This window comes from Podarcis bocagei (assembly GCF_964188305.1).
Source record: "Podarcis bocagei genome assembly, chromosome: 14".
Classification (NCBI taxonomy): Eukaryota; Metazoa; Chordata; class Lepidosauria; order Squamata; family Lacertidae; genus Podarcis; species Podarcis bocagei.
The window spans coordinates 3,720,264-3,864,442 of NC_138139.1; the positions used below are offsets into that span (position 1 = coordinate 3,720,264).

The following is a 144,179-nucleotide window of genomic DNA, read 5'->3' on the forward strand; positions in this document are numbered from 1 at the left end:
TAGTCTATTCACAGTCAATGCCTTCTCTCTGCCCACCTCTCTTCTTCCCCAACCTTATCTTGTTTAAAACATTAGTGTCTCACATCGAATATAACTGACATGTAGAAAGGACTCTAGGAACCGAAAGCAGAGATGCTATATGTACTTATGTAACCCAATAAATACTTTAATAAAAACAATTTTAAAAACAAAAACAAAAAATGAAGGCCTTGTATACATCCCTTAACATATTCCACAGGTGGGCTTTGAGTAGCAAAAAAATGTTAAAATAAATTTATTTAATATTCATATTTCACATTTCCTCTAAGGCAGGGGTCAGCAAACATTTTCAGCAGGGAGCTGGTCCACTGTCCCTCAAACCTTGTGGGGGGCCGGACTATATTTTGCAGGGGGGGGGGGAATGAATGAATTCCTATGCCCCACAAATAACCTAGAGTGCATTTTAAATAAAAGCACACATTCTACTCATGTAAAAATACCAGGCAAGCCCCACAAATAACCCAGAGATGCATTTTAAATAAAAGGGCACATTCTACTCATGTAAAAACACGCTGATTCCCGGACTGTCCGCGGGGCGGACTGAGAAGGTGATTGGGCCAGATCCGGCCCCCGGCCCTTAGTTTGCCGACCCATGCTCTGAGGAGTTCAAAGTGGTGTACACAGTTCTTCTCCTTCCTATTTTACCCTCACAATAACCCTGCAAGGTAGGTTCAAGCTGAGAGGGGGTGACTGGCTCAAGGTCACCCAGTGAGCTTTATTTTGCTTTTGCTTTAGCCAATCTTACATTGAATGTCAATTTTCTGCAAGCATATTGTGCAGAACGTGCCTTTTCTGCAGTGGCTCCCCAACTGTAGAATGCTCTCCCCAGAGAAGCTCACGTGGCGCCATCATATGTTTAGGCGCCAGGTGAAAACATTCATTAAATAATCGATAGCCCATTAAATGTGGGCGGGATACTGTTATTGTGATTATTTTATTATTATGCTGTGTATTATGCTGCATAAATTACCGTATATGCTTAATGTTGTACACTGCCCTAGGATCTTTGGATAAAGGGTGGCATATAAATTAAATAAATTATAATATACAAAAGTCTGTGGAAAGTTGACTGCCGGCTTTGAGGTTTTTTCAGTGATTAGTCGAGCAGTTGGTAACTTGAAGGATATTCATGTTTTATGCAGCAATTCCTCATTGCCCCCTCTCATACATTAAGTATTGCTGATTGTGAAGAGAAACACCAGACTTTAAAGCCATCCAAATTGGTGGCCTTCACTGCCTCCTGTGGGAGTGAGTTCCATAGTTTAACTGTGCACTTTGTTTCCCAAACCTTCCAATCTTGCTGAGGTTGGCACTTTCCTGGATCTGCAGACCCATCATGATGCTTGCCTAGAGATTCAACCTGGGACCTTCTGCATGCAAAACAGATGTTTTGCTATTTAGCCACACCCTTTCACCTGCCTAGTTGGCTTCCACCTCCTTACCAAAAGGTCACGAATTCAAAGTACAGGCAGTTGGATATGGGAGTTTGATGCTCGTGTTGAGCATTTCTAAGAGCTTCTCCTTTGCCTTTAACATATGCCAGGGATAAGGAGCCTGGTTCCCTCCAGATGTTGCTGCACCACAACTCCCATAATCTCTTGATACCATCAACCAGGCTGGCTGAATCTGATGGAAGGGCACCAGGTTCCCCTGCCTGATCTAGCCCAACTTTCTGTATCAAGTGATGGCTAGACCGATGCTTCTAGGATGCTCACAAGCACTGGATGAAAGTGGCAGCAGTCACTGCTTGTTGCCGGTTCCTGAGAGATACTGCCTCCATACATGGCTAATCACTAAACAGGCTGACCCTTCCACAACCTGCATCTCTCCAGCTATTGCAGGACTTCAGTTTCCATCCTCCTTTGCTGCTGGCTCTGCTACCTGAAGCTGATGGGATTTGTAGTCCAACATCTGGAGGGCCACTGGTTTTCCCTCCTCTTTTTTGTTTTTGTTTTTACAGTGGTGCCTCGCAAGACGAAAATAATTCGTTCCGCGAGTCTTTTCGTCTTGCGATGTTTTTCGTCTTGCGAAGCACGGTCCGTCGCAACTGCGCCTCTTCAAGCGGCTTTAAGAAAAAAGCACAAGACGTTTTCGTCTTGCGAAGCAAGCCCATAGGGAAATTCGTCTAGCGAAGCAACGCAAAACCGAAAAACCCTTTCGTCTAGCGAGTTTTTCGTCTTGCGAGGTATTCGTCTTGTGGGGCACCACTGTACTGTTTTGTTGTTTATATTGTAAGCCACTGGCATAAATGCTGACAGAAAAGTTGGGCAGGTTGTTTCCAAAATAAATATTAAATATAAATATTAAATATTTATATAAAAACACCCAGTTTTTAATAACTTAGCTGATCTTGGGTGCCATTTGCCACCCTGCTTCAGGCAGCAAAATATATTGAGCCAGCCTTATATTTTTTGGTTAGTGTTGTGGAAATGAATGAATATAGAAGTCAACACAAATGAGTTTCTAAGCAGGTGTGTTGTCTTTTGCAAAAGTTTCCTTTTCATCTAGTCTTCTGCAAGCCAACTTTTCTGACATCCCCATCAGTGATAGCTAAAAATAACAGTTTCCCAATAACTCAAAAACAAAAAGTGTTAAGCCTGACTGTTAAATTCCACAGTGCTTCATGCTTCACTGATGACTCACCTCTCAATGTTATTTCATTTCCATCTCTTTCTTAGAACTGAAAACCAGAAGTTTTGTAGTTTTGTCAGCAGGAGTTCCTTTCTTTCCTTTTTCTTAGACGCTCAGGGCTAAAAAGGGAGAGAGAGACCACACAGAGTTTCACCTGCAGCCTTTGTGAGTTCCTGATGATCATAGGCTTTAACATTGCAGTGTTTCTCTGGAGATTAAGTAGAGAAAAAGAAAAAAAGCAACACTCACACACAGCCAATGCCAAGTGATTTCTTGTCCCTGCCATGGAAAATAAAGTTTTTTTGAAGTGGTGTTGGGGCTTCACTTTTTCCTGAGTTTCTTTGTGACTGACAACTCTTGAAATTCTCTCTTATCACCTAGACATTACTTTCATCCCAGTAATAATCACGTCATAGGCATCCATGTTCTTGGTCTTGCCTATGTGCTTCATGTGCCCAAATATTCCTGGATCAGTGTGGGAAGAGACCTACAGAAGCAGCTCCCATGCTATTTCTTGTATCATAAGGGTTCATGGTTCACCTTTAGGAGGCTGATAAGGCAGGGACTGTGCAGTCACTTAAACTGCAAGTGGAGGAAGAGCGCCCCTTCAGGCAGGTGACCCTGTGCTAATGAGGTGCTGCCAGATCATCACATTCTGTATGGTGCAGTACCTGCATATCCAATGGCACAATGGATGCAGTCTTATGGTGCTTTCACATTGGCAAGCCATTTATCTGGAGTCCCAACAGTGTATCAATTGCTTTCAATGGCAGTACGGATTCCACAATAAGCACCTGCCTAGGAGCACCCCAACTCTTCTGAAAGTTTAGTTTTGATCACAGTCCGAGGAAGAAAGGGCTGCAGCGGTAGGATTTCCTGGGAGCCCCAAAGGCCAGCCTTTGCCAGCCTTCTGTCCTCCAGAGTTTGGGGCTAAAACTCCCATCAGCTCCAGCATTGTATGACCATTGTAGTCCAAAAGTTGTGGAGGACACAAGTTGGGGAAGGTTGTGATGGACCACAATTCCTTCCCCAACAAAACATAGGAAATATGGGGCTATGCAGAAGACCAGGCATAGGCAAACTTGGCCCTGGTCCTCTTAGCTAGGGATAATGGGAATTATAGTCCCAAAACATCTGGAGGGCTGAGTTTGCCTATGCCTGCCGAAGAGGCGCCCAGGAGCCAGGCCAGGCCCTCTGCCATTGGTTGCCTCTTTCTATTTTCCACTCCCTCTTTTGGGTTGACAAAAATGGCTGCAGGCAGAACACGGAAGGTCGGAAGCCCTCCTGTTAATTTTCAACCACAGGCATTGCCTCCATGAAAGCAACACTCTTCTCACCAGCTTAGTGTCTGTCCTTTCTGACACTCAGGAGAAGTGGGAACAGTCTCAGCTGGGAGCAAAAGAACCTGCTATTTACCACAGTCATGGAGGTGCAGTGAAATCAGGAATGAGAAGTCAAGTCCTTTCCAACACAGAAGGCAATCAAAAGAGGCGCCAGCAAAGGGGAGTCATTAAACGTATTCCAGACCGTTTTAAATTCATATATATTTATCTCCCTGGCAATGAACAACTTCGGAACATAAAAATGTCAGGTGACTATCAAGCTATATTTAACCACTACATTCTGCTTAAAGGAAAACATCATAGGAGAACACGGACAAGGTTGCCATGGGATTCCCGTTGCTAATACAAGCTGCAGTGCAAAGGTTTTGTCTCTGAAAATGAGATTGTATGTATGCACACAAACTATCTTACACACACACACACACACACACACACACACATTCAAGCCTCATGAATGGCAACCATTTAGTTATAAGGGTGGAATAGACTCCTTATAGTTATCAAATGCTCAGAAACAGAGCAATCCAACCCTTCAGGAAACAGACACCACTATATGCAGAGCTCTGCCAGCTCATAGCAGCCATTACAAGGTTGAGGGAGCAATGTTTTCCTCTGCCCCTTCCCGTGCCCAAAAGTGATTCCAGCTGGCATACTTGAAGGCCTTTTGTGCATGTGTGACTGTGTCCAGAGAGCAAGGGGGCTTGGGATCCTGTGACTGCACTACAGGGGGCTGGACTAGATGATCCTTGGGGGTCCCTTCCAACTCTATGATTCTGTGACTTTGCTCAAGGGAGCATACATGTTTTTCCCTCTCCCCATTTTATCCTCACAGCAACCCTGCAAGGCAGGTTAGACTGAGAGGCAGTGACTGGCTCGCGTTCACGGCTGAGCAGGGAATAGACCCCTGAACTTTATTTTGTTCAAGTATAACTTTTATAACTATTAGAAATCTGTTTGGGCGGGGGGCTCACAAGTTCTGGCATAAAGAGTTCTTAATGTGTGTCAGAGGTCAAATCTCTGACAGATGCCCTCTGCACAGGCCTCAGCAGTGGCAGTGATCAGCTGCAAACCCCTTTTGGCTCAGCCAAGGGGACTTTGCCAATGGGATGCCAGGACAAGCTGAACCCATCATTTTGCTAATGTCAAAGGAAAGTGCTCACATCTTCCTGCTCTGATTATTATTGCATGGGGGAAAGTGGAGAAGAAAGACTACTGGCTCCCTTTGAACATTCCCTCTCAACCTCGAGCATCGCCACATCAGTCGTAGATGTGGAAAGAGCAAAACCTAGTAAGAAGCTCTCAGCGCAGCAGCTGGAACAGCAAAAACCCATTAGCAAGGCCTCATTGTGCTTTAATGATGAACTAATGACTAGGCAGACCTTAGGCAAGCTGGAGCAGATCTTGGGAAATGCACCAATATAGATATGCTGGATGGATGCCAAGAGTGCATTTGCATCAGCAAATTTCTGCAAATTAAGATGCTCAAGGGGGCATGCCCCGACCAGGAGGGCATTTGCACATCCCCTTGGCAGTTTGTGTTTTAAGCCTGTATCAGGGGCATGTTAAGTTAGTGCAGGATATGCTGCTGTGTTTCGTTCCATTCATCCTGGAATGCATGTCAGCAACTTTGGATTTCAAAATGCTAGGAGCTGGGATGGGAAGAAGATCAGGCAAGGCTGAATTAACATGGCTGGGGTGCCTGGTGGAGTTCCCAAAGTAGCATCCCCCCATGCAAAAGGAACACTTGAAATAAGCTACCAGTTTAAAGATAAGGAACAACAAGAATGGAGTGCAGTGTGGAGGCCATGAACAGGCCCATCAATGGGTAGCAGCACCTGGACAGCAGACTGAGCAGGCGCACAGCAGGTCACCTGGTCCCAGTCTCTCTCTCCTCACTCCAAGGTGGGATAACACTCTTTACAGTGTTAATGCTGTCTATGATTGGATGGTTTAGTGAGGTCCTCAGATCGGCCCCACAGGGGTCGGCCTTGGTCCTGGTGGAGTACTTCTAGAGGAAGTAAAAGCCGTAACAAGGTTTCTGTAGGTGGAAGGATCATGTTCTGGTCTCTTTTTACAGCTTTTTAGCCCAGAGGCTCTCAAAGTGGTGGACAGCAAAATTTTATTAATGACTTCTAAATTGGCATCTGGACATGTCCATTTCCACACATAAATTTTATGTAAACCTGTATCCTGTTTTTGTCTCTTCCTGTCATTATTTATTAAATTTATATCTTGCTCTTTCTTCCCAAAACAAGCTTCTGAAACCAGTTGTAAACCTCTTTTTTAAAAACAACAACCAACCCTTCCTATGTGATCTCATCCAACATTTCACCAGTGAAAATAAGATGTTTTCGTAACTTCATTTTATTTGCAGGTGTATAGTCTGTATAGTCTGAGTAAAGGGGAGTGGGCAAGGATTTGGTGGGTCGGGGGGGGGTCTGTCAAGTGGCATCAGCCCTTCCAAAAGACAGCATCTGTTATGTACTGAAGTTCTCACCCTGGGCCAGCAGGGGGATACTGTAGATAGTTATGCAAATGAAGGATCAAAAGTGACATTCAGTGATTGGATAGTTAGTATGCAAATGAAGGGTCGAAAGTGACGTTCAGTGATTGGATAGTTAGTATGCAAATGAAGGGTCGAAAGTGACGTTCAGTGATTGGATAGTTTTAGAAAGTTGTTACAGTAACAAGGTACTGGAGCTCTATATAAGCAGGCTGACCGAGCTCCTCAGTTCAGTTCTGTTCTGGCATCTGAATAAAGAAGAGCTATTTGAAGAATCACTGTGTCGTCTGATATGTTCACCCGCAGGATCCCCTCCCCATTCCTTTCTGCCAAGCTGCTGTACCCATTCAAATTTCTGCCTCCTTCACTGGCTCCCCTTTTCAAGTGCTAAAACATTTCTTTGCAGCTGGGCAAGCCCCATATCCAGGCAGGTGCACTGTGATCTTTCCTTGATAATGTCTTCTGCATGGGGTTGCCATTTGAAAAATGCTTGGAAATTGCAGCTCGCTCAGAGCCAAACTACATGCGGCATTCATTATGTGGTCTGCCCACTCTGAGCACGTGGGTTTCCTTGTGGAAATGCCCCGCACTGAGGACACCATGATCCACTGGCATAGGTTGGGGCTGCTGAGTTCCATAAATGTGAAGTCTGGTAACATTTCAGCCACACCTTTCATTTCAAACAGGGATGGATAACTTGGTGGATCGCTAAGATGCTGTTGGACTACAAATCCCACCCTCCCTGACCATTTGCCATGCTGACTGGGACTGATGGGAATTGAAGTCCAACAACTTCTGGAGGGTTCCTGTTTCTCCAGGCCTGATTTAAAGGGTTGGATATAAATGTGACATAGCTTAGAGTAGAGTAGAGTGCCTGCTTTGAGAGCAGGAGGCCTTAGGTTCAAACTCTCCCACTTTTTTTGGGGGGGGGACTCATCTTAATTTTATTTCGGCAGATTTATTATACCACTTGATTGTGAAACCTCAAAGTGGTTTACAATGATAAAAACAACAACAAATTCATCAGTAGAAGTAGTTAAAAACTAGCAAAATGCCCCCCCCAATGTTTAAAGCACACATCAGCATTCTATATATCTGTATAGGCTTGTCTAGTGCCAAAAAGAGTCCAGTGAAGGCATCTGCTTACTGTCAATAGGCAGGAAGTTCCAAAGTGTTGGTGCTGCCACACTAAAAGACTGATTCTGTAGAAGCACCAATCCTGCTGTTATGTTGTTGCCTTTCTAAGATTTTATTGTATTATATAAGGACTATTGTAGTTTTATTGAGATATGTTTATGGTTTGTTATTTGTTTTATACGGGATGCGGGTGGTGCTGTGGTCTAAAGCACTGAGCCTCTTGGGCTTGCCAATCAGAAGGTCAGCGGTTTGAATCCCTGTGACGGGGTGAGCTCCCGTTGCTCAGTCGCAGCTCCTGCCAACATAGCAGTTAGAAAGCACGCCCCAAAAGTTTCCGTGCACTGCTCTGGTTTCGGTGTTCCGTTGCGCCAGAAGCAGCTTAGTCATGCTGGCCACATGACCTGGAAAAACTGTCTGTGGACAAATGTCGGCTCCCTCGGCCTGTAAAGCGAGATGAGTGCCGCAACCCCAGAGTCGTCTGCAACTGGACTTAACTGTCAGGGGTCCTTTACCTTTATTTCTTTTTATTTGATTTATATTTTCTTTATTATTTTTGTAAACTGTTTAGAGGCTGTTTTGTATTAAGCAGTGTATAAACTTAGGGGTCTTAGTAGACCACAAGCTTAATGCAACTCAAAGGTGTGATGATAATGCCTTGGCCTTGGCCAGACCTGCAGTCCTGTGTCCACTTCTGGGCACCAGAATAAGGACATTAACAAGCTGGAACATGTGCAGAGGAGGGTCACCAAGATGTTCAAGGGTCTGGAAACCAAGCCTTATGATGAATGGTTGAGGGAGCTGGCCATGTTCAGCCTGGAAAAGAGGAGACTGAGAGGAGATATGATAGCCATCTGCAAATATCTCAAGGGCTGTCACATGGAAGATGGAAAGGAGAGTCTGGCTACACATTAGGAATAGCTTTCTGCTGGTGGGGCTGTTTGACAGAGGATGGTAGACTCTCCTTCACTGGAGGTTTTTAAGCAGAGGTCAGAAATTCCTTAGCAGTGATTCTTGCATGTCAGGGCTTGGACCAGATGACTCTTGGGGTCCCTTCCAACTGTGTATGCCTATGATCTATGATTCTATGAAATAGTTTTAACTGGATTTTGAATAAATGTGCAATTAATTAACCGTTACTGTTTTGGATTTTATTGTGTTATTATTTTCTGTAGCAGGCCTTGCAAAGTGCCACAGGACCAGCCCAAACCCTTTTAGGGCCTGGGGCACAAATAGTGCCTGTCTCCAAGTCAAGTTGAGCAGTACAAAGCTTGCCAAATCAACACACAATAATAAATGGATTAATTAACCTTTTGCTTTCTTCTCCTGACACCCAAAATTAGCTGCCTGAGAAGGCAAAGATAGGTTGCCCATCCTAGTTTGCCATGGTCAAGAGATCATGGAACATATGAAGCTTCCCTATTCCAAGTCAGGCCATTCCTCCCAACTTAAGACAATTTCAACTTTGCATCTATGATTACTGTGGAAAGAAACAAAGAAATCCATGCAACGTGGTTTGCTTTTGAATACATCAACTTCTTATACATTCCATGCTGCCTCAACTGGAAAGTAACCCTTGCCACATCCATATCTTTTATAAAACATTCTCCTAGACCAAAAAAGGTGACCTTGTGCCAAATATATCAGTCCTAAAATACCTCAGTCAATAGACTCTTAATCTCAAGGTTGTGGGCTTGCGCCCCACGTTGGGCAAAAGATCCTTGCGCTCCGGAGGGTTTGGACCCTTGTGGTCCCTTGCAACTCTACAGTTCTAAAATTCCATGATTTTATCAATTTTTGCATCTCTGACTGCAACATGAAAATGTTTCTTCTACCACCAGATGGTGCAATTCCACAGAAAATGTTCTACGCAGAAAACTAAAAAGGGGAGCGGGGAAGGACATCATACTACTACAACTACAAGTACCTATCACTGATGTGAGGAATGGCTGTAGGCCAGTGGTAGAATATCTGCTTTGCATGCAGCAATCCAAGGTGTAAATCCTGGCATCTCCAGGATGGAAAAGACCCTCACGTTGGCAATGCTGAGCTAGATGGACCAAAGATCCAACTCATTAGAAAGCAGTTTCCTCTGTTCTTATGTCCCTGTGCAAAGCACTCAATGAACAGAGGAGAGGCCTTGCTGAGGAGCGGGCAGGGAGTTTGCTTAACCATCCTCCAATCCCACCTGTTCCTCTGACGTGTTCCTAGGAGGTGGGCCCTCAAAACACATCCTAAGCAGGCATAGGCAACCTAAGGCCCATGGGCCGGAAGCAGCCCGTGGGGGGTTGTTTAACCAGCCCATGGACCCCTGCTGCCTGCTCGGTTGGCTCTCGGTGTGGAGCAGAGCGAGGACTGCCTTCTGGGATGCTGGGTGGCTTCACGTTGGCTGCAAGAAGCTCCTCCAGCCAAAGGGAAGCTGTGCATGCCTCCTCAGTGCTGGAAGGAGTGCTGGAAATCGTGTTTGTGCGTGCTCTGGCCCACTGTGACATCTGCAGGATCGTGAACCGGCCCATGCCCCAAAAATGTTGCCGACCCCTGATCTTAACATCCCTGATACACCAGGCAGGATGGTGTACGGGTGCAGGTGGTAGAGTAAACAACCAGCATTTTAAAAAATTATTAATTGTATTCATAGCATTTGTATCCTACCTTTTTCTCCAAGGAGCTCAAGGTGGAGTATATGGTTCGCCCCTCCTCATTTAATCCCCTGTGAGGTAGGTCAGGCTAAGAGGCAGTGACTGGCCCAAGAGGGCACCCAGGAAGCTGCAAGGCTGAGCAGGAATTCAAACACTGGTCTCCCATGCGGCACTCAGCCTCCTTCTGGGATGTGGCTGCCTGAAGGTTGCTCCTGGAGGTGCCCTGCTCTAGGGCTAAGCCCTTCTCTTGAGGTTTGTGTGTAACGTGGATGTCACTATGACCCCTTACATCTACGCATCTGTACAAACTCCTCCTCCTTTAAAAACAGAAAGAAAACATACCTTTTTCAGACATGTTCTGACCAGATGCTAGGTTTTCCATTAACACTTCCTTTTGGAGTGGACACAATTCAAAAGAGTGGCATTTGTTTCTTTATTTAATATAATTTACGCGCTGCTTGATTGTCAACAAACCTCAAAACAGTTTACAAAAAAGATAAAACAATAAAATGATCAGTAATAAAATTAAAATAAAAGTAAAATTAACAATAATTTAAGCCATACCAAAAGTTAAAATAACAATAGACTAAAACCAAATGAGAACTTGCATCAAGTTTCCATGCATCTGGATAGGCTTGCCTAAACAAAAATCAGCCGGAGCGGAAAAGAGCACAGTGAAGGCAGGGAGTACCAAAATGTTCTCCTGCCAACCTAGCAGTTCGAAAGCACGTCAAAGTGCAAGTAGATAAATAGGTACCGCTCCAACGGGAAGGTAAACGGCGTTTCCGTGCGCTGCTCTGGTTCACCACCAGAAGCGGCTTAGTCATGCTGGCCACATGACCCGGAAGCTGTATGCCTGCTCCCTCGGCCAATAAAGCGAGATGAGCGCCGCAACCCCACGACTGGACCTAATGGTCAGGGGTCCCTTTACTAGAGTATAGTTTACTAGAGTTTACTAGAGTATACCTCTACTAGAGTATAGTTTGTGAAACATCTCGTACAAAATTCTCCCAATATACACATTTTCGTATGCAATTTTTGGTATGCAATTCTGCCTAACACTAATATGTATGTTACATATGCATTTGAGGCACACTTTGCCTAACTCTATGCACCTGCTTAGTACCAATAGGCAGGGAGTACCAGAGTGTTGGTGCTGCCACACTAAAAGATCAAATTCTTACATGTGCAGAATGTGGCGTCTGTAATACTGCCAATTTCACCAGTCTAGACGGTTGAGTAGGCCCATACAGGGTAAAATGAACTGTCAGATAATCTGGTCCCAAATTGTTCAGGGCTTCATATGCTAATAGTAACACAGTCAACTTGCCCCAGCAGCAAATCAGGAACCATTGCAGATCTCTAAGCACAGGTGTCATATGCTGACAAGGTCTTCCTCCTGCCAGCAATTGTGCTGCAGCATTCTGAACTACGGTAACTGCAGCTAATGGATGCCCAATTCACCACCTCCCTTCCCATCCCCTTGTTATTAATCCCATAGTTGTACCAGGCTAGCTTCTGAGAAGGAATGGGTGGGGCGGGTGGTGGTGGTAGCGAGCCATTACCAGTTCCAGGAACTGCCTAGCAGACACAGATCTCCGTGGGAAGCTGGCACACCTTTTTGCACTACCAAACCTGCACATACAGCCAGGATTAATAGGAGTATTTATTATTTAGGACCATGATGACAATGAACAATGAGGATCCATGTTTAGAAAGCCACCCAAGGGTGCCAGGGAGCCAGAGACGCGTGGCTGGCTGGTAGGAGTGAAAGCTGTGGACTGTGAGAAGTTGCAATCCAAGCCAAGGTGGGGCTGCTTTTCAGTCCACTTTGAAGCTGCTTCCTCCAAATGGACTTTATTGGACTACTTGATCAGCTGATTGGTGGTCACAGCAGCCTCCTTTGAACTTTGACAGGTGTCAATCACTTTTCAAGGGATTGAGAAGTGAGTAGCCACACTCACCAGTCAGGGCTGATCTGGCTCACTGGCCCAAGGAGCCATGGATAAAAATGGACTGCGAATGCACTGGTCTTCAGCTGGTGGGTTGGGACTCAGCCTGATGCAAGGTGGCACAGCAGGAGCACAGCCACCATGCAAATATCTGGCAAGATAAGAATAAATTGTTCCCCAAATGCATGTTTGTGCTGAAAAGTGGGTCCTGGGCCTGGAAAGGGTGAAGACACCTGCATTAATGGAACTCTTCAATGATCTAGAGAACAAGTTTAAAAACTGGATAAATTGATCTTTTTACCATGAGTGTGGCTGTTTTTTAGAATTGTTTTAGTCTTGTTTTAAATTCATCTGGGTTTGTTTGTTTTGTTTATAACAGTTTTTAATATTATGTGTCAGTCTCATTGAGGAGCCTGTTTGGAAGGTGATGAATAAATCAACAATGATTAAAAAAAAAGAAACAAAAAGCTGTGAACCCTTGAAGTGTGAATATTCACCATGTATTTGGGATCACAGTACTCTCATACCAAAGGGCTTTTGTGTTTGGTTAAATGGGGATTCTTATTTCTAAAGCAAGAGCATGCAGGAAGTAGAAAATAGCAGTGAGGAGGTTACTGGGAGGCTTATCAGGTTGGATCATAATGTACTCGTTAAGATAAGGTATCTAAGAAGCCCAGTAAGTGAAGAAATACTCTCCTCCGCACCCCATGTGCCAATAATGAATCACTTATTCCTTGCTTATATAGCATGAGTCACACAGCTGTGTGTCCAAATTCTTCTAGTAAATGGCACATTGGTGGAAACAGGATGCCTTTCCTTCCTTCATATGAAGACTGTATGCACACCTGCAGCACGCAAAGGGAATCCTGATGTGGTAACATAATGAAAGTTAGAAGAACCTTACCAAGCCCAGCCTAGCATCCAAGTTGCACATATTGTACAGTACAGTGGCATCTTATGCAGGGGTTCAATTCCACGGAGACACATATATTCAAACCCTTGGAACCACCCACACATAAAACATCCTTCGGATTCTGGAGCCAGTGCACTGAGCAGGCCTTGCCCAGTAATCAAGGTGGAGAGCTTTGAAGGCCCACTCAGCACACAGACTCTGGGGTGTTCTCATAAGATCTTGTGAGAGCTTGCAGGGCCATCTGGGTTCCATGAGATCTGGCATAACCATCTCCCAGGGTTCCAGCTGGAATGTATGCAGTGGAGGACGATCAAGATGCTAAAGGGTTTGGAAAGCAAGCCTCATGAGGAGCAGTTGAGGGAGTCGGGTAGAAGAGAAGACTGAGAGGTGATAGGATAGCCATCTTCAAATATCTGAAAGGCTGCCACATGCTCCATCTGGTAGAACCCCAATCAATGGATTCAAAGGTCAAGAAAGGAGATTCAGACTAAACATGAGGAAGAACATTAGGAGCTGTTCAACAATGGCATGGACTACATGGAAAGGTGGTGGACTCTTTCATTTGATGTTTTTAAACATGGGCCACCTGTCAACGATTCTTTAGCCGTGATTCCTGCATTGCAAGGAGTTGAACTAGATGATCACTGGAGTCCTTTCCTATTCTACAGTTGTATGATTCTTTGAGCAGCAGGGTCTTCTGGCAACCTTTGGTTGTTCTTTGGTCTTGACTCCTGGCTTGCCCCATGGTTCTGTTCTGTGGCTCCCAGCTCACCCCAGAGTGCTGCTCACTGCCCTGCCTCCAGGCATTTACTGGTATGGGTGGATATTTATTTGTCAGTTTCTGCTATATAATCCTCAAAGTTACTGTACCACAACCATAAAAGCACAGTAACATTATGAAGCACTCATAGTGCTGGATATAAAGACATCAGAGCAAATAACCCACAGTTATAGTCTGCAATAAATACCAGTCTAAGTCCAGTTGGACAGAGACAAAAACCTGCCACGTCTTTACTTGCTGTTGGAAATGAATAGAGGGAGGTAGGAACATGGTTTTTATATATTTATTTGGTGGTTTATAAGCCATACTTCAGTACACTACACCTAGAGTGTGATGCAGTTTGAAACAAATGCAATAAAACTCTACAAGGAAAATAAAAGAAGTTAACAACAGGTGGGACCAGCAACAAACTGTTGCAGTGTGGAGTGTTTCTGTTCAGGCTGTTTGCCAGCCAGTCATGCTGTCACCCAGGACACTCCATTCCATCCAATCAGGATTCCGTGCCCATTGATCCATACTCAACCCTCATTAGGCTGCTTTTGAGTCCACACAACCCCAATTTCTAAAGACATTTCCCCCCTGAAGCATAGTAGTGACCAGGACACCAAGCCAGAAACTACAGTCTCAACCAGCAAAAAAAAGGGGGGCAGACTTGGTTCCTGGCTCAATGGCAGTGATTGGGGACCACTAGCTAGCTGGAGCTGGCTGAACTAGATCCCAGAGTGCCAAGGCCCATGGAACCAGAGCCAGGATAATCATGGGTGCCTACCCCTGGGTTGAGGTATGGAGTGTCTCACTGGTGCAGGGAGCACTCCAGGTGGAAGTCCATGGAGAAAAGAAATTTACATTCCCCTCAGTCTAGAGGATCAAGTCTTTTAAGACACTCTAATTCGCAAAGGAGGGCAGAGCCTAGGAGGAAGGCAAACTGGACGCAGAGGTTCAGAAGGCCTGGTTCATTTCTGACCTGCATCAGAGCAAGCGGCTCATTAGGAGCTCTCCTTGGTGCTGAGACAACTGGCCTGGCTTGCCCTGTGGGTTCCTTCATGGCAACAGAGCAAGGCATTGTAGTAATTTTGCTAACTGAGCTTTGTGCACATGGAAAATACCATTTTGGTTACATAATCAATGGCACTCCCAACCTGAGCACCAAAAGGAAAAAATGAACCATAATGCTGACACAAAAATCACAGAAGCAGCATCCATAAAATAGGTTGGCAAAATCCAGCAGAAGGCAACCCTAAAAATAGAACCAAGGCCAGATATAAAGCATGCTGGATAGACACCTGAGCTAAAGAAAAAAGGCATTTGCCTGATGCTGAAAAGACATCAAGACCTGCTGGATGAGGGGCTCTGAGAACATAAGAAGAACCTGCAGGATCAGGCCAATGGCCTATCTCATCCAGCAACCTGTTCTCGCAGTGGCCAACTAGAAAAAGCACATAGAGCTGAAAGAAGAAGAGTTTGGATTTGATATCCTGCCTTTCACTCCCCTTCAGGAGTCTCACATTCTCCTTTCCCTTCCTCCCCCACAACAAACACTCTGTGAGGTGAGTGGGGCTGAGAGACTTCAGAGAAGTGTGACTGGCCCAAGGTCACCCAGCAGCTGCATGTGGAGGAGCGGAGACGCGAACCCGGTTCCCCAGATTACAAGACTACCGCTCTTAACCACTACACTACACTGGCTTCTTCCCACTTCCTCTTTCAGTTCTATGTCCTTTTCAAAGAAGAAAATGGTAACCTCCTTTACTACCTTGCAACCAGGGGAAGGGAGGGACTCGGACGATTTGTGGCTGCCAGGGGAAGGCACAGAGCGTGCCATTGTGCTTGTGGTTTCCATGCTAGCAACCCCAGATTTAACTCCTTCTGAAAGGAGTGGATATCAACAAAAAGCCTCCCCAAACTGAATGGGCAGGAATGTGTTGAAGAAGACACTCCTTGAAGTATGCGGAAGCAGTTAAAAAAAGAGCAATGCCTTTAGATTTGCTAAACCAACTTCTTTTCTATGTTCTTGGAGTGCCCTTGTGTCATGTATCATAAACATTTTATTTATTACCGGTACCTTTGTTAGTCATTTCATCTTGTCCAAGGCAATCCAAAGTGACAGGCAGACAGACAGGCAGACAGACAGACAATAAAACCCACATAGATACAGTCAAACCAAGAGGAAAGAAAAATACATCAAAAAAAATCCCACCCACTTCTAAAAGGCCACAGATGGTTAAAGGCCAAAGGCTTGGATATAAAGGAAAGTTTTTGCCTGGTGCCTCAAGATATGTAGTGAAGGTGCCAGGCGAGCCTCCCTGGGGAGAGCATTCCACAAATGAGGAGCCACTGCAGAAAAGGCCCGGTTCTCATCTGCCACCTCCAGGCCTCTCCTGGAGGAGGCGCATGAAGAAGGGCCTCCGAGGATGATCACAGGGTCTGAGTCAGTTCATATGGGGAGAGGAGGTCCTTCTTAGTACTACTTTAGAAGTACTTAATTGCACTTTGGTGCTGTAAACTTATTCTGTTAATGCTCAATAGGGCTTTTATTAATCTACCCCAAATCATTTTTTTGTGTTTAATCAATGCTAGATGTTCCCTGCTGGAACTTAATGTTGTAAAGAATGCATTTTAAAAGAAACAAATAATGTACATGGGGAAAGAAACTGATTTCGATCACTTGTACATATTTGGTAATTCATTAACAGAAGAAACAAGCCGCCTCATTAAACACGGCTTCTCATGTTCCCCTGTGTGGAATTTTACTTGGAGTTCAGCTGTTGGCCCAGAGCAGGTGAGCACCTACAGCAGCAGAGCAGAGCTGGTGGGGTGGGGCAAAGCTACAGAGCCCGTGCCTGGCGCTGGGACAGGGCAGGGCTGCGTGGATGCCTCAAGGGAAGGGCCAGGTCTGCTGGGGCACCACAGGTATAGCTTTGAATCTGCAAGAGGATGGCTCTGAGGTGCTACCCTTCTTTGGGGGGTTTTAAACAGAACTTAGATGGCCATCTGTCATGGACTCTTTAGCTGCGATTCCTGCCCTGCAGGGGGTTGGACTAGATGACCCTTAGGTTCCCTTCCAACTCTACGATTCTATGATTCTACCCTCGCCACACTGGCCCCATCTGTGCCTGCATACTTGTATGCATCTTCAAAAAGTGACTTGCATGGCTTTAAAAGAGGATTAGGCAATTTCATGGAAGAAAGGGTTATCGCGACTGGACTGAACTGTCAGGGGTCCTTTAGCCTTTAGGGCTCTGCTCTGCCTCCACAGCCGGAGGCTTCAATGCTTCTGAATGCCACTTCTGGAAACTGCAGAAGCAGAGCGTGCTCTTGTACTGAGTCCTGCTTGCAGATTTCCCACAGGTATCTGGTCGGCCACTGTGAGCATAGGATGCACGGCTAGATGGGCCTTGGCCTGGTCCTGCAGGTTCTTCCGATGTTCTTAAGGTTGGCCATATGGACAATCTTAACCCAACAGGAAGGTGAGAGCAGGCAAAGCCTGTTGCCAGCAATATTTCCTGAAGAGCAAATCTGAAAAGACTGCTGAAAGAAGGAGCAGGAGGCCTTTCAACAGTGATGAAAGTGATGCAAAAACTACTCTCTCCTTTTGACTCCATTTTAATTATGGTGACTTTTCACACTGCTCCTTAATTTTCTATGGAATCATCATCATCTAACAGACAGAAGTAATGTGGTCCTTTCCTCACAAGATCAACATAGATCACCCAATCAAGGTCTTCATTTTCTCAAACTCAACTTCATTAATCTCAAACTCAAAAGTAGATGCATTTAAATTACAGTACTGCTTCCATTCAAGCTCTGTTTCTTTCTTTTCCAGTTAAAATTCTTTTCTGGTGTTTCATTTCTCCTCACAGCAGATTTGGGGTTTTACTAAAGTTAATAATGTTTTTTAGATTGTAGAATCAGTTTCTGTTCAGTTAAGGCAGTTCCACTGTGATTCCTACTGGCCTTTTGCCTCAAAAGTGTATCATTATTATCTTCCAATACAGTGTTATCCAAAATGGGTAATTCTGCCCCCTAGGGGGGCAGTAGTAGCCTCTGGTGCAATTGGGGGGGTGTTGAATAGAAATAAGAGGGTGGTGGAAGTATAAAGAAGAGAAGAGAAAAGAATTTTGAAAAATTGTACATGTTTCATCCATTATGTAATGACATTTAAAAGGTAAAGGTAAAGGACCCCTGAACAATGAAGTCCAGTCAAAGGAGACTATGGGGTTGTGGCGCTCATCTCGCTTTCAGGCCAAAGGAGCCAGTGTTTGTCCACAGACAGCTTTCCAGGTCATGTGGCCAGCAGAACTAAACCGCTTCTGGCGCAATGGAAAACTGTGATGGAAGCGAGAGCACATGGAAACACCCTTTACCTTTCTGCTGCAGCAGTACCTATTTATCTACTTGCACTGGTGTGCTTTTGAACCGCTAAGTTGGCAGGAACTGGGACAGAGCAACTGGAGCTCACCCCGTTGCACAGATTTGAACCACTGACCTTCTGATCGGCAAGCCCAAGAGGCTCAGTGGTTTAGACCACAGCGCCACCCACGTCCCTAAATGACACTTACCACCAGGTTGGGTGCCGATGTGGAACAGCGACAACACCTCTCCTGGATCCAGCAGTCGTGCTGGAGGCAAAGGGTTTTCCTGGGCTTGGGTGAACTCTTTTCAGCTTCACCCAGGCCCGGAAAGTGGATCACAGCTTGTCTGCCTATTTGGCCAATGGCAGGCGGGCTACGGTGCCAATCCCACCCCTTCACTTATTTATTTTTATTGATTGATTGAAGATATACTGCCGTATACCCGGAGGCTTAAAGGAGGTAGGTTTCCAGGGGACAGCAAGTAATTTTTTTCCTGAAAAGGGGGCAGTAGGCCAAATAAATTTGGGAGCCTCTGCTAAAATATATAGTTTGGGTAGGGATCAAACCCTTACCATAGCTAAGATCTGTCAGCAATGTTTAGTCAGATAATTTACTATCCTTTTGACTGCACTACCCTGGACTAGAGAGGAAGCAAATACGCTGGAATAAAAAGTCACAGTAAGGGAGAGGTGAATTGCATTGGGGGGTGGGGGTGAATGGATCACAGGGTTGTCAAGAAAATGAAAGACTTCCTAGTTAATCAGTAAACCACCTCCCCTCCTCTCTCCAAGTTTTGCCAAAATAAAGCAAAAAAACAAAATGCTGTCTCTTTTGTTACACTTTGACACTTGGCAGCTGTGGACATGGCCTGGCTTTTAATTCATCCATCCATCCATCCTTTCAAAGCATTTGTAACCCACTATAGAGCTGGAAGGTACCCCAACGGTCATCTAGTCCAACCCCCTGCAATGCAGGAATCTCAGCGAGATCATACAGAACAGAACAGGTTGGTAGTGTCTGGCATTTCTTGGGAATTCTAAGAAACAAACAACAAAAAAGCAGTTCAGTTTTGAAATCAGGTTAAACTCAACCCAGTTTTGAAAGGTTCAGTCCACTATTTTAATTCAAAATGGCACCCAGTTGTATCCAAACTTAGATGAAACCTTGCTCTTAGGAAACCATCGGGCAAAATTTGCTTGTGATATCTTAAGAGGGGTCCAAATGCATTGAGAAAAGGCAGAGAAAAATATACTAACTATACAAATACACTATATTATACAAATATTTTTATATTCAAAGTATGCAGTAGACTCTTCAGTCAGAAAGACTTTTGGAGCAGTTTTCCCTCAAGGGAAAAGGGCAGGTGTGGGAGAGGGAGAGGAAAACAAGCAAAAGTCAGGCCATTGAATCCTGCTTTTGGACTCTCCTCAGGCCAAGCCCACTCCCCAAATGGCAGTTATCTCCCCAATCCACACCCATCACCAGCCCTCCTCAAGTGTGTTTGCCTGGCTGGAACATGTCCTTGAACCACAACCACACCTGTCCTTTGCCTGGATGGAGAATGGAGTTGTGTGTTTGTGTGCGTTCCCTTTGTTAGGAATGTAGCCTATGTTACACAGGTAAGACAATGTCTCACTTGCCCCCCCTTTTGCCTCTGCCACCCCCCCCCCGGCAAGTGGCCCCTGGAAGACTGTCCATGAGGCAATGCGGCCCTTGAGCTGGGAAATGTTTCCCACCCCATCTTGGAAATAACTGAAACTAAAAAGTCTGGGGAGATTTTTGAAAATGTAATGAATCACCTGATACGGAAAAGACACAGTGCAGATGCCAGATGAGTCTTTTGGCAGTTCCACAATTGGAACCACGCCTCTCTCCCTCGCCCCACTGGATCCCGATAATCACAAATGCCACCTTTCACATTATATTCTTCTTGGTACAGACAATATTTAGAATCCCAGCTCTACCAGAAAATCAAGTAACTTATTAAAGTTCACTGATGCTCTAATGGAAAGTTAAGCCTCTTTTAAACCTCCCGTACGTCCTGTTTTTCATTTTGCACTGGATTGCAACATCTCCAGGGGGAAAAGACTTTGCTGTGAAACAAGCCTCTTCCCTCCCTCCCTGGGTGACGCCTGACAGCTCATCTGAGCTCTCAGGTTACGTTTGGCAGCAGCACAGATATGAGGCAGGCTGGACTGAGGAAGCACTGCTTAGAGCACCTGTGGCTGCCAAGGTGATGTGGACGCTAAGAAGAAACCTTTGAGTAGGCTCAGGAGTTTACTGGCCTGGAAGACGGATTTTGGGCTGCACTATCAGGGTCCTTCTCTGCCCCCCAAAATGTATTGGTTGGAAAGAAAGTTCCTGGGTCGAATCTCACGCCTGCTGGCGCTTGGGGGCCTGATGCTGTTTGGCACTGGCCTTCTGAAATACTCCACTTGGCAGTGTGACTTCAGCCACTTGGGGAAAGACATCGCAGACCCTGGGATTCAGTTCTGCAAAGACAGGCTCTACCAGTCTGTGAGACTCGCTCCCAAGGGAAATATCAGCTGCTCACGGATCAGCAGAGGGGACGCCAAAGAGATCGAGAAGGCTATTCTGAGCAGGCTGCAACTCAAAAACAGAAGGGATCTCCTGGGAGAGAAAGAGTACCTGAACATGACTGAGGACTGTGGACTCTTCAAAGATAGCCGGAGGTATATCGAGTTCCCACTGAGCAAAGAGGAGGAGGATTTCCCCATCGCTTACTCCATGGTGGTCCATGATCAGATTGAAATGTTTGAGAGACTGTTGAGGTCCATCTATGCCCCCCAGAATGTGTACTGTGTCCACGTTGACAGGAAGGCCCCAGAACCTTTCCAAGAGGCAGTGCGGGCCATTGCCTCCTGCTTTGGGAATGTCTTTGTGGCATCTAAGCTGGAGCGTGTTGTGTATGCTTCGTGGTCCAGGGTCCAAGCTGATTTGAACTGCATGGAAGACCTCCTTCAGAGCAAAGTACATTGGAAATACCTCCTGAACACCTGTGGGACAGACTTCCCCATCAAAACCAACGCAGAGATTGTCCATGCTCTAAAGCTTTTGAATGGGAAAAACAACATGGAGTCAGAGAAACCGTCAGAGAGCAAAAAGGGCCGGTGGAAGTACCGGCACAACGTGACCAATTCTGTGGTGAGAACCTCCACTGCAAAGAACCCCCCTCCACAAAGCTCCCCCATGTTCACTGGGAACGCATACATCGTGGTCACCAGAGAGTTTGTTCAACATCTTTTTGAAGATCCAATGGCAAAAGCACTGATCGAGTGGTCCAAAGATACTTACAGCCCAGACGAACATTTGTGGGCCACTCTGCACCGGATGCCAGGAGTCCCAGGGTCAGTCCCCTTTAGTGCTAAATTTGACCTGACGGACATGAACGCCATTCCAAGGTTGGTGAAGTGGTCCTACAGTGAAGGAGACATCAGTAAGGGGGCCCCTTATCCTCCTTGCTCAGGCTCTTACCGGCGAGCAGTGTGTGTCTATGGGGCAGGCGACCTACACTGGATGATCACCCAGCACCACCTGTTTGCCAACAAGTTTGACCCCAGAGTTGATGACTATGCCTTACAGTGTTTAGAAGAGTACCTGCGCTACAAATTAATCTATGGGAAGCAGCTCTGAGTGAATGCCTAGAAGGTTCCTCACCAAGAGGACAATTTAGAAACTTATGTTTTGAGGTCCTGGCACATGGATCTATCTAGCATGATGGTCAACCCATTCCTAAAGTACTTAGCTAGCAGCCAGTAAATCTCTTCACTGAGATCTCAGAGACATCCATGTGAGTGTTGCATAGGTCAAGGAAAGAAGGTGCCAGGAGGAGGAAGCTGCACGGGGGTGGGGGGGTGGGGGGGTAGAGATTTGTTAGTCACTCTCCCACCTTGTGCTGCTCCATTGCCTGGAGGAAAAATCTGATGCACAGCTTTGGTTACATTTACTTTTTTCTTTAATGAGTGTATGTGAAGGAAGAAGTGAACAAATTGTTGTTTAGTCAAGTCTCTATTTCCTGTGTTCCTTTTCCTGTATGTAAAATGTGTGGGGATTGTAGTGACCGCACTGATGATGGGAAGGCTCTGATAGGCATAATATAGCAGGACTGGGTTAAAAATCATCTCATGGCTCAATCTGCTTTGAACGTTTCTTCAGATTGCACCTGAACTTTCTCCCTCAGCAAACCAGGGGATTATTTTTTCTCAACTTGAGTGGTAGAGTTTCAACAGCAGTCCCCCCCCCCCCCACTACCTGTTTCCTGGTGAGATGAGAGCCCTTGAGATTTAGAATGGTTTTGTAATATGTTTCTGTAGAAATATACCAAGTTTCACAGGCATTACTAGATTGTGATGTAGCACCTGTTTCTTGGAGCTGCAACAACTCAGATGTCTGTCTCCTGCACTACTTGCAGCTCAGCTTTTAAACTTTGTTTTTCAGCTCATGTGCAAGTAAAGTATGTTTGGTAGTTAGCCATCAAAAGCCATCAACACATTTAAGGAAGCACCAGTGTGGTTGGATATTTAGCTATTAACTAAGCAAAGACCTAAGAAAAAACAACAAGTCTCCCATATCTAAAAAGGATGATGACAATGATAGATGATAGATAGATAGATAGGTAGGTAGGTAGGTAGGTAGATAGATAGATAGATAGATGATAGATAGATAGATAGATAGATAGATAGATAGATAGATAGATAGAGTGGTACCTCAGGTTAAGTACTTATTTTGTTCCAGAGGCGCGTTCTTAACCTGAAACTGTTCTTAACCTGAAGCACCACTTTAGCTAATGGGGCCTCCTGCTGCTGCTGCCGCGCCGCCGGAGCACGATTTCTGTTCTCATCCTGAAGCAAAGTTCTTAACCCAAGGTACTATTTCTGGGTTAGCGGAGTCTGTAACCTGAAGTGTATGTAACCTGAAGCGTAAGTAACCCAAGGTACCACTGTAGATATATGATAGATAGATGATAGATAGATAGATAGATAGATAGATAGATAGATAGATAGATAGATAGATGATAGATAGATAGATAGATAGATAGATAGATAGATAGATGATAGATAATACTACTTTAAACAGCTGTGGTTTTCCCCAAAGAATCCTGGGAACTGTAGTTTGCTGAGAGATGCTAGGAGGCCCCATTTTCTACTCACAAAGCTACTATACCCAGAGCTCCCCATGAAGTGGAGTTTATTATTAAACCACTCTGGGAACTGTAGTTCTGGGAGGGGAACAGGGGTCTCATAGCAACTCAACACCCTTAAAAAATTACAGCTCCCTGAATTCTTTGAGGGAAGCCATAACTGTTTAAGATGGCATCATATTGCTTTAAGTGCATAGTCTGCATGTGGCCTTATTAAAATTCATCTATAAATTGAGACTTCCCATGCTGGAAGGTTGGGTAACAAACTTTTCTGATGTAGACAGAGGTTGGATCAGTGAAGGGACTGGAGGGCAGCAGAAAGATGTATCAGCAGAAAGTACTCAAAACCAGCTCAGTTGGTAGAGCATGAGACTCTCCATCTCAGGGTTCTGGGTTCAAAATCCATGTTGTGTGATAGATTTCTGGATAGCAGGGGGTTGGACTAAATGACCCTCATAGCGCCTTCCAGCTCTGCAATTCTATGATCCACACAAGTCTCCTGCATACTAACAAGGAAGACTTCAACCCCGAAAGCTGTCTCTTGTCATTTCATCTCCAGGCTGAAAATAAGGCTGAAACAGCACCCATATTGGTTTGGGGCCTCGGGGAGGCAGTACCAGCCAAAGTTCGGTATGGTTGGCTGATGGCCCACACTTCCTACTCGCATACCCTTCAACATTTCTCAGATGAAAATAGGGACATTGTATTCAGTAGTAGTAGTAGTAGTAGTAGTAGTAGTAACAACAGCAGCAGCAACAACAACAACTATTTTATTATTTATACTCTGCCCATCTGACTCTGGGCGGCTTCCAACATATATAAAAACGTAATAATCATTAAACATATAAAAACCTCTCTATACAGGGCTGCCTTCAGATGTCTTCTAAAGGTTGTATAGTTACTTATCTCCTTGGCTCGAGGTTGCTTAACTCCATACCCTCCAACATTTCTCCAATGAAAATAGGGACGTCCTAAGAAAAGCAGGACATTCTGGGATCAGATCAGAAACCGGGGCGGCTTCTGTAAATCCGGGCCTGTCCCTGGAAATTAGGGACACTTGGAGGGTCTCCACTCCCCCCTGCCAGATTGAGGGTAGGTCCCCCCCCCCGAGTGTGTCTTGCTCAAGGGCCTCCAAAAACTATAGTTGACACTGTGGGGAGGGAAGATGTGGGGGCCTCCCCTACTAAAAGAGATCTAAAGGAAAGAGGCAGGGAGGGTGAGGGGCTTAGGAGTCATTGGAGATGGAACTTGAATGAGTCTGGATGCCTTTTGCACATCTGAAGCACCTTCTTTCCCTCAAAGAATTCTGGGCCTGTGATGGGTTGTTGGGCACTGTAACTTCGTGTGAGGTAAACTACAGTACCCAGAAGGGTTGAAACATTTTCGGTTACAGTGTTGTTTCCTTGGATCATTGCAAAGTTTAGTTCCACACTGGAACCTGTGTTAAACTTTCCAAGTTGGCAGTGGGGCTTAGGATTTTATTTTATGGAGCTGCTGGTCCAGTTTTTGCTAATGCAACATGCATGCTTCTGCTACCTATTGATATCAATCCGGTGTTGTTGGTATTAGTGATTGTGTTAGAAATGCCTAGCTCAGACTTCCCCAACCTTCAGTGCTTTGGGCTTCAATTCACACTAGTTGCTGGAAACCACAAGAGGGAAGAGGCCTCTTGTGCAGGGTTGCAGGGTTCCACAGGCAACTGCTCAGCCACGGTGAGAACAGGATTCTGGACTAGATGAACTCATGGCCTGATCCAGCAGATGTCTTATGTTCCCCAGAGGTGGGGAACCTGAGGCCTTCCTGATTTTGCCTAGAATGGCTGGGCACTCCAGTCAGATGGGTGGCATATATTATTATTATTGTTATTTGCTGAATAATAACTCCCATCTTCCATGACCATTGGCCATGCTGGCTGGAGATTGATAGGAGGTGGAATCCAAGGACATTTGGAGGGCCACAAATCGCATACCATTGATCGGAAGGTCGGCGGTTCAAATCCCCATGACAGGGTGAGCTCCCATTGCTCTGTCCTAGGCTCTTCCAACTTAGCAGTTCAAAAGCATGCCAGTGCAAGTAGATAAATAGGTACCACTACAGCAGGAAGGTAAATGGTGTTTCCATGCACTCTGGCACTTGTCACGGTCCTCCGTGCACCAGTAGCGGTTTAGTCACGTTGGCCACATGACCCGGAAAGGTGTCTGTGGACAAATGCCGGCTCTCTCAGCCTGAAAGTGAGATGAGCGCCACACCCCATAGTCGCCTTTGACTGGACTTAACCATCCAGGGGTCGTTTACCTTTTACCTTTTTTACCATTGATCTAGTAAGATCAGTTGACCTTTGTGGACTGCTTCTATATTATCGTGCCCTGTACATTCCATGATGATTTTACACAATGAAAGATCAGGAAATTATGTGTTTTCTACCTTCCTTGTACATATTTGCAGCTATGTAAATAGACAGTTCTTTCCAGTTATGTGATATTGGCTTCTGCCTTATGTATCAACCTTGTGTGTACATGTGTAAATCATAAGGTGGCCCAACTCACAAATGATTCAGAATAAAGTGAAGCAGCCGCTGTTTACCCACTTACGTTTGCCTTCTGCTCTTTGCTTTGTAGGCCTGCTTTCTACTGCCATAAAGATAAGGAAGATTACCTGCAGTCAGTTAGCTATTGTGAGAACCCTGATAGGGAATATAAAATCTAAACAAGTGGGGCAAAGGGCACACCTGACAGAGCTATAAGTGCAGAAAGGTGGTTTACCAGGGCGGAAGTCTTCACATTTTCTGTGTTCGGGGAAGCTTTTCTGTCAAGGAACTGGTGTGCTTTTTGTGGAAGTGGGATGGGAGTGAAATGGGTTTCAAAGTGTGGCCTGGATGTGGTTAAACATCCTGCAATTCTGCAGCCACATAGGAAAGTTTAGTTCTGAAAAGAAGACGACTCTTTGGTGGCTCCTGGTTCTAAGCCATGGCGTCAAATCTGCATTCCAAGCAAATGCGTCAGTGCAAATATTTAGGATTTGGTTCGAGGCCAGAAATTCTGTTGGCTTTTTACGTCATAAGGCGAAATGCACACAAGACATTGCTTGTTTTGTGTTCCTTCCCTTTTCATCACACTCATTCACTTGCTTTCCCCCTTTGCCTTAAAAGCTTACAGAAAGCTAAACTCACTGCTCTCTGGCACCAGACAGGAAAGGCAGAGGTTACTTAATGTGTTTGATTTTTCTCTGTTGGTTAAAGATTGTAAATGTTTGCAATCTACAAATGTGTTGGTAGACTGCAAATCTAAAGAGGTGCAATTGAGATAAGTAGCAAAAGAATCTGGTTTGTTTCCCAATTTCTTCTCTCCCCCCCCCCCCCCGTTTATCTTGTTTCTGCCACTTGGAAGGTTAGCACCATGGAGTTCTCTACCTGATATGCATTTATGTTGATTTTGTAAAATAAATTAAGATTGGACAAAATCCATCTGGATAACATTTGCTGGATGTGCTCTTGCTATGGAGGAAAATAAAGAGGTGTTCCTGAGATGCTGGAGTCAAAATCAGGCCACATGTGTGAAGACTGATTAGAATATAGGGGAGTTGCTTTATACCAAGTCAGGACACTGGTCCATCTACCTTATTGCAGTTGACACTAACTGGCAGCACCTCTCCAGGGCTGCAACCTGGGAGTTTCCCCCAGCCATACCTGGAGTTGTTGGGAACTGAACTCGGGGCCTCCTGTATGCAAAACATGTCATAGGAAACCTAAATCCTCTTAATAAGATGTGTGTATGGCAGAGAACTTCATCATCAGGCATGGCTAGCTAGGAGTGGGTCACACCCATGGACAACTATCTATTGCATGACATTGAATTGATGTTGCAAGATCAATGAACCACATCAAGAGAGACATCTAGCTATGCCCAGAAGTGGCTGAGACCATGTTCCACAGATTCCAATTTGCTTCTTTGAAACCTTTCTGACTGAGGTAGGTGAAGAATAGGAACAGAAAGCCCTCACTCTGTGTTTCTTTCATTTCAGTCATATTTAGAGGAACGTTTCCCCTATGGTTTTGAACCGATGTTCACCCCCCTTTCTTGCAGGATGATTTAATGTTTCCTAGTGCGGCAAGAGACAACTCCCTTTGCAGAAACTAATAATAACAACTCACACCGGGTTCTCGCAAACCCCTCCCTTCCCATCGTCAGATGGCTCCAGGCACCAAAACAGTTATTAATAATACTAAATACAGGTAAAGGAATGCCCTTGACCTTCCCACCCAGCAAAGTCACTTGGGCAAGAACTCACTGTGAAAAAGAAAACAACATTATCTGAGAACCTTTGGTGGGGCAACGCATCAGCACTGGTTAAAGGAAGAGCCCAGCGCTGGCCCAAAGAGCTCTAGCCAAACCATTATAGCAGCTTCCCTGCTACTGGCCTGTCTCCAAGAGCAATTCAAAGTGCTGGTTATAACCTATAAAGCTTAGATCCAAGACCATATTGCCTCATAAGAACCTGCCCAGGTTATGAGATCTTCAGGGGAGCCCTTCCCTCATTCCCACCACATTCACATGCATGCCTGGTAGAGATGCAGGAGAGGGCCTTCTTGGTGGCTGCTCCCAGTTTTTGGAACTCCCTCCCTAGAGAAACTAGACAGGCTACCATCCCTGCTGTCCTTCCCCTGGCAGCTGAAGACCTTCTTGTTCCAACAGGCTTTTGGGAACTGACTGCTTTTAGTGAAAAGGCTGGTGCTGTGCTGCTTTTATTGTAATTTTTACACACACAGTTTTAATTCTATTAATGTTTAATTGTTTTTAATTTTTGTTCTTTTAATTAGCTCTTCTTATTTTATCTGTAAGCCGCCTTGAGTCCGGTTGACTCCTTTAAAGCAAGTAGGCTCTTTTCAGCTCGCTAAGGGCGGGGGGGGGGGTGAGGAGGAGGGAGAGAAGCAGAACCTGCTTGCTTTAAAGGAGCCTACCGCACAGGAGCCGCTTACACTCGTGTAAGCGGCTCCTGTCTGGTAGGCTCCTTTAAAGCAAGCAGGCTCTCTGTCCCTCCAGCAAAGTTTTTCAGCTCACTAAGGGGGGGGGGGGAGGAGGGAGAGAAGCAGAGCTTGCTCCATGCGTGCTCCTTGTCCCTTGAGTGCTTTTCCTTCCCTCCCCACTTAAAACTTGGTTACAAAGCACAGATCCACATGGATCCTCAGGATTTTTGCACTAGGTCACCCCAAATTCACCATCAGATCACATAGCATGTCCATGGCTACAGTTTGCACCAAAAAAATCACACACCCACTCTTGCCTGGGGCCGCAGTGGTGCAAAAACATGGTTACAAACATGGATCCTCAGGATTTTTGCATTGGGCTACCCCAAACTCACCATCAGATCACATGTCTGTGACCACAGCATGAACCACAAAAAATCATACATCCACTGTTTCGTGTAGAATATTTTTTTTCTTGCTTTCCTCCTCTAAAAACTACATGCGTGTTATGGTCGGGTGCGTGTTATCGAGCGAAAAATACGGTAGTTTTGTTTGGGGCAGAAATATTTGTGTATGGAGGAGTCTTCCCCCATCTGCAAACTGAAGTGGCAAAGCCGTGGGGCAGGTTGGCCACCTTTCTGGTTGTCTGTGAGAATTCAGATGCAGTGGCAGCTGTGTCCTATGAATAAAACAAAAATTGCTAGCAAACTTAATAGTAAATGTGTAACAGCCCAGTTTTCAATTTGTGATTCATGTAAGTGAATCGCCTAGTTAACTCATGAAGCAGAAGCCCTTGGCCTTGGCTTGCTGCTTTATCAGGGCTCTCTCCAAGGCACCCCTGTGGGCTGGGGTCTGAAGCTGGGCAGCACCTGCACTGCAGATGGATGCTCATGGAAGCCTTGCCACCTATTTGTTGTTCTCCATTTTGAAAAGTAAGAAAAATATGAAAATGGGCAGGGTGGGTGGAGAGGAGAAAAACAGAAAGAGGAGAGAGGAATGAAAGAATATGGAAATATGGGATGCATGCGCGTGCGCGCGCGCACACACACACACAGAGAGAGAGAGAGAGAGAGAGAGAGAGAGAGAGAGAGAGAGAGAAAACTGCCCATCCATCCATCCACTTATAGGAGGGATCAGTCGGAATGATATCCATGGCTCCCTTCCAAACATGATCCTGTGCTTGTGAGGGTAGTCTACAAGAGGAAACCTGATGAACTGATCAGTCTTGTTTCTTTGTCAAGGAACTTGATTGACCTCTTAAATACTCTGATCAGCTTCTCAAAGAGTGAGCTATGTTGCCATAGTGACAACTAAGTGGTGGTGATCTCCAGGAAGGGAGCAGGCATTTCCATTCCCCACCCCACCCCTGGCTGGATGCCAGCTCAGTCTAGGTTGGAGAACAAAAGGCCAAGAGGACTGTGTGTGAGAGAGTTTGGCTGATGCTGGAAGACAGAGAGGAATGTCTGCTCTGCTGAACCCAGAAGCTGTGGCTTGAGGCTTCTCTGAACACCTAACAAAGAAGTAAGATTTGTTGGGTGTTAATGCTGTGAGCCCCTCCAGACTGTGCTCAGGTTGTATATACGATGTGTAACTAAAACCATACATCATAAAGACACCACAGTCTACATTTACCTTCATTCCAAGGAAACTGAACCCTGGGAAAGCCGAGGCACCCCTGGAGTAGAGATGCCAGGGACAAACCTGGGACCTTCTACTTGCAAAGCCTACCATTGTGTGATGGGTACTCCTCCAGAGAAGTTGCCATTGTTGCAGGCTGGGTGTTAACAAAGGATTTGAAAAGGCTGAAGACTCCTACTTTAAGGGTGGATGTATCCAGACAGGTGGGCTAAAAATAATGCTTGTGATTCATTCCAGTTGTGATTAATTTAATTTCTCTTAACTAAACTCCCATTTTGATCCGATGACCTGAACTTGTTTTTAAGGTTCAAGTTCTGTAGATGTTTAAGATTCAGGTTTTGTTAATTAGATATTTAAGGTTCAGCATTCCAGCCAGTCAGCCACACCCTCCTCCTGTAAGGTAGGCAGGGGGAACCTGTGGCTCTCTAGATGTTGCTGATTCCAGCTCCCAACAGCCCCAGCCAGGGCTGATGTGAATTTGTTGTTGTTTAGTCGTTTAGTCGTGTCCAACTCTTCGTGACCCCCTGGACCAGAGCATGCCAGGCACTCCTGTCTTCCACTGCCTCCCGCAGTTTGGTCAAACTCATGCTGGTAACTTCGAGAACACTGTCCAACCATATCGTCCTCTGTCGTCCTCTTCTCCTTGTGCCCTCAATCTTTCCCAACATCAGGGTCTTTTCCAGGGAGTCTTCTCTTTTCATGAGGTGGCCAAAGTATTGGAGCCTCAGCTTCAGGATCTGTCCTTCCAGTGAGCACTCAGGGCTGATTTCCTTCAGAATGGATAGGTTTGGTCTTCTTGCAGTCCATGCGACTCTCAAGAGTCTCCTCCAGCACCATAATTCAAAAGCATCAATGTGAACTAGACTCCAGCAACAGCTATAGGGCCACAGATGCCCTTGTTGTTGTTGTTTAGTCGTTTAGTCATGTCCAACTCTTCGTGACACCATGGACCAGAGCACGCCAAGCACTTCTGTCTTCCACTGCCTCCTGCAGTTTGGTCAAACTCAGTAGCTTTGAGAACACTATCCAACCATCTCATCCTCTGTCGTCCCCTTCTTGGACCCCTCTAGGAGTCTTGGTTGACCACAAACTTGACATGAGCCAACAGTGTGACACAGCAGCTAAAAAAGCCAATGCAATTCTGGGCTGCATCAATAGGAGTATAGCATCTAGATCAAGGGAAGTAATAGTGCCACTGTATTCTGCTCTGGTCAGACCTCACCTGGAGTCCTGTGTCCAGTTCTGGGCACCACAGTTCAAGAAGGACACTGACAAACTGGAACGTGTCCAGAGGAGGGCAACCAAAATGGTCAAAGGCCTGGAAACGATGCCTTATGAGGAACGGCTAAGGGAGCTGGGCATGTTTAGCCTGGAGAAGAGGAGGTTAAGGGGTGATATGATAGCCATGTTCAAATATATAAAAGGATGTCACATAGAGGAGGGAGAAAGGTTGTTTTCTGCTGCTCCAGAGAAGCGGATACGGAGCAATGGATCCAAACTACAAGAAAGAAGATTCCACCTAAACATTAGGAAGAACTTCCTGACAGTAAGAGCTGTTCGACAGTGGAATTTGCTGCCAAGGAGTGTGGTGGAGTCTCCTACTTTGGAGGTCTTTAAGCAGAGGCTTGACAACCATATGTCAGGAGTGCTCTGATGGTGTTTCCTGCTTGGCAGGGGGTTGGACTCAATGGCCCTTGTGGTCTCTTCCAACTCTATGATTCTATGATTCTCCTTGTGCTCTCCATCTTTCCCAACATCAGCGTCTTTTCCAGGGAGTCTTCTCTTCTCATGAGGTGACCAAAGTATTGGAGCCTCAGCTTCACGATCTGACCTTCCAGTGAGCACTCAGGGCTGATTTCCCTAAGAATGGATAGGTTTGATCTTCATGCCGTCCACGGGGCTCTCAAGAGTCTCCTCCAGCACCACAATTCAAAAGCATCAATTCTTTGGCGATCAGCCTTCTTTATGGTCCAGCTTTCACTTCCATACACCACTACTGGGAAAACCATAGCTTTTACTATACAGATGCCCTATCCCAGGTCAAATCACTCTGTCCTCAGTTATTTGGGATTCCAATTCCCAACTGATACTAGCATCCTATGACTCCTGGAGACCTCTGAGCATGCTGTTGCTGGACTGATTTTTGTTGTTTTGATGTCATAGCAAAGCTCAGGATGCCCCTGAGCAGGTTATACTTCCTCCTTGTTTCTGGTGGCTCCATTTGGTTTCCAGTTGTGTTGGCACTCAACTAACCGAGCTTGCTATTAGCGGGAGGGTGATGATGATATCACTGATTATACAGGCTTAGTATTTGGCATTGGTTCACTTGGATTCCCTGCCTAGAAGTAAGCACAGCAGTCACATCTCTGTGTTGATGATGAAGTGAAATTGCATTGCCTAAGTGCATCAGCATAAGCTCATGCAATGTAAAACTGCCATTCATCGCAGCAGCTCTTAAGATTTCCCTGTCAAGCATGTTGCAATGCAAGCACAGTCAGCCAAGCAGGAAGAACACATTGGTGAATGGGATGTCAGAACAACCAGTTAATCTCAAATGTCAATGTTTATTTTGCAAGATAAAAAGACAGGAAGTCCAGTACAAACTCCCACTGATGGGAATTCCCAGGATAGCCATCAAAGAAAGTAATCTTATATTTGAACAATAGTATCAAAAAGTATGCTCTTAAAAATACAGAACTAGAGAAAACACAGTGAAATAGGCTGCAGTCTAACTCGGGGTTAGGCACGCTTAACACTTGTACTTTTGTGTTCCTTTTTGTCCTCTTCAGTTAGACAAGACGTCAATGTATTGAAAGAAGCGTCCTTGTCTCCAAGAACTTCTCTACTCTGCTCATTAACCATGTTGACCATGTTGGATTTTCTTGGTAGCTGGCCATTTACATGCATTTAGTTTAATAGTATTATGGTCAGTGCTTCCAATTGGCTCAACAACACTTACTGTATTTTTCTGTGTATAAGACGCCCCCATGTATAAGATGCCCCGTATTTTTTTGAACCCAAAATTATGAAATCAGTATTTTAAACAACAAGCAGAACAACTTTGAGCTTTTTTTTGGGGGGGGGGGGAGGTCACCCAAAGTTGTTGAGCTTTTTGACTAAATTTCAACTAAAAATGCGACCAAGATTTGGAGTATTATTATTTTTTAGCAAAAAACATTGTCTTAGACACGGAAAAATACGGTATATCTTGCACCAGATCCTGGATGCCACTTACCATTAGGTCCCGAGTTGCCGCCCCTCTGGTCAGTTTCATGACATCAGGCTACCAGGGTCTTTTGTCCGGGTGACCCCACATTCTATCACACCATGAGTAATTTTGTACAGCTTTATCACATACTACCTTACTCACTATCTAAAATAAAAAGCCCCCAAGGTTGTAATGGTACCTCATAGGGGATTTGCTCCAACCTTTTGACCATTTTGGCTGCCCCTTTCCACCATAGATTTGTATAAAGTCATTATGATACTGACAATTTTATTTCAGTCCCTTTCATAATGATCCCAGAAACTGACTTTGCCTTTTCCACAGCTGTTGCACATTGGGCCAACTGCAGTTGTTACCTTGATGTTGGCACTGTGATGGAGGCACTGTCTCAGCTGTGGCTCCTATCTTGCTCATGGACTGGGCTCCCTCATGAGGTTACTCCCAATTTATATCCCCAGCTAGTTTCTCCCCGTCCCCATCCAGATGCTAATGCTTGGAATTCAATCAAGAAGTCCTTGTTAGATTAGCACAAGGAAGTGTTGCCCAACTAATGAGCTCATGTCAATTCTAGCGAGTAGGAGTTTAAAAATAGGGTGGATTTAGTTCAGCGTTGTCCCCTGGAAATGGGGATTTTTGTCAGGGGTGAGGACAAGGTGGCTGATTAAACTCTGTTAAAGTTTTCTTTTTTAACTGAAACTAGCTTTTAACTGGTTTTCTACCAAGCTGAATTAGTCAAGTCACAGACCACTGTATTCACAGCAGCTTTGATTGTAGCACAAGCATACATCACACAGCTGAATAGTAAGATGGGGCAGAATAACAGTCATTTTGAAACAAAAGTGTTAAAAATGCAATCCACATGTACACACATGCATGGAATGCAGTTTGTTCACTTTGCTACATCCTACAGAACAAGAGCCAAATGACAACAATAGAACTGGCACTCAGTGGTGTCAGGTTAATGTGGGCTACGGCACCAGCAGTATGTTTGATGCTATTGTGGCATTAAACTATGGTGACAGAAGACTTAAAAGATATCAGTTCTCAGGAAGCGTCCCATTTCATGAGATGGTTGTCAGCCTAAACTATCTACCAGCAAACAGTTCTACAGCTGCTGCTCTTGTGCTGCTTGCTGGTTTGCCAAGGGAATCTGGATGGCCACTATGAGAACAGGAACGCTGGACAAGATGAGCCATTGGTCTGATCCAGCAGGCTGTTCTCATGTTCTTGTACAAACAGATCAGCTCTCAGTAAAAAGAAGCATTCTGGGGCAAAAGGGCTCCTTTTTTTGTTTAATATGTGTGGCCCCTGGCAACATCTTCAGTGATGCACTGGGTGTGAGAGAATTGGGAATGTCTCTTTTAGGATGTTGCTTGCCATTCACAATTTTTATAAATGCTTGAATAAGTATTTTTTTTTAATGAGCTGCCCGGTTAATCAGGGCTACTTTCTACCTAAACTTTTAAAAACCAGTACAGTGGTACCTCGGGGTTACATACGCTTCAGGTTACAGACTCCGCTAACCCAGAAATAGTACCTTGGGTTAAAAACTTTGCTTCAGGATAAGAACAGAAATCGTGCTTTGGCAGCGCAGCGGCAGCAGGAGGCCCCTTGGTGGTGCTTCAGGTTAAGAACAGTTTCAGGTTAAGAACGGACCTTCGGAACAAATTAGGTACTTAACCCGAGGTATCACTGTAATCTACATAAAAGGAGTAAGAATTTGCTCCATGGCAGCGCGTTGTGGCAGATCTCAATGTTCTAGAAGTAAAATGAAGCCCTGGTTTTAAGCCTCTATCCAGTGAAGTGTGTGCTCACATTTCTCCAACAGCACAATTAGGAGGAAGGCTGCTCATAAAGGCAGGAGACCAGAAAAAGGTCAGTGCATCTGAAATATTTGTTGGCTTCAGGGCATTAGGTTCACTCCCACTAAAAAGAGCATACCAAACCATTTCTGCAAACTTTTGTACAAGTTAAGCCACCACAATTATAGCTTTGGGTGTGTGAATGATGTAGTGTACATGGAATGCAGTACAGATAGATAATCATGACTGTCATAGGGAGAAGCAAACCTGAAAAATATGGTACCTTAGGCCAGGGAATACACCTTGACCTGTTAGGGAAAAGTTAGCAACTTTCTTAGTAACAGAGCAGGACCACAGACTTGTTCTGTACATCTGGAATGAGGAACAAGGGGCTCCAGGCAGCTTGGCCAACAGTAAGACATGATGGCAGCAGCAGTCCAGCAACACCTGAAGCACCACAACCCAAAAAACCTTTGGTAAGCGGAGAGTTCTGTAGCACATGCATACCTATGAGACTGCTTTGCACAACCTGACACCCTGCAGAGGTTGTGGGATTCCAACTCCCATCAGCTCCAGCCAGCATAGCCAATGGTCAGGAGATTATGGGAGTTGTAGTCCAGCAACATCTGGAAGGCCACAGGAAAGTGAACTATGGAAGGGTAGGCCTGCTAAGCGATTAGCCATGATGGCTAAGAGGATCCTCCACGTATGGAGGCAGTGTATCTCTGGGAACAAGCAACAGGCAATGATTGTCACCTTCATCTGCTGTGAGCTTCCTAGAAGCATCGGGCTGGCCACTGCTGGATACCGAAGGTTGGGCTAGATCAGGCAAGAGAACTTGGTGCCCTCCCATCAGCTCCAGCCAGCATGGCCAATAGTGTCAGAGATTATTGTAGTGGTCCAGCAACATCTAAAGGACCACAGGTTCCTCATCCTGGTGTTAACTGGAGATGCCATTGAAGACTGAACCCTAGTCCCTTTGCATGCAACGCGGATGCACGGAGCTCCTTGACTTTTGAGGAATGTCATTTGCCAGTACAATTATCTGCTGTTACTGTCTGAGTAGATTTGCTACCAATTTTTTTTTTAGCTTATGCATGCTTTTTGCACTGTCTTACTTTATGCTTATTCACAGGTTTAAAGTACATCACAATTGGCTCTTTCTAAAGGGTTGTAAAAACTGGTAAATTCTAGGGTGCCTTCCATATACTGTACATAGTTCCCACGGTTTCCAAGGCCTGAAAACAACGAGCATTATTATCCCATACTTTCCTTATATTAGTGCTGCCTTTTCACACTTTTCTTCTGTGAGGGGAGCGGGTGGTTACCCTTTTATACTAGCAAAGCCTAACTGTTTGCACCGTATGTTCTGGTAAAATACAGAACTAGAATACCGTACATTCCAGCGTATTAGGCGACTGGGCATATTAGATAACTCCCCAAATTGGCAGCTGCAATTTGGGGGTTCGTCTTATAAGCCCAGTCGCCTAATACGCTGGGCAGCTCCACGCTGACTGAAAGCCACCCGGCGCGGAGCAGAGCCCGCCGGCAGCTGCTACTGTTTTGGAGCCGCTGCCACTGCCACAGCAATGGGCTGGCTCTCCTCTGCGTTGCTCATACCCGGCGTATAAGACGACCCTCAACTTTTTAATTTCTTTTTTGGGGTTCTCAATTTGTGTAGATTCCCAGCTAATTACAATTTGGGGCATCCTTAGACATTATGTACATTGTTGATTGTATATACACAAGATAGAAGACTCCTTTAACCCATCCAGGGATTCCTATTCACAGAAGAAAAGGACACAGGTCTACTTACCACTAATCTAAAAGTTTTAAATAAAATGTTTATTGGAGAAGTTACCTTGATGAACCAAAAAGCAACAACATTTAATCCTTAGTTTTTTGTTTCTCTCTCTTTTTTAAAAAGCAATATTCTTTGCCTTCATGTCTTAGGTGAACTCAAAAGATGCTCTACAGAGCTTCTGCCAAGACAGTTCCACAAGGCATTCCAGCATGGATTACTCATATCTGCATCATTAAAATGGTCATCCACACACTCTTTGGCCACCCTCCTCTCTCAGAATTGCAGCCTCTTAAAGACATTGCTGGCACAGGGACCCATCTTCCTCTTCACTCTGCAGCATTGGAACCAGTATCTGGAAGTGAGAAGGCGGCAATTTAAAACAGGACACTGCTGTTAAAGACAACTCCAAGTCCAAAATGAGATCTCACAAATTTTATGAGCTCCACAAGGCTTCCATGAATCCTAAATGAAACTAAGAGATTTGTGCCTAATTTTTACATCACTCAATTCTTTTCACTGATTTCATTCTAAACCTTACCCTAAGAGTTAGGACACTGATCCATATATCTAAGAATTGTTGCATGTGCTTGGCACCTCTCCAGGTGTCTTCTTGCCAGTAGCAAAAAATTTCAGGGAGTCAGGTTGAGATGCCAAGAACTGAACCTGGGACATTCCTTATGCAAAGCATACACTTTACCACTGACCTAGAAACCCTTCCTGCTGAAGTTCTGGTGTAAGTTGTATGGGGAGCTGTATACAAACTTCATAGACCAGGTTTTTCATATGGATTGAGCCAGTTTTGAACAGAAGGCAGCTAGAGAGGAAACACTGCAATCAGTAACAGTGGCTCCCTCTCATTATCTCTAGGGCTGTTGACTGCACCCTTCTGAAACTCTTCAGTACCTAACACTGCACCAGCAAGTTACAAAAATTGCATTTATGTGCCGAAGGAAGACTGATTTTTTTTTAATATAAAAAAGAAGGCACATAAGTCTGTAAGTAAGAAGATCCTTCAAAAGGCAATGCTGTTAAGATACAAGGGTGCCAACTTTTTAGTCAGCTCCTGCTTCACTGTCTTTAACACAAGGGAAGGGAAGCTTTCTGGGTTGGGTTGGGCAGCACATACCAGTAGTGGGTGGGGCCAGAAACACATGTAGGTGGAACAATGCATGGAAGCTTCTCTTCTGTATAATATGTCAAATTCCATCCATGCAGAAGTGGAGAGATTTCTGCACCCATACACCCATTTCTCCATCCAGGCAAGTAAGAGGCATTGTCACACTTCAAGGACATATTCCAGGCAGGCAAAAGTACCCCAGAAGGGCTTGGAGAATGGCTGCTGAGAGGTGTGGCTTGGGGAGAGTCCCAAGGGCTCTATAGGGCCTGAGGTTTCCCACTCCTGCTTTAAAAAGAACATGGCAGACAGGGGTTTTCTCTCTCCCACACCTGGAGATGCTGGGACTGAACCTGGGACCTTCTGCATACAAAGCATATGCCCTGCTCAAGGCACAGGCAATGTGTTGCCCTCCAGATATTTTGGACTATGGGTCCCATAATCCCTGACTATGGCCATGCTGGCTGGGGCTGGTGAGGGTTGGAGTCCAACAACACTTAGCAGGAACCATGCTGTCTACCCCTATTCTACTCTAGGGTCCTTCCTCTAAAAAATAAAAAGATTGTAACTCTTGAGGTACTGAATAAAGCTACCTTATACCAATTCAGACCATTGGTCCACCAAGCTGAGCATTGTCTATAGCAGGGATGGGGAGCCTATGGCTGTTGGACTCCAACTTCCATCAGCCCCAAACAGGTCAGGTCTTATTTTATCTTGCATTCTAATGTAACACTTCTACTCAAAAATGACCCCAAAAGAAGCTTACATCAAAATAAAACTATCAAAGAGAGTCAAAATACAATCAAAAACCATCAGTAAAACAAAAACAACATGTGTGAAATAAGAAGTTTAGAGGCTGAAATAAGTGAAATTAAACCAAACCAAATAGTCTCTGAATGGTTGGGAGAGTCAGTAAATTTTCATCAAGGAAAGGAAGTTTCATGACTGGGGTGGCACCACCACCAAACAAGGGGTCAAATGTATTTTAGGATACCGTATTTTTCGCCCCATAAGACGCACTTCCCCCCCCCAAAAAAAATGAAGGGGAAATCTGGGTGCGTCTTATGGGGCGAATGCAGGCTTTCGCTGAAGCTTGAAGAGCGAGAGGGGTCGGTGCGCACCGACCCCTCTCGCTCTCCAGGCTTCAGGAAGATATCCGCAGCCCAGGCAGCCCTGTGGGAGGTCCCACAGGGCTGCCTAGGCTGCGGATAGCAGCCTGCTTCTCGGAGCGTCGGGCGCCCTGAAAGCAGAGCGCCCGACGCTTCGGGAACAATTCCGCAGCCCAGGCAGCCCTGTGGGAGGTCCCACAGGGATGCCTAGGCTGCGGATAGCAGCCTGCTTCTCGGAGCGTCGGGCGCCCTGAAAGCAGAGCGCCCGACGCTTCGGGAACAATTCCGCAGCCCAGGCAGCCCTGTGGGAGGTCCCACAGGGATGCCTAGGCTGCGGATAGCAGCCTGCTTCTCGGAGCGTCGGGCGCCCTGAAAGCAGAGCGCCCGACGCTTCGGGAACAATTCCGCAGCCCAGGCAGCCCTGTGGGAGGACCCGCAGGGATGTCTAGGCTGTTCCTTGAGCCACTTGCCGGGGCTTTATGGGGAAACCCCTGGCTTCCCCCTTCAGCCCCGACACTGGCCGACAAGCTAAGCCGGGGCTGGCTGCTTCCCGGGGCTGTAATTCAAGCAAATTGAAAGCTGCTTACACTCTGCTAGATTAACAGTGTGCCGGAAGGATCGGGACTGCCCCTTCCGCCCCTCCCCCAGCTTATTGTGCCGGGAAATTCCCGCCATTTCCTCCTTTTGCTCTGGTTGCACGAGGCAAGGCAGCTGCCCTCCACAGACACCCAGAAATGTAAGATCTCCCTCGCTCTTCTTTCCCTCCCTCCCTCTTCCAACTTAAAAATATGGGGGGGGGGGCAGTTAAGCCCCACCTCACAGACAATTCAGCCTTTCTCAAACTGTGGGTCTCCAGATGTTGCGGAACTACAACTCCCATCGCCCCAGGTAGCAAGGCCAGAGCTCAGGGGAGTTGAGGAAGGATAGGAGTTATAGCCCAGCAACATCTGGGGACCCACAGGTTGAGCTCTCCCTTTCCCTTCCTTCCCTCCCTCCCTCTTCCAACTTAAAAATATTGGGGGGGGGGGCAGTTAAGCGCTCAATGATAAACGTTGGAGATACTGTCCTGTACGTTACTGACAGTTCCTTACCACTGTATTTTCTTGCAGAAAACCTCCCCCATTCTGATAAGGATGATAAAGCAGAAAAGACTAGCATATAAGATTCCTTTTAAACTAGAAGTAGTAAAATATGCTAGGGAGCATGGAAACAGAGCAGCGGAGAGACATTTTGGGTCACCTCCAACTGAAAAAATGATAAGAGAGTGGAGGAAGCAGGAGGATCAGCTGCAAAAAGCAGAAAAAAGTAAGCACACTTTTCGTGGATGTGCTGCAAAGTGGCCACAGATGGACATTGCCATGAAATAATGGATCACAAGTCAGCGGAAAAATGGCTTCGCAGTCTCTACAAAAATGATAATATATGAAGCCAAACGGATTGCTTTAGAGAAAGGCATTCATGACTTTACTGGCTCACCATCATGGTGCTACAGATTTATGAAGCGATGTGGCCTTGCTATGCGCACCAAAACTAGAACCGCACAAAAAAATGCCGGAGGAATATGAATCTAAGATTATGTCTTTTCATAACTTTGTAATTGATGCTAGGAAGAGAAATGGATTTGAAATTGGCCAGATTGGGAATATGGATGAAGTCCCTCTAACCTTTGATGTGCCATCAAATAGGACTGTTGATCGGAAAGGTGCCAAAACTATTGCCGTGAAAACCTCTGGACATGAGAAAACCCATTACACGGTTGTGTTGTCTTGCTGTGCAGATGGCACCAAATTGCCACCCATGTTAATTTTCAAAAGGAAAACATTTCCAAAAGAAGTGATTCCACGAGTTGTTGTTGTACATGTTCATGAGAAAGGATGGATGGACGAAAATGGAATGAGAGTATGGGTTGAAAAAGTGTGGTCCAAACGTCCTGGAGGGCTTTTGAAAAAACCTGCCTTATTAGTACTTGACCAGTTTAGAGCACATATTAGCAAAACTACAAAAAAGCGCTTTAAAGAAGTGAAGACTCATCTAGCTGTAATTCCTGGAGGTCTTACCAGCCAGTTGCAACCTCTTGACGTTTCCATCAACAAGCCATTTAAGATCTTTATGTGAGAAGAGTGGAACAAATGGATGGCTGCTGGTAATCATGATCTAACACCCACTGGACGAATGAAGAGGCCCACTATCACTCAAGTTTGTGAATGGGTGAAAACATCATGGCACTCGGTGAAGGAGGAAATCGTTGTCCGGTCATTCAAAAAATGTGGCATTAGCAATGCTTTGGATGGAAACGAAGATGATATTTTACATGAAGATAGCGAAGAAAGTGATGTCAGTGATTGTGAGCAACTGAGCTTCATAAATTCTGACTCTAGCAGTGATGAGTTCTTGGGGTTCACAGAAGACTAGAAGAGTACTCAAACCTTAAAGTCTCTCTTCATTTGTTAATGACAGTGATGATGGTTCTTAATGCCACTGTTGACTGCTGTTCACTTTACATGGCTGTATTATGATTCTGATATATTGGTTGTTTATTAAATGCAGTAGTTTATACAACATTTGATTCAGAATATTTTTTACTTGTTTTTCTCCTCTAAAAACTACGGTAGGTGCGTTTTTAAACCTCGGGCTTCCCCCGCCCCAGCCCTGCGGCTGGGTGGGGGAATAAATTTTTTTTCTTTATTTCCCCCCCAAAAAACTAGGTGCGTCCTATAGGGCGAAAAATACGGTACTTTAAGGGGGGAGAGAAGCCTTTCATATGCTTTGTGCAAAATTTTCTCATCAAAGACTCATGGGTTTACCAACAGCTGTAATTCTTGTGAAATGTATATATATATATAAAATCTATTGCTACTCTGCCACTTGATCTCAGCATCTTCACACACATCACATTCCAGAACTTACTTTTTCCATCACAGGCTACTATTTTCACTTTATCCACTTTCACAAGCTCAGTGACCTCTCTGAATTCAACATCATTCAGTACAAATGTCCAAACGTTGTCACAAAATCTGTATGTGTTCAGGGAGCCCTTCAGGAGCGAACAGGGGAAGGAAGAGAGAGAGAAAAGAACATCTAAGTAACTTCAAGAAAAACTTCTTTGGAATTGTTTCACTCATATTTTGTGCCACCCATGTGCCTCAGAGTAATTCTGAAGGGTGTGCTTCTTGTGCCACCTTGTGGTAGGCTTAAAGAAAAAAAAAACACCCACACAGAATAAAGGAGAGAATTAGAACAGCCAAATGCCGGACTGAGAAGTACAATTAGACCCCCCCTTTAAATGCACAGTCCAGCCCTTGGGCATTTAGCAAAACTAACGCAGTTATTTGAAATTTTGTATTACTGCTGCATGTCCTGCCACCAACATTTTATAACTAATTTGTTATAATGATTTATATCCACCTTTCAGGACACGAAGTCCATATGCTGGTTTCTTTTCATATAATATATTTCACCTTTTATAAATCCTTCCAAGATGGCTCACATGAAACACTAAACCACATTTTTAAAAAAATCAGGAAAAAATAATGTCAACATATAGAAAAAATAACCAAGGTGCCTCTTCCTGTTTTGCACTGCATTGGAACATCAAAGTATATATTCTTCTGAGTCCACATTTTTGCTGATTCCTAACATTAATTGTAAAAAAAAACTTGGAAGATTTTCCATACCAACTTGCTTCAGAGGAAGACGTTGCAAGTTGGAGTCAAAAGAAGTCTGCACCCATTTTAAGTCAGCAAAAGTTACTGTAAATGGTAGAAGCCATTAGCTATCTTCCTTAGCATTTAGCTTTCTTACCCTGAAATTGACTCTGTTTCTGACCCGTTGTGCCAATGCAGAATTGATAGCTTTGTCAAATTGAAGTAGCACTTGAAGGGCAAGCTGGGGGGTGATCTGCTGAGACTAAAATGGAGAGGAAAAATAAAAACATTCAGCTTTGAGGATAAATTACATTCAATATTGAATACAAGCTCATCTCTCCAAAATCTTAAGTTATAACAGTTCTGATTACATAGAAACATTGTAATCACAGCTATAAAATTCCTTTATTATTATTTCAATTTCTAGCCTGCCCTCCACCCAATCAATGATCCTAGGGTAGGACGCAATGGACAACATAGCAACAATAAAATCATACAACACTTTAAACAAAAATGCCAAACCACTATCTAAACAACACATTCCTAATAACAGAGCAGACTGACAATTAAATTAAATTTGTGGCTGTTCTCAGTTACACCAATCCAATTAAAAAGGCCTGAGCAAAAGTTATCAAAAAATTTTGCTTTCACAATTCTAACAACAGATAGAAAATTCCCTTGTTAAATTCTAACCAGTACAGCCCCAACGATTTTCCATATTTACCTGAACACCAATACAAAAATTAGCTACCTCTTAACATATTTCAGTCAGGTCTGTGTGTGTCTTAGCATGGGTATTCTGCCCATCTTCAGTTTTTCTAGACTAGCAAATAAGTATTTGATTTCTGGCATGGAGTTTGCTAGATTGCAAGCCTTATGCTTCCAGTTTTAAAAGTTTAAACTTTAAATGTTAGGTTTGCACTGAAAAGTTAGAAGGACCATCTTCCTTTGTGGATTTCCTCTTACCATTACACTAATGTGTTTCATCTTATAAATCCACACATGATGCAAGGCTTGGGAGGAAGGGGGTAAAGAGCAAATAAACACTATGTTACATTTTATTCAGTCATATTTTGAATATCTGTTGTGGCTTGTACAAGCATCCCACCATTTACGTGTGTTCAAGTCATGTACAGTGGTACCTCGGGTTACATACACTTCAGGTTACATACGCTTCAGGTTACAGACTCCACTAACCCAGAAATATTACCTCAGGTTAAGAACTTTGCTTCAGGATGAGAACAGAAATTGTGCTCCAGTGGCACGGCGGCAGCAAGAGGCCCATTAGCTTAAGCGGTGCTTGAGGTTAAGAACAGTTTCAGGTCAAGAACGGACCTCCAGAACGAATTAAGTACTTAACCTGAGGTACCACTGTACAGTGCCAGAAACCTGGAAGTGAGGGAGAGACCTGAAGAGCCTCAACAAAGCTCTGCTACACCTCTGGCTCATGAGGAGAGCATTCCGGGATCCTCAAGAGGATACTCCTTTTGGGCTCTGAGGAAAGTCTCCTTGTGAGCTGGAGGTGCAGCAGGGTGCTCCCCACTTATGCTCATTCCACTTATGTGTCCAGGGGGCCAGATCATAACCCTGGTGTAAATTCAGCACTGGGCTGTTCAGGCTTACAAGGGCATCAAAGTCTACAGACTACCTGTATGAGCTCATCTAGGCTCTCCTGAAGACTATTCCCCAGCGTGGTATTTCTATAGAGCTGGTAGGCCATGGCTCATGAGAAGGGCAGAAAACCGTTGTTGACCATCCACAGATCTGAAACTGCTGCAACTTTCACCAAAAGCCTAGGAAATCCAGCATAACAATTAATGACCTAGACAGGGAGCAAAAATAGTGTTAGGGATGTTAAAGACTAACAGTGGAGTCGAACTGAAAATACCAAAAGGTAGTACTGTGGCTTTTCTAATTTAAAAGCATACAAAGTAAGTAATTATATTTCTTTTGCATACTTTTAGCACTTCAGTCACAGAAGAAGAAGAGTTTGGATTTGAAATCCCGCTTTTCACTCCCTTTAAGGAGTCTCAAAGCGGCTAACATTCTCCTTTCCCTTCCTCCCCCACAACAAACACTCTGTGAGGTGAGTGGGGCTGAGAGACTTCAAAGAAGTGTGACTGGCCCAAGGTCACCCAGCAGCTGCGTGTGGAGGAGCGGAGACGCGAACCCGGTTCCCCAGATTAGGAGCCTACCGCTCTTCTGCACTAATTTAAGGCCTCAAAGAACCCACTTGCTGCTGTTTGCTTTTAGCTGCATTCAGCTGCTTTGATATTACACAGTGTAAAAACTGTATTACATAACTCTTTTTATGCTCTGTGCCCTACCCCAAGAGGCAGATAAAAGAGAAGGAATAAATATTTTAATGTATAATTTTATTTGTGGAACACCTTCTTGGGCATAGCTTTCTCAAGGAAACTCACACACTGTAAAATCCCAGTGGAGTTTCAAATGACAAAGGTGGGAATTTTATCATTTTTAAAAAGGGGTGGCTAACTTAAAATTATTTGGATTTGGAAAATTAGGTGGAGGGCTGCAGAAACTTTAGCCAACCCTCTACGGTACTGGTCTTCAACTGATCCAAGGTGGGTCGCAACAGGAGCAATTTCTGCTCACCCCATCCCAAGAGGTGGCCGGGGTTTGCGACACTGCACGGGCTTACCTGGCCAGGTGCCACCCACCTTCCTATAGGGTGGCCATCACCCTGCTCCCATCTCAGCAGGACAATGGGCTGCCAGCTGGGCGTGGGGTGAGGGCCAGGAAAAAAGGCTGATGCCCTTTGGCCTAGAGTGAACTCACTTGGTTTCCTTCCACATTCACCCACCCAACCCTCCCTAAAAAGATAACATGGTCTCCTTTTGCAGGCTAACCTCTTGCTTTCTAGGTCAGCGAGCACTGCTATGATCAGAAGATGGTCGCGGTATTCACAACTGGGAAGGAATTTCCCTGCACTGGCAGGTTTTGCCTTCCCCATAGCAATTTGTCACAACTTTGGTGGTTTTTAGGGCTTGGTCGGTATCCTAGTCTATCTTCGAGATGGGGGGTGACATACTTATGCACCCCACCTGGTGGCGTTGCAGTGTCCCTTAAAGTGTGGATTACTGGAGTCACTGGCCCTAGAGCGGCGGCAAGTAGGTCAAACTCCCGGCTTTGGTGAGGGGGAGGGCACGCTGTGCAAGTTCACGCTTTACAGTCTCCTCCCACTGCACCTGACTGCCCTGCGCATCCTCAGCCTGTTGGGTTGTGAGGAATACCTTCCAAGGCCAAGGTTCCTATACCTAAAATTCAATAAAGTTGTGGCCTAATTTAAACCCATACATTACTGTCATGTCTGTCTCGTTTTTTTTGGGGGGGGGGTAGGCTTCGGGGACAGGGTTTAGCATGTGGGCTTGCAAATGGATGATGTAGCTGAGATTTCTGAATTGCAGCTGAGGGACTAGATGACAGTCAGGGTCCCTTCTAGGATTAAAAAATGGATCCCCAGATGCATATTTGGGTTAAAAAGTTGAAGGTAGCTGCTCCAGGGGTTGCATGACAGTGGAAGGATTCCTGCACACACAAACATGTGTACAGAACACCCACACCCCAAACCAGCCACCAACCACTTCAACTGATGCCTGCAGATTGCCAGGTGTGTGTGTGTGGGGGGGTGTGCCATTGCCCACACCAGACACATCCAGCAATTGAGCAGATCACCAGAGTTGGATGAGCAGGCAATATCCATCTCCCCAAAGACCCCAGCAACATCTGTCCTTTACCATATTTTTCTTTTCATAGTGGTGCTTTAAGAAAACTGCTAGCATATACGCGAAGGTCCATCCGGCATTGCTTTCAAGTTGGATTGGGAACTGTGTGTTGAGATTCCTGCATTGAAGGTCTGGGCTAGATGACCCTCTAGGATTCTGTGAGAGATCTCCACCTCTGCCAAAACAAGTGGAGACTGGGGCATGACGAGCAAGATTAGGGTGGGGGACCCTGCCCCAATATTTGGGAGTTAACCACACCTGTTTTAAAACCACAGAGCATCTAAATAATAATAATAATAATAATAATAATAATAATAATAATAATAATAATAATGTACAGTAAAACAACATTGTAATAGATTTTTAAAAAATATTGTTTTGGGGTTCAGTATCTTTTTAACTGTTACTCTTCACACGCGTTTTGCTTTCTGTACAGTATTTTGTCTGTGCTGCTTTGACTTGGGTAAGGCGCCCGAGTCCCGGCCTGGGGAAAAGGCGGCATATAAACAAACAGAACAAGAACAACATTTCCATAATAGAACTACGACGTTTCAAGAGCACGACTGTTCCCCACACGAAAGCCCTGGCAGAGCAGCGGCATTTTAACCCCCCCCCCCCCTTCAACAACCAAGACTTATTATTGGTGCCGCCGCCGCCGCGGTTCTTGTTCTTCTCAAGCGACGCCCCAGCGCCTCCCTTTCCCGGGCGCCGCCCCGACAGGGTCGCCCCTTTCCCGGCCGAAGGCGGTACCTGCAGAAGGAGGAGGAGGAGGCCGCGGTGCCTCCCGCCCCTCACGGCCACCGACGCGGAAACAGCGCACGACTCTTCTCCCTCCGCTCCCTCAGGCTGCTCGGTCCGGAAGCGGAAGCTCCCGCTCCGGAAATCGAAAGAGAACGTCGCTCGACCACCATAGAGATTCCGCGTAGCTGGGCTTGGGCGCGTTCCGCGCATGCGTCTGCCGGGGCGGGGCGAGGGGGCGGAGTCGAAGAACCCCGTTTTCTTTTCGCCTCGTCCGCTTTTGGGTGGCGGCGCCGCCGCTTCCTGTCCGGTGGCGTTTGCTTCCGGGGCAGGGTCGTCCCTTGAGGAACATCTGTGGGGGGAGGGCGAGGAAAGGCAGGCCGGAACGGAGGGGGACTGGTGAGTATTGGGGCGGGAGGCTGGGGAGATATTATGGGATGGGGCGCCTGGAGGGGGTTTTAATTGGGGGGGGGGCTAAGGGAAATTGACGCGCACAGAAGCTTCGGAGCAGGAAATGAGGGGGGGGGCTCCCTCTGTCGCTTCACATTCAACCCTCCCCCCCCAATAATCTGGATAGTTGTTGTCATTGCTGACGTATATCTGTTTATTCGTTGAAATACTTATAAAACTGGGAAGCGTGCAGGGCTGCCACCTTTGTTTTGGCAAAATACAGGACAGGGTGGGGCGGCTGGGGGACGGTTCCCCCCCCCATCTGTTACTGAAGTGACTTCAGTCTGTTGCAGCCTCACAGGATGCCCCTCTGGACTTCGTCAGACAGGCACGCGCGCGCGCGCACACACACACACACACACACACACACGAAATTGTAAATCTGCCTGTGCTTGGCTACCCAGAGCTTAAATAAATACATGGCCTTTCCCACAACCTTTCCAACACGTGCACTTGGAGAGAGAGAAGACCTGAAGTACAGGGCAAAACTGTAACAATACAGGATGTAGCATTTTCCATTGGAATAGGTGACAATCCTGTATTATACAGGACCGGTGGCAACCCTAGCATGCAGATGTAAGCATTTGAACAGGAATCGAGGGGGGCAGCAAGAAGCCCTCCCCATGTTCTAACCAAGAGCACTGAGAAAATAAGTAGTAGATTGTCAGACTAGGACCTGGGACACCAGGATTCCAATCCCCTCTCAGTCATGAAGCTCACTGGGTGACCTTGGGGGACAGTCACACACTCGCAGCCTCACCTCACCAGGGGTTTTTTTTGGGGGGGCGCTATGTAAGCTGCCTTGAGTTCCTTGGAGGAAAGGTGGGATAAAATTGTAACAACCTCCACTAATAATTATGGTTCGTATATTGGCTTGAATAGCTTTCACTGAAGTCCTAAGTGCATTTTATTTATTTATTTAATACCTATACTGCCCTTCAGCTGAGGATCATAGAGCAGTTTACAATATAAAAACACAAAAATATGCAGCATATCTAAAGGTAAAGAGACAAAAACAAAATACCCACCCACAGTTTGAAAAGCCATAGATTATACTCTTATGTGTTCACATAGTCTGATCCTGTGCAAGCTTGCTTACCTGGAAGTAAGACCTGCTGAGCTGAATAGGGCCTGCTATTAAGCTTGTGTAAAATGAGCTCCTTGGGAGTTTTAAGTGTGAACATGGGGCAGGACAGGGGTTGTGTGCAATTCTGCTGCATAAAGAAAGGAATGGGATTTTGTGATCTTAAAGATGAGAAATGGGGGGGAACCCTGCAGGTTAAGAAGGAAGGAACGAAAACCTGGCTTTTGATGGAAATAATGTAGAAATAAAGGTAAAATTGGGATCTCATGACTATGCAGTGAACTAGGTTTAGCAATGGTAGGAATTGTGGGATTAGTGATGTGTATTTTTCAGCATAGTTAATTGCCTTTTGAGCTTGTCCAGTGTCACAAGAAAGGATATATGTTGTTCAGTTATTGAGCCAAAGTGACTTGTTCTGCATATCTTGACTTCTTAGGATGAGTTTCAATTTGAGTTTTGAAATTCTGCAATATTAAGAATGGCATTTTATGTAATCTTGTACAAAAACTCAAGCTATAATAATTTATCAGTGTTAAATGTGACTGAACTTGATAGCCTTGTATGTGATATCCTATGCAGTTATCTCAGTTCAAAGTGTCAAAATCCTATGGCTTATTAGGAATAACCTCCAATGCTGTTGTGACTTTTTCATGAAGAATTAAATGTGATCCTCAAAGGAAAACAATTCACACATCATATATTCAAAGTACATGAATAACTTGCTATTTCACCTCTATAGCTTTGTGTTTTTTTGTTCCTGGAGGCTGTTAAGTGAGTGTTTTATTAAGCAACAAGTTGTTGGGTTATGTTGTAAGGCACACAGCCAAAACACTATCTGTCAACTGTAAGCAACATTGCTTGTGATGTGCTGGGTGGAGTTGAGCAATTACGAAATCTTCAGCTTGGCTTCCTAGTTGGCAGCTTTAACTGTTCTCCTAAGGGTGCATACAGTGGAAGACAGGAGTGCCTGGTGTACTCTGGTCCATGGGGTTACAAAGAGTGAGACATGATTAAACAACAAAAGGGTGCATAACTTGCTAGAATTTTTTTCCTTCAAGGTTTGCAAAGCCAGGCAATGGACTTTATTGGGGATTCTCCTTGGGAGGTGGGTTGTCTTTTGTTTGCCTAGCCTACTGGTCAAGCCAACCTACCTTCCACAGACTTATCCTGGCAACCCCTGCCCCCAAGGAGTGTCTCAGCTTCATTGCCGTTGCTTGAAGCTGCCCAAGCGCCTTATCATAACAGTATCCAAGGTAATTCCTCTGGAAAGGCTGGTGGGGAGGTAGGAGGCTGGTTGGTTGCTCAGAGACATTCAAATCACTCTGTGGCAGCAGAATCTAAATCTCTGGCAATAATTTGTGTGTGCATGTGGGGTGGGTTGGCTGACTTTGCCCAGGTGACCAAGGCTCTCTAGGTGCCATGGGAGGTGGTGGGATGGTAATCCTTCACTTGCAGGGAAGTCTGGTCTTTTGTAAAAGGATGACACTGTACTGACCACAGCAGGTAGAACTGTTGAAGCTGCTCTTTCTACTGAAAGAGCATTTGGGATGTTGCCAGTGTAATGTGGGAGGTATACGTTGCCAAATCATAATTATGTAAACCACAGACTTTACTAAATACCTCCATACTTCAGGACTGCTATTACTTAGTGACTTTCTTCCTTCATACGTAGTATGTCTTGGATAGTGGAGCTTACCATGAAAAGTGGAGAAAGTTTCAAAAAGTTGCATAAAGCCACTCTTAGGAAACTTTCACATAAAATACCATATTTTTTGCTCTATAAGACTCACTTTTCCCCTCCTAAAAGGTAACGGGAAATGTGTGTGCGTCTTAAGGAGCGAATGCAGGCAGCGCAGCTATCCCAGAAGCCAGAACAGCAAGAGGGATTGCTGCTTTCACTGCGCAGCGATCCCTCTTGCTGTTCTGGCTTCTGAGATTCAGATTTTTTTTTTCTTGTTTTCCTCCTCCAAAAACTAGGTGCATCTTGTGGTCTGGTGTGTCTTATAGAGCGAAAAATACGGTATATAGTAGGTTATGGGATTGTTCAGACAAACCCATGCCTCTTTGCTTTGCCCTCAGATTTGTGTCCTCGTATTGCTGTTTCTCATTTATGTTACTCATCTGCTTATAGCTATGATTCTTAGGAAGATAGATCAGCTCATGAGTACTGGAATTTCAATTGCTGAGCAAACACTTTCAAAATACTTTGCAGTTCTTGCCTAAGATCTAACACGAAGCAGGAATTCTGGATCACGTAGAATCTGCATCAGCCATTGAGGCGACACTGAGGATGGAAGGAGTTGAACTTAAAGAAGAGTGGCAAGATGAAGACTTTCCAAGGTAAGGAGTAGCTGTGGCAGGGCTTGATTTGCTCTGGAGCATATCTTCAGAAAGTGGAGTTTGGCTTGTCCCTAAAAGGTGTTTGTCAGTTGTAGCCAAGGGAGGTACTGCTTCCTGTGTGTTCTGTGTTCATATGGCTGTGTAAGCCTCATCTTCTGCCCTCTTTTTATGTTGGGGATATTTTACATATTCAGCTATGAATTTAAATTACATTATTTCAAAAGCAGGCTCAGGAAAAATGCGCAGTTTATCTTTGCACATACATTCTTGTCTTGTGTACATATACACACTTGCCACATGATTTGAACCTGACTGCAGAGGTTCAGCATAGAGGTAATAAAATTTTGCTTTACCATTTTTTTTTTCAAACTGTGTCTTGAGATTTTAAAGAGCTTGCAACTTTTCAAGGTCCTGAAGGAGTGTTTTACTCCAAAGCATTCTAACCTACAATTAAGAGTTTTGCACCACTGAGCACTGGAGACTGTTCTCCATTTCATTTTGTTCATTTGAGGTCCTTCCCTCCCTGATCTTTTTTCTGCCCTGCCCTGCAACTCTCCTCACCTGATATAATGGGCAGGACATTCTTTCTTATTGCAGGATGGTCTGGCACTGCCAAGGCTGATGCAAGCTGCTCACCAGCTGTTGCAGCTCTTTAGCCCTTAGAGTTGGAATGCCAGTGTGCAGACATTCAGCCACCTTGATGGGCCATCTAGGTATAGGTTATGATTTTTTTTAAAAATAGGAATCCTGTGACTCATCAGGCTGAATTTTCTGCAGCACACAATTTGGTGTGTGCCTAGCACTGACTACCACAAGGGTTGGTTAAATCCCAGTTGCTAACTCTTTGGGGCTTGCGTCACATTTTGTAGAATTGTAGAGTGAGAAGGGAACCCAGGGGTCATCTAGTCCAACCCCTACAATACAAGAATCGTAGCTAAAGCATTCATGACAGATGGTCATCCAATCTCTGCTTAAAAACCTCCAAGGAAGGAGAGTCCACCACCTCTTGTGGGAGTCTGTTCCACTGTAGAACAGCTTTTACCACCAGAAAGTTCTTTATGATGCTCAGTTGGAATCTCCTTTCTTATAACTTGAAGCCAATGGTTCTGGTTGTACCCTCCAGAGCAGGAGAAAACAAGCCTGCTCCAACTTTCATGTGATAGCCCTTCAGATATTTGACGATGGCTATCATATCTCCCTCAGTCTCCTCTTCCGGGCTAAACATCCCCAACTCCTTCAACCATTTCTCATAAGACTTGCTTCCCAGAGCCTTGATCATCTTGGTTGCCCTCTCTGCACATGTTCCAGATTGTCAATATCCTCCTTAAATTGTGGTGCCCAGAATTGAACGCAGTATTCCAGATGTGGTCTGACCAAGGCAGAATAGAGTGGTACTATTACTTCCCTTGATCTGGACACTACTCTTGATGCAGGCTAGAATAGCATTAGCATTTTTTGCTGCCCATCCTATTGACTCATGTTCCGCTTGTGGTCCACTAAGACCCCTAGATGCTTTTCACATGTACTCCTAGTAAGCCAGGTGTCCCCCATCCTATATTTGTGCATCTGGTTCTTCCTGCCTAAATGCAGAGCCTTACATTTGTCCCTATTGAAATTAATTTTGCTAGCTTGCACCCAGTTCTCCAGTCTGTTAGGGTTATTTTGAATTCTGATTCTGTCTTCTGCGGCATTAGCTACCCCTCCCAGTTTGGTGTCATCTGCAAATTTGATGAGCATCCCCTTAATTCCTTCATCCAAGTTGTTTTTTAAGTTGTTGAACAACAACAGGCCCAGGACAGAACCCTGCAGAACCACTTGTCACTTTTTTCCAGGATGATGAGGAACCATTAAGAGTACTCTTTGGGTTCAGTCGGTCAATAAGCTACAGATCCACCCAAAGCTGGTGTCTGGATGCTGTGTAAGAAGTGATTGGGCACTGATAGAGATGTGAAAGATGGAGGGGGGTGAGGAAAGATTTTTCTACTGGGTCCCCCCCCCAATCTCTGCTGAGCACCATTCCTCATTGTTTCCTCTTTGTTTTTTACTGTCCCAGACCTCTACCAGAAGATGACCATATTGATGATATGTCAGATCCTGCTGAAAGAGGGGACCAACCTGGTAAGTTTAGTATAAAGGAATATATGGTTCTACATATGACTTTGGACTTCAGTTCACATAATCCCTAGTCAGCATGGGAGGTGGAGTCCATTAGCATCTGGGGGGCCACAGGTTTCTCATTCCTACTCTTCCCCAGGGGTCACCCGTGTGGGACCTGCAGGTGCCAGTGTGCCCATAACTTGGTAAAGGTGTAGGTAAATATCCCCTTAAAAATCAATAATGCCTGAGAAACTATTTGCTGTTCCTGCACAGTTCCTGTTCGCACTGCCTCAGCCTCCTCTACATCGGGCACTCCCCCACTCCTGAAAACAGGATTGGGCATCTATCATCCCATTCATTCAGTACAGAGGAGATGTTCAAATGGCTTTTCTCTGGGAGCAAGTGCAGGGGTGGCTGAGGCAAGTGCCTTTTCTCCACTGATGGGTGGCTGACAGGGGGTTATACTTGCACCATTTTGTGGTCCTGCATTCCCCGTGGCCCCCTCTGTTTTGTTGGCCACTTTTGATGCTGGGTAAATCAGACAGAAAATGAAACTGGAAAATAAACTGCTCTGGATTAAATATTCAAGGATGGAAGATACTATTTATTTGCTCAGATCTTTAAGGGACAATCTGCAGTCTTTTTTATATTTTTTATTTTTTACGTAGGAAAGTTTTGACTGTTTAACTGTAAGAGAAGGCCGCTACTCACTCTTCTGAGTGACTCCTGTTTGTCAAATAGTAGGAGCATAGAGGGCTGCCTTATACTAAATCATACCATTGCTCCATCTAGTTCAGCACTGCATTAGTATATAATGAACTGTTTGCAGAACTATACACAGTATGTTAGCTACACCTCTTTAAAAAGGGCGATTGAAACTGTAGCATAATGCTTATGCTGTTTGTTTAAAAAAGTTTTCACTTACTAATGTTTGAGTTTGGTTTACATGGTCTTGGAGTATGCTTTCATCATTCTGTTTCTTTTAATAACTTAATCTGTATTTGGTGGGGGTGTATGGCCGTCACTGGCTTTAACATGTCTTAAAGAATAAACTTCCCTTTTCAATTTATTAGAAGTGAATGGCAACAAAGTTAAGAAGAAACTATTGGCTCCAAATATAAACTTAACTCTGGATTGCAGTGAAGAATCAATTTTGTCTGACTTGGATGAGAGCGGGGATATTGATCTGGACGATATGGACACACCGTCTGAAAATAGCAATGAGTTTGAATGGGAAGGTAAGACTTGACTCTGTCTAAGCCTTGTGCATATCTATTTCCTCTGTTTCTTTTGTCAGCATTGTTGATCAGTGGAGCTGTTCTGTGTGGTGGGTGGCCCACTGGGTTTCTGGTCACTGCTGCTGGTTTCTGTAGCCTGCTGTGGCCTGTTTGCAAGTATGATAAAAGTCCTCCATATCAAATTGTGTACAGCTGGCATGGGCAGAACTTTGGATCGTGTGATCTGCTTTTTTTTAAAGCTAGAATCTAAGGGCCCAGCAACCAGAGCCTGCTCACATCTGTCAGGTTGGGGTAGGACACTGTGGGCATTGCTGTGCCAGCTAGTAAAATGTATAGGGTGGAAGTTCTAAAAGCAGGTGGTAGTTAGTTGTTTTGTAATTGTATGCTTGTTTTTTTCAAACTGACATAGCTACCGCTTTGCTTCAAGGCTGCTAGTGGCGTCTTTAGTTTAATTTATAAACAAATGCTACTGATATGAAGGGGAACAGAAGTTATTTTTGCTCAGCACAGGATTTTCCAGCTGGTACAAAACTGACACTGATGATAGCTCTTGAATCAATTGTGTACCAATGGTTCAGTAGAGATTTCAGAAAGGGGCCTCTTTACTTCAAAGTTATTGAGTTGCTCAAAGCAAGAGACTAGACTTCAGCTTTGGTGCATCCTGCAGCCGATGACTGTGGTGGCATATTGCTTATTTGTATGAGCTTTTCAAATGTGGGGTGAGAAGTTCGCAGCTCTAGGTACTTAGACTTAGCAGTTCGCTGGGCTGAAGAGAGGCTGGAGTTGTTCGTTGTTGGAATAAGGTTTCTGTCTTTTCTCTTCTCTTTAATGCGGCTGTCTGCGTTTTCCTGGAAGGATAGTTTCCATTAACAACTCTGTCTTGGAAACAAACTACTAACATGCTGCAGTAGTTTTTTCACACCTCTGTGGTAAGGTTTGTGTTACTGAAATTAATTTGACAAAGCCGTGAGGATGATGTATTCTTCAGGACACTTCCCAAGTCCTGCTTAGTTTGGATTGAAATCTCTATTTTGCATGTCTGTCACTAATCATTGTGTTGAGATGATTCACTAAAATCAATGGGGAAATAATAGGTGAAGGGTAGATATCTAGGGCTGTCAACTGATCAAAGGGTTTGGGCATTATCCTAATCCACAAACTGATTTGGAATATCAAAATAAGTGTTGTATTGAACTAATTGCATATATGTAATCATTGCCTGATTAAAGGTATATCCACCTCAAGACTGTGGTCTCTTTTACAGGGGACAGCGATGATTTACCAAAATAGATTCTTATCTGATCAGAGGACTAGTTGTTTAAGCTTCAATATATATTTACGGGTTTGGAAAGGAATCACAGCTATGTTCTTTCCATTTAAAAGCAACTCAGCACAATCACTGCTTAACTGCTTAGTCAAAATGCAACCCAAACAATTTGTAGATACGTTTCTTGACACTTCCTTCAATATAATGGGCACAGAACTTTTGAAGATTTGGGGCATACAGGGAAGCAACGAACCTACTTTGTCTAATCTGTGATTCACTGTAACAGTATTGTAATTCCTTTTTTAAAAACAAAAACAAAAATCTCTGAGCAGATGATCTTCCAAAGCCGAAAACTACAGATGTGATTCAAAAAGGATCGTTACAAGAATATGCAGCATCAGATGAAAAAGAGGAGGAACGGCGATGGCGGATGTTTCGGATTGGAGAACAAGATCACAGGGTGGATATGAAGGCAATTGAGCCATATAAGAAAGTTATCAGTCATGGAGGTGAGAATAGTGACAGTCCCCCACCCCCCCAAAAAAGAATTGCAGGATGCCTGAAGAAAAAGCATAACAATTAGATTTTTCTTCTTCTTTCTAGGTTATTATGGTGATGGGTTAAATGCAATCGTTGTATTTGCTGTTTGCTTCATGCCGGAAAGCGGGCAGCCAAACTACAGATACTTAATGGATAATCTCTTTAAGTGAGTTGTACTTGATGAATGCATGAACCTGCCTTATTCCAAGTCAGACCTCTGATCCTTGCGTTTCCTCCCATGTCAGAGGCAGAATGCTTGCAAGTGGTGGAGGTGGAAGCAGACAGCAGTAGAGGGCCATTGTGGCCCTTTCTTGCAGGGACATTGGCTGGCCAGAGTGCTGGGCTAGATAGACCATTGGTCTGATTGAACAGGCCTCTTCTCATGATGATCTTTCCTTAACCCAACCTGAAGAAGCTTCTGCCTTAGCTCTTGCAAAGTCCTCCTACACTTCCAGTGGGAGATGCCAGGGAATGCCTAGAGACCTTTTTCATGCCAAGCGCGTGAGTGATGACCTCTCAGACTACAAATAAAATTTTGACTTTCATTCTTGACTCAGTTTTACATGTTCCTTAAAATGAACTGCTGCCTGATTAACAGAGCGCAGGAGAGGGATGAAGTGGCCGTAAGGAAACTTGGTGGGGGAAGATAGCACAAGAAACCTCACTGTCCGTCTCTCCTCCCACCCCCAAACAGGTATGTTATTGGCACACTAGAATTGTTAGTAGCAGAGAACTACATGATCGTTTACCTAAATGGTGCAACAACACGGAGGAAGATGCCTAGTCTAGGCTGGCTCAGGAAGTGTTACCAACAGATTGATAGGAGGTAAGAAGAATTTGAGTTGCAGCCAACTGCATGACACATGACAATTCTTTTAAAGTGTTATTTACTTCTGTCAAGTGATGTAAGACAGCTCTGTTGTCACATCCTTTGTGATTTGGGTTCCATACTCCCAGGGCAGAAGTAGCGCTGGTGCTTAAGGTGGCGTGTTCTCATGAAGAGAAAAAACCTTCTATGAAAATGTGGTAGAGCCCGTTTTTACACAGTGTTGAGCATAGTTCTGAAGAAACTTTCAGAAGAGTGGACTATAAAACCTAGAAAGCTATACTGAGCCAGGATGTTGCTCCGTATCGTCTACACTGACTGCCAGCAGTTCTCCTGTGTTTAAGGCAGGAACCTCCCAGCCCTCCAAGGGGATGCAAGGGACCGTCTGCGTGTAAAGCAGATACTTTTCCACTGAGCTACTGTATAGAATTGTTTCTGTTCTCTATCCTAGAAGGAAAAGTCATATTGGATACTAGATGTCATTAGTGTCCATCTTGAATGTCTTGCTAGGCAGGCGTCTCGCATTTCTTCAGCAGCTTGGATAACAGGGTGACTAAGCTCCAGTTTGGAGGCCTGAAACAGCCCCCAAAAGCAAATGTCCCTGACACCCCCCTTTGTTCTGGCAACTAGGTTGAGGATGCAGGTGTATGGGTTCACCTCTGCCCTTGTCCCAGAATGGCTCTCCATTCCATTCCTATCTCCTGCCCAGGAAACATGGCAAGAGCCTGTCTCTGCAGGTATGGGGACACACTCCCCTTCATTGTCTCTTCAAATCACCTGAGCATAACTGTGACTTTGCTGTTTTAGTCTAATTCTAATGCTGATCCCAGACTCACTAGGAGTTTCTTTCTGGCTTACACCTAGAGTAGAGCACTAGCAACGTTCAGTGTCTGCTAGTATCTAGGCTTTGTTATTTTCCTCTTGCTTCTCTTGTTGATTGCATCTTTTTAATATTTTGATTGAACTTTAGGTTAAGGAAAAACCTGAAATCATTAATAATTGTTCATCCTTCCTGGTTCATTAGAACACTTCTGGCAATCACAAAACCTTTTATTAGGTAACACCCATAATACTTACTTCATTTTTTCCAGAACTGGTACGTTTAGCATTTCAACAGTAACAGTGTCTTTTCTGTTCTTTTTTTCTAGCTCAAAATTCAGCCAAAAAATCAGATATGTCTTTACTTTGGCAGAGCTGGCAGAACTTGTCCCCATGGAATACGTTGGCATACCTGAATGCATAAAACAGTAGGTTGCTGGTTCCATGTTCATAATCCCAAAAATGAAGCATAAATGCTCAATAACAGAGCAATCCAAACTTTTAGGAAACAGACACCGCTATATGAAGAGCCCTGCCAGCTCACAGTGGCTATTATGAGGTTGAAGGAGCAGTGTTTTCCCCTGTGCCCAAAAGTGATTCCAGCTGGCATAGTTGAGGGCCTTTTGTGCACGTGTGATTGTGTCCAGGGACAAGGGGGCTTGGGATCCTGTGACTGCATTGCACTCTTGGAGGTCCCTTCCAACTCTGTGATTCTGTGACTTTGCTGCCACCTCTGGCATGTCCACAACACACCCCATATTCAGCCTTACCACTGTCGGAGCACCACCATTGTGCTAACAGCAGTGGTGGTGTTGTGAAGCCACTACAGTGAGAAGCAGTAGATCTTTTCCTCTTCCAGTGGAGAATGAGGTCTGCAGCTTCCCTCCCCAAGTCTCCAGTCCTATACTTGGTTGGCACAAGCTCCATTGAACTCTATGGGATTTACTTCTGGGTAGACATGTATATAACTGCACTCTGAGTTTTTTAAAAAGTTAAAATGCTTTCCTCAGCCAATATTTCCTCCCAGTGCAGCTGGTAGTCAAAGTGAAGGTACAGTATAAGTTGGGTTATGTGCAAGGAGGCATAATTATGTCCCACAGCAATTGGTAGTACTGCCAGAGCTGGTGTGGGGAAGCTATACACTTCCTAGATGCTGTTAGACTAACTCCTAGCAGCCTCAGTCAGGATGGCTGGTAGTCAGACATGACAAGGGTTGTTGTTCAGCCACATCTGAAGGGTGACATGTTTCTCCAGAGGGAGCAGAAGGACTTGGGGGCTGCCTCTGGCATGCCCCCTGGACTTTGACCTCTATCTCAGTTCAGCAGTAAAATGTTGTGCTGCTTAGGTATATGATTTAGGGTTGGTAAGCTATGTAAAGCCCAAGACTTTAAAAGCCCTCCACCCACTGTGATCTCTGCTCAAGAAAATAACAGAATTGTTACTCATTAATAACCCAGTGATATTGCCTTATGAACTTCCTTGAACCTAAAAGACATCTGGGGACTTAGAAAACACTGGTCCTTTGGCCTTGTGTGCAAAGGTAGCTTAGTGTGACCAAGAAACACAACTGGGACAGGGTGATAGGGGTGGGCATGGTAGGGATGGGGGTGCCCTGGGTCAGAAAGCCCAGGTCTCAGAGAAGATAGAACGATCTCTTTATTACCTCTGTTTGTTCAGAGGTTGACAACTTATTTATTGATGGTCTGTACTTACTTTTGACTCACACGACACATACACACGCCAAAACTCTTAGGATTGCTTTAATGGTTTTAAAGTGACCAACAGGGAAGCTGACTAAACAGTGCTGGGCAGCAAATGATCTGGTATGGGAACTGAAATTTGGAAGATCCTACAAATGAGGCTTGCTTGAGCCAGTTTCCTAGTGACTCCCCCACCCCGTCTTCCAAGGCTGTTATAAGAGCATATGTCTGAGAGATTCCTGCTGTGTGCCTAACCACTGCACCACAATGGCTCTCTTGGTTGCCAGACTGGGATAGCCCAGATTCAAACCCTTACTCAGCCATGAAGCTCATTGGATGACCTTGGGCAAAGCACTCTCTTTCTGCCTAATCTACCTCACAAAGGGAGTGGGTGCCCAGGTACTTTTGGAGAAAGAGCAGGATACAAATGTGATAAGGATTTTATAATAGTAGTGTTTCCTATCACTTTCTATGTGCTTCACATACATTAAAAAACACAAGGATGCCAATTTAGTAGACATGACACAAAAGGAAAACTGAATAGGGAGGGAAGAGGAAAGTTTTTGAGTAGCTCATCCTCTGCTGGCCAAATGAATGGGACCAGGTTGGTCTCCTCCTTGCCATGATGGCCTTCTTAGGACACGGGGTTCAGCCTCCCAGTGGCCCTGGGCAGAGTGTGCCTCCCCTCATCTCTTCAATCCAACTGGCAGCTGGAGCAGAGTGTTCTTTTCATGCAGGGAGGGAGGCACACAGAGCGATCTTGCAGCAGGCATAGTACTTTTACTAGAGAGAAACTAAATGCCTTTACTTTTGTCCACCTTAGCATTATTGTGTAAAGCCCTTGCCCAAGACAGGTGCTGTTAGCTGGATTTTGCTGGTATACGGAACTGCATCTTATTTACTAAAAAAACATTTTCCCCACTAAGGTATGAAGAAGAAAAATTTAAAAAGAAACCCAAAAGGTATATGCACATCTTGATCAGGGCTGTATCTAATCTAGCCAACTTTGCACTGTGCTGAATGTTGGGATATATTTGGCTTGCTGGGCTGCCTGCTGCTTGTATGAATGAACATGCACCCATTGTGCCATCGTGTGTGTGTGTGTCTCTGGCTAGCTTATGCTGTGCTGTTCACATAATGTTGTGCAAATGGCTCGTTGCTTCAGAAGGAAGCCGAGTAGCCAAAAGGCTAAAGCATTTGCTGTCTAATTATAGCGCTAATTGTCAAACCTAGAACTACAATTTTCCGCTTTAGGAAGTTGGAGAGCAATTGCTGCAAAATACATTCTTAATTCTAGGTGGAGAGTGACTGTGACTCAGCAGTCACTGAAGTTCAAAATGGCTTTAATTTGCATTGTCACAGTCTAAACTGGCTGAACACCATAAAGGGGAAGAGGGCTTTCTGCTGCCTGTATTTGCTATGTCTTTTTCTTTTTTTCTTTTGTCTTATCCATGCATGCTGGGGTTCTCTGGTGCTCAAGAAGTGCATGGCCTGCTAATAAACGCATCTCAGCAACTTCTTCACTTCACAAAATATTGTCCAGTCCAGAGCACCAACTGCTACTCTTGCCACTAACAATTTCACTTGATCCAGAATGTGCCCATGCTGTATAATGATTCCAAATGCCTATTTGTGAAGATGATTTTTTTTTGGGGGGAGGGGTTGTTCCCTTGCAAAGAAGGGAGCAAACTGCTACTTAGCAAGACAGACCTACTCTCTCTTCAGAGCTATATCACAAAACAAAAGGATAAACCTGGGCTATGTGTACATCAGGATTCTGAAACAGATTGCAAAAATGCTTCCCCACATTTAATTCAACCCTTTGTAGCATTAGAAGGAATTTGCGCAGCCAGTCTGTATGGGTTGCACACAAGGTTTTTGCATCAGGCACAGCATTGCTTTGAGGCAAAGCTCAGCTTTTGGTGTCTGAACTGCCCAGCAGTGCTGCCCTTTCCCCTTAAAATGAAACTTGGACTACATTTAAAATGAGCTCACTGAAATCCACTGCTCATTTGCTGTGTCGGTCTTTGCCTCCACAACTGCCATTCATTGACCCGGTTTGCATGTAATGTCACACCGTGGCTGAGAGTGAGTGTACTCAAGGGAAGGCCACAGGTGCTTTGCTTCTCTCCTGGTCCTGCTGCTGTTGTGGAACCCTGAGCTAAGCCATGGTTTTTCATAACATTTGCATTCATACCTGTGCTCATAGTTTGTCTTTCTCCTGATGAACCATGAGCTGCAGCTAAGGTTTGATTTTTGGGAAGGTGCAGAGCAGCCACAGTTTCTAATGGGAGTATCTGCATTCACGCTTAGCCATGGTTTGACTTAATGCTGCATGCAAACTGGGCCTTTGACTTAACACACAGACCCCCAATAAACTTCCCACTGTTGTGGACGAGGAGGTTCTTCACCATAGCTTAAACCAGGGAGAGGTGGAATAAGAGATTTGATACCATTTTCTTGGAGCAGTGAAGGGTTTCAAACATTGATATTTGGAAGATCTCTGATTTGCTGCTTCTGCCTTTCCTCTAAAAATCTGACATAACTTAAATATTAAACTTCACCACCAACTGTGGAAAGGAGAGGGAAGAGAACAGGCTTCATACCAAATCAAATCATTAGCTCATCTCGGTCAGTATTGCCTACACTGGCTGGCAGTAGCTCTTTAAGATTTAAAGCAAAAGACATGCCCAGCCCTATCTGGAGATGCTTGTGATTCTGCACACAAAGCAGGTGCTCTGTCACTGAGCTGCAGCCTGCAGGTGCCCAGCCCTGTCCCAGCAAGACTGGTCAGAAACTTAGTATGGATGCAACAGTTCCAAAACTTGGCATGCCTCATTGGCTGCCTATCAGTAAATTAAGAAATTAGTTTTTTTCAAGGCAAAAATACCCTTTATAAAGTTGACTTTCTTGGAGCCCTAGACATCTAGATATACTAACTGTAAGGAACGTTTCACACCACTATATGCTGGCCAAGCTGAGTTTGCCACAAGAGTCTAACACTCAACATGGAGCTCCAGTGACCCCAAGTACATGTTGAGTTAACAGGGAGAGATGTCATTATACACAAACTACTAGGGATTTCATTCAGTAGGGTCACGTGCAATGATTCAGTTCTGTGTGGTTGTAGGTCTTGGTCTGAATAAATTGAGGATAAATGAAGGAAGTGGTATCTTCACTGCTTTTTTCCCGGGGGGACGCAGGGGTACGCATACCCCAAACATTTTGTGAATCGAAGTTTGGTCTCATTGAGGGGCAGTATTTCAATATGAGTAGGAAAATGAGAGTACACCAAAATATTTTTTAAAGAAAAAAAGCACTGGGTATCTTACTGTATTGTGGTCTATTTTTTCATTTTCCTGTTAATTGTCATTTTTAAAAAGTCACATTGCATTCTCCTTACAAGTTCTAATTCATTATTCTGGGGGGAAACTTGCTGCTGTACTTGTGCCTAACAGTTTTGCTTCAATTGCAAAGTAGTAAGCATTACTCTCCCCCCGCCAAAGAATTTTAAATTTCTACGCCCTGGTTGAAATTAGAGTTTAACATTTCACTCCCCCCCCCCCTTCTGTCTGATGAGCAGAATTGACCAAGAGCTTAATGGGAAACAGGAGCAGAAGACCGAACAGTGAAGTATTTTATTTTATTTTTGGTGTGTTTTGGAGTCCAACCAAGACTGAAGAAAGTGCTGATGGAATGACGTCTTGCATGATCAAAACCTATTCGGAGGAGGACGAGGAGGAGAACTGCCTGCCTCTGGACTTTTACCTAATGGACTACTCGCTGCTGAATGAATTTTCAAGTCCAGGCTAGACGTTGACACTTAATAGCTGCCTGTTCTATACTGCAGTATCGCAAAGCATCATAGGAAGCACCCATGGGTTTTTTTTAATCCTAAATGATGCTTAGTAAATATTTATATGCTTAAATGTTAAGGAAAGAGATAATATATATTTTTATGACTTCTCAAAACAATTATAATGTTTATCTGCAAAACCCTCGCAGGTAAGCCATGCTATAAAAGACTGTTTCATTTATTTGATAATAAAAGTGCATGGCAATTTCCTATAAATGGTCAAACACTTCTTGCCAGACCGAAAGAAAAGCAAATCAACATGACCTCATTGATTCTTGCATAAACACAGAGGTTCTTTTGTTTCCCATGTTGGGTATAACCTGCTTGCAGAGGTGTCCTTGGCACAAAAAAGACACTGCCTGAGTCGTCTTAGTTTCTTTGGCCAGAGGGCTTTTTATATTTGGTCTGGAATGGCTGCGCTTCTGAAACAGATGGATATTCTGAAACAAGGAACTAAGGATGCTTTAGATGTGCATGTGTTAGAGCCCTGATTTCCAGATTGGGTACAAAGAACCGTATTTTTATAGGTGAACCACCCTTGGAACAATAGGTGCCTTCCAGTCAAGCTGGAGATCAAGGTTGGAATTGCATTTTGTAAGGAACACAGGGCTGTTGCCCCCAAATGGTGTGCCCCCTCCTGCAGTGTTGAAGTCCCCCCTCCCCCCATGACATGCAGTACACCTTTTCTCATATCCTGATGTCACTCTGGCTTTCTTGCTCACCAGTAATGTAGGTTGGAGAAACTCACAGCATGTTGGCGTCAGGATATGGTTGGTGTGGTGAATTGCCTGCTGTGGAGAAGGAGAGCTTGGCACAAGTCTGTACTTGGTGACAGCCCTCTGCTGCTTGTGGGCGCCCTCTGGGTGCTTTGGCTTACAGCTCCCACCAGCCCCAGCCAGCAGGCTTTGTGGCCAGAAAAGGCTCCCATGCACCTTTCACAAGCACTAAATTCACTTTATGTACTTTTTTTAAAAAAAGGAGTCTCTATATGTATATAAATTCTGCATGTTCTGAAGCCTTTTCACCTGTGTGCAGAAATTGGCTGCGCTTGTGCGACGGGATCTATAAACTGCAGACCTAAGCATATGCACTAATTCCTATAGGTTAATCCTCAAAGCAGTTGCCTTGTAGCAGAGATCTTAACACACACTTTGCTGACCATGGAAGACATGGTTTTTAAAAAAGTTTTTGCTTATTCACAACACCGTTGAAAACACCCTTTTGTCTCCAAACTGTTTACTTGGAAATGCCGCCCTTGTGTCAGTGTATGAACTTAGTCAATAAATAGTGTTTTTACAAAGAGGACAATACGTTTTAATTGGGTGTTTTTCTTACAAAGAGTTCTGGCACTCTTCAGAGTATGTGTTCGCAGTTAAAGTGGTGGTAGGTGTGAGTTACTGTCAAGATCCATTGACTTATCAAAGGCTCTTGTGCACCCTGGATCTCAATGTAATGCCGCCTTGTTGGAAATGAATGCTGCTTCTCCATTTATCCTGGAGTGGGGAAGAGTTACCTAAAGGAATTGCAGGGCAGTTTTCCTGTGTTGACGCTTATGATGCCTGCTATTTGAGGTGGCAGAGGAGCCACTCTGCAGAATGGAAAACCTATGTCTAGATAGACATTACACACTGACTGTTGCGCTTGCTGTTTGGAAATCTGAAAAACTCGTGGTATGGTATGGTTTATTTATATACCACTTTTTAACTCAAGGTTCCTAAAAGCAGTGAACAACAATATACCGTATATTAATGCAAATAATATATATGATAAATGCACACTGTATCAGTCAAAACAAAATAGCATCAGAATTCAGCCATGATGAATACAGATCATGTAATAGGACTTGATTCTCACGAGATTGCAGAAATATTCCATTCTACTTTGGTTCTTTGCGAGAGCAAATAAGTCACCAGAATACCCTTGTTGGCATTTCTTTTTACTCATCATGATAGAACCTCTCAAGCTTGGCTGTGGGAATGGGGGACCTGTGGTCCTCCAGATGTTAGCTGTGCTGGCTGAGGGTGAAGGGCATTGGGAGTCCAGCAACACTCCTGCTCTGTTGCTTAACTTGATGGGGATTTTAGCAGGTAGCCTTAGAGCAGGGGTCAGCAAACTTTTTTAGCAGGGAGTCAGTCCACTGTCCCTCAGACCTTGTGGGGGGCCGGACTATATTTTTTTTTAAAAAAATGAACGAATTCCTATGCCCCACAAATAACCCAGAGATGCAAATAACCCAGAGATGCATTTTAAATAAAAGGACACATTCTACTCATCTAAAAACATGCAGATTCCCGACCATCCGTGGGCCGGATTTAGAAGGCGATTGGGTCATATCCGGCCCCCGGGCCTTAGTTTGCCTACCCCTGCCTTAGAGTGAAGGTGGTTCGATTATCCAGGTCCTGCATCCCTACCTGTAGCCCCTTGAAAACCTCCTGAAGGCCAGAAGACCCTCTGGAGTGGCGTTCAAGTGTAGTGTGAGGGGTGACAATAAAAAGGAAAGCCAGACCTTCCTGTAGACACACTTGTTTCTCATCTGTTTTACAGCTTCCTAAGGGCTGGTGTTTTGTTCTCTGTTGTGGCATGCTACAAGGCACCTGGAATTTAGAGCAGTTTGCCTTTGGAAAAGGTTGAAACAAAATAATAAAAAAAATCCTTCCGACACTTGGCAGACCCAGGTTCTGCCTCACAAGTTGGCCTCCCATCCCAACTCTTGATGAATTTTGACTCGCCCTCCAAGAGTCCCCCGCCGAAGAGTGTAACTCAGAGTCCTTTCCACCAAAACAATTCCTTACCATCCAATCCATCAATGCCGGAACTGGAGTCCTCATATTCCCCTGAGCGGCATAGACCCGACATACAAACAGTACCTGTACGTCAAGCATCCCCAGTACCTTCGCTAGCATCAGGTCAGGGGAGTGTTCCACTTACATCAAAAAATGACCCGGATTGGACTGAAGACCCGGCCGGACATATAAATCAAATGGTTTCATCGGCGACCTTTAGACCTCGCGGTGGGGCAGTCTCAGCAAATCCTGTGGAGTCTCCCACTGAAGTGTCCGCCCTTGGGCCAGCCAGCGGGAGACCCGTTCTGTCGCCCCAGTCTGAACACCTCACTACCAACTTCAAGATCAGGCCCCTCCAGCAGGTGCCTGCCATGCAAAGTAAAATAACTGACTTTTTTGTGGGGTCTGCCCTGCCTCCAAAGGACTCACTTCTCTCCCTGAATTGACAGCGAATTGAACACAACAGGAACTCCCCCCTATCAGTCCTCAGCTGGAACATCGCGGGCTGGAGGGGAAAAAAACATGAGCCAGAATTCTTGGAGTTTATTAACCTGTTTCATATCATCTTGTTCCAAGAATCGTGGGAAGTAGAGAAAATTGTCCTAAATGGCTTTGAGCTGCTAGAACTCCCTGCCTGCCCCTCCCTGAAAGGAGGCCGCCCTAAAGGGGGCCTAATAATAGGCATCTCCCTCAACCTACATTCTAAATTTACGCTAGTACAGGCCCTGCCTCCCTACGCCCTTACCGGGCTGATTGCGGGGGAAAAGATCTCGCTCCTAGTTACAAATGTTTACTTGCCACCTGGGGGTTCTTCCCTCGAACTGGGCTCTAAATGGGACTCGCTAGAAGAGCATTTGCTCTCATGCTATGTTAAGTTCCCTAACACCCCGGCCATAATAGGTGGCGATTTTAATGCCCGCACAGCAGCAAACTGGGACTCGCTGACCAAAGCCAAATGGTGGGTTACCCCAAACCTTGATAATTACGACCTGGAACATATCATGAGGAGAACTTCTAAAGACCACAGAGCAAATGAGGCTGGGGTACTCCTCTATCAAATGGCCATCCGTTTGAATTTGGTCCCCTTAAATGGCACATGCCTCCCTGATATTCCAGTGGATTTCACTCACCTGAGCGTTAAATCAAACAGCGTCCTCGATTACCTGTTGGTCTCTAGGGATCTACTTAAGTGTATTCCCACTTTTAAGATCGAGAATGTACAATTTAGTGATCATCTTCCCCTTGTAGCTAAGCTTTCCCTGAACTGGCAGCCGGAGGCTCATAGACATGTGACCCAGATGGTAACCAACGAATCTCTCCAAGTAAGAGGAATCAAATGGTCCGAGACCCAGGCTCAAAGGTACCAGGAATTCTTTCAAAAAGAAATCCTCGGGCCCCATTCCAACATAGGCTCTGCCTCAGACGAGCATAGCATAGTGCTGAAGCGCTTCCACCATCATACGACTGATCTTTCGTCCTTCTTTAGGTTACCACCCAAAAATTTAAATCGAAACGAGTATACTTACGGTGCCCCCTGGTATAACTCTCAGTGCAAACAAGCAAGACAGCGCCTCCGTGCTATATATAATGTATATAAGATCTCCGATGCATCTACTCTGCCAGCTAGTTATGCCCAAGCCAAGCAAGTCTACAAACGCACGCAGAAAACCGCCAAGCGTGAGTGGCAACATAATCGTTGGCAGGCTTTGATTACTGCGTCAAAACCACACAGATCCAGGGAATTCTGGTCTTTGATTAACAGAAGGGTGAGGAAATACCCAAGGGCAGTCATCTCTGCACCGACATGGGAATTGTTCCTGAAGAAATGCTTCTCACAGGCAGATGCTCCCTCCGACCATCTGATGCATCTGTTTACCCACCTACCTATCTGGCCTCCCACCGATCCTGACGAAATAGCCAAGCTAATAGCTCAGCTGAAACCGGGCAAAGCCCCTGGGCCCGACCTGATCCCTGCTGAAGCCATCAAACTACACCCAAAATGGTGGGCCGGCATCTTGGCCAAAACCTTCGATGCAATCAACACTTCCGGTCTCATCCCCAAAATATGGAAGGAGGCCATTATAGTACCAATTCATAAAAAAGGTTCCCCAACGGAGCCGGAAAACTACCGTAACATCAGCCTCCTTTCGATCATAGGGAAAATTTATGCCAGCTTTTTGCTGACTAAATTATTGCGATGGGTAGATGAGACTAACCAGATTGGCCACGAACAAGCAGGGTTCAGAACTAAACGCTCTACAACAGATCATGCGATAATTCTTTATCATCTGGCACGGAAGTACTCCTCCCCTCCCCGGGGCTACCTCTGTGCTGCCTTCTTAGATCTAAAGGCAGCCTTTGACAGCGTTCCTAGAAATATTCTTTGGGAGAAACTTGCGAAACAGGGCATTGACAGAAGACTCTTATGGCTCATAAGTCAGCTCCACGAAGGTACCCTTGCCAGAGTGAGACTTACTCCTGCGGGCGACCTCACAAATTCGATACCAATAAACAAGGGAGTGCGCCAAGGATGTATATTGGCTCCCTGCCTATTCAACCTTTTCATCAGCGACATGCGAGCACCCCTAGTTAACTCATCTCCAAGTATACACGCGCCTAGACTAGCGGATTACCGCTGCCCACTCCTTTTATATGCGGACGACGCGGTAATTCTATCTTATACACGTGTTGGACTAACCAGAGCTCTGAAGATCTTTGCCACGTATTGCCAACTCAACCAACTAACTATCAACCATGCTAAGTCCAAGATTCTGATTTTCTCCAGAAGCCGGAGATTATACAAATGGAAGCTTGGTGGAGCAAAAATAGAGCAAGTCCTAAAATTTCAATATCTAGGAGTTATTTTTCAATACAACTTGGGATGGAAAGCTCAAATTCAACACCTACTTAACAAGGCCAAAACCCTGTCATATGCGCTCCTCCGATTTTTCTTTTCGGACGGAGCTTTGCATGTTCCCTCGGCCCTAAAGGTGTTCAAGGCAAAAGTGGTTGCAGTGCTTGCTTATGCTGCCCCGCTCTGGGCCGTGATGACAGACCTTGCTCCCCTTGAGACTCTGCAAAGCCAATTCCTACGTCGGCTCCTAATGCTCCCCCTGTGCGTAAGCAACGCAGCCATGCGACTAGAATTGAAGATCGCATCCTTAGAAACTTGCCTGTGGAAGCAAGTCTTCAATTACTGGTTATCATTGTGGCATAGATTACCAAACCATTACCTTGTCCAATGCTTATGGCGAGATGAATTCTCCAGCCTTTGGACTAGTAAAATCCATGCCAAACTCCTGAGCTATGGAATCTCTCCCTCAGATTCCCTAAAACTAGACCAAATCACTGCTCAAAGACTGATCCGTCAAAGACTGGATGACATCGACTTACAGCAAAATTATATGCTGGGGGGAGGTGTTTGTTCGCCCCAGAACATTGGTATCACTTTAATTTATTGCGTTCCATCATACCTCTCCTCCCTTTCGACTGTTGCCCATAGACTGGCCTTCACCAAAGCGAGGTTCAACGTTTTCCCCTCCAATGTCCTGAGACATAGATTCTCAAAGGGCCAAGACCCCGCCACGTGCGAATGTGATAAGGTGACGCCGGAGTCGCTCCAGCACATTATGTTCACTTGCCCCTTGTTCAATGTGCCACGGGCAAATTTGTTGGGATCAATCATACAGAAACTAGAGGGTACCCCACCAAAATTCCATCTTGCCCAAATCTTGCAGGATAAGGATTCCCACACGACCCTGAAAGTGGCTAGGTTCCTGGTCGCTGTCCTCTCCCAAAAGCGACGCCAAGGAGCGCTACAAGCTAATTAAGGCGTAGCATGCCTTTCCATCTTATAGTATTTTATTGTTATAGCGGTGTTTTAGCGACTGTTTTTTTCCCTTTCTTTTTTTTTCTTTTCCCCCACGGCACAAGCTGTCACTTATGTGTTGTTTTTACCTGTATGGGCCTATGGCCGCAATAAATATTATCTAAATATCCTTCCAGTAGTAGCTTAAGAGACCAACTAAGTTAGTTACTGGTCTGAGCTTTCGGTTTTTTATTTTGTTTTGTTTCGACTATGGCAAACCAACACGGCTACCTACCTGTAATTTGGAAAACGTTGACACTTTTCTCCTATGCAATATGCTTGCACAAAGTAAAACCAGTGTCTGGGGCAGTACGCACTGAATGGCAGTTGCTGCAATTCGGAAGCGGAGAGAGTGTTGCCTGGCTGGCCGCTGGAGATTAGAATGTCTGCCTGGATGGGTCTTTGGCACGATGCAGCAGGGCTCTTCCGTTCTTCTGACTTTATGTGGCCTCTGCATAAGTAAATGAGACTTGCATCACCAGTTTTCCTTACTCTAAAATGGGGGCAAGTAACTTCAGAGCTCCAGTTCACATGCAGGCCTTGGCGAGCTTCAGCCTCTTGTAGGAATCTTGTTGGCACTGAAATCTTTTAACAAGCCCAGCCAGTTGTAAACCAGAGATACTCAGAAAACCAAAAGCTTTGACGAGGCATCCCTGCTTTTAAATAATCTGTAGAAGGGATGTGTGGGTGGTTAAAAAAAAAGTGCTAGCTTTCACTAACTTACTTAGAAAAAATAAAAAAATTCCTTCCAGTAGCACCTTAAAGACCAACTAAGTTAGTTCTTGCTGTGAGCTTTCGTGTGCATGCACACTTCTTCAGATACACAGAAAGCTCATACCAAGAACCATGCACACGAAAGCTCATACCAAGAACTAACTTAGTTGGTCTTTAAGGTGCTACTGGAAGGAATTTTTTTATTTTGACTATGGCAGACCAACACGGCTACCTATCTATTACTTAGAAAACTTCTTAATTGTTTTATATTCAAGAGAATCTTAAAGTGATATACGTAATATGCATAAAATACATGGTAAAATATTAATATAAATAATCAAATAATAGCCTATTAAAATAGCATACAAGCCATTCAATAATACCCACAGTTTCCCTCAGTACAAAATCCCAACCAGTTATTTTGTATAACAAGGAGGACTGGCCAGATGACAACTACTACAGCCTCAGAATTCAAATAAAAGCAGTATCTGTCCTGGCCTGGGGCAGCACATTCCCATCCTCCCTGCCTCACACCTGGGAACATAGGTAGCTCTGTGCCAATAAGGCTCAATGAGCATTTGTGTATCTAGATGGAAAGGAGGCCTCAGAGAAAATGAATGTGCAGTAACCACACTGCTCTTAAAAGAGAACTTTGGGAATTTCACAACTGGCATTGCAGCATCACACTGTGGGCTAACATGGTGAAATGTCCGTGCATTGTCATGGAGATGTTAATTAACTCCTACAAAGACATAAGTGGCAGGAGGTTTAAAGTTTTAAAAACTAATTGTTTTGTACGCTTCTCAGTTTTATTTCAGCTACAGTTTTGCTTTGTTTTTGATTTAGCTCTTAGGGAATATTATTGGATTTTGTTGTGTTGCTGTGTAACACCAGGAAGGTGCTGTTGTCTGGGGGTGGCCTATATGGCTGTTTTCTGTTTCCAGGCGAACCTGACCATGGGATGGGGCAAAGAGCACCTCCTGAGTGCAGCGCAAGCTTCTTTTAAAACCACAGGCCAGTCAAAAAGTATCTCTTCCTTTATTTTTGGCCAGAATATTCAGTTGCTACTGTCAGGCCTATGAGACAGATGGAGATGAAGGAATGTTTTGAACAAGAAGGTTAATATGAAGTTCTTCCAAAGTACTGCAAACGATTGCTGTTGAGTGGATTTATTTACTTGAATATAAATAGGTTTTTAAATGTTGGTATTCTGTATATTTGCTGTTGGGATATGATGAAAGAAATCTGTATGGTGTGGTCCTGGAGTTATGAAAATAGTTTGTGGTAGAAAAAAAGGGAAGTTTTAAGAAAACCTATTACTATGTGTAATACAGTGGTACCTCGGGTTACATATGCTTCAGGTTACAGACGCTTCAGGTTACAGACTCCGCTAACCCAGAAATATTACCTGGAGTTAAGAACTTTGCTTCAGGATGAGAACAGAAATCGTTCTCCGGCGGTGCGGCAGCAGCAGGAGGCCCCATTAGCTAAAGTGGTGCTTCAGGGTAAGAACAGTTTCAGGTTAAGTACGGACCTCTGGAACGAATTAAGTACTTAACCCGAGGTACCACTGTATAGATAACCTCTGCAGAAAAGGGTAGTCTCTTTTTGTGAGCTATGCTGTGGCATACAGTATGCTCACAACTTACGCGGGAGTTAAGTTCTGGGGATCGCACCTAAAGCAAATTATACACAACTGTGTATAGTCAAAACCCATTGGGTTCAATGGTGTGTGCGATTGCCGAAGTCCTTTTTTTGGAACCCCACCCCTTCCACCACCCCATTTCATTTTCTTTTTTTCCTTTTTTGCCACAAATATAAAGCTGAATATGCTCAAGTAAGTTAAATGTGTGCAAGTTGCAGGCATCCTGTACTTAAAGCCAAGGTGATTATAAACCATTCTGTCATTTTAGGTCTTAAACCTGACAGAAAGGGGCAGAAGGGGGATGCTTCTTTGGTGCTGCTATGAATACAGTCCATGCAAACATATTCGAAAAGCAGGAGACATCTTTTTAGAACTGTGTCTTGTTTTGTTAGTGTTCATATAAACATTTAGCAGGTTAGATGATAGATTGTCTAAAACTCATATGATTTGTGTAAAATACTTCCTTAGATGAGAAGCAAAAATTAACTGCCGTGGTTTCCTTCTTCCTTTTCCCATGGGAGACAATTCTCTGTAGAGCCATTGGAGCTGACAGCAGTCAGGAGACCTCTCTTAATAAATGGCTGTTTGAGGAAACAAAATCATGGGGATTATTTTTGAACATAACTCCTCAAATGGACCATTGTGGAAGCTTCTGTTTTGATTAGAATGTTAGAAGAAATACTTCTATTTCCTGGCAAGAGTACATTTCCATTTCAACTGTGCAAGAGTACAAGGCAGCCATGCCCAAGATCCTTTCAGTGAAAGTTACCTGTCACTTCTTACTCACCGCTTTCCATTTAAGACCCTGAACTGACTTAAGAATAACACGTATTAAAAACATTTTCTTTTCTTTTTTTATAATATTTTATTAGGTTTTATCAATAGAAAAGTTTAGAAAAATACAAAAAACGAAAAAGATACAAAATTACAAAATACAAAAATACATACATTAAACACAAAAATAGAAAAAGAAGAAACACATATAAAAAGAAACAAAAACTCCCTCTTTCTTAGTTTCTCATCTTTAGTTAACTTATTTTCCTGACTTCCTCACGTCTCCCATTTTTGTATCCCTTTTGTATCCCTTTTAGCAATTGGTTCAGCAAATTCATGTCCTATTAATTTATCTATTATTAATCCCGTCTTACATTTTACCTTGTTGCTAGAACCCCTTCAATTCATTTCAATGTCATCAGCATTCAAAAATTTTACAATATTTCTGCAAATAAGATTTAAACTTCCTCCAATCTTCTTCCACCAACTCTTCTCCCTGGTCTCGGATTCTGCCAGTCATTTCCGCCATCTCCATATAATCTATTAATTGCATTTGCCATTCTTCCAAGGTGGGTAGATCTTGTGTCTTCCAATGCTTTGCGATGAGAATTCTTGCTGCTTGCTGTAGCATACATAAAAAAAGTTCTATCCTTCTTTAACACCGATTGGCCAACTATGCCCAGGAGGAAGGCCTCTGGTTTCTTCGGGAAAGTGTATTTAAATACCTTTTTCAGTTCATTATATATCATTTCCCAGAAAGCCTTGATCCTTGGGCACGTCCACCAAAGGATGTACCTTCAATTTCTTGAAAGAATGTACCTTCAATTTCTTTACATTTCCAACATTTGTTATCGGGCAAGTGATATATTTTTGCAAGCTTGACTGGAGTCATGTACCACCTGTACATCATTTTCATAATATTCTCTCTTAGGGCATTACATGCCGTAAATTTAATCCCGGTGGTCCACAACTTCTCCCAGTCAGCAAACATAATATTATATCCTATATCTTGTGCCCATTTTATCATTGCAGATTTTACCGTTTCTTCCTCAGTATTCCATTTCAACAGCAGATTATACATTCTTGAAAGTATCTTAGCATTGGGTTCTAACAATTCTGTTTCTAACTTTGATTTTTCCACCTGGAAACCAATTTTCTTATCCAAGTTATAAACCTCTCTTATTTGAAAGTAATGTAACCAGTCTCGCACCTTCTCTTTAAGTTTGTCATAACTCTGCAATTTCAATTTGTCGCCTTCCTCTTCTAAAATTTCCCAATATTTTGGCCATTTAGCCTCCATGTTGAGTTTTTTCAAAGCTTTCGCTTCCATAGGTGATAGCCACCTTGGGGTTTTACTCTCCAGGAAATCTTTGTACCTTGTCCAGACATTAAACAATGCTTTCCTGACAATATGGTTTTTAAATGCCTTATGTGCTTTTACCTTGCCATACCATAAATATGCATGCCATCCAAATATGTTGTCATACCCTTCAAGATCCAAAACATCTGTATTCTCAAGAAGTAGCCATTCCTTCAGCCAGCAAAAAGCTGCTGACTCATAATAAAGTTTTAAGTCTGGCAGGGCAAACCCCCCTCTGTCTTTAGCATCAGTAAGGATCTTAAATTTTATTCAGGGCTTTTAAAAACATTTTCAAATTCAATATTGATACAGACTCAAAAGTATTGTTGGGAAAGGGAGGTCTTAAAGAAATATTGAAAAGACAGTAAGGACAACACCCGTCTGATAATGTTGTGTATATACATGCTGTTTGTTCATCAATGAAATGTCAGACGGGTGATGCCATTCATGCTGCCCTGGGATAGCTGTGGGAGAAGCTTGGCGAAAGGATGAGTACCAGTTGGTTGTGCTGACCTTAGAATTAGCAGACCCAGCCTAGGGTCTGCATCCAATGTTCTTTATTCACTAGTGCAAGGTTGGGTTTTAATGGTGCACAAACATCACAGTGCAAAAAGTTTCGCCCACAGAACAATTATACTGCTAGATGACTTTAACTCAGTGCTACATCGTCCAGCCCAGACACTGAAGTCCAGCTCTGAGGGCCTTCTGGCGGTTCCCTCACTGTGAGACGTGAAGCTACAGTATACCAGACAGAGGGCCTTCTTGGTCGTGGCACTCACCCTGTGGAATGCCCTCCCATCAGATCTCAAACAGATAAGCAACAAGATGTCTTTTAGAAGACATCTGAAGGCAACCTTGTTCAGGGAAGTTTTTAATGGTTAATGGGGGGGGGGAGGCAAACCTGGAGACCTCAGGTCAAACCTCGAAGTCTGGCAGCTGTACTATGGTATTTGCAAAGTGCTGTGCACCTGGCTTCACAAAAACTTATTTGTGCTACTCCTAAAATTTCTATTGATGGATCTGCTAGGAAGACTGACCTGCAAGGGGTCAGAGGAGAGGAGGAGAGGATGTTTGTGTGTCTTTATTGTGATTTATTGTGGAATGGTGATTTCTCTTTCCCAACAAAAGAACAAATTGCCACAATTCTGCTTAAGTGGCGGGGGTGGGGGTGGGCAGGGGCGAGGAGAGACACCTGCCATTTCTGCAGGCCCTGTAGAGTTTTCCTTCTGCCACAGGGTGGCAGCCAATCTCTGAAAATTGTGAAATCACAAAGCTGGATTCAGTTGTAACCTGGAAAACAAGCAGCAGAATCTGTCAAGAGCTTCACCGGTACAAATGTGGAATAGTTCTGCTTTGGCTACGTTGGATAAATGTTGCCAAAATTTCGTGCTTTATGAGCCTAAGCCTATTTACCCAGAAGTATGGCCTGCTATCAGATATATGTGGGGATTGCAGTTGTCAAGCTTAAAGGTGTCAAGATTAAATCTAAATACATATTGGACAGCGATTCTGTGCACAACTGGAAGTAAGTGCCAGTGAACTCAGTAGGACTCAGGACTAATCCAGCCAAGATGGATTAAGAATAAAACTTAACTTGCAGAATTACCATATATACTCGAGTATAAGCTGACCTTTTCAGCACATTTTTTTATGCTAAAAAAGCCCCCCATGGCTTATACTCGAGTGAGGTGGGCGGCCCAAAAGGAGCCCTTGCTGCTGGTCCCTCCACCGCCTGCCTCTTGCGAGGGCAGGCACAGGAGCTGTTGGGAGAGGTGCTGCGCTGCGCTGTGCCTCTCCCAACCACAACTCCTATGCCTGCTCTTGTGACCAGCAGAGGTGGCAACAGAGGGACAAGTGGCCTGAAAGGAGCTCTTTTGGGCTGCTTGTCCTTCCTCCACTGCTGCTGCCACCACCACCACCAGGTTTGTGGTGTGGTGAACTGGCTTATACTCGAGTCAATAAGTTTCCCCAGTTTTTTGTGCTAAAATTAGGTGCCTCGGCTTATATTCCGGTCAGCTTATACTCAAGTATATATAGTAATTGGATGCTCCTTCAGAGAGGAACCTTCCCTTTGTGGTACTTCACTGCACAATACGTAATTGGCTCCCACAGGGTGTGGTGATGGCTGTTAACCTGGATGGCTATAAAAGGGGATTAGACAAAAGGGGATTACGGTAGATATAAAAGGAGAAGGGAAGTCTGTCAGTGCTATTAACCATGATACCTTGGTGGAGCCTCCAGCTTCAGAGACAGTGCATCTCGGAATATCAGTTGCTGGGGAGTGCTGTTACTTCCATGCCCTGCTTATAGGCTTGCAAAGGCATCTGATCAGCCACAGTAGTATGTCAGAAGCTGGACTAGATGGTGCCATCTGAAAATTGGATGAGCATCCCTGCCATTCCTTCCTCCAAGTCATTTATAAAGACAACAACAATGGACCCAGGACAGAATCCCACAGCCCCCCACTTGCCACTTTTTTCCAGGATGATGAGGAACTCTTTGAGTTCAGGATTCAGGTAGGTAGCCATGTTGGTCTGACGTAGTCAAAATAAATTAAAAAACTAAAAAAATTGTCCAGTAGCATCTTAGAGACCAACTAAATTTGTTCTGGGTTTAAGCTTTCATGCGCATGCACAGCTTATATGAAGAACAAACTTAGTTGGTCTCTAAGGTGCTAGTGGACAATTTTTAAATTTTTTTTCTTTGAGTCAGTCAACCACCTAGCAGTTCGAAAGCATACCGGTGCAAGTAGATAAATAGGTACCACTGCGGCAGGAAAGTAAACAGCCTTTTGGTGTGCTCTGGCTTCCATCACAGTGTTCCGTTGCACCAGAAGCAGTTTAGTCATGCTGGCCACGTGATCTGGAAAGCTGTCTGTGGACAAACATTGGTTCAATGGACCTGATGAGCAACATACCCTATAGCCACCTTTGACTGGACTTAACTGTCCAGGGGTCCTTTATCTTTACCTTTACCAACCAGCTACAAATCCACCTAACAGTTACCTCGTTCAACTCACATTTCACCAGCTTTCTTGCAAGAAATAATGGGCGACTTTCAAAAGCCTTTTTGAAATCAAGATAGTGTATTTCCACAGCACTCCCCTGATCCATGAATTTTGTAACTCTACCAAAATGAGAAATGAAAATCATCAAGCCTGACTGAAACTGCCACTTAATTATCTAATTCCTGTGTATTATAATTTTTTTTTTTAGAAAGCACTAAAATTTTCTAAACGCTGTATATGTGTATTTTATGATTACAAGATAGCCTGTGCCTGCAGGCTCACAAGCTAAGAGGCATGACACAAAAGGAATTGAGTGGGCAGAGGAAAGCAAATATTGGGTTGCCTCCTGGCAGCCTTTGGTATCCTGGTCAAAGGAAAAGGATAGTGTGTGCTTCCGCTTCTGCAGCTCTATGGCAGCTGGCAGTTGGAACTGGAGTGATCTTTTTTGCAGGCAGGGAGGAAGCAAATTTCCTGCATTTCCTCTGGCTGATGGATGGAGCCATGCTCCTGGGAAGGGGGTGGAATCCCTGCCTCTTTGCACATAGATAAAGCTCTTTTTGCCTCTCCTGCTGGTTTTCTAGGTGTGGGGATTTTTGTGTGTCTATGGAGGAGTTTTTCATCTTCGAACTCCCCACTTTGATACAGAAGGGCTGCAGTCCAGGGACAGGCTTCCCATGAACTAGGGTGACCCAGTGGGCCAAAGCGAGGCGTTACTATACAACAAACTGCCTGTTATTCTCTTTCCCTGGTTTTATTTTCCCAAGAATAAACTGCCACAATCCCCTCCTTGTTAGTCTAGTGTCGCTTCCACCTATTCAGTCATTGATGTGATGTTTGTTTGTCTCTCTTGTGTTTCTGAATGTTTGCATTAATTTAAAAGTGGCCTCATGCTCTCTGTAGCTATCAGAGAGTTGCTTCCCTAAATATTACAGTGGGGACTTGTAATTGGTCCACCATTGTGCCCATCTGGGCTTCCCCAATGCTCCTTTTGTATGCAAAGTTAATGTAATTAGCAATGTGTTAAGCTTATAAAGGACTCTGGTGTTGCAACAAACACATGGCTAATTATGAAATGATAGCCAAGCTTTAGGCTCATTCTGGGGACAGAGTCTGTGGCTGCAGAGTCTTTCACCCTAAGTTCAGTAGCTCTTTATCCCCCCTCTTCGCCAATTCCCAGGCAGCAATGAGTAATTCCTCATTAACCTTGACATAAAAAGGGAAACCCATTTCTACTCAGTCAGCTGGGTGCTGTTTTGCTTGTGTCTATCAACAGGGAGGGTCATATTGTCTCTACTAATTATGCTTCAAAACCCCACATCCTACCAATAAGAACAAATTTAAAGGATGATTGAAAGGACAAATTTGAAGCGGGATTACAGGGGCATACAAAGCTGCTCTTATCCTTAATTGGACTACTTGTCCATCTAGACTAGTTTTATCAGTTGTCTCTAGCAGAGGCCCTCCAAGTTCACCAACCAGAGGTGTTAGCATCACACCTCAGGACCACGGTTGTATCTCTGCAAGATGCTGGAGGGGTGGCCACCCTTGGGTTTGGTGTAGAGGCTGGAGCAGGCACAGAACACTGTGACCCAGTGGCTTGCGGGGGGCAAACCACTCCTAGCATAAAACAACTTGCTTGTGGGATTTCCACTGGCTGTAAATCCATTCTTGGGCCAAGTCTAAGGTTCTGGAACTAACATAAAGGCTCAGGACCAGGTTACTTGAGAGACTCCCTTATCCTTTATACACCAAGTAGATCACTGTGGTCTGTGCGAGTGTCTCTCCTGCAAGTTCCGAAGATCTCAGGACCTTGGTCTGCAATCACTAAGAGCAGGGAGGGCTTTTAGTGTGGCTGCCCATGTTCTGTGGAATAGCATTCCTGTTGATGCTATTCAGGCTGCTCTGCAAACAAATCGGTTTAACCTGCTACTCAAGACATGCATTCATACAAATGCTGATCGCTTTCACTTCCAGTTTTACCCAGAGATTTCACTTCTTGAGGATTGTGTGTGTGTGTGTGTGTGTGTGTGTGTGTGTAGGGTGCTGAACCCCCAGCATCTTTCTGCCCCCTAACCCCCTCTTTCTTTCTTTCTTTCTTTCTTTCTTTCTTTCTTTCTTTCTTTCTTTCTGCCTGTCTCCTACACACAAACCCACAGCTGTGGTTTATCCAGGACAGAAAACTAAGGACAATTCATAGTTAATTGGGACTGTTGAAGCATATATAAAACATCTGAAGGTGTTGAAGGCAAGATGTAGACTTAAGTCTCGCTTTCCACACAGAGAGAGTTCAGATAAGTGCAGTAGAACAGAGCCTTGAGTCTGATGGGGCCTTGCTTAACCTAACGCTTTATCTAGCTTGGTTTTTTGAAAAGCATATGTAAAGGAGCTTGCACTGAATGACTCATCAAAAATAATTATAAAATAAAATAACAATAATTTAGACCCAGCTCTAGTCAAGTCACTATTTAATGTTACTTTCTCTATTTGCTGTGATAAGCATTAAAATTTGCTTGCTGGTTGATTAATCATTGTTTAGCAATGTGCAGTGGAGTCCAGTAAACGGTTTGAAATTGCCACAGTATAATAAATGGTTATTTGATAATGAATGAAATTGTTTGAAAATACTGTTAAAATGTCAGCTTTTAACACACAGATCATTCGTCAAAAAGTGAATGCAAACATGGAAACCACCCAGTGACACCATAAATATACTGCAACAAATGCAGGGCAAATAGCAGGGAAACTGGAATAAATTGATATATGAAGTTAATTTCAATCTGTAAAAGTAATTGCATTGGTTTAACTTATTTAACTCTTCTTACAGTAATATTTATGGTGGAGGGTGAAAGTAAAGAAATAAATGATGATAAATAGATAAAAGACATAGGAAATGGGAATTGTTTTCCAATTTAATTACACTGTCACATAAAATTATCACTCAGATACACAATGCCGACAGCAGGAATACATTAAAACTCTATTATGCTCTGTAGAATGGCATAGTATCCGTTATTGTTTATGCCATAAATATTTTTGTTCTTTCAAATTATCTTCCATCTTTCCAGATTGCTAAATACTACAGGCCTGAGCTGGTTTCCTCAAAGGGACTTATTTCCAAGCAGGTGCACTTTGAGTCCCAATCCCATGTGGAAAAGGGATCCCCATACTGCCAAAAGTTATTAGGAATTGCTTTCATCCTTTTGCTAATGTTTTTATCCTGAAATAGATGAAAAGTGAATTCTTTTAAACTTTCCTCCTTGTGTATGACTAGCAGTAGGCTGGCCATTACACTATACACGGTAGGTTCTGTGTGTGTTGCATTATGTCGTCTTCCACAGGACACCATTAAGGGTGTTGTTTGAGGTCAGAGTCAGCAGAGTGTGAGGCTCCAATCCAAGACTTAGTGGCAGAGGACATGTTTTCCATGCCGAAGGCATTCCCTTCCTGGCACATTTATTCCCCAGCATTTCTAGCCTGGGTTGGGAAAAGCCTTTGTCAGAAATCCTGGAAAGCCACTGCCAGTCAGTGTAGAGGAGAGCTAGTCAACATGGGGCCCTCCAGATGTTGCTGGACTACACTCCTGTCAGCCCCAAGCCAGCATTGCCTGTGGTCATGGATGATGGGAGTTGCAGTCCTGAAACATCTGCAGGGCACTTCACTGACTATCCTTGGTGTTCAGCAGACCAATATGTAAGCTTTGTTACATGCCCTTTTTACCTACCTGTCTTGCTATAAATATAATAAAAATGTAAGAATGTTGTCACACTGAATTTGTTTAGTCACAGACAAGTACTGCTGTGAACCACAGCAGGATAACAAATGGGGCTGTCAGAGCTTCTGGGCCATCACAGCACCATCAAAGGGTGAGGCAGAAGGAACTGCAGAGGGAGACAGGCAGGTGAGTTTGTGGGAAAGTGGCCAAGTAGGTAGGTGGCAGTGAGCAGGTGGGTGGGGTTTGGCAAGGTCGAACAGGGTGGGATAGTTTGGGCAAGCTGTATGGGGTCTTGGTGGCCTTGGCAAGGTGGAAAGGGATGGGGTGAGTGGTTTTGACAAGGAGTAAATGGTGGGGGTGGGTGGCTTTGGGGGGGTTGTGGAGGTAGGTGGGGTTAACAAGCAAAGGGAGCAGGAGTGCAGCCCCTAATACATATAATAAAGATGCAGGTGTGCTGTCACACTGCAGTTTGCTTGGCCACAGGCAGGTGGCGCTGCAAACTACAGCATGATTAGAGGTGCTGGATGGCTGACAAGCCATGGAGGGACAGTCAGAACAGGTGGGGGCAGCACCTCTCAGTTCCACTGGCTCCCTGGTTCCCCTGCCTCTGGGATCATGATCCCCAGGCTGGCTGACATTGCTACTAGACACAATGCCATCTTCCCAGCCACTTTGGCGACCCACTGCTTCTGCCACTGCCATACAGCCAATTAGGATGAAGAGTTGATCTGAAAGGAGGAGCACAGGAAGGAGGCCAGAAGAAGTGGTCCCCTGGCCTGGAATCCAGGGCTGCAGCTGCCTCTGATCCTCATCTGAGCATGAGATGAAAAAGGTTCTAAGCATTTGGTGATCCTCCTTCCACTTCTCCTTTGCTCATCAACCATTGTGGTTGGGGGTAGGTGAAGCTGGGGAGTAGAGGCAAGAGCACAGCCCTTAGGAAGAAATACTTCAGCTAACAGGTGGGGTTAAGGCAGCTATTGGTCCTACTTAGGAATTTAAGAGAGTGACTGAGCTAAACATTAGGAAGAACTTCCTGACAGTAAGAGCTGTTCGACAGTGGAATTTGCTGCCAAGGAGTGTGGTGGAGTCTCCTTCTTTGGAGGTCTTTAAGCAGAGGCTTGACAACCATATGTCAGGAGTGCTCTGATGGTGTTTCCTGCTTGGCAGGGGGTTGGACTCGATGGCCCTTGTGGTCTCTTCCAACTCTAGGATTCTATGATTCTATGATTCTATGATTCTATGATTCTATGAGCTGTGGCTTTAACAACGTTAGACAAATCATTGGAGGATAACCCTATCCATGGCTACCAGCCATGATGTTCCTCCACTGCCGGAAGAAGTATGCCTCGGAATGCCATTGGCCGGGAATCACAAATGGGAAGAGTGTTACTGCATGGATGTCCTGCTTGCAGGTTTCCCACAATGGGCTTTTGGTTGGCCTCTTTGAGATCAGGACATTGGACTAGATGGGCCTTCTGTCTAATCCAACAAGGCTTTGTTCCTGTTCTTAACATCTGTGCTACTTGAGGATTTAGCAGACCTTAGCTTGAGAAAGCAGACCTAGCCTCGGTCATGTGTGCAATACTTACATCCAGCCGAGACTACTGTCAGAGGCAGATTTAGGGGAGCACAACCAGTTCACCTGCACTGGGTGGCAAACCAAGAGGGCACTGCAAGGAGGTGTTGCAACAATGATGAACAAATGGCAGATGGCATTCCCCTGTGCTGGAGCAATGGCAGCAAGCGCTCAGGGATTGAACCCAGGACCTTCTGTATGCGAAGCATATACTCAACCACTGAGCTATTGTCTATACCAAGTTTCAACCTGCCTGACTTGTGCTTTAATTATGTTTATTGCTGCCTGTCACCCGATGGCACTTGTCCACCCTTGGACTTGAGCTGCTGGCATCCAGCTCCCTTCCAGCTCCACATTCATTGATGGGGAAACGGTGCAAACCATGCAATTTGAACATGACCCCAAATAAATGGGAACCTCTGAAAGAAGCTCCAAACCCATGAGATGCTTGAAAAACAAGACAAACAATCAAGAATGAATGAATTGATGAAGGGAAAACCTTCTCCAATATTCCTAGAATGGTCCATCAGGCATCCATAAATTAAATGAATGGACTTGCTTCAGAACTTTATTCTAGGTCTTAAAAATGATATGTGTATACGCTGTAAGGATGGTTTCTTTTCTCGCCTATTGCTGTAAGACAGGCTATAACTAAAATGAAATACCATTAGAATTTGGAAGTGATCACAGACTGTAATCCAAAATGATCTATTATTTACAGTTCTTATTAAAAATATTGAACATGGAAGACTTTCAACTTCCTGCAGCTTGGCATTCTGTTTGAGTCCAACTTCAATTTCAAAGCTAGTAAAGTCATATATCCAAATTAATGATTGATTTACGGCCTTTATACTCCATATGTTTCCTCTCAAATACGCAATATTTAAAAACACTGGCTGAGTTCCCCCCCCCTTTTTTTCTTTAATCAGGATATTTCTATAGCCAGTTTTGTGCATTTGTTATGATCCTAAACTCATTTTCATTATCTCTTGCTTTAAATGTTAACATAAAACCCATAATGGCAAAAAGAACATCTTTTTATGTGATCATTTCTGCTGTTGTAACAATTTGCAAGATTGATGGATACACCAAATTAGTTATCAAGTGGAGGAGTTCTGTGGAATACCATGTTGTGAACACTCCTGCTTCAATCAAAGCCAACATCTCCTTTCTGAGGGGATCTGGGCTATCCTTCTGGCAACCACAAAGTAGATGTGTGTGGCTATTCTCCATTTCTATGTCAGCTGAATCCCATTGCAGGTTGCCAGGCCATTTACATCTGGAGTAGAACAAAATCAGGTGAGACTTTTTCATAGAATCATAGAATCCAATATCCTTCCTAAACAGCGGTGTTCCTTTGCTTGCCAGTCTCAACAACTATGGAGACCCCAACAGCCCCCGGCACAAGACTACCACATCAGCCTCCTCAGGGAACCTGCAAATTTAGAGACATCTCCAGCCTCCCACCCCAAATCCTGCCCTCTAAAATAATATCCAGGATCCCAGTATCAGAAGAGGAGATGACTCCAGGTCAGGCCATTTCCTGCTTCACTATGTGAGCCTGTTATCCTTGAACCTTCCCTGGGAGGAGGATGCCCCAATGAAAGCATGCTCTGGATCAGGGCTCTGCTGATGCTCCAAATGGTGTTGGCCAGCTACAGAGCTGCTCCTTCAATGCCTAGAAGTTCCCAATTCAACACCTCATCCTTCTCAGCTCTGTGACTTCCTTAGCTAGACAGCTTTCTTGCTTTCTCAGCAACCTTGATCACTGACCTGCTAGTCAGTTCCCCAGGCTCACTAAGGACGGGATCCTGAGCGAAACAATAGCGATAATAGAAATAGGACTCTCGTAGATAATGGGGTGCAGCTCTTCCTGGGGGTTGTGGTGGGGGAGAGTGGGCCCTTCTGGGAGTGCCACATCTTGGGATCTTGCTGGAAATTTGCTGGAGCTCAGGTGGCTAAGCATAGGCGCCGACTCCATGGGGCCTGAGGGGGCTCGAGCCCCCTCAAAAAAAATTTGGGGGGGGCTCAGCCCCCCCAATAATCTCGGGCGCCCTTCCAGCAGAGCGCCGCCGCCGTCCCCCGCCTCCTCCCCACCTGCTCCCTCGCCAGCCAGCCAGCCAGCCGCGCGCCCTAGTCGGAGAGCCCCGGCCGTCCCCCGCGAGATTAGGGAATCCTCGGGGGCGGGGGCTCCTGCCTCGCTGCTTCGCAGCACCACCGCCACTGCCAAGGCACTGCCGGGGGGAATTTCCTTCCTCCTGGCGGTTTCAGCCCCCGCGAGAACAGGGGAACCCCGACCGGCCACACCTCCCAGCCAGCCCTCTCTTCTCCGGCTAGCCCCACGTTTCCCGCATATCAGCTGTTCCGGAGCTGATTAATAGGCGCAGCACGCTCTCCCCTATTCGCTCACGAGGAGGCGGCGCCACTTTATTTGCATATTCATGAGCTTATTTATTATTCATGAGCTTTCCCGGGCCCCCCCAATATTTTTTATAAGTCCGCGTCCCTGTGGCTAAGTGACAGTGGCTCCCTAGACCCAGCAACATGATGTGCATCCTCTTTCACTGGATAGGTCAGCAGAGAATTAGGTAGCTACCTTTATTTCCTTCTTGCTTGCCATTCTTGTCCTTTTAAAATGGTTTGCAGGTCTCAACAAGGTCATTTCCCATTTATTTGTAGTCCAGTTATGGAGCAGTCCTGTTGGAAAAATGTCAATGAATCCATCTTAACAAGGTGCCTCACCCAACTGGGTTCACATCTTGTACCAAACCAAGGATTCCCTGGGTGGTCTTGACTATTCTTTGACTCCGGGTCTCTATTTCCTCCATCTTTAAAATTGGCACAACTATGGTCCACTTTAGAGGGCCATTCTGTGCCTGTAGGAGACAAAGCCTGCCAGCTACCATGAACATGGAAAATACTACTGTGATTAAGAATGATGAGGAATTAGCAATTAGTGTATGTAAATCTGCTGAACTAAAAGAATCTCAGTTCTTCCTCTGAATAGGGGAAGAGTTAATTTCTTAGAATGCATGTCCCAGCCTTTTTTTTCTGATCAGAGAAAGTCACGTAGTCTACAGCTGAAAATCTGGACATCTACAATATTTGTTGTGCGGTTTATAATTATTCTTAATGCCCTTGCAAACACATGTAATAAAATGCTAACAAACCATCATCCATTACCTAATTATATTTATCTAGACAGACAATGCTGAGGGTGGGGAAAGCCTACAGTAAAAAATATTGTTTTTCATTTGGCAAATAAAGCCTACATTTACAACTTAATTATCCCCTTGTAGTGCTGTAGAGAGTGATTTCAGTTAATCATTCTTGGGTTCTAAGATTCCCCCCCCCCCACTCAGAAAACATGAGGTTTAAAATGTATGTTGACTCCCAATTAAGTCTACTTCCCCTCTGGTAGGGGAGTTGTTAATGGGATTTAAATGTTTTTTGCCGGTTTCAGTGGGATCCACGGCAGGAGATTTTCCCTCCCCCTGTCTTTGATGAAATACCTTTCCTGGTAAAAGACGAATAGGGAAGATTGTTAACTATTTTGCAAAACATGCTTTTGCAAAATATCCTAATTAACGCATATACTTTCAGGCTCCTGTTCCTGATCATCAAGAAAGTAGGGCGAGTCCCAAAGACTCTCATTAGTGAGTGTACATCCGATGGAGACAATGCTGTCAGTCTGATGGTGACCCCTTCAGCAAGCTTTTGGTTCAGCTGGGCCAGTTCATATAGTTTGTGAGCTTTCCATGTTCTCCCTGAGATATGTGGAAATGTGACAGCACATAAAAGGACCAACACAGGTGTGCAAAGTGTGGCATTTTGGCAGCAAGGCCCACATGGAAGGCTTGATATCTCCACACAGTCCTTGCCTTGCCTTGCCACAAGTCATCCATCAGTCCCATGTTCTGGGGAGGTGATAACATGGCTGCTATAAGATGCCCTTGAATAGTATTTGGAAATGTCACCTGGTCCAGAATACCATGGCTGGTTATTAGGAGCCCATAACTTCTTTTTTATAGCAGTTGCAGTGGCTGCCAATTTGTTTTCGAACCCAGTTCAGTGTTGGGTTGGGGCCAATGAACGTTGGAAGATTCAGGACAGATAAAAGACAAAAGTTCTCCATGCAGTGCATAGTTGAACTATGGAACTCATTCCCACAGGAGGCAGTGATGGACTGCTTTAAAAGACCATTGGACACATTCATGGATATCAAGACTATCCGTGGTTCCTAGCCATGATGGCTATGCTCTACCTGCATAGTTGGAGGCAGCAAATGCTTCTCAATACCCAGTGGCGTAGCGTGGGAGGTGCAGGGGGGGCCGGCCACACTGGGCGCAACATCTGGGGGGCCGCGCTCGCCCCTACCTGGCTCCATGGGTTAGGGAGCGCAAATTACTTGCCTTGCCCCGGGTGCTGACAACCCACGCTACGCCACTGTCAATACCAGCTGCTGGAAGCCGCAGGAGGGAAGAGCACTCTTGCATTTGGGTGGCCACTGTGAAAACAGGATGCTGGACTAGATGGGTCATTGACTTGATCCTGTCGGCTCTTTTTCTGTTCTTATTCTGGTTATGGACTTCCATGCTCTATACAGTTTAGGACCAGGTTACCTGAAGCACTGTCTCCTCAGACATGGGCTTGCCTGTATATTAAAATCTGCAGAAGATGCCATTATCTTTGTTTTGCCCATAATATTTTAGTCTGAAGTTTGTAGTGTGTCCTCTGCTAATATGTACCATGTTTCTTTTGTATCAAAGTTTGAATTGGTTTTAGAACGTGCACACTCATCTGTGACTATCTGGTGATGGGTACAGTGTGGTATAGTGGTTAGAGTGTTAGACTAGGACCTGGGAGACCAGGGTTAAAATCCCCACTCAACCATGAAGCTCACTGGATGGCCTTGGCTCAGTCACTACCTCTCAGCCTATCCTACCTTATAGGGCTGTTGTGAGGATAAAATGGGGAGGCTGAGCTCCTTGAAGAAAAAGGTGGAAAATCAACAAATACCTGAAGAGATGGAGTAAAACAAACTTCGTGTTCTCAGACAAAATACCCATGATTAAAATGATGATCCTCCTGAAGCTAACATACCAAACCCTTGCAATCTGGTTTCCTTCAACCCAACTCCATAAGTGGCAGAAAAAACTACATTCATTTATCTTCTCACACAAAAAGCCACGAGTTTCTGCATGAAATGTCAGGGCTGGTTCTCCATCTTGCAAAGACATTTCAGGGGAACAGGAGTTCTGCTTGAAGAAGCATTTAGTCAGGTCCCAATAATTGATGCATCTTCCTATCAAGTCAGGCCCACAAGCTTAGTCCCCGGGGTGTTTAATAGGTAAGATATATTGTCACTCTGGTGTTCATTTCTCCAGTAATTGTGGAAAACTTAATGAGACCACTGATTGCAGGTGGAGTTATAGTAGCTCAGCTGCATGATGCAAGTTTGACTGCATTAGTATGCATAGCATCTCAGCCTTCATTTAGGAAGGGAAATGTAGACAACCCACAAAATATTTTCTCTCTTTTATTCCAAGGAAATGGTTACTGGCGCCAATTTGTGCAGTACCTTACTGGTGCAGGAAAGGAAATCTTGTTAGGCTCTCTGTTCTTTGCATTCATGGCACCAGAGCTCAGATTACATATACAGCAGCCTGCAGATGGTGGACCAGGAATCCTTGGATGCAAAGTTCTGTTAGCCCCAAGGAAGAGATGGTGCCACTCCCAGCTCCTGCATAATGTGCCCTGAACACCAAAGAACAGACTCTGCCACAGGATTCCAATGAATGGATCAGCCTTCTCAGAGGATCAGGAAAGTCCCAAGATACTTCCCTCAAAGTAACCCCTGTGGCTTGAAACCCCACTGTCTAGAACAGTGGTTCCCAGCCTTTTTTTTGGCCATGCCCCACCCAAGCGACTCGAAAACCCTGATGCCCACCCTGTGAATATAATTCTTATTACCAGTATTCAAAAAGTGAACTATTCATGTGGAGGAAGCCTAAAAGGCCATCAACTTGGTCTAAACAAGCTTCCAAAGACATGCAACCCATGAAAGAGAAAAATAAAAGAATGAAAGGACAGTTGAAGTACTGAGGAAGAAATCACTAAGAATTTGTTAAAATTGTTGTTGTTTTGGTTGTTGTTAAGTGATATGAAAAAATAGCAAATAAAGATTCAAAGCGTATAATAGAGAACCGAAAAATGGTGACCACTCCAGCTGTGTAGCTATGGAGTGGTCGCATTCAGGGGGAAATTCCACAAATGTTGACTGAGCACTCCTGGAGCGCTACCCCCCTGAATGTGCCCAGAGTATTTTCTGTTTAGATAACCTCTGCATTGTCACCAGCTGACCACCATGTACATTCTGATTTTATTTTTAAAATGTGCATGTCACAATTTATATTTATATTTATTTATATTTATATGAGGCCCCTAGAACCATAAGAAATGCAAAAAATCCACTGTTAATATCTCATTCTCGAATTGCCCCTCTTAAAAATCTAATTGCCCCCCTGTGGGGGGTGTGGCCCACGCTGGGAAACATAGGTCTAGAAGAAGCCAATGACTGAAGAAAAAGGCACTAATCCTACTTTAATCACCTCAAGGCAATTTACACATAAGATATTTAAAACCAGTTTAAAAACACAAAAACAACAAAAAGTGCTAACAAGTGGACACTCGTGGCAAAGACACATGTATCCAGTGCGTTTCCTCCAGCAGGCACTCAAGGGTACACAGTACCGGCACGTCTTTTCGTTGTTGTTAAAAAGTGTGGCACTTGCATAGTGAGTACCAGCACCTATTTTTCTAGAAAAAAAGCACTGCATGTATCCATCTGGGAAAGCCTTTTAGAACAAAATTGCCTACACCTGTTTCTGGAAAGTGTAGCTAGTGAGCGCCTGTCCTACCTTGACAGGGATGCTATTCCACAGAACAAGGGCAGCCACACTAAAAGCCCTGCTCTGAATTAACTGTGATAGCTGAGATATTTGGAACTCATGGGGGAAATTCTCCCTCAGACCACAGAGATCTACTAGGTGTATAAAGGATCAGGAGATCTCTCAAGTAACCTGGTCCTGAGCCATATAAGACCTTGTATGTTAATACCTTGAACTTGGCCCTGTGGCAGATTGGCAGCCAGTGCAAATTCCACAAGCAAGGTGTAATATGCTGGGGGTAGCTTGCCCCTACAAACAACCTAGTGGCCACGTTCTGCACCATCTGCAGGCTCTGGACAAGCCCCCTCTGCCCAACTTAGCCCCATGTAGAGTGCATTGTAGTAATCCAACTGTGAGGTTACCAATGCATGGACAGCTGTGGTCAAGCTACTCAGATGCAGTACTCAGGGGGTGAGCGTAGCCAGATGCAGCATTCAGGGTGCGTGTCTTTCATCTTGGCTACCTAGGCCATACTATAAGGCTTTGCTAGTTGCTCCCACACACTGCTGACATAGCTATTTTTTCTGCCTAAACTGCAGAAAACCAGCACTTCCAGGGTCCTGATCTCACTGTAGTTCCAACCTGTTCTGGAGCCCTCACTTATCTCTTTTCACCTTGCTTGGGTCCTCATTTCCTCTTGGTGGTGGACATCACAATGGGTCAGGGCACCCCACTCATGATGCCTTCCACAGCTACTGCTTTTGGAAGCGCACAGAGGGTTCATGGATTTATGAAAATCGAGATGGGAGTATGAGGGGCTGGGGCTATTGTCTGCCCTCCCCACTAAATTTCAAGCACTGTTTCAATAGTTCAGGAATATTCAGGACCTAGCCATGTGGAATTCTCCTCTAGGTATGCTCAATGCTGTGTGTGTGTGTGTGTGTGTGTGTGTGTGTGTGTGTCAGCTGCAATTCCATGGGAATGAAGACACTCCACAGAATGTGATACTGGTCACAGGATTTAGCTTGTGGAGAATATTGGAGGCTGAGTACGTTACATGCAAATGCATGTGAAATATACTTGGAGTCCTGTAGTGATTTCATGCTCTTTATTGCAGCTTGTAAAACAGTGATTGAATTGCCCCCCAAACCTCAGACTTTTATATACATTATTTACACAATGAGTCCTGTCTGATTGGCTGATTCTGCTTCCCTCCTGGAGCCTGATTGGTCTTTTCCTGCAGACCAATCAGTAGTTGCATTCTACGATCCTACCAGCCTAACAGGCTGATTAACTTCTTCCTGGAGCCTGATTGGTGTTCTCCTGCAAGCCAATCAATTGTTGCATTTTAGGATCCTACTTGCCTATTGTTCTAAGTTCCAAGGTTAGAACATAACAGCATGTGACACTGCCCAAACAGATGAGTGCTTTATTAAAGAGAAGAGGTGCAGGGCCACGCCACCAGCACAGGTGAGACACCAGCAAACATCCTTGAACGTTTCCATCCCGGCTAGTCATTAGGACAACTTATAACTAAGAGCTTGAACCTGAGCTTTCTTATTTGCTCCTCCCACCCAAACCACTTTCCTTGTGTGTCTTATTGTCAGTCTGGGAGCAGGGACTTGCGTGGGTGTGATTTCTAAGCTGCCCTGGGAGTCTTTTTTTAAAAAACAACAACAACCCATATTTGTCAGCAATGCAAAACTGAGTTTGGAAGGTTGTGCTTGTAGACAAACTGGGGGAGTCTGTCCTCAAGAGGTTCACAGAAAACGTGATGGGGTAGCCAGGAGTGGTTTGGTAGAGAGAACATCCCATCACAAGCAATGCAACGAATATTCTATCAAAACTGCCTGCCCTATCTTTGGGATTGAGATTAACTCTACCTACTGAACGTTGCAAAATTTATTTCAATGGCCTCTGACCGCCATACATCAGCAGCCAACCCCTATCTATATAAAACAATAAGCAGAATCTTAAGGCTCTCTTAGAGGCTGTCGGCAAGATGTATATTTGCTGACATCTAACCTGACTAAAGCCAAACACCATTACCCCTGTGACTGATTGGAGAGCAGCCATCAGTTAACAGTTTTATTTCCCTCCTGCAGCTGAGTTCCTTGACCAAGTTATCTAAGCTGAAATAGCTTTCCAGGGCTGTTACCAGCTCAATGGTTCTCTTGTAAAGTCGGGGGGGGCTGGGGAAGGAGAGAGGGTGGGGGACACCTCTTCATTTAACCTCTCTGTCTCGGTTATTACTGATGGGCTATCAATAATTTCAACTTGGTTGAGCAGTTGGCTGAAGGTTAAATAAATCCTCCTGGTTGTTTGCATGATTGTATCCGAGCGGAAGAGTTCCAATTGGACGGCGATTTCTTAATGGCCGATTCCCCAGGAAAGGACTTGTAGAGTCAAATATAGGTTAACAGGGGGTGGGGGGGTCGGACGGGAGAAAACTGTGTGCTTAAACAGAGGGAGGAAGCTGGGCAGTCTGAAACTGAAGCATGAAGTGGATGGCTGCCTTTAAAGGATAAATACCGGTAAATAAAAGATTTCTTGTGTATTAATGCAACATTTTTATATGCAACTGTAATATTTTTGTTTAAGTTGTCTGTTGTTGCTTCAGTTTTCTGTTGCTTAGAGATATTTATATTTAAATTGCTTAGAGATATTTATAATATATTAAGCAATATAGGAATTCATTTGGTGTCTTGGGAGACAATGGAAGAGTGCGCCTTTGGGGTAAGTCAAACCATTGCAATTACACCCACAACTCTAAATCTGTTGGAAACACCATTCTCATCCTCATCATCCTCACTACCATCTGTTTACTTGTATGCCTCTTTCCCACAAAATTGTGTCCAAAGTGGTTCACAACATGTCAAGTTACCAAGTATAACTCTCCCCCCTCTCTCTCTGAAACAATTAGAAATAATATGATCCATAAATAAATACAGGAAAAATCATACAAGTTTGTATAAAACAATACAAATAAACCAAGCTATTATAGCCACTTAAAACTAATCTGGAGAGAGGATAATGCCTAACACGGAAAGTAAAAAGCAATGTAATAAACACCCACAAGCTCCAGATAGTGCATCTGTTTCCAACCGTCAAACATCCAGGGACCCCACCCCGTCTCTCTCGTGGGAACCTGCAGACACCTGCACTCTGGCTTTCACCCAGAGGGGTCTGATGGCCACTGTTAGCATGGTTCTTACTCTGCACAGAGGCCAATAACTTTAATTGTGCATCCCCAGAAGACAGGAAATGATGGACTTCTGGTCTGACCCAGCAAACTCACCTCCCACATTCTTTTCCCCTTGCAAGGCCAGGCAAGAGGCTGATGCTTGCATTGCCAGGTTCTTATTGTTAAACTTGGCCCCGTGATCCTTTTGCTGTCCAAAGAGATTATTGCTCATTCCATTTCAGGCCTGTCAATTTGGTCACATGCCAGAGTCATTACAATACTTGTCAATGCTGGAGAAATATTTCCCCAGCAAAAAGGGCAAGTGATGGTTGGCTTCCCATTAATAGCTGTTAATTGTGCACACAGCAAATTATTGCTGGGCCAAGTTCTGAATTTCTTACCAATGCACACGTTATTAACTAGGGGCAGGATCAAAGACCTACAATGTCTTGCAGTGATCTGTGACTGTTTTGCAAACTGCATCCTAAAGGAAGTGAGAAAATTAGGAGATATTTAAGAATTGCCTCTTGGATTACCGTATTTTTCACCCTATAGGACGCACTGTCCCATAAGGCGCACCTAGTTTTTTTTGGGGGGGGAAATAAAGGGGGAAAAATTATTCCCCCCCCAGGCACGGGGCTGGGGCGGGGGAAGCCCGAGCTTCCCCTGACCCCAGCCCCCAGAACAGGCAACTCTCCGCAAGCCGCGGGAGCCCAGCGCCGGGCTCCCACGGCTTGCGGAGAGCTGCGCGAAGCCTGGAGAGCAAGAGGGGTCGGTGTGCACCGACCCCTCTCGCTCTCCAGGCTTCAGCGAAAGCCTGCATTCACCCCATAGGACGCACCCACATTTCCCCTTCATTTTTGGAGGGGGAAAAGTGCATCCTATAGGGCGAAAAATACGGTAAGTATGAGTCCATATTAAAGGAGTCAGTGTGGTGTAGCTGTTAGAGCAGGGACCGGGTAGCTGTGGCCTTCCAGACATTGCTGGACTCCAATTCCTGTCATCTTTGGCAATGGCTGGGGCTATTGGGGTTTGAAGCTTAACATCGGGGGGGGGGGCACACAATTTGCCCATCGATGAGTGATGAGACCCAAGTTGAAATCCTGCTCAGCCATGGAGCTCATTGGATTTCTTTCTCAGTCATGGCCTTGTATTTAGATTGTCAGTTTATTGGGATGTGACCCTGCTGTGAGCACTGCTCTAGAGCAGCCTTCTTCAACCTGGTGGCCTCCAGATGTTCAGGGTTACAATTCCCATCAGCCCCAGCCAGCGCATGCCTTATGAAAATAGTAAAATAGTACCCTTTTTTTCCCTTTTGCTGTGCTGTTGTTATGCTGCCCATTTGATCATGACACAAATCTTACTTAGCATCTGGCTCCCTGAGTGAAGCAATTATTTTTATTTGTGTTCATGAATGTAATATGAGGTGAGCCCTGCTGGATCGGACCAAAGGTCCATCTAATACAGCGTCCCCTTTCCAAAAGTGGCCAACAAGAGACACCTGGGAAGTCCAGCAGCAGCCCTTTGCTATTTTGTACCACTCTCCCCTGTTCCACTGGTATTTAGAGAGACACTGTCTCTGACCATCTAGCTATCATGACTAGTAGCCAGTGACAAACCTTTCTCAGGAAGCTAGTGGACATCTTCATCTTGTGGTAATAACTTCTATAAATGATATATGGTGTTGAGAAGTCCACCCTCCTCACCACTGTTTGGTCTGTTTTGAATCTATGTCCTATCCGTTTCATTGGGTGGCAAGTATGAAAAAAGGGTATGATAGATTACTTAGATTACTTAACCCTGGGCAGAGGGTTATTTTTTTGGTCTATGCATCCTCAGCAGCATGAGCCACCAATGTGGCACCCATGGGTGCACATGTACCCACAGAAGCTTTCCTGACTGCCTGCAGGATCCCACCCCTCCGCCCCCTTTCCACTGAAGGACACCTTCTTCAGCCAATAGAAGGCTTCATTCAAGTCTAATTGCAGCAAGGGGGTGATTTCAAGGCAGTTACAGCTAGGGAGGAGAGAGTTTCAGTGCCTGTGTGGTCACAGTTTCCCCACTTTGCAAATGTGCTCATTGAACCCAAAAGGCTGGCGACTCTTGCTCTTCAGTCTTACATCCATGCAGAGACAAGTCTGTTGAAATTGGTGGGCTGAATTTTGAAGCATTTGGGGGATAAGAATGCAAAAGTAGGATCCAGTGTACAGAGCCACATTTTCTTTTAAAAATTCAATCACTTTCTCCAGTACCAATTGATCTAGTTGGAATTTCAAGGGGAGTTATTTATTCTAGGCCTTTATAATATTGTATTATATATGATAGGTAGTGAACAACCCTGACTTTGCCTAATAACAAAGCACAATCATTATGTAAACAGGGAACCAATCTCATCCAAAATCTGTCACATAAATGTCATACTATCCAAAAAGAAATGTGTATGATTATACACACACTGTAATTGAAAACGTATAATACATTAGTGAAGCTGCCCATTTATCTAACTCTAATCAGTTCCAATAAAATCTCATTTAGAAAAGTTGAGCGTAGTTCAGGCTGGTTGGTGATGAGAGTATCAGTCATGTGAAGAGGCAACCGAACAGTCCTGGAAAGTACTTTAGAAGTATTAAAAAAAACTATATGAAAAATGATTACTGGTCATTAAGCAGCAGCTGAAAAAAAGAGTGTTTTAAGCTCTTTCATACTAGTACAATGCCAGAACACGAGCCCAGATAACCCCACTTCTATGAGGCCTCTATGCCTTTGGCAAACATTTCCTCACAAAGCAATTTTGTCAACACATAATAAGCAGATGCACATACCCACCAACTGCCACAAAAAAGCTGGGAGCATCACAAAACACCTTAAGCCATCATGGTTTCAGTAATTTCCTGAATTACCGGTGCTGAACCAAGGGGGGCACCTTCTTAAAGCCCAGAAAGTGAGGCACCGCAAGTACTGGCAGAGGAAGAGGAGTGCAGGGTGTGTGTGGAGTGCACTGCTCCCGGCAGCGCAATCCCGGTGGGGTGTCATCACGGCTGACCCCCTGCCCACACTGGGCGCCATGCCCCCAGAACGCACATCATGCCTCTGCCCGCAGCGCGCCACGCCAACCCTGCCCCCGCCTGTTCTCCGCCCCCCCCCCCTCGGTGCCGGAGCATGTAGCTCTGCCACTGATCACAAGGCACCAGGTTTGGGGAAGGAGGCATGAGACTCTGACAGGGACCTAGAGTCTTCCTGCCTCTTTCCCAAAGCCTAGTTAGTGCTTGCCCAGCTTTGGGAAGGAGGATGGGGGGCTCAAGGATGCTACCATAGCCTCAAACCTCCTTCCCAAAGCCTGTGCCAGCCAGGGAGTGGGGAAGAATCAACCTAGAATAGCAGGCACCCTTCGTTCTTCATTCTCAGTTGCTAAAGCTGGTTCTAGTTCCTATCTCCACTGTAAGCTTGCATTCTTCTTTTAATTAGCCTAATTGGCAGGGCAGATACAGAGCGTGAAAACACTTATTTTCCATATGGTTGTACTGCAGGCAGATTCCATGCATGCTTACTCAAGAGCAAGTCTCTGTAAGTTTGATGGCATTTGCCATCCATATTGAGCATATGCCACATAGCAGCTACAATACAGTTTTCTGTTGATCAGGCTGTGGTAAACAGGAAGAATTATTCAGATGTTTGTTCAATGTTGAGTCTTCTTGAAATCTGAAATTACAAGGAATTGTAAAGAAGTTATGAGTAATTGCTTAGGTGTTATGCTGCTCTGTACTTGGGTTCATAAACCTCGTGTTGTCTGAAAAGTTTTTGTGTCTCCATTCTCATTGCATAATGCATGAAAGCTCAGTCCTGCAATCTGTTTTTATTGCAGGACTGAGCTTAGACACACTGATTAAACAAGGGTGCCCTGATCATGTGCAGAATGCTGCTTCCTTATCACTGAATAACCACAGGCAGTCCCCTCTTCACAGCCCTGGGATCACCGAATCATAGAATTGTAGAGTTGAAAGGGATCCAAAAGGTCACTTAGTCCGACCCACTGCAAAGCAGAGGAAGTGCAGCACCTGCCTCTTTCATGAAGCAAGCCCTGACCTCAAGAATCCTTAAAGCCCAGCCTCTGGTTGGCCACAGTAGAAAGGATGCTGGACCCTAATTTATGAATTACCTTCTAAATCACTATCTTGAGATGGTTTGCACATAAGACAATCAAAAACAGTGAAAAACACAACAAATGCATTTAAAATATGATAGAGCACTAAGAATTTCTTCCACTATTTCCGGGAAGTGCAGATAGTAGGTTCTTGTTGTACCTGAGCAGGAATGCTATTCCACAGAATAGGAGCAGCCACACTAAAACCCTTCTCCAAGTTATTGCAGAATAGGTTCCTGAGATCTTTGGCACCTGCTGGAGAAACTCTCCCACAGACTGCAAGATATGTAAGAGATAAGGGAGAAACTCTCCCACAAGATATATAAGAGAGAAGGCAGTCTCTCAAGTAGCTTGGTCCTGAGCTGCAGAGGGCCATATATGTTGGCACCAACACCTTGAACTAGGCCCGGGAGGAAAAGAGCAGTAAGTGCAAATCCCACAAGCAAAGTATTGTATGCTAGGCATAGTTTGACCCCCACAAGCAACCTGCCCCCCATGTTCTGACACCTTGTTTATTTGTTTGTTTTATATTATCTATATTGTTTATTGCGATTCTGTCTCACTTTTGTCTCCAAGGAACTCAAGATGGCGCACATGGTTCTCCCCCTCCTCATTTAGTCCCCACAATGACCCTGTGAGGCAGGTGCATCTGAGAGGCAGTGACTGCCCCCCCCCCCGGTCACCCGGTGAGCTCCCAGGTCCAGAACTCTAACCACTATGCCACACTGGCGAACAACAACACCCTGCTTACTGACAGAGAATATTGCCTTCAGAACCAAATTATGCTTCTGTTTGCATATATAGTGGGCATGACTATGGAGAGAGAGAAGGAGAAACATTGCACATTTAGGGTTTCCCCTTGTGGCAGGTTGTGCAGGATCAAAGACTTTTCTATCAGCAGCAAGACATACCTCCCAGCCCACACTCTCTGGCTTTTTCTGCCCCCAGTCCTGGACAAAGAGCACCCCCTTACCATGCCACGGCTGCCCTCCCACCACTAGCCACCTACTGCCTTCCCTTCGCTGGCTTTCTCTCTTCCTCTTCCTCTGAGGCTGGCGAGAGGTCTCATTGGCGAGTGCTGAGGGGCCTCTGACACCTGCAAGGCCATTGCTGCTCCTGCCACTGCAGCCTGGTGCCATTGCGAGGCCTGGCAGGCCACTGCCGCTTCTAACACTACCTCCTGCATCTTCTGCCGCTGTGGCGAGGCCTAGCAAGCTGCCAACCTGACAGCTGTACTTCCAGAAGCCGTTTGCGTACTTCTGGAAGCTCACTTCCAGTGTCAGCTTTTGGAAGTATGTCAGGATTGGTGGCCTAGCAGCCTGGCAGGCCTTGAAGCAGTCCTTGTGGTGGCAGTGCCCTGGCAGTCCTTGCAGTATCCTGGGAGGCCTTGCAGTGGTGGCACCAGCGGCGGCAGCAGAGGCAGCAGATGCCCACAGAAGCAGGACACCCCACATTTCTAACAGAAGCCAGGGTGTCCCACTCAAATTGGGACAGTTGGGTGATCTGAATATATGGATACAAACACACATTTATATGCAATAGGAAACAAGCCAGCGGGCTCTATTGATTGGGCTACGGCCTGCAGTTGTCCATCTGGCAACACCAAGGAAGAAGAGCCATTTCTGTGGTGGCCCCCACACTTTGGAATGGCCCCAGAAAAAAGGTGTGCACTGACTGGATCAGTTTTGGCAGGTGCTAAACACTTCCTTGTTCGCCCTGGCTTTTGCCAGCTGTTGATGCTTGTCACAGGAGAATCCTAAGTATTTCTTAAATGACTGCTTGATTGGACTTAACATAGAATACAAACATACAGGTAAAATTATGATGCTGCTGTACACTGTGTAAGAGGTGGTACATAAATATTTTTTCATGCACCCCAATCTCCAAGCAGCGGGAGACTCCAAGGGTGTCTGCACTTACTCAGGACTTCATTTCCTTGGAATGAAGGTCAATGGAGACTGTGATGTGTTTAGGATATATGGTTTTATGTACCCATATGTACAGCCCGATTAAAGGACTCACAGCATGTTAAACCCCACTTGGTCATGACCATCACTGGTGACCTGGGGCTACTCATCACCTCAGAGCTCACATCCACACTATACATTTAAACCCACCCCACTTCAGCAGTCACCATGCTTCCCCCAAAGAATACCAAGATTCCCAGAGTGGTTTAACCATCAATCCCTTTCCACAGGGAGCTCTGGAAGAGGGGGGAATAGTGGGCTCTCCTAACCACTCTCAGTGCCCTTAACTAACAACACCTCCCAAAATTCTTTGGGGGAAGCCGTGGCTGTTTGAAGTGGTACCATAGCACTATAGCATGTATGGCGCTGAACGTGGCTGCTGCCTCGCCAAGAACCGTTGTAGTGCATTTCCAGATTACTTCTTGTTGCATTGTCTTCCCCCTGAACTGTTGTTTTACTACCACTTTGAAATCCCAAACTGTGAAAAGTTCAACAAAGGGATTAAAAATCTCCTCCAAGTTTAGTGGCAGCTGAGACCTACACAGACTCCATTAAAACGAGGCTGATGGCTGGTTTCCAAAGGCTGGCTGGGCTGTTGCCAGCTTTTTTAATGAATATCTGTAATTTAGTTCTTATTTTCCTACCTCTTTATTAAACACCTCCCAGCCCCATCTCGCCTAATATTTGAACCAGCAAGTTTAATGACCATCCCTTCATTAAACATTACAAGCTTTTTAAGACCTTGGCAGAGACACCTTTCTTTCAATAACTTAGTGCTGCTGCAAAGTCAACAGTGACGGCTAAACTAATCCCTTGTGTTCGCTAATTATTATAGCTCGTTCTTGGGCAAGATGGACGGAATTGCATGGAAAGTGCAGGGTTTACCCCCACCCCTTCCATGCCACAGATTCTACATGCCAGCGAAATCTCTCGTGCCTTGACACTAGATGTCAACAAAGGGTAATCGCGGTCTCAATTTTTTAGGCCAGCCCAGGTAGCTAAGAGCAAGCCCTGTTAGCATTTTTATAGCAAAGGTGAAGTATAGCTAGATGCAAACAGGAGACATATATTACAATAAAAAGGGTAAAGTTGTCTAGTGTTTTTAAAGTCAGTCATAAAAAGATGAATAATGGTGCAGTTTAAAGCTAAAAGACAGCTGCCACGCTCAATGGCCATGATGGATGTCTAAACACCCAGTGTGGAGAGAACCTGTTCCCCGGAGACCACCATCCAAAAAATTAATTACTACGATTCAGCATCTTTAAATGTGCCACTTAATATACTGCCACCATAATTAAATTTCCAGCCCTGTGACCTTGAGACCATTTCCTCAGATAATAAATGAGATCAAGGTTTAATCGATGCAGATAGACAGCGAAACTGTCCAAGGAAAGCACAAAACCATCATGGGAACACTCAAGGTCAGGTAAGGAAAACCACAGGAAGCTGTGGATTGGCACTAATTTTACACACACACACACACACACACACACACACACACACACACACACACTATTTGCAGAACTAATTCTACTAGGAACAACTGGAGTATTTTATTGCTCCACAAAGTGATGAGGGCTGGACTTACATTACCTTGGAAGTAGCTTTGGGTCACTAGGGTCAATTTTTGTGAAAAAGTGACAAAAAATGAAATTATTATCATTAATAGCAACAACAATATATTGTACTTCAACAGCCCATTTTCTCTTTGGTGGAAAACCTTGCTATCCTGTGGATGTCTTCCACTATCCTATAATGCTATTAGAATATTGTTCCAAATCCGGGTTTTCTGAACCCCAAAGTAGGGAACACATGGAAGTGGATCCACTCCTCAAAGGGCTTTGTGTCTTTAATATCTCAGTAATGCAAACAACACCTGGGTAAGGTAAATCAGCATTGTAGTAATCACTAGCAAAGTGCCTACGCTTGTGATGGGTGAATTGGATGGACTACAGGGGGTGGACTATGAACTGCAAGGATCCTGGAGCACCTTGCCGAAGCTAAGCTGATCTGGATGTGATCAGAACCTGGACGGGAGACTGCCTGGGAGCCCCAGGTAGTCACACTGAGCTTCCCAGAGACGTCTGGTTGGGCATTTTGAGAACAGAGTGCTGGACTAGAGGGGCCTTTTGCCTGACCCCAAAGTCATCTTCTTTCTTCTTGTGAGTGAAGTAGGAATCATACATCTGGTGGAGAATGTTGTGAATGAAGCTGGGAGATATACACTTTTAAAGTCTGTGATTTGTTTGTCTCAGTGAGTAGTGATTTTGAAATAATATTCTGTGGACCGTTAAAGATAATTTGTGGGTTGGCACCCATCTGTCTTGGGACACAATGCAGGCTTGCGCTTTTGGGGGTGAAGTCAAATGACTGGAGAGTTACAGCACCTGATGTGTCTGTGGAGAATGATATGGGAGAGACATGTTTTGTTGCAGCTGGGGCAGATGAGGGTGCCTGGTTGTGCTGATGCAGGTGTGCCATGGCATCTCTTCCTTCTGCGCTCCTCCCATCAGTCATTCCTCCTCTGGTTACTGTTGTGGATACACAATCTGACTGAGGCACTGCATCATCTGCAAGGGATTCCCACATGGCAGGGCTGGTGTTGTCAGCCTCCATGTCACATTTGCAGACATCTTTAAAATGTAATGCCTTTTAAACTGCATGATTCCAACACAACAACAACAGAGCTATCGGCCTGGTATTGAAATCATCGCTCTTGATATCAGATTGACAATTGTCACTTACGAGTGCCCTCAAGGAATACTTGGTTTGAATGGCATTGAATATTACTTGAACCATGAGCTTCACCAAGCCTCAGAGACAGGTTTGAAAGACATAAACTCAAATAACCCTGAGCTCAGGAATTTGTTTTGAGTACCAGCACTGAACAGAGCTCACAATCCTCCCCCTGCCCCCCAACACCTGTTGGTGCATTCATTTCAGCAATATAATTGGGGAGGGGGGTATTCATTTTGTTGCTGTACTTTGTTGTTAAGCAAGTCAGACATCTTTGTTGATCTATTTCAAATCATCCAGAGATCTACCAGTAGATGGGGATTCTGGCGCTTCTTTCTGCTGTCCCAGATTAACATTGAGCTTTGTAGACTAGAGCCCACTTAATGGATTTCTCCCCCCACCCCAATGTCAAATATCAATCAGTCCTCAATCAGTCAGAAGACTTACTGCCCACCTTTTTCTAAGGTGGCCAACAGCTAAAATTTCATTTCAAGTTCTACTAGGCAGACTCACTGGATGTCACTGGAGGGAAATGCTGCAGTGAAGTCTCTATATCTACTGTAGATGTTCAGATTGTAGAATGTTGGTTGGGTGATAGGCAAAGTACTCTGCTTCCATAGCAGTTTCCCCAAATTTAAAATGTTGTAATGGCAGGTGCCAAGAAACGGTGGCTATAGAAGTAGTAAAAGCTTGATATTTTCCTCTTCCTTGACCACTAGAAGAAGAAGAAGAAGAAGAGTTTGGATTTGATATCTGGCTTTATCACTACCTGAAGGAGTCTCAAAGTGGCTAACATTCTCCTTTCCCTTCTTCCCCCACAACAAACACACTGTGAGGTGAGTGAGGCTGAGAGACTTCAGAGAAGTGTGACTGGCCCAAGGTCACCCAGCAGCTGCATGTGGAGGAGCAGGGAAGCGAACCCGGTTTGTTCACCAGATTACGAGTCTACCGCTCCTAACCACTACACCACACTAGACGTTCATTGAGATTCTGCTCAGTTGGTGGGGTGTATGAGATGTTGGGGGAGGGGTAGTAATTCAGGTGGGGGGCACATCATGCTCCTTTTGGGTTACTTTGTCCACCTTTGGTCCTCACCCTGCACTCAGCTCTCACCAGTGACTCCTAGAAGCTGTCAGCGTGCAACAGTGGCCACACCCCAAGACACAGCTTTCAATGGCTGGCTAAACCAGGGGAAGATAGCTGATGGGTCTCAAATCTTGATGAATTTGGGACTTCCCCTGCCTATGAAGACAGGCTTCAGCGGATTGAGCAGACAAGTGGAATAGAGTCCCTGAGACGGTTGGATGGTGTCTTGGACGCCTCCTTCTGGTAATTCTTGCAGCCAAGCTGGTGCAAAATGTATTGCTCTGCTTTCCTTTGGACCACATCAGCAAGGCTGAGAGGGGGTTCTTGCTGTCTGGGCAGTCCAGGGCCTCCATACACACTGCTCAGGCTTGCGCCCCAAAGAGATCACTTCAGTGCTGATAAAGTAGTGATTTGACTTCACCCCCAGAGACACACTCTTGACTCAGATGGATGCCGACAACATCAATGGAACACTCAGATACTCCTACATTTACCTCCAGAATCATAAGGACTAGCAACTTGAGTATTTTTTGAAGCAAAGATTTCCAGAAAGCCAAAGTTCTCTAACTACATATGAATTCTGAACTTGTTCTGCAAACCCCACATATACTTCCTTGGACAGCTGGTGTGTCCTGGGAATGATCTCAGCATAGACAATCCCAATACAGTTATCTCCCTATCCCCTGTTTCCATCAACTGCTCTAAAAAAATGTTTCCCATTGAAAAAATATGTCAGAACTGCTGAGACAAACAAATGCATCCTTAAAATACAACAAAACAGAAAGCAAAATGCAATCTTTCACTCTGCAATGTTACCTTTTTATTTTATCTGTCTTAATTTGGCTTTGATCACGGGGTGGGGTGGGTGGGGGGAGGTGGGGTGATAAACAAGATGTTTTACATATGCCTACTAGGAATAATTGATAGTTCATGCTTCTCTGTGTTATACTTGTTAAAATATTTGCATTTAAAAGCCAAGTTGGAGTTCTAGCTCAAGGCTATATGCGTGTCTTTCCTAAGGAATATCAGATAAGGGAAAGGATTATAAATTATAATTGTTTGGGAAGACTCAAATTTAAAGAGACACAGTGCTTTTCACTTTGCTGCTCTTCAGGAAATTTCCAGAACCTGGTTTTGTTTGCAATAACTCACTCATGCAGATGTTTCATACCTGAGATTACCTGGCCCATACACAGCTGCCAGGACCAATAATGAAACAGGACATGTGGGGGTACCTGGGGATCCTACTCCACTAACCACTATTGCTTACTTCCATGGCTGGACTCCCCTGAAAATCAGATTTAAAATGTTTTAAACAAACCAGCAAACAAATGATAAGGGACACACATTCCATTGAAAGCAATGCAGCATTCACATCCAGCTGGTATCCCTGGCACTAATATGTGCACAAAATCTGGGAGACAATATCTACAGTTTGTAAGGTGCTTCCTGATTTACTCAGCACGGCCCAGTGCTGGTGTGACATGTCAGGGCTGTATGAGCCCCAAGGAAAGAGGGATGTGCTTCCCACCCCAAGTGACGAGGTGCAGAGGGCACTCTCGGTTCCACAGTGCACAGGCAAGCTCAGTGGCTAAAGCCTAGAAAACAATTTGTTTGGTGAGAACCGTGTGGGTGGGGAGCACATTTTCTAGGAAGGGAAACCCCTGGCTTGATAATTGCACAAGAATACTTGTGCATCAATTACTGGGCTTGTTTCTGCTGTCATAGGAAGGAGGGTATTATTCCGTCAAATTAGATGGGGAGCTCACTGGGGAATTAGATAGTGGAGGAGAAAATTGTGTGATGCTGTTATTTGGTCCAGCAAAGGCCTGTCATCTCATCTATCAGATACCATCTCCAACTGAGGGCCTTGCCTGCAGCACCGTCATTCCAACGGAAAGGGAACCTTAATTAGCCATGAAATGCCTACTTGTCCTTGGCAAACACTGGGCATAGAGAAGTTTTTCTGGAATGATGGACTTCTCTTTTTTATTATTAATAATTCCTGCAATAAGATAACAGCACTGGAGATACAAAACTGAGAAAACGCTTACAGTGAGGCAATGGGGAGTCTTATTACATGGATCTTTTACAGAGCAAGAGAGGCCTGAAGGACCAGCTGCTCCCTAAAGTGCCTGTTTCTCTGTTGTTTTGTTAAGATGGCTAGAGGAAGCCCTTGGAACCGTCAGAAGTGTAGTGGGTGTGGTGACTGGAGAAAGGGTCTTTGCAGTGATGGCGCTCAAGTTGCAGAATGCTCTTCCCAGGATCACCAGCTGGCATCAAGTTTGTTTTGCTGTTTTTTAGCTGTCAGGTGAAGATGGCTCTATTCTTCCAGCTTTTCATGGCTAATTAAATTTCTGCTATTCCTGATTTTATTGCTTTGTTTTATTCTGCTTCTGCCACTGTTTTTCTCATTGCTATGTTTTAATTAAGTTTTCTTACTGCTTGTTTCATTGTGTGCGCTGCCATCAAAACATCAGTTGAAAGGTGGCCTAGAAACCTTTTAAGGGAAATAAAGTGGCCTGGAGGTCATAACTGCTACTCTAATACTCTTTAATTCTGGCCACTGCACTTCAAGAAGCAAATGGGAGAAACTGGGACGGGTTCAGAGGTGGGCAACAAATATGGCCGTGGGTAGGGAAAATGTTGCAGCTGTTGTTACAGAGAGTATTTCTGTCCCTAAACTTCCATTGTGGAAACAATGTTTAGAGTGGGTTCTAACATATTAAAAATAACCATAAAGGCAAAATGATTGGACATTCAGTGTTCTTTGGTTTCACAGAATACATAACAGTGGCATCTAGCATATTGAATCAATCAGACGGCCGTATACAGGTAGTAATAATACTGTTGTGTGCAACTGTAATCTCCAGGTGTCAAAAGACTCCAGCAGTTCCAACATACCCAGGGTTTAGTTCCCTTGGAATGAAGATCAGTACAGTGGTACCTTGGGTTACATACGCTTCAGGTTACAGACTCCGCTAACCCAGAAATAGTACCTCGGATTAAGAACTTTGCTTCAGGATGAGAACAGAAATTGTGCTATGGCGGCGCGGCGGCAGCAGGAGGCCCCATTAGCTAAAGTGGTGCTTCAGGTTAAGAACAGTTTCAGGTTAAGAATCGACCTCCAGAATGAATTAAGTACTTAACCCAAGGTACCACTGTGGGGTTTTTAGGATATACAGTCATACCTCAGGATAAATACACTTTAGGTTGAGTGCTTTTGGGTTGTGCTCCACGGCGACCTGGAAGTAACGGAGTGCGTTACTTCTAGGTTTCACCGCTCACGCATGCGTAGATGCTAAAAATGACGTCATGCACATGCACGGAAGTGACAGAACAAGACCCGTGCACGCGCAGACGCACTGTTGTGTCTTACATTCTGTTCAGGATGCCAACAGGGCTCTGGAACAGATCCCGTTCGAATCCCGAGGTACCACTGTATGACTTTATTTACACATACAACCTGAGCATAGGATGGAGGGTCTCACAGCATTAACCCTCCAACAGAACTTGCTTTCCCATTTGGTTGCCAGGGCAGCCCCCAAATCCAGTATAGAGCAGGCATGTCTCTGTGTCTCCAGCTTCTCTGTCTCTCTCTCACACACACAAGCACTGAAAGGACCAATCCCCCCCCCCACAGAGCTGGCGCCTGTCTCATCAGAGGGCTCTTCAAAGGGTAGTGCCACCACACTAAGGCCTGATTCCTATTTCATACTTTCTGGCCCTGGAATTTTACTTCAAATCTAGAGGACAGCCTCCTGCATTATACATGAGGTCATCAAGTTTGCTTAGCGGGCACAGGGTTCTCCCAAGACTCACCACTGCACCCCATGGCCCCTTGCACCCGCTCCCTAAGGCACCCACCACACTCTGCCCTACTCTTGGGACACGAGAGCTTCCTGATGCTACTTCCTTGGGCTCGGTGTTTGAGCTGCTGTCGGTGGCAAGGCGGGTGGAGAGGCGGTGGTTGATGTTTGCACACTGAACGTTACAAAGAGTAACACGGTATCAATATTAATCTAGCTCTTTGGAAAACTTAAGACCTTTCCATTTGAAGGAGGCAATATTGCACAACAATATCATCTGTGTATTCCAAATTAGCCACCAACCGTGTGAGGTTTTTTCCTCTTAATTATACGATTTCCCCCCTCTGCACCTCTAAATGTTACTGACCTAAAAAGATTTGATCAAAGGCTGTTGAAATCCTAACCCCCGCAGCAAGCATTAAATTGGTCCACTCTCTGGCCTGTACTGACAAATCATTATACTCCAGAGGGTTTGCCGCTTGTGGTAGCGTCTCAATTAGAGATCAAGATGAAGCAACAGTTTTCAGCGCTTGTCTGCCTGGTTGGAACAAGAAGCAAAACAGATCCTTGCACATAAGGCAATTTTGTTTCAAGAACACAGCCAGACTGAGCATCGCCTGATGTGGTTAACTGGAATAAACTAATCAAGCAACAGCAAGATGAAACGGCCAACTCAGAAACATTGGGATTTGCCCTAGCTCCAACCCAGACTATTATGACAGAGGCTCTTGCTTGAGAGGAAGTAAGAGATCTTTATCAAGGCAGAGAAGACCGACAGGCATCTGCTATGCCCAGGCTAGGGGACAGGAAAGGCGAGACTAGCTGGGCTGAAAGCAGTGCTCCAAATCTGTGCCATCCATGCGGGGCTGTGGGGGCCAAGGCTCCCCAAAATTTTCACCGAGGAGGCTGGGCCCCCTAAATATTCTGCAGCTAGGCGGGACCCATTGGGTCCTTCCACAGCTGCAACTATGCCCCGTCGGGCCTTTGGGGGAGCGTGATAGGCCCCGTTGGGCCTCGTTCCGCAGTATGATGTGACACACGGGTGACATTGTGCGCATGTGCCAGGTCCCCCAATGTTGGGCGAAACCTGACGTGCCTGTCAAAGTCTACAGAGTCCCAGTTCAGGAGGAGGACTTCAGAACTGCATAGAACACAGGGGTGCCAATTCGGATAAAATATCAGAGAGCAGATAAGTCCCACCTGCATAATCACACACAAATATTTGGGGGGGGGGGCTGAACGGACCTCGGCCCCTAGGAGCTGCCTCCTATGCATGGAAGTTACATAATTGTCCCCATGGGTCGGTGCGCCCACTCACTGAGCTTTCAAAGACAGGGCCATGTACTCATGAGACATGTCAAGTTGCTGGAAAGCAGGGCAGGGGGGAGAGAGATGGTTCTTTTGCTTGAGGTTTTCCCACAGACATCTGATCAGCCACTGGGAGAACAGGATCCTGGACTGGACTGGCCACTGGCCTGATGCGGCTGCAGGGCTTTTCTTACATGCTTAAGGAAGGCGGGGGAAGCCTCAGTGGGGACTAACAGCTTCCTTAGCCTTTTCTCCAGGCTGCTGAGATTCAACCCCCTGCGGGACATGTTTTCCCTCCCGGCGGTTCTCAACCTGTGAATCCCCAGATGTTGTTGGACTGCAACTCCCATCATCCCTGAGCTCTGGCCTTGCTAGCTAGGGGTGATGGGAGTTGTAGTCCAACAACATCTGGGGACCCACAGGTTGAGAAAGGCTGCGAGTCAGTCCCAAAGGAAGGCAATTTGCCCAGGCCTGAGCCTTTTAGAGCTTTAAAAACAAACCACCATCACTTTGGATTTCGCTAGCAAATGAACCAGAAGGTGGTGCAGCTGTTGTACTGTAGATGCCACGTGGAATCATATTCTTGGAAACAAAAAGTAGGAAATAAAAAAATATATTAAATAAATACAATGAGTTGCTGACACAGGATCAGTCCTTTCCTCTGCTTTGCCCTCAGCCTTTTTGAGTACCTCATCAGTTTGAGTCGTTTGCCACAAAATAAATATTCCTGTCAGAGATACATCTTATTTTAAATTTAGGATCTTAATGTGAACCATGACTTATGTCACCTTTTGTACTGCTTTCTGTTTGACTATAATTTTATCTATTAATCATGTTAATCCAATAGAATCTGCCTTAATCAAATGTGAGTCAATTACCCAGTTCTTCAAATTATATCCGTTAATGAAAGGCATTCGTTAAGATTGACTGCCAATTAGGGGCTCAAACCAATGTGTTCACAAATGTCCCTTCTGTGGGTCGGTGGCAGGTGGGGCCAGAAGCAAAAGTGGGCAGAATGTAAATGTTATCTTTGTTCAAAAGACCGGCTTCCCCACAGAGTCACACAGCCCTTGATATCTTCCATCCAGGGAAGCAAGAATGAGCAAGAGAGTTCAAGGGCACAGGCAAAAAGATGTGGCTGAGGACAGTCTGTGGCCTGGGAGGAGAAGTCCCAAGGGCCAGATAAAGAGGATTCCTCACTTTATCATTTATTTATTACTTAGATTTATATGCCACCTCACCCTAACCCGAGCTCAAAGTACTGTACATTTCTCTCCTCCCCCTTTTCTCCTCACAACAACCCTGTGAGGTGGTTTAGGCTGAGAGACAGTAACTGACCCGGGGTGACCCAGGGAGCTTCGTGGCTGAGTGAGGATTCAAACTCTGCTCTCCCAGGTCTTAGTCTGGCACTGTAACCACCACACAACCCTGGCTCATTGTAGATTCTAAAAAGCAGAGCCAGGGAGGCAGATGGAGGCTACATTTAAAAGCTAAACGGCCATAACCTTTTGCATTTAGACTAAGTTGCATGAAACCTGATGAGATAGTAGCCTCACAAGAGGAGATTAACCTTGCCCAATTTCAGTGAGGTGGATTAAGGGGTTTATGTGTTAATCAACTTTAACATTAATTTTTAATAAAATAAAAGTTAAGCAGTAGTCCACACCCTTTTCTCTGGAATATGTCTCTTCTCAGAGCACATGATTTCTCTTGCTGAATGTAAAGATGGCGCTTGATATTGAGATTTCCACTTACAGGAAACTGCTGGATGGAGATGACTGTTCCTACTTACCCCCAGCCTCACGTACGCTCCACCTCCATCACAGCCGCTGCAGTGATTGTCAGCATCCGGTGACCGACTCCTCCTCTTCCTCCTTGCCTGTCAGAATGTCTTTAAACACGACATGACATGACATCATAGGGGCAACTCAGAAACAACTGAGCTAATTTCATCACCATCACAATGAATATGGAATAATCATTAAAAAAAACCCAGCGCCCACTATTTTATCTTTCATATAGCAGTTTTATATATTTATTTAAAGAATTTTTAGCCTTCCCCCAGCTGATAAAAAAGGCTCTGTGAGTGGCTTCCCACATCAGAAATAATTTAGTACCTCAGACTAAGCTGCAAAACCAGTTAGCTGTTTCAGAGCTCTGATTGGCTGGAATAAAAAGGGATTCAAGGAGAGGAGGAATCAAAAGTGGCTGATCTCTGTTTTCAACCAACAGTTCTGTTAAGACAGCAATAAATAGCAGATACATTGAGAACTTTGCAAGAATTTGGACCAGCCAGCCTGCTTTACCTCCATTTGATGTATGTGGCTCCATACAAGAGGTGGGCAGGCCAGAGGCAAAAGTGGGCAGAGCAATGGATGCGACTCTTCCATTTGCACAGTAAGCTGCATTCCAACCATACAAAAGTTGGGAGTTCCTACACACATGATCTTCAGACAAGGGAGAGGCATTAACATGGTTCCAGGTTGCATTCCACAGGTTAAGGGGTGATATGATAGCCATGTTCAAATATATAAAAGGATGTCACATAGAGGAGGGAGAAAGGTTGTTTTCTGCTGCTCCAGAGAAGCGGACACGGAGCAATGGATCCAAACTACAAGAAAGAAGATTCCACCTAAACATTAGGAAGAACTTCCTGACAGTAAGAGCTGTTTGACAGTGGAATTTGCTGCCAAGGAGTGTGGTGGAGTCTCCTTCTTTGGGGGTCTTTAAGCAGAGGCTTGACAACCATATGTCAGGAGTGCTCTGATGGTGTTTCCTGCTTGTCAGGGGGTTGGACTCGATGGCCCTTGTGGTCTCTTCCAACTCTATGATTCTATGATTCTCCAAGGAGCTCTGGGTCCTCTGTGGTCCTTCTGTTGTATTGTCTCAACAGCCTTGTGAGTCACATTAGGCTGAAAGAAAGTAGCTGCCCAGTGCCGCCAATGGAACTCCATGGTCAAGACAGCTTTGAACCTGGCTTTCTCTGGAATAACAGCACAATCCTGCAATGTCTCTTCAGAAGCAAATCCTACTGAATTCATGGTGGGGCTTGCTTCTGGTATGCAGGGTTAGGATTGCTCTCTTAGACCAACTACACTGGGGCGTTTTTGGACATTTATTTATTTATCTATCTCCCACCCTTCACTGTAACGTCTCAGGGGAGGTTACAATATTAAAACACTATATTAATAATAGTTAAAACAACTCACAATCACAAAAATAAAGTGGTTCCTAAAACTAATACCTCAAATGTCAAAAGCATTACCGGAAGCTATACAGTGAAGGTGACAAGGGCACCTCTGTGGGGAAGGGGTTTCACAGCTTAGAGGCTGTCCCAGAGAAGGCCCTCTCCCAGGCTACCGTCCCAAGCCTCTGAGGGAGCACCCCTGCTTATCTCAGCACCCAATAGGGTCTGTTGGGAAGGAGGCAGTCTTTGAGATGTTTGGGGCTGGAGTTGCTCAGTTGAGCACTAATGTGAGCACCTTCAATTGGGCCCCCAAATGAACTGACAACCAGTTTTACAACAGAGGCTACATGAGATCTAAATGGAACCCAGTCAGTAATCTGGCTGCTGCATTTTGGACTAACATATATTTCCAGGAGGGACGTGGGTGGCGCTGTGGTCTAAACCACAGAGCCTAGGGCTTGCTGATCAGAAGGTCAGTGGTTTGAATCCCTGCGATGGGGTGAGCTCCTGTTGCTCCATCTCTGCTCCTGCCAACCCAGCAGTTCAAAAGCACGTCAAAGTGCAAGTAGATAAATAGGTACCGCTCTGGCGGGAAGGTAAATGGTGTTTCCGTGCGTTACTCTGGTTCGCCAGAAGCGGCTTAGTCATGCTGGCCACATGACCTGGAAGCTGTCTGTGGACAAACACCGACTCCCTCAGCCAGTAAAGTGAGATGAGCACTGCAACCCCAGAGTCGACCACAACTGGACTTAACTGTCAGGGGTCCCTTTACTTTTTATATTTCTGGGACATCTTCAAGAGCAGCCCCATGTAGAGTGCATTGCAACAATCCAGTATTCTAAACACTACACAACTCTACTCAGAGTATTAAATCTATGCAGCCCCAGCTGATATTTTGGCAGGAAAAATCACTCCAGTAGCACCTGTTTGCATAAATATAGCTCCAAGCTGAATCAGGTGGTTGCATTTGGGTTCTTTCATGAGATATTGCTTCTTTGGGCTTCCATTTTTTATTATTAACATGACATAATTGTTTAGATAAATGAACAAAATAATGCATTATAGTCATTGTTTTCAGGGCATGTGGATTTAATTAAACCTTTGTAAGCCTGGCTAAGTTACTTGTATCATACATGCATCATTTTAGTTGTATGCTGCCTTTCAGTAGTTCAAATGATGCTCAAGGCGGCTTACAGCTTGAAAATAATCACACAATTACAGACATAACGTAGTTGTAAACAATATACAAAACATCAAAATGTACACTACCAAATTAGATCTTATACATTGTAAGATCTAAGAAAGATACAAAAATGACAACACCCCAACAAAACTCCCTAAATAACACCCCAGACCAAGAGTCTACTCAGCAGCCTCAGCTTGTAGCTGGAGTCAGTCCAGGCCCTGCCCTCCCAGGCCAGGCAGGGAAAGACCTGCAAGGCAGGGAGCAGGTGTTTCAGCACTCCCAGCCAAGGGTTGTAGGCCAAAACATCTTGAGAGCACCAGGTTTGGGAAGGCAGAACATCTTCTTTGCAAGCAGAAGGCTGAAGCTTCAATCCCTTGCATTAAGAATTAAAACAGGTATTAGCAGGGGGTGGGAAATCCCCTCTGCCTGAGACCCTGGAGAGCTGATTATCAGTCAGAGTAGACCAGGGATGGAGAGCCTGGTGTTTCCAGTCACTTTTGGACTACAACTCCCTTCATTTTGACCACTGGCCATGCTGGCCGGGGCTGACAAGAGTTGAAGTATAACATCTGGAGGGCCAAAAGTTCCCAGTTCCTGAAATGGAGAAAAAAAGGATAGATAGACTTTCTAAAAGGGCCAGGCTTGGTCTTTTGATGTCTATCACTTCAGAATTAGTTGATTAATGTGCTTATTTGTTTGATGCAGTGGAGGATTAATAACCCCACTTGTACTTTTTCGTCACAGAAAGATCTGCAGCCCCTCAACGGGCATCCAGCGGCTCCATTTGGGGCAGAAAACAGAAAGATTACTAAAGTGTATAATGAACTGCACGAACATTCCCTGGGGCTAGCTGTCAAATACATTAACAAAGAAACACACTTATGTTCCAATTAGCCATGTTACCGCTAATTGAGCCAGGCATCAGAATGGTAAAGGATAATCACATATCAAATATAGACTGAATTCACCACAGGCAGATTTTACTCTTCTAATAAATGGCACCTTTTTAATTTTATTTTTGCAGGGTGGGGGAGGGAAGCATTTCAAGACTGACCTTTAGGAATGGAGCTGTTGTTGCAAGGGCAACACAAAAAAGACACATAAAATGGTAAACCTTGTGGACAAAGGCCAGTTGCAGCAGTGAGTATAATTCCTTCCTGGCCCTATTAACCGTTTTACACCCAAATCATGCCATTCTCACAGTGGGCAGCCTATGGGAAGCCCAGAAGCAGGACCTGAGTTCCACAGCGCTCTCCTCACCTGCAGTTCCCAGCAACTAGTATTCAAAGGTGTGCTGCCTCTGACCGTGGAGGTAGAACGTAGCCATCTTAGCCAGCAGCCCTTCCCACCCAGGGTCAAAGTCTCTGCCTGCCACCCCCACCCTCAAGCCAGCCCAGGTCACTCTTTGACTCTTGGGCTGAGCACTATTCTCATATCCTCCAAGGGTTTCTATATTCCATGGACAGTCCGAGAATTACGAAAGCTGTCCTGGCTTCTGGTTTGATTCTGGAATGCCTGTATTTCCCCCCACCAGTGCTGCTGCCGAGCTTGGGGAGGAGGTTGAGCTGGTGCTTGTCCTGAAAAGTGGCTGTGGCAGCTGTGAGGGAGCATCCCGTGGCCTCTCTATGGCCTCTCCATGGCCGCCACGGCCGCCTTCTCCTTGGGCAGCTTGTCAAAGCTGCTGGAGAGCAGGCAAGGAGGAGGAAAGGCTGCTGCAACCACCGAGGCCACAGGACGCCCTGGGCAGGTAGAGGGCAGGGAAGAAAGGAGGAGCGGAGCACAGGGAGTCTTTGTTTTTTTTAAATATGTTTTGTGCGCCCACATCTAATCTTGCGTCTTTCTGAAATTGATTTATAGGTGTGTGTTTTTCTTTTTATAAATCTACCAAAGAATCAAATCAAATCAAATTAGGCCTAACTCCCCTTTTTAAAGGACTCAGAGTTTGTTATTGGTCAGAGATGAATGAACTGAGGCAGTGAAAGTAAGGCAGATGTATTATTCTGTTGCAACAGGTTCCCCCCTCATAGGAGGCAAGGACCCCAAAAAAGGTGTGTCACAACTTTTAAAGGTTAGCATTTTTGGCATGGACATCCCCTTTACAAACGTCAGTGTCACTGTGTCCCAGAAACTTCTAAAGGGAGCATGTGTTGTGTGATGCATCCTGAAGACATGGGGTGGGAGACAGGGAGCCAAAAAACACATATATAAAGATAAGAAGGGGGCTGCAATGGGCATTTTTCTGATAACATGAGCCACAGGGGAAACGGTCCAAAGAGACCCAGTTGCATGATGATGGTGAACTGAGGATTCAAGACATTACAAATATGAAAAGAAAAAAATAAATAAACCGATCAATATGCAGTAGGTCTGTGAATGCCCCCCCCCATCTGATTTGGGGCTCCGGGCTCCAGTGCAATGGAGCAGCTCTGATCAGACCAAGGATGATCTAGGCCTAGCCCAACATGGATCCAGGGGCGTAGAACAGCCCTGAGTCCAGGAGGGTGTGGGTGGGAGACAGAAAAGGGCCTATCTTTTCCTCTCCCCCTTCCAACCAGATGTTTAACCATAGTTTTGACAGCTGCTTCTCCCCCTTGACTGCATGTTTAGGGTTTATAATTGGTAGAGAGAGGAGGAAAAGACCCCAAAATACTGTAAAAATGTTTTTTTTAAGGTTTTGAAAAATACATTGAATTGACATAGCTCACTTTCGCCATGTAGTGTCCCATCTGTATATTGCACTTTACAACACACTTAAAACGATTTATTTTCAGCGGTATAGCTGAGTCCCCTTTCTCCTCCCCCTTTCCTTGTTGCCAGATCTCCCTCCTTTGCAGAGTCCTGGGTTGCCCCGTGGGGCCCCATTCTGACCCAAGGACAATCCAGAGCTGCCTCAAGCCAATCCAGCAGAATCCTGGGTCAATCCAAATCAGAGTGTTTCAGCACAGGACCCAATTGGGTCTGGTGCATAATTCTAATTTTCAATTTGTAGTTTTGTAAAGACAAATTCCCTTAAAAACAGTGTTATGAGCTAGAACACATCAGAAATAAAAATTGCCTCCTCGTATTATTTGGAAAGTCTTGGGAGGTGTTTTTTGTTTTTTGTTTGTCATTCCTGCTGCTTTGTTCATTCCTACTGACCTACTTTTTTAAGATTCCTGAACACACCTGACTGCTATGTAACTACAACTAAAACATGGATATCCGTATTTTGTGTGTGTACATTTCTTGCTACATAGGCAATCTGCAGCCAGCCAAAGATAAATAATTATTAAAGGCTGTGTCACTTTTTTTAAATTCATCTTTTTGATCTGTAGGCTACCAGTAGAAGATATAATCTTTTATTTATGTTATGTGAGGTAAAATTTTGAAACTGGATCTCCCCCACTCCTCCTCCTCCTCCTCCTCCTCCTCTCTCTCTCTCTCTCTCTCTTTAACATCTATCTCCCTGCTCACTCCATAATTAAGCCTGCAGGGCTTGGTGGTTTACTTGCAACACCACCCATGTCAATTTCTGTTATTGCTAATTTAAAGTTCACAGCTCCACATCTTGCAAAAAAATATTAGGGCAAAAACAATTTCTATTTAAAATATTTTGAGTTGCAGGCGTGCAAGGAGTGTTGCCAGTGCAGGCTCTTGTTGCCAGCATCTTCCAAATTACAGAAGGGCAAGGCAGGAGGAGATGGAGGATTAAAAGACTTTACACCAAGTCTTTGACATCTTCCTGCCATTGACATGCTTTTTCTTGCCTTTGTTTGTGTATCCTTTTGGGGGAAAGGGAGAGGGAGAGAGATAGAGATAGAGATAGAGATAGAGAGAGAGAGAGAGAGAGAGAGAGAGAGAGAGAGAGAGAAATTCACCCCAAAGCATTCCTTCTTTCCCCCTCCCTCATCCCCACTTTCCATGAACGGAAGAAAGGGACTTGGCATTTTACCCAAAGTGTAACAAGGTCAGATGGGGAAGCTTTCATCTCTCTTCCCCACTTCCAGCCATCTGAACAATAGACAGCTGCCGTCCTGATGGTGCGTGCTGCTAATTTATCCAGCCGTAAGACAGGTAGCACTTCTGAGCTGCATTGCTCTTTGGATAGGTGCAGTAAATAAGCACCTTAATGGTGGGCTTCCTAGCAAGGGGGCCAACATATCACAGTGTGGCAGTTTTATCATCTTCCTGAGATGCCTGCAGCCAAGAGAACACTGCAGCACACCTATTCCCTCACTTCAGCCAGGCCTCGCTGCACATGCACGCATCAGATGGGAAGTCATCATGCCTCTCAGGCTACTTTTAACTGTTTTCTATCCAGCTCTGATCTCTGGCTTTGTTCAGCACCAGTCAGCACATCTGGCAAAGTTGCTCTTTCCCCTCTTTTTCTTTTCCTGAATCTCATTGCAGGGCCTCGGGCCACTTTGTAGGCATCCCATGCTTACTCACAAGAAGTAACTGCAGGAGGGTATCAGGTGGGGGAAGGCTGGTGTCAATCATCTTGAACTAGATGGCTCACAGGTCAGTAGTGCAAGGCAGCTTTCTGCATTTTCAGTAACATGGTAGCACTGGAGCATCATAAACTAAAATTAGATGAAAATGGATTAGGTTGGTTGGTAAATGAAATTATATAGCTTTGGGAGAGCAGCACAACTGGATGGCTGCAGTGAAAGCCCATCCAAGGAAGACTGGAAGCCATGAGATAGCTGACAAGCCATTGCAGGAGGAAGCCACTCCCTCTGTTGACATTTTACCTGGCATTATTAGCACGGCAGTGTAGAAATCACATGGCACTGTAACATTCACATTGACAATACACAGAGGAGCAGAGTTCACACTGCTAATGGGAACTGCACAGAAACCACAAGAACATTCAGAGATTCCGCAGCATCATTCAAATATAGCTGCTGTCATGAATAATTGAAAACCTGGGATATTACATTTAAACATCCCCTTCAGCATCAACTGGAAGTTTCAGGAGCTGAAAAACTTTTCACCAAATGTTTGCCCATCATACAAGGATGCTGTAGCAACTGATCTTTTGATCTTGTTTTCAGCTGGGGTGGGGAGTTGGGTGGTAGAGGATCTTTGGATAAATTATTCAGGAAATAATAGGTTTTTGCTTATTTGTGATTTTGACATACACCTGCTTAACTGCTATTTATAGAGTAATGTTCATTTCAGAACCTCGAACACAGAATCTGAATAGACCTTGACAGCCATCAATCCCAGACAGCCTGGCCAATGGTCAGGAATGATGGAGTCCAGCAACATCTAGAAGGTCACAGGTTTCCCACCCCTGGTGCAAATGCTGTGTTCCACTTGCTTTCCTGAAGGGGGTAACAAGATCATAGAATCATAGAATTGTAGAGTTGGAAGGGACACCAAGGGTCATTTAGTCCACCCCGCTGGAATGCAGGAATCACCACTAAAGAATCCCTGACAGATGGCAATCCAACCTCTGTTGAAAAACCTCCAGTTGAAGGAGAGTCCACCACCTTTTGAGGGAGTTCTTTTCACTGTCAAATGACTCTTGCCAGCAGAAAGCACTCTTTACTGATACTTGGGTCAGAAGTGGGGGGATTTGTGCAGCCGGCAGAACAATATCTAGTGCTTGAGGAAAAGAAGCTGCATGATTTACTAGACTTTTATTGTTTAAGCCTTCTGTTTTTGCAAACCTCAGTGAGGCAAGCGACTTGCCACAGTTCCTGCCTCAACCAGAATCGCTCCCTTCCATTTTGCAATGTATATAAGATTGATTTTCCAAAACAGTGCAAACAAAATGCCTTGGTACAATATCATTACTCCTTTCTCTGGCAACGAAGCTGCTCGTCTGAACAAACCACCAATGACTTTACAGTCTAACAAGTTTCAATAACCTAATGGAAATTCAAAGAGCTGGAAACAATCTACAAGAGTGTTGCTCTGGCTAATTTTATTATGCAGACACACTTAATCGGTCCTGTTAAAGTCACATTTATGGTGGTGGGGAAACAGTATTGGATTGTGACTATCACAGTAAATCGACATGGATTATCAGTCATTAAAGAGGAACAAAATGAGTGGCAAGTGGTGATATTTTATATTTATCAACTCTTCAGCCGGTCAAGGTTCATTACGATGCTGTACCATAAAGTACAAAGAGCCCTGGTGCATTCTCTAGAACATTTAATTCTCTATTGTATTTGTGTAGAATATAATTTCCAATCGCAATAAAGCCTCATAAAAGTTACGCCCCAATGAATAAAGTGTTAATAAATTGACCCAAGACATTTAAATGGCTAATTATATTTGAAATAAAAGAGGGCTATTTTGTGTTTCCACACACAGTTTGAAGCGGCAACTCCAACCAGCCAACCAGTGACAAAATGTGTGTTTGGAGTTTTTTTAAATGCCCATTTCACTTTAGCACAGAACGGTAACATTTTTTGGGGGTGTGGGGGTGGGGATTCTGTATAATACATTCATAGTGCATCAGAAACAGGAGGCTTCTGGTTCATCCGGTGTACCTTTTTATTATTGTTAACATATCTGTGTGTGGCATAGATGAGGGTCAGGCCCATTAAGTAGAACCTACAGTCTTGGCCTTATTATGTAATATTCAAACTCACGAAAGAATAGGCTTTATTTTATTTTGTATCCTGTTTTTGGCCTAAGCATCACCAAGTGGATGACAACAGCCGCTGACCACAAGTAAGTAAATTACAACACAGTTTTAAAACTGTATTAATTAGCTGCAAGCCAATAATGTTACTTAAACCAGCACAAGTTAAAAATAACTCCCAAGATAACTTGGATCATATTGCACCCAGAGTTGTTAAACATATCATAGTTATTGAAAGGCACCATGAAATTATGGGTCTTTAAAGGTCTGTTTAAAAGAAATGAAAAGAGGTACAGTCATATCTTGGAAGTCAAACGGAATCCGTTCCAGAAGTCTGTTTGACTTCCAAAATGTTTGGAAATCCAAGTGCAGCTTCCGATTGGCTGCAGGAAGCTCCTGCAGCGAATCGGAAGCTGCAGAAGCCCCGTCGAATGTTCGGCTTCCAAAAATAGTTCACAGACCGGAACGGTCACTTCCAGGTTTGTGGCGTTTGGGAGCCAAAACGTTCGAGAACTAAGCTGTTCAAAAACCAAGATAGGACTGTAGTGTTATTTTTTATGGAAGGGATGGGGAGCTGTGGCCCTCCAGGTGTGGTCCTCTGGGCCCCATTTGCTTTGGACAGGTTGCAAAGTGCAGGACTGGTGAGAAATATCTTGCCAACCACCTGCCATAACTGGCAGAGAGCTGAATCCACATGCAACTTACTGGACCCAAAAAATATTGTTAAGAATAAGCTCTGACCATGAGAGTGAGTGTATATTTTTTCCTTCTGAAAGTCAACCTAAATTTGTATTGCTACATATAAATTAGCATAGGCAGATTTTATGCAATTATGTGTCATGTGACTGCTCCCCAAATCTTCCAAGTTCCTATCAATATGACCCTGTAAACCACTGTTAGTGAGTCTGGTTAGGTTCAGCGATACCAGAGTTCAGCTAAGAAAACTGTGGTTGAGAATAATGTCCGAATGCAGCCACTGTGTCCTTTCCAGGGACCTGATTTAATGCCTGGATGATTCCTGAGCTGGCGTGGTGTGATCAGCACCTCCTGATAGGTATCTCCACAGTCCTTCCCCTGCCACTGGACTTGAACAGGGAAAAAGGGGTGACTAATCAGAGACTATAGTTCTATTGTATTTTTAGTTCAGTTGTGGCCTTAGCTTACCCCAACTCCCTCCCCCCCCCCACCATAATGCCTTCCTTCCTACATGGGCAATGACTCTTTCCATTTTGCACTTCCAAAAGCAAAGGAACTGACATATGTTCTTCCAAAAACACACACATATACAAAATTCATAAATCAACCAAGAAGTGACATTAATGGTACAAATGGGACCATTTGCAGGAAGAAAATCCGTTTTTTTCATTGAAGAGCTGTCAACAAACATAACTTATTAACCTTCTCAGAGACTCTTGCCCAGACCACAAACCTCTCTTTGGTGACTGAAGTGAAAAGTACCATCTTGATATTTACCTACAGCAAACAACAACAGAACCCCACCCCCTGCGTACTTTTCACTTGCAAAGACATGAATCACACAGAGTGCAGTACCTTCCTTTGTATCTTACACATTGTTTTTCAAAAATATGTGTGTGTGTATTGATGATGGTGGAGTGATATGACATTACTAATGTTGTGGGCCTTACCAATACCATAGGAAAACTTGTGTGATCCAACCAAAAGACCACCAGCATCCTGGAGAGGGCTATTATGCCTAGGTCTTGCTTGTGGGCTTCTTAAATGTATCTGGTTGGCTACTGTGGAAATAAGATGCTGGACTAGAAGTGTCTTTGGTCTGATCCAGCAGGACTCGTATGATGGTTCCAGAAATACCATGTGGAAGGTTTGAAAGTAACTGATATTCAAAGGTATACTGCCCCTGCACATGTAGGCTTCATTTAGCTACCATGGCTAAATGGACCTTGGGCTAACAGTCCATCTCAGCTTCCTGCCTCCCTGAGTGACCAACCAGTTGCTTTTGGGAAGCCCACAAGCAAGACAAGAAAGTAGGAAGAAGAAGAAGAAGACAAAGAAGAAGAAGAAGAAGAAGAAGAAGAAGAAGAAGAAGAAGAAGAAGAAGAAGAACAACAACAACAACAACAACAACAACAACAACAACAACAACAACAACACCCTAACCATCTGGCTGGGCTTCCACAGCCACTCTGGGCAGCTTCCAGCACATAAAAACATAATAAAATGTCAAACATTAAAAACTTCCCAATACTGTCACATGGCTTCGAAAAGTTCCTGTCCTATTCCTGTCAACTCTGAGCAGTTAAGCTCAATTCCCCACTGAACTTGTGATGCTGGGGAGCTTCTTAGCCTCGCAAGAGCCCCAGGAGAAAGGCCCCGGTGAGGAGCGCTGAATCAGCAGAGAAACTGTCCAGTGAAGGAATCCTGGAGGAGCTCAAAAGCTTGGGTAAGAGGAGGAGACAATGTTGTACCAGCAACAGTCTGGCAGCAGACAAGCAGTCTTATAACTTCCTCTTCTGCTACCATTTGCTTCCTGGAGCATCACCACTTCCACTTATAGCAGGGCATTGATCCTGAGCACACATTCTTGATATGGCTACCCAAGTAGAACTCTGTGAAAGGCATGTCAGGCACTGTCAGGCATGTGTTAGGCCTTCTCCTCTGGCCTGTCACACAGGTCTGTGCCATCTGGACTGCTGAGGTGCTGAGAAGTGATGGCAAACGATCCAGAGTTGGAGTGTGGTCCCGTTAGTAGTTCCCTGATTCTGCAGCATCTTCTGCAGCTTTGGGGTGTTCCTCGTGTTGTGTTGGCTCCTCTTGGTCCTATTACATGGTGGGGCCAGGAATAGAGGCCTCCTTTTCCTCAAAGTAGTTTCACTTAGTTTTAGATCTGGGGATGGTCCCACCACAAGACTGATTGCAAAAGCACGGGCTACTGTTTTATCCTACATTGGTTAAAATTGGAAATGGTCACCAGGGTCCAGCTCTAAAGGTTGATGGTGGGCCAAGACTTCTTTAGAATAATTCTACCACTGTTTTATAGATTTCTTTGGGACTTTAACATGAGTTCTTCCAAGCAAGTAGATTACTGCTCATTCATTTCAGAAACACAAACACAGAATTAAGGTAGCATGTTAGTGAGATGTAAGCTATTTCTCAGAAGAACAAATACCCTCCGGCTCTGAGGATTTTCAATGCAGACATTCAGCAAGGAGGGGTGGGTGGGTAACTATCAAAGGGAAAAAAGTAAATATTAGTCTTGCATCTATTGACACTTGAAATTTCATTTGAAAACAACCGTTTCATCACAGTCCTATAAATTTCTCACTGGCACCTCTCGCTACCTAATGAGGAAAGAAGAAATTCAGCATGGACAGAATGATCCAACTTTAATGAAGGCAGATAGCACAGTGGACTTTCAGACCCTACATGAGTTGAACCTGCCCTTACAAAGGTCAATATTTTACTATATGTTGATTAAAACCGGATAGTCGATGTCTGTAGATTTTTTAATGGCTCTTATTAAAATTCTTTTTTCCTGATTGATTGTTGATGCTGACAACCACAATGTGAAAATACTTGTTTAATCATGGACTTCTGAAATTCTTCATCAGAGGCATCAAGGTTCTCAATAAGGGTTGCATTCTGGGGACACACAACTCCATAACGGAAACAATTGTACTCGCTTCTCATATTGAAGTCTGAGTCCTGGTGCTGTCTTTCAGAGCCATTCATATTTTGGGACCAGGTCTTGGATCTGGCCGTGATCTTAATATGTTGCCCCTGCTGCTGATTATTTTACTTTTGCTTCTTGGCTTTTGGACCTGCTCAAGACTACCTAAACATTTCCTTGGATGCATTAACTAGGAAAAAAGGAAGCTTAGCTAGTTGAACCAACAGTTCATCTAGCTAAACTCATCATAGGCTGTACTGTCTAGCAGTGGCTCTCCATGGATTTCAGACCGGGGCATTCCCAGCCCTACAAGGTGATGCTGGGGATTGAACTTGAGCCCTTCTGCATGAAAAACGGATGCTCTGCCACTGAGCTGTCTGTCCAAATACCTGTCAACTGAAGGTGTGCTCCAAGCAGGGATTCATTTAGCTGAAGTTCTGCTGTTACATATAAACTCTACACGCTTATATGTGCAAACTGCTGTGACCTCTGAAGCTGATTGCAGGTCACCCATCCTGAATGGGAACCCATTGTTTTAGGGCTTTTGTTCACTTTCTGGAGAGTGCCCACATTTTATGGGGCTGAAGGAATGCATTAGGAAGAACATTCTGACAATGAAAGCAGTTCAACAATGAAATTGACTACTTTGTGAGGTCGTGGACTCTTGACTGGTCCACGTGACCCTTGGCACAAGCCCCTTGGTCTGTGGTTCTATGGTATCTGCCTCTTGTTGCCACTCCTTTCCCTCCGATTGCTCTTTCCCCCCAGTTCCTGAGCATTTCTCAGGAATGGTGGCTTTGGAGTCTTGTTGCTCTTTTCCTTCCAGTTCCCAAACTCTCTTTCCTAGCAAATATGTTGCATATCCATACTTAATGATGAACTAAGGCTGAATATTTATGATCCTTATTAATTATATAGATTTCCCCCCTCTTACTCTTTCTCCCCCCTCTTTTTATTGAAATAATCGTTGGAGGGGTGGGTGGGGGACAGAAAGCATCTTCAAAAGCAGAGGAGGAGCAGCACTGGATGGAATATGTAAGGGTTGTGCACGCTACTCTGGAGGAAGTGCCAGCCATCTGGAGCCTCAGCTTAAATCCCCAATTAAATTGGAATCAGACCTTTCCTAGAGTTTCTGAACAATCTTTAATTGCTGCTCTCTGGTTGTGGCTCCAGTTGTCTACTTCTAGTAGGAACCTACTTTCATTTGGTGTTTCTGACTAATCAAGGACAGCACTTGTTTACCAGGAAATAACGGACTTGTTGCTATATATGGCAGTGATTGTTGTGCCCTCCAGATGTTTGCTGGACTACAACTCTCATAATCCCTCACTACTGGCAGAGGCGGAGCTAGCTGCTCCAGCCCCCAGAGTGGCACGCATGCTGTGCACCCAGAGGCAGGGCTAGCTGCCTGCAGGGGCGGGGCTAGCATCCTGGGGGGTACCGCAGTGCTATCACTCCCCCTCAGGGATGATACCTGGGGTGGACCACCCCCTTCCTCTGCCAGTGACTATTGGTCATGCTAGATGGGCTCATGGGACCATTGTTTTATATCATTCAATCATTCAATCAATCAATCTTTATTTTATTTCAAAGAGCTATGTCTCCATATAGTGGAAAGCTACATGATGAAGTTAATAGATGCACCTCTCTCTCTGGGAATGGAGTTCCACAATTTAGTGCTCTTCCTGGCTGCCATTTCTCCCACTTCTGAAACTACTAAGAGGCATCCCTCTACTGAAAGGGTCTGTAGCAATGGAAATGGCCTTTCAGATATTTGGTGCTGGTGTCATTTATGGTTTCATACACTAATGAGAACAACATGAATTGGGCCTATGAGGATGTGATTCTAGATTAGATGGGCCACTGGCCTGATCCTCTAGGCTCCACTTTTGTTTTTAGAATAAATACTGGGCTAGAAGGAGAAACCCTGCTGCAGGCCTGTGTTAGGAGCCTTGCCATGGAGCTGTATATAACCATGTGAATGGTTATATAATGCTGACAGGCAGGGCAGGTCATTTTCAGCTCAGAGAAAGAGAGAGATGCAGTTATTTCTTACAAAAAGCAAAACAAAGAACACATGGAGACTTCTAAAGGATGAACCTGTCTAAAAGAAAATGGTGTCTGGACTGGCTTGCGGCCCTTCATTCCCTAGCCCTCTGCATCAGGCCCTCCCTCTGTGATTGTTGCTACAGTGAGCTACAAGGGACTCCCATTGTGTCTGCCTGGCTCACTGTTCCGCAGCATGCAACAACTGCCTTGTTCTAGGAGGGGCAGCAGCAGCAGGTTGTCAGTAGAGAAGCTGTCAGAGGGGCCCTGAGCGTCTATCTCCTCTCTATCATCGCTCTTTGCACCTGCATCCAAACTGGAAACCTCATCCCCCTGCCCTGTTCTGGGGCACCTGTCCTCTTCCATCTCTTTGCTATCCCTCAAGCTTCCTGCTTCTAGCACTTCCCAGCTTATTCCCCTCCTCTGAGGTGTGACCGATGTTCCACCATCAATCACCAGTTTCGAAATCCTCTTCCTCTACGTCCTTCTTGGGGGGCTCTTGGTTGGGCGGATTCCACCACTCTTCTTCATCCAGCCAGTCCATGACACTATACAGGTTAAATACAGCCAACTCTTAGCTTTCCAGAGCTACAGCAAATAGTTGTAATGCAATTACTTGAGATTTCGCTTGGGCCCCTTGTTTGCCAAGGCATGACTCAGCCCTGAAAGCTATTAAGTCAGAGAGAGCTTTCATTCACAAACCATGGATTCTAGCAGTAATGGTTACCACATCACCCGGGACACCTGCATATAAAGCAGGTGTTCTGCTACTGAGCTACAGTCCCTCTCCATAAGAATAGAAGCAGCAATAAGTATTTATACTATCTGTGCACATCCAAAGCCCCTAACATACATTATATTGGTAATCCTTACAGCAGAGCTTTCCAAACTTCTCATGTTGGTGACACACCTTTTAGGCATGCATCATTTTGTGACAGTAATTCAGTTTTACTAGCAAACTGGAGGTTAAACCAACCCCCTTCCAGCCCTGAGAGGAGCATGGGGAGTATTTGTGCAACACACCTACACACCACAGTCAACACAGTAACGTGTTGCAACACACACTTTGGAAAGCTCTGCCTTACAGCAACCCTGTCATCCCCATATGAGCAGCTGAAATTGAGAGTTTGTGACTTATCAAGGTTACCTAGGCAGAGGTCAGGTTTGGATCTGTAACTCTACATCTTCAGACACTTCAGAAACTACCTTCTAGTGAGTCATAGAATCATAGAACTGAAGAGTTGGAGGGAGCCCAAAGCATAATCTAGTCTAAAACCTTGCAATGCAGGAATCACAGCTACCTACACTGACAGGCAGTGGCTCTCCACAATTTTAGCCCTAACAAGGAATCGAATTAGGGACCTTCTCTGCATGCAAAGAAGATGCTAGTTTTACCCCCTAAAAGGTCACTTGAGCCTGTTAACAGAAGACCTGCAATAAGTTTTTATTGAAATTCCTTTGATTTCTGTGCAATGAGTCTGAAGCATTCTCAATATCCCATCCGCAGGTCTCTAAACGAAGTTGTTCAAACATCTCCTTCCTAATTAATCTTAAACCTCATTCAATACTTGTTGCTAATATCTTCCCTGTCCCCTCCTTCCCTAGTCCCCCCGCCCACTGCAGTGGTACCCCCTGATTGCAATTTTGGGTGGATTTTTGGAAAGGCACCAAACTCTGAGGTGAATGTAGGGAGAGAAACAGCTGCCTGAATTCTCAAGGACACGTCACTCCCCCAAATTAAACAACATTCGCTCTCTGTCAAAGGCTCAGCCTTGCAAACTGCCAAAATGTGAGGAGAGAGAAGGTTTCTGCTTAGACCTTTCTGTGCATGACAGGATAAAACCTGAGAGTTTCCTGCCTCGAGGAAAGCGAGATAATGAAATAATCTTTAATCTTTGTCCCTTCCAGGCACTCTCAACACCTGTTATCCTTGGTATCATTGCGGACACAACAGGGTGTGAATTCATCTTAAGGCTGGTAATTATTCCAACTAATTATTCATTTGGATGGGGAAGGAAGGAGGGGGGAGTGATTAGTGATGCTCCTTCAGGTGCACTTTATAAAAAATTCTTGCTGAAGCTTCACAAATAGAGAAAATGGTTGCTTCTTTCCTTCTGCTACTGAAAGATCAAAGTTTCTGCACCCCCTCCCCTAGAAAGGGGGCTATGGACTTGGGATGCTGTTGGAGAGGGGGAGACAGGCTGAGCTGGGCCAAGGGATGTCATCCATGTCAATGCCTCTCTCACCCACACTTCTGTTTGTACCGTGATTTCTAGGCATGTGGAAAACCTGACTGATGTTTGTTTTGATTCAGCGGTAAAGAGCGGGTTTTACAAGGGAAACATTGAGACAAAAAAACCTCCTGTTTGACCCATGACTAAAATCATGGACCTGTGCCAAGAAATCATGACACAAATTATTGCAATAGATAAATAAAATGTGGTTTTGCATCTTGGGTTTCCTTGTTGGTTTCTGCAAAATTTGCTTATTTTATATTATTTTTGGGTGCCCCCCCCCATTTCTTATGGTTTTCTTCATTTTGGGTCGGTTTCCTTGTTTTGGAGATTCTGGTGGCTTTTACATTAGTTTGGTTTGGTTTTTGTGTTTGGAAGTTTTTCTTCATATCGGGGTGGTTTTGTTTGGGGAATTCTGGTGCTTTTAATTCTTTTACATTAGTTTTTCTTGGTTTTGCTTCTTTTACATTATTTTTGGGGTATTAATATTTTATTTAAGATGTTTTAATTATAAAGAAACAAAGTTATCATGTTGTGAATCAATTTATTAAAGGGGGTCATATCTTTATTCCAGTTCATCTATATCAGTCTCTTAGCTGCCATTAAGGTGCAAAGAATCCATTTTCATTGTCCCGTTCTTAACTACCGTACAAGACCATACATATCATAGGGGATGTGGTGATGCTGTGGTCTAAACCACTAAGCCTCTTGGGCTTGCTGATTGTAAGGTTGGCAGTTCAAATCCGCACAACAGGGTGAGCTCCCCTTGCTCTGTCCCAGCTCCTGCCAACCTAGCAGTTTGAAAGCATGCCAGTGCAAGTCAGTAAATAGGTACTGCTGCAGCAAGAAGGTAAATGGCGTTTCTTTGTGCTCTGGCTTCTGTCACGGTGTTCTGTTGCACCAGAAGTGGTTTAGTCCTGCTGGCCACATGACCCAGAAAAGCTTTCTGTGGACAAACGCCGGCTCCCTCGGCCTGAAAGCAGAGATGAGCACTGCTGGACTGGACTTTGACTGGACTTAACTGCCCAGGGGTCCTTTACCTTTACCTTTACCTTACCATGCAATAGGTATATAGTTCATAAGAATGCTCTGCGCTGAAAATTTTAGCTTTTTCTGGATGGTCATAATTATACAATCCAGCAGTTTCTCCCAAAACATGTTTCAGGGAGGCATTGTCCTTGCCACATCTCTGGCATAAAGCCACCTTAGCAAATCCTTTTTTTATACAAGTGTAAAGGAGTCCAATACATTCATCTGAATATTATTTTCTGTTGTATAAGTATTAGTTTAAGGTCTGTTGATACTATAGGTATCCAAGCTAAAACACTTCCCCACTGTCTGGGTAATACTGAAAGTTCCAATTCTTTATTCCAATCATTTCTTAAGATCTGCATATCAAACTTATTAACTGTTAACAGATGTCGGAATAAAGTAATTGCTGGCTTTTTAGTTTCAAATGAACTGTTCAATTGCTCCAATAGCTCAGGTGTTTTGGAAGTTGAATGAGTTACTGGCCCAAACACACTTGTAAGGCGATGTTGTAACTGAAAATATTGCCTTAAAAGCAAAGAACTATAAAATTCATTTTCCTTACATATCAGTTGGTCCAAAATCAACACACCTGCTTCCATCCAATTTTTTCACGTTGCCATAATTTTTTTTTATAAAAATTTACCCCACAAAGTAAGTTTGGCATGTGAAAATGGATTGAATTTAGTTTTATTTGACAATATATTCCATATCCTTTTAACTGACTTAGCTGCTTCCAGAGTCACCTGGGGTTTCGAATATTTTGATCCTAGTACAGTGGTACTTCGGAAGTTGAATGAAATCCATTCCGGAAGTCCATTCAACTTCCAAAACATTTGGAAACCAAGGCGCAGCTTCCGATTGACTACAGGAAGCTCCTGCAGCCAATCAGAAGCCGTGGAAGACATGTTGGATGTTCGGGTTCCAAAGAACATTCGCAAACCAGAAAAGTCACTTCCGGGTTTGCGGTGTTCAGGAGCCAAAACATTTGACTGGCAAGGCGTTTGGGATCCAAGCTACAACTGTATTGTCCAACTAACCAAGGGGGCTGTATGTGCATATTCACCCACATCAGAACATTAAGACCAACCGTGGGTTTCCAATATTAAATACTTGACAGTAAAAAAGCATAATGATATAGTTCCAAATTTGGAATTCCAAAACCATATTCTTTCATTTGTAACTGCATTCTCAGCAAGGAACTCATCGGTGTTGCTGAGCTCCAAAGGCATTTCCTAAACAGGGAGTTTGTGTGTAAGATTTGCAGGTAATGTAATAGCCGTGGTTAATATATAAAAATAAAACAGGAAATAAGAATGCATATTAGGTAAGATATGCTTGCAAAAAATGTCTGTATTAGGAGACATTGGAATGTTGGCAGATTTTCATGAGGACTTTAAAAAAATGGATACTGGTGCAGAAATTAAGCTAACTGAACAAGACTAGAAACATGAGAAATTGACAAATATGTTAACCCCTAACTGGTTGCAAAGGGTGGGGCAACAGAAACACCAGTGAAAAGGGGTTGGGGTCCTTTGGCAATCTTGCCCAAGCACCCACCCACCCCTCAAAAAAACCCTGAAGGTCACCCTGAACTCCCCTCATCCATAAACAACTTGTTCTTTAGGAATCCCAATTAGAGATCAGAATGGAATAAGCTGGAAACTGTAAGGTTGTTTCCTGAACAGGAGGGTTCCTTGCCATTTCATGCACTTGGCTGCCTTGCCAGTGTGGATTTAAAAAATGGGCCATGCCTGCTTTGGTTCTCCAGTTCAAACCGTGGGAATGCTGGGAAAGGGACAGCAAAAGAGTTGTCTCTACCCCTGTCTAATTTGTTTTTAGTTTCCTAAAATGTAAAATTACATAAAAACATAAAACCATAAAACAAACTGTCCTCGCACACAAGGCCTGTATCTTCCTTTTGTTTTTTAAGCAAGCACCACACAGAGAGTTGCTCCGGGTATTTAAATAATTGGGAAGATGGTTCCCTCCCTTTGGAATCTGCTGATCATTAGCAGATAATGATTTGATGGAGATGGCAAAGCTTCAAGCAGTCAAGTGATTTTTATGTTCTTAAAGAGGCAATTACCACTTTTCTCGTAGCCATCGTATGAAGCTCTCCTGCATCTTCGTAGAGGGCAGCAAAATGTTCACCAAATGAGTGGACATAGGAATGGGCTATGATCAGATTATCTCTATAAAGCCATCACATTTGTTCTTGACCCTCCATCCTTTACCCAATTAAGCACAACCATCTTGGCCTCTTGGTTGCTGAATGTGCAGATTGAAATGCGGTCTCCTTTGGCCTGATTCAGCAGATGCTTCTTATGGTCTTAGGCACCCTAAAGCCGTGATGTTCACCTGTTCAGCTCGTGGGGGGAAGTGGCACCTGGAGAGTAAAACCTCCCATGTTCCTCAGATACTCCGGTTCCCCCCTCTCAGTTTTCAAACTGTGCCACTCCTGCCCTTATCAGCAAAGCAGCCCATGGGCAGGGGGGAAGAAGGCAAGGAGAGGCCTGGTTCTCAGTGAAGTGCTACAATTTTGTGAGGTGGTGTCCCATTTCAGTCTGCAGGTCTCATGGAGCTGACATGACAGAATGATATTCCATACAATATATATAAATAAATCCCTGCCTGAAGAAAACCAGGCTGTCAGGGAAGTTGCTTAGAGGCTCCACCCCATCCAAATGAACTGCTTCTGCCCTGAAGCTTTTATTTTATTTGAGAACGTAACATGCTGCCCTTCAGTTTGCAAAATTCTCAGGGTTTCTGAAAGAGTGAAGTCCAAAACAGTTCTGATACGAAACCTTTATACATTTAAATAGGGACAAAGTCCATTAAAACAGAAAAACTCCGGTTGGTTAAAGTTAGCTGCATGGTGTGCTCAGGAGCCTGGTTAAATCAAGTCACCTGGTATCCAAAGGACATCCACTTTTGGTGCTTGGAGAGCCTCCCTAGGCAGGACATTCCACATGTGAGGAGCTACAACTGAGAAGGCCCTGTCTCCAGCCAACATCTGCTTGATCTCAGAAAGCAGATGACTGTCTCTGAAGATGCTATCATGGATAGCAATGCAGTCTGCCCCGAGCTAAAGGCTGATTCAAAGTCATTAAGTGGCGTGGATCAAAGAGAGTCTCTTGTCTAAAAGGGTTCCATTAAGTGTTGGACTTTGCAAACAGTGGATGGGAACGGCTGCCTCAGGCAGCAGATTTTGGATGTTAGGAAAAGGTAGCAAAATTGATACTTATTTGCATTTATTCTTCCTGCAGTTTTTTTTACTCCCAAAGAGAGATGCCTGTGGAATTATCTGCTTCAGGTACAAAAATGACGACTTCCCTACACCTTGACATGAACTGCGGGGCGAACATTCTTTGCTTTTCCTCCTGGGCCAGCCAGACATGAAATCCTACCTGTGAGTTAGCCACCCACATGGTTAAATAATTAAACCACCGCAGCAGCAGTCTCTCCCTTTACAAAATCTACACTGTCCAGAGGTGCCCCTGGGTTTCTTAGAAAAATGGAGTAATTAAAAAATCAAGTTTAAATGGAAATTTCTCATTTTTCATACTGATGTTCTTTGCGTACCAGTTACATATGCTGATTGGGTCTTATTCCGTCAGCTCGGCAAATTGTACAGTCATTGCTCCCAATACATCACAAGGGAAGTTGTCAGCTCAAGTACCCAACAGCTGTCTGGGCAGATGTGAACAACTGCCTTTGTATTATCTGGAGAAGTCAGGGTGTCTATTAATATAATGAGCATGCCTGTGTCAACATTTTCTTTAGCTGCACCAGAAGAGGAGGCAATCTCTGGCAGGACTCATTCTCTAGTCTTGAAATGTACCCCCAAACTTTCTAATTTTGTCAGCATTGATCTGCGTAAACCTGTCTTATGGGGGGTGGGATTTGATGCCTCATGAAAAATGGATTGTTTAACCTTACTCTAAGACCATTTAGTGGGAAATAAATGGGACTGAGAGGAGCTCCGAAAGAATCTTTCCAAAGTGGGTATATTAAAATAACAAATGTGATTCAATATAAACAAGTGTAAAGTGATGTCCACTGGGGCACCCACCCCATGGAATCATAGTTCATAGAATTGTAGAGTTGGAAGGGTACAAGAGGGTTCAACTGCTGGCAACGCAGGAATTTTGCCCAAAATGAGATTAAGAGTCTCATGTTCTACCAAATGAGCTAAAAAAGGTAAAGGTAAAGTCCAGTCGCAGACGACTCTGGGGTTGCAGCACTCATCTCGCTTTACTGGCCAAGGGAGCTGACGTTTGTCCGCAGACAGTTTTTCCGGGTAATGTGGCCAGCATGACTAAGCCGCTTCTGGCCAAACCAGAGCAGCGCACGGAAACACTGTTTATCTTCCCGCTGGAGCGGTACCTATTTATCTACTTGCACTTTGATGTCCTTTTGAACTGCTAGGTGGGCAGGAGCTGGGACCGAACAATGGGAGCTCACCCTGTCGCAGGGATTTGAACCACCGACCTTCCCCAGAAGCGGCTAAGTCATGCTGGCCACATGACCCGGAAGCTGTCTGCAGTCAAATGTCGGCTCCCTCGGCCAATAAAGCGAGATGAGCGCCGCAACCCCAGAGTCATCCACGACTGGACCTAATGGTCAGGGGTACCTTTACCTTTACCTCTACATTTATCGCTCATGTTTTCCGTTGTTCTAAACCTAAATTATTGTTGGTGCTGCTTTTATTAGGATAATTCAATCAAAAATAAGCTTATATCGCAGAAATATAAGACAAACTAGAGGACACCCAAATACCCTAACACACCACCAACTACACACCTTCTTAAACAATCCAGCAGTAAAATTAGCAGCCATTAGGCTCTTGACTACCTTTGAAAACCTTCTCCTAACAGCAGAGGGACATGGCAAAGGGATGGTATCCACAATATACAGTATACTGGTCCAGAATCCCACAAACCCACTCAACATGATAAAAAATAATATGGGATCATGACCTTCGCTACGAAATAAACCCTACCCAATGAACTAGAATGTGATCTCAACCTCCATCTCAGCCAAAAGAAGCCACTTTGAAACTTACCTACAGATGGTACCTAGCATCATGGAAACTGGTGCTGATAAACCCAAGAACCTCACCAAAATGCCAGAGAGGCTGCACCTCTAGGAGCACATACCTCCACATGTGGTGTGAATGCCCCAAAATCCAACCCTTTTGGACATTAGCTCTACAAGAAATATGCAGAATAACTAAACAGGCATGAGAAGACACCCCAGAACTGGCCCTACTGGATATTTTCCAAGACAGTAATGCCCACTCACACTGTAAAGAGCTCATAACCCACTTACTCTCAGCAGCCAGGAGCATCATAGCTAGACATTGGAGAGACCTGTCAGGAGTAAACATGGACCAATGGTATCAAATCGTATGGGGAAAAGCCTTACCAGAAAATCTAACCAACAGATTGAAACTGACAAGGGGACAAATAAAAGAGGATGCCTTCACCCCTGTGTGGCTCTCCTTTATTGCACACACAGCCAAACAAGAACCCAGTGACAGCATACAAATCAATATGGCTAACTTGACCCAACAAACCCACCCACCCCCCGCAAACAAATCCCACTGCAGTCAACTAAAGGCAACCAACCATGCCCTACCCCCCCCCACTCTCCCACTGCCAAGGAAAACTAATAAATGAATAGAAAGAGATCCTACCTACCCAAGTGATGTTGACACAAAAACCTCCCACATACACTAAGTAAAAGAATGTAAGTTTACCAGCCCCTCCCCTCCCCCTCTTCTCCCCCCACCTTATACTGTATAAAACAGTAATGTCTCGCATCAAATGTAACTGATCTGTAGGGAAGACTCTACAACCTGAAAAAAGAGACAGTGCAAGGACTTTGCAACCCAAGAAGATCTTTAATATAAATTATTTAATAAAATAATAATAAAAGAGGCTATATCTAAGACAATGATTTCTGTTTTGTTTCATTTGATAAAGTGATATCCCACCTTGTGGTCATAAAGCCCCCTCAGCAATAAAACCAGGTAGTATCCAAATGATCCAGGTACCCATAGGAGTGAAAAAGTAACCACAAATAGACTTAGGCAGTCAAATAGTACGAAAGAGAATAAATCCACCCAAGCCCCATTAACGAATGTCCCACAAAGTGTCTTAAGCTGTCATGATGAGTCTCTCTAGGAAGGGAGTTCCACAGCACAGAGGTTATCCTTGAAAGGCCTCCCTCCCTGTCACTCACTGTTTTGCTTGCAGCTTCAGGACACCATAGCCCACTTCCCACTGTCCTTGGCCACTGGCAATGCTGGCTGGTGCTGATGGCAGCTGGAAGCCGGCAACATCTGGAGAGCATCACCTTGGCTAGCACTGCCTTAAGGGAGCCTCCCTTGAAACGTGAGAAGGATCACCACTTGCTGGAGACAGCAGCAGGTGTTATGTGCTCCTTACAGGCTGGACCTGCCTCCTTCTTGGCAACCCTTTCATGCTGCCTCTATAGAAGACTGTGGTGAATAGGAGACACTGCTGGTGTCCTCCCACCCTCATTTCTGATGTAGATTCCCCCCTCCCCCTTGTTGCTTAGTCAGGTCTTCACTCACCCCTTATTCCCTGGCTGGGTGGTGTGGGAAGTACCATTTTGTCATTCACCTCAAGTGCCAAAATGTCCTGGTTTTGTATAGTCCTATACTTTTTGAGAACAAGCCCTGATTTCAGAGTCTGAAGAGTTTGCAGGTTTTTGGTATCACCATCATTTTTATTATTGCAGGTTCCTGGATATAAAAGCATTGTTTTTTTTCTCCAGCTCAAATCTTCTGAGATGTCACTGATTTTGCCTTCTCCTTACATTAGGACACATTACAATGCATTGCCACACAATATATTATGTGACAACTAATTTGAAGTGTGAATGTGTCACTGCAAGGGAGACAGAGCCAAAATGTCAATTGCAAAAGTAAACCTGGGGAGACAATGTGGTTAAGGAAGAGACGGAGGAGGGATGATTCAAGATGCCTTAGCACAACTTGGAAAACAATGTTCTCCAGAAAAGAACACTAAGTACATTTGGCGTTGAGGGAAATACAAAGAGATTAACAGAATGATTGATGGGTGAAGAATTGCTGAGCACCACCAGACACTTGAAATGCAAATCTCTTGTTGAAGATGCAAGTCGGTTTTGAAATGCTGCATCAGATGGATGAATCCTGAAAACCACTTGGCGGAAGAAAAATAATAATGACAGTGATAAAACCCCAAAACCAACACAATCCGTTCTCTAATTAGGCAGATCAAGTATGTAGCTGACATTTCCAATCACAATATTAACAAAAATGGTTTAATTATAAGTAAGCTTTTTTGTACAGTGTAAATTAATGTATAAGACATTGATTTAGAGTTGTGTTGTTAGATCTGAAGAGGATAGTCTTGAAGGAGAGGGCCATTGATGTCTCCTGGCCATGATGATAGTTGAAGGCAGCAATGTTTCAAAGCACCAGTTGCTGGAAGCTCCAGGCAGGCAGACTGTTCATGGGCTTGCAGGTTTTCTGAAGCTATCAGGTAGCCACTGTGAGAGAAGAATGCTGAACTAGATGGACCATATGGGCCAGCAGCTCTTGTGTTCTTACATTCTTAGAGGTTGAGTTTGCTCTCAGGTTCATGATCTCCATTCCCTGCAGCATTCTGTGTTATCCTAGGTCATGCTGTTTCCTGATGCAAAGGGCAAGGCCAGCGGGCTGTCTCATCATTTCATGTACAAAAGCCAACTAGTCTGGCAAGGGAATCGTACTTCCACACTGACAATAGGACCCAGGACAGACTATGCGATATGATCAGCCCTGTCATCCAACAGGGTGCAAGAGCAGGGGGTGCAGGAGCAACAGCAGAGGGCAATCACAACTGGCTTCTACTCAGAATCTGCAGTTTGAGACAGCTCTTTCACTCTGTCTAATGATATGGCTGGCCTGGACCAAGCTGAACATAAAGGGAGAAAAGCAAAGAAGAAACACTTGTAGGTTCCCTTGAACTCAGCCTTAAGAACTGAACTGACAACCCATGCAGAAACTTTAAAACAGGATTTACACGAGATCTAAATGGAACCCAAGCCAGTAATTTGACCGTGGCATTTTGGACCAATTGAAGTTTCTAAGTTGTCTTCAAGAGCCCCACACAGAGTGCATTTTTCAATAACCCAGTCTGGAAGTTACCTGAGCATGGAGCACAGGGGTCCAAGTTATATCTGACCAAAAGGGACTGTAGCTAGTGAAACAGCCATAGCTGGGATAAAAGGCAGTGCTCCCCATGAAGAGGGGTGGGTTGTTAAAACATTATGGGAGCTGTAGCTCATCAGGAGTAGCAACTTTCAGCACCATAGCAAACTAAAGCTCCTGAAATTCTTTAGAAGTCATCCATGATTGATTAAATGTATGGTTTGGCCTTTGAGTCCAACACCATCTGGGGAACCCCAAACTCTAGATGGCTTCTCTATATTTCTAAAGTTTAAATGCTTTTATTAATTTTGCTGCTCCCTAACAGAAAGCATGCTTGATTGTTTTATTAAATAAATAATTAAATAAATGGCTGTGTTTTACGAATTCTTTAGTGCCCAGCTGGTGCCCGGGCCCAGTTCATTCTGAGTGCCAGGACAATGTGTGCATCTGGGCTGTGTTTCAGTGGGCTATTATTGTATTTAAATGTTGCAGGACTCTCTAAAAATTCTGACAATTAAGCTGCACAATTAAAATTTTAAAATATTAAAATTACATTAAAATACAATTTGGATTGGTTTTAATGGAAAATTAAACATTTAACATACACACACACACACAGAGAGAGAGAGAGAGAGAGAGAGAGAGAGAGAGAGAGAGAGAGAGAGAAGCCACTTTGAAAAATCCATAGCAGAATATGGTATTGTAGTGTTCATAAAGTTTGGTAGCTGCTGCACCTGATCAAACCTTTAAATGGGAGAAGCCAGAGCCCCATGTAAGGAAGAGCAGAATAATAAGCATAATGAACAACAACAACAACAACAACAACAATGCAATATGTTATGTTACGTTTAGATTTATCTTTGTGCTCTTTTCATCTCAGTGGGCACCAAAAACATATTTAAGGTTAAAATACAAAATTCAAGATAAAAATAAAAAATCACAGTGACCAGCAATTATAGTTTTAAAAAGCATCAGCTGTGAAGAGAGTTTTTAAAATCAGAATTGCAGCAGGCATGAAGGAAGTTAACCCTTTCCTCCATGATGAACACAAGCCATGGCTTAGCTTTTGAATTTCCTAGAGATGTTAGATATCTGGATAATCTGACTACCCCCCAAGTCTTGTCATGCCTTTTGTCGGGCTAATGTTGGCATTCAATGATATGTGGGCACTTTCCATATGGCATTTTTGGATGTGCGAGAGGAACTAAACAGGAAGAGCAAACTCTCTCTCATGCCTCTTGGAGGTCATAGCAGGCACCAGGTTGCTGGCCCTTGACTTGCTCCCTGAAGACCTCCACTTGAGCCAGGCTGGGTCACCACATCTGACAAACTATCAAATCCTGAGCCTCTGTTTGAGATTGCACTTTATATCAGCACAACACATCCCTCCTTGCTTCCTACCTTTCTGAGAAAGTGGACCTACCAGCATCAGAATGGCTACTAAAAATATACCCCTGTATTTAAAGACATTTCGCCCCCCCCCCTCTGCCACCCCCCTCTCTCTGCACCCTTCGATTCCTGGCTGGCTGCTAACAATAAAATGTAAAAGTAATCCCTGATTTTTCTTTCAAACTCTCTCAGCTTTAAAAGAACCTTCCCAAAAATGATTGATGCGCAGAATTAAACCCAAAGGCAACCCCAAGAAAGCTGCTTTGAATAGCAGCAAATTCCTAGCAGTGCCTGGAAGGCTTGCCGCAAAGGAATCTAATCTCTGAACTTCTAAAGGTCAAGATTGACTGTCTGGTAACATGGCTCAAGTGTAAATGCTCTGTAATGCTACACGAGGTGATTGCTTTGCTCTCTAGACAGTGTCAATTTTGTCCCAAGTATCTGCAGATGTGTCTAGCATTAAGTCGGAATGGTGTCAAGGGCCCTCCTTGAGCACTGCTAGCTTCTCAGAGAAACTGGTCCTAAAGCCCCAGTCGATTACATATCAGGCCCAACAGGCAGCCATTTAAGACTCGGAAAAGGATGGAGTATGGAGCTGCATTAGATTTTTTTTAATGTCTCGCTGCCAGGAAACCCAGCCAGAGAAATTCTCCAGTGATTCAGAAGCTGCCGCTTTCCTTCCTTCCCATGTCATTAACCTCACCTTCTCGAAACACTTACTCCTCTGGACCAAGCCAGGAGACAAGCCCACAGCCAGGAGGAGGTCACTGCATGCCGTTTTTGTTTCTCTGTGCAGGCCAGCAGCCAGAAATTTGGTGTGGCGATGGCAGGAGATAGACAAAGCTGTCCATTTTGTTCCTCATTTCCCCCAAGCCTCAGCTCACCACATCTCCCTGCCAGTGTGCAATTTAAACATAGGTAAATAAAACAGCCTGCATCCTTATGAAAATTTATCCCAATATACACATTTTTGTAAGCAATTTCCCCAATACAATCCATTTTTGTATGTGGTTTCATTAATATATTGTTGTACGCCACCCCAATCTCTGAGTGATGCAAAATTCCAGGGGTTCCAGGCGCTTACCCAGGGTTCGTGTTTCCTTTGGAAATCAGGCACAACAGAGACTGTGGTGTATTTATGATATATGGTTTATTTACACATATATACAACCTGAGCCTAAGATGGAGGGGCTCACAGCACCACACTCCAGGAGGTTATTGCTTCTTCCATGGCCATAGCCTTGGATGCCAGCTGAAATCAGCCATGGCCCTCTGTCCCTCTGCTCCAGCTTGCTATTTTCCCGCCAGCTTGTGGCACCCCCAACTGGCATCCTAAAAACAACTGTTCTCCTTCCAACTCTAAAAACTCTTTCAAAGGCTTTGATCTTTTCAACTAATCCTGAGTGGAGGGAGGGCCCCCTCCCACCTGCCCTCTTTGCCTCCCTAACAACTTATCTTTAGTGGGCCATTACCAGGCTGGCTCCTGGCTTGTGTCTGGCACCTAGGAATTGGAAGTGGGGTCCAGGAATTACAAGGGATTCCAGGCACCCTGCACTCAAAACAGTATGCATGAGTTTATAACAGTTTGTGCACACTTTCACAATTTAAGAGGTGCCAGTTTTTGCAGATAGTTGCATCACTGTTTGTGTCTTGTCTCAGGCCCTGAGGTCCAGCCCAAGTGGCACCATTCTCACCTATGCTGCCTTGTGAGTATGTCGTGATTTTGGGGTCTGCCCTAATGTTTAATTAGGGTTTACAGATGTGATCAGTTGTGATCACTGGGTCTCCTGCTCACCTCCCAACTGCATGTTTAATTAGGAGTTTAGGTTCTAATTAAACATGTGGGAGGGTGGGGGGAAGAGAGGAGGGTTGAGCCTTTTGCTCACCTGCTGGTGAATGGAGAGTTTAATTCTGCTGGTGCTGCTTCACCAGCCCATTCACTACAGGGAAGCACTGGTGAAAAGATCCTGCAGAGGCTGCTGCCCCTCATCCCCCCACCCTCCCCTTGGCTTTTCAGCTCCAGATCAAGGGTTAGCCAACCTGGGGTTGTCTCAACCCAATCCATCAGAAGCCCAATTGGCCTGAATTGGGCTGATTTGATTTGGTATCCAGACTTTGGTTGGATCAGTTGTACAGCCCTAATTTCAACTGATGGTTTTAGTTGATTTTATGAATGAGCACCTGTAACCAGACACATGCTGAACTGGCTGGCCCCAGATGGCAGAACATTATTTTGTAGAAAAACCTGTTTGCTTTTCTGTGCTTTTAACTTTCCTTCCTTCCTTCCTTCCTTGATGTTTTGTTGTATTTTATTTTATAAACTTGTGTGCCATTTGGTAGAAGGGAGGGCAAGTCTGGCATAGTGGTTAGAGTGCTGGACTGAGCTCTTTGGAGAAAAGGTGGGATATAAACAGAATAAGCTCAATAAGCTTAACAAGCAGACATGCCAATGCAAGAGCAGGAGAAAATTTTTAGCAACCCCAGAATATTTCATGCAAATGACAACTCTGCAGTGGCAGCTGTGGGTTTTAGTTGATTTATTTATTTGTTTTGTTTTAGATAGGTGTACCCTGCCCTTCAAAAACAAAAATGTCCCCAGGACTTAAAGTCAGGTGAGTCTCCCCACGGAGCTTCTTCCATAATCTGGGCGCCACTTATTGAGACAGCCCTTTCCCTGTTTGCTGTCTGTGATGGTGGGGAGAATCAAAAGAGGGCTGCAGTCCATGTTGGAGCCCATAGGAGCACATGACAGAATTTCATTAGTTGAGCAGCTGGACACCCACTGCATCTAAAACCTACAAACAGAAACCTCACTTTGGCCTTCGTTCTTTTCCCCCATTAAGCGTGTGCTTTAGAGACTTCATTCTGAGATAATGCCAAAATTCCTTCATTTGCAGATTTGGCCTTCATTTGTTACCTCCATGATGTGCATCATTGCCCATTAAAGATTGAGAGGACACGGCGCTATTCCTGATATTGTTACTCGTATCTGAATCACAAAAGCGTCGTAATTCTCAGCATGATGCCACCTCCAAAATGAGTTAGCCCTTAATTAAACAGAGCTTCAAGCTCATTCTTTAATTAAACAGATGTAAATGTCCAATCATCCAACACTTCCCAGCATGCACTGTACATCACTTAACAGCATCACCCACAAGATGAAGAGTTGGGGACTTTGTCCAGTGGTTCTTGTTGCTGCTGACTTTCACTTGCAGCATTTAAATTATGTTATCTTGTCAAGAGGCCCAGAAGTTCACACATGTCAATATAATTTAATAAGGATGGCCACACCGTAATGCTGAGGCACATTGGTGTGCAGGCTGTGCAGGGTTTGAGCATGTTGCCGATAGCCACTGAGGTATGTGAGCCGCTGTATTCCCTTCCTCCAAGCTTCTGGAGTGCTGAGCTCTGGATCCTTGCTTATTAGGAGCCTCATTTTCTGCCATTGCATGGGGTGTGGTGGGGAGCAGACCCAGTACTTTTGCCTGTGTGATTGACAGCTCACTAGGTCACTAGGTCCAGCCCTTGCTCTGCTGCACCATGGTTTAAGCCCTGCTGACTTGGGTGGCTCCCGGGGATGGAGTGCTCCCAAGGGGCTGCACCAAAGGGAGAACTTCTCCCCTTTGGTCTCCTTCTAGGTCATCAATGGAAGGCCTGGCCTTCAGATTCCAGACTGCAATGAAACTATGTGAGCTGTTACTGATAAATATTGCGTCTGTTTAATCACAACTATTCCTACTTATTTGTCCCCACATCCCACACTCCATGCTTCAGGCACCATGGGGAGTGGCTCTCAGCCCAGGTGCTCACTTGTGACATCAACAGAAGGTGTTGTGCGATGGTGGTCCAGCATGGAAGTTTAGAAAGGAGGGTGGAACATCCAGGGTGGCTCTGGTGACTCAAGGAGGTCAGAAGTTATAGGACTGAATAGGAGAGAGAGACAGACTTTGGAGCAAGATGGAGAAAATCAATATGTTAAAGATGCAGAGATGTAGAACAGAAGTGGGAAACCTCAGGCTCTGGGGCTTTTGATCTGGCCTTTGGGGCTCTCCCCAGGCCATGCCCCTTGGCAGCCCTGCTCCACACACTCCTCAAGTGATTTTGCCTGGTTGGAATATGTCCTTGAACTGTGAAGATGCCTCTTGCTTGCCCAGATGGACAGGTGGGCATCAGAAACCTGACTTCTGCATGGATGGACCAGTGGCTGCTCTAGAAAGGTAAGTCCCATCCTGATATGGACTAGCTGGACACAGAGGAATGGTGGGAGCAGCCAGCTGGGGAAGCACCAAGGGAGGAAGGCTCAGAGCCCGGGAAGTGGTGATGGGACAGCAAGGAGAGAAAGAAGACTGGGAAGAGGAGGGGTCAGAAGCAGAAAAGGTGACAGGGCTTAGTGAGCTTGAAGAATCTGTGGCAGAGAGCAGTCCAGAATCAGAGACAGAAGCTGAACAGGAGAGTGGGAGGCCAAGAGGCAGAGATGAGTCAGGCTGGTGAAGAGTCACAGGCTGGTGAAAATCTCCCCCTCCTGCTGAAACACATTTCCCTCCCCTCTTGTTTCCCAGAACCAGAAGATGGCTGAAACGGGCGGAGGCTGTACACAGGTACAGTCTCTGATTGCTTAGCAAAAGCTCTGGAGAGGTCCTATCTCTACCTGGTCACACCGAGACAGAAGTAGCTCCCACAGGTTTTACAGGAAGTTCTCCTTGTTGGAGCCACATTTCTCTTTGTGTCCATTCTGGTAAACAGGGAATGTTGGACTTGACTGCTCTTTCTAGATATCCCAAAAAGGCCATGAAAGGGAAGGAGCTGCTCTGCTTATTATGCCTGACACTCAACCAAAACTGTGGAGACTGTGTTTTGATAATGAAGAGTTCACTCCATCTTTGAATTGTGTGATTACTGACTTGCACATGCCTGTGACTCATCTATTACCCTACCCAGTTTTGTGTCTGGCCTCACCCACCACTGTCCTCTGACTCCTGTAAGGTTGCCTGTGAGGGAATGCAGCCTGGTGAGGGTGGCCTTGGTGTATGGCCAATGGCAGCATCTGGCCTGCTTGGGTGTAGCACTGTCTAGGAGAACCCGCTCCAAGGGTCAAACTGGCCAAGCAGCAGTGGCAGGTAGGTAGGAAACCACCATGTTCCCACAATATTTCAGGGTGGCGCTGACAGCATCCTGACCCTGACTGAGTTTCTGGACCGAAAGCACCACCCTCCAAGATTCCTCTGCTCCTTCCCTGAGTCTCCCTACTAAAGGATCCAGCCACATCTGCCGTAGGAGAGATGTGACAGTTGTAATGAGGTAGGCAAAATCCCCTAGGGCAAAGCCAAGCCACCTGTGGGTGAAGTTCCTCCCCAGCCCTGAATCCAGCAGCCGACTGCTGTCCATTGCAATGCTTTTAATTTAGCCTACACCAGTAAGAGAACGTAACCATCAAGGATATATTAGAGAGTGGGTACAGGGAACTGTGGGGGCATCTTGGGATGAGTCCTTCGAATGGGGACTGGATCCTTCCAGGTTTGTATACTAACATTTTATTTCTGTGTTATGCATGATTCTCTCTTCGGTTTACTTTTAAGCTGTTAAATTAACTTATATCCTTTGCATTGTTTTCTTCAATATTGTATGGATTGAGGTGTGTGCATGTTCACTTCTTAACATTTATTTCTAATACATTTATTGAATTGTTGTATATTGTTATATTTGATATGTTGTGAGCTACTTTGGGCACATATTTGTGGGGAAATGGCATAAAAATAAACAGATGCTGTAGCAGTGAAAGCACAGGCCTCAAATCTCAATATAGAGGAGGCTGCCTTATACCAATTAAGACCGTTGGTCAGGCAGGGGGAGTCTTGGCATTGCGGATGGAACCTGAGACTTTCTGCATGCCAAGCAGGCACTCTATAATTAGGCTGTGGCCATTTCTTCCAAGGTCTCATTTTAATTTTATTCTACGTGCAGTTTCCTGTGTTCTGTGGGAGAGCATTCAAAGTCCCAAGGCATTCTGCTCTGGTTGAGCAAGCCACAGTCTAACAGTTCCTTAGAGGATACACCTCAGCAAATGTGCTATTTATTTTATTTAATGTAATATAATACAGTACATTGTTGTGTTTTTACTGCCAGAGCTGGAGGGGAGGGAGGGACTTGTACTATTTTTATTTTATTTTTTTCTCCTCAGGTGCCAAAATAACTTCGCTGGCCTTGGCTACTGTGTAGCTTTCCTGAGGCAAGAGCAGATGAGGGGGAAGCACTGCTGGCTGTTCCGCCTCGGGCAGCTAAATGTCTTGGGATGACCCTGCCTAGAAATATTCAAAATAAATAAATAAACCAAAGACGCTCCAATAGATCTCCATCTATAACCTTTACTAGTCTCAGAAGGGTCATTACATCTATTAGACTGTGGACTCAGCACTGCGGCTGCTCTGAAGTTAAGGGGAGATCTCTCTCTCTCCACCCCCTTCCTATAGGGAAGTCACGTGTGCATTTCTGGTGATTTCTTAGATTATTCCATAAGTAAATCAAACATTCTTTCAAGCCCAGTTATCAAAATGGTCCCCCCTCCTTTTTTGCTACCATGTCCTCCATCAAAGTGCAGTAATCCAGATCAACACATTTGAAACCTCTGCTAGCACGCCTAATAGCAGAGAGAGTAATTAAATTT

The 144,179-nt window shown here is 44.7% G+C and overlaps 3 protein-coding genes across 6 annotated transcripts; 2 read left to right on the forward strand and 1 right to left on the reverse strand.

Annotated features, from left to right (window-relative positions):
* Positions 1-20,431: 20,431 nt before the first annotated feature.
* On the forward strand, positions 20,432-26,035 carry GCNT3 (glucosaminyl (N-acetyl) transferase 3, mucin type). The gene is made up of 2 exons (XM_081170653.1): positions 20,432-22,936; positions 23,363-26,035. The coding sequence occupies exon 1, from the start codon at positions 20,622-20,624 to the stop codon at positions 21,936-21,938; it is 1,317 nt and encodes a 438-aa protein (XP_081026779.1). The 5' UTR covers positions 20,432-20,621; the 3' UTR covers positions 21,939-22,936; positions 23,363-26,035.
* A 10,863-nt stretch (positions 26,036-36,898) lies between these two features.
* GTF2A2 (general transcription factor IIA subunit 2) lies at positions 36,899-47,366 on the reverse strand. Of its 2 annotated transcripts, none has more exons than XM_081170721.1 (5): positions 47,242-47,366; positions 44,394-44,538; positions 42,903-43,007; positions 42,009-42,135; positions 36,899-37,230 (listed from the first exon to the last, which is right to left on the reverse strand). In XM_081170721.1, exons 2-5 carry the CDS (start codon positions 44,463-44,465, stop codon positions 37,205-37,207), a joined length of 330 nt encoding a protein of 109 aa, XP_081026847.1. In that variant the 5' UTR covers positions 44,466-44,538; positions 47,242-47,366; the 3' UTR covers positions 36,899-37,204. The 2 variants fall into 2 exon arrangements, with proteins under 2 accessions (XP_081026847.1, XP_081026846.1); XM_081170720.1 differs by having other exon boundaries at positions 44,394-44,567.
* Positions 47,367-47,492: 126 nt separating this feature from the next.
* On the forward strand, positions 47,493-64,754 carry BNIP2 (BCL2 interacting protein 2). Of its 3 annotated transcripts, XM_081170692.1 has the most exons (11): positions 47,495-47,628; positions 50,976-51,103; positions 53,157-53,221; positions 54,274-54,438; positions 56,038-56,214; positions 56,309-56,411; positions 56,940-57,071; positions 58,042-58,128; positions 58,220-58,318; positions 60,517-60,552; positions 63,174-64,754. In XM_081170692.1, exons 2-11 carry the CDS (start codon positions 51,054-51,056, stop codon positions 63,220-63,222), a joined length of 963 nt encoding a protein of 320 aa, XP_081026818.1. In that variant the 5' UTR covers positions 47,495-47,628; positions 50,976-51,053; the 3' UTR covers positions 63,223-64,754. The 3 variants fall into 3 exon arrangements, with proteins under 3 accessions (XP_081026820.1, XP_081026818.1, XP_081026819.1); XM_081170693.1 differs by lacking the exon at positions 60,517-60,552 and having other exon boundaries at positions 47,496-47,628; XM_081170694.1 differs by lacking the exons at positions 58,042-58,128; positions 58,220-58,318; positions 60,517-60,552; positions 63,174-64,754 and adding an exon at positions 57,702-57,930 and having other exon boundaries at positions 47,493-47,628.
* Positions 64,755-144,179: the final 79,425 nt, after the last annotated feature.

What these genes read in the sequence shown, in the direction of transcription:
- BNIP2 (XM_081170692.1), top strand. Translation starts at nt 51,054, where the DNA reads ATGGAAGGAGTTGAACTTAAAGAAGAGTGGCAAGATGAAGACTTTCCA. An exon ending in CAATGAGTTTGAATGGGAAG is followed by an intron (nt 54,439 to 56,037) that starts GTAAGACTTGAC and finishes ATCTCTGAGCAG; the next exon opens with ATGATCTTCCAAAGCCGAAA. An exon ending in TTTAAAAAGAAACCCAAAAG is followed by an intron (nt 60,553 to 63,173) that starts GTATATGCACAT and finishes TCTGATGAGCAG; the next exon opens with AATTGACCAAGAGCTTAATG.
- GTF2A2 (XM_081170721.1), bottom strand. Translation starts at nt 44,465, where the DNA reads ATGGCCTACCAGCTCTATAGAAATACCACGCTGGGGAATAGTCTTCAG. An exon ending in GAAACAGAGTCAATTTCAGG is followed by an intron (nt 42,136 to 42,902) that starts GTAAGAAAGCTA and finishes TCGCTCCTGAAG; the next exon opens with GGCTCCCTGAACACATACAG. An exon ending in AGTAGCCTGTGATGGAAAAA is followed by an intron (nt 37,231 to 42,008) that starts GTAAGTTCTGGA and finishes TCTCACTTCCAG; the next exon opens with ATACTGGTTCCAATGCTGCA.
- GCNT3 (XM_081170653.1), top strand. Translation starts at nt 20,622, where the DNA reads ATGTATTGGTTGGAAAGAAAGTTCCTGGGTCGAATCTCACGCCTGCTG.